Genomic DNA, 144,179 nt, shown 5'->3' on the forward strand with positions numbered 1-144,179 from the left:
TTGATCTTTGTCTCATCTGTCAATAGGATGTTGTTCCAGAACTGTAATGGCTTTTTTAGATGTTGTTTGGCAAACTGTAATCTGGTCTTCCTGTTTTTGTGGCTCACCAATGGTTTGCATCTTGTGGAGAACCCTCTATGTTCACTCTTGTGAAGTCTTCTCTTGATTGTTGACTTTGACACATATACATCTACCTCCTGGAGAGTGTTCTTGATTTGGCCAACTGTTGTGAGGGGGTTTTTCTTCACCAGGGAAATAATTCTTTTGTCATCCACCACAGTTGTTTTCCGTGGTCTTCCGGGTCTTTTGGTGTTGCTGAGCTCTCCGGTGCGCTCTTTCTTTTTAAGAATGTTCCAAACAGTTGATTTGGCCACACCTAATGTTTTTGCTATCTCTCTGATGGGTTTGTTTTGATTTTTCAGCCTAATGATGGCTTGCTGCACTGATAGTGACAGCTCTTTGGATCTCATATTGAGAGTTGACAGCAACTGATTCCAAATGCAAATGTCACACCTAGAATCAGCTCCAGACCTTTTACCTGCTTAATTGATAATGAAATAATGAGGGAATAGCCCACACCTGTCCATGAAATAGCTTTTGAGTTGATAGTCCCATTACTTTTGGCCCCTTAAAAAGTGTGAGGCACATATTGAAACTGTTGTAATTCTTACACCGTTCACCCGATTTGGATGTAATTACCCGCAAATTAAATCTGAAAGTCTGCAGTTAAAGCACATCTTGTTTGTTTCATTTCAAAACCATTGTGATGGTGAATAGAGGCCAAAATCTGAAAATTCTTTCAATGTTCCAATATTTATGGACCTGACTGTATGTATATATATATATATATATATATACATACACACACAAAAAAAAATGTATTATTTTTTTTATATATTTTTTATTTTTTTTGTATTTACCCTTTTTGATTTAAAAGCATATATCAAACTGGGTTGTAAGTGATTGATTAAATTGGTTTAATTTTTTGGGGTTGTAAAATCATCTTATTGTAAACTTACTGTTGTTAATTACAATATACATGTTCATTGCAACCCTTTATGTACTGTACTGCTTAATATAAATAAAAGCAAAAATTGTAAAGGTAAAAAACAAACAAAAAAAACAAAACATTGTGCTGCAAACAACAGTTGAATGTCTGCACTGAATGTTCTCCAAATAAGATAGTCTAATACAATTTGTGAAACAGTTGCCTACTTACATTTATTAGCTTTGGCAAGCATTTCAGCAACTCTTACTAAATACAGTGTATACTATTCTACTTCCTTCTGAAAATAAATCAGTCTATTTAAGAAGCGGATTAATTTATTTTCAGAGCTCCAGGATATATAACAGCCCTATTTTGGCTCTGCATTGTATACAGTTATACTAGTGAGGGCAGCTTTGTTTCTTATACCAGGACAAAGAACATAAACACATGATCTGTATGATGATATAAAGACATGGCTGAAAATCACAAGTAGAAGCTAAAAGGCAACCAGAATATAAAACCATCTATTGAGGAGAAGGTACAGGAGGGCATGTGCAAGCCAATAAATGAAAGGCATCTAAAGGGGATGCGATCAGGATACCAGCGGGCGCTATCTCACCCGCCGATATACTGACACCCGCATCCTGACATGGGACTAAAGATAGGTGTCGAAATCAGGACGCCTATCATTAGCCCCACTACTAGATCCCAACACCCGGCTTACCGAACAAAGGTAATCCGAGTGCCTTAGTGTGTAGCGCGGGGGGGTAGCTTTAAGGATCCCCCGGGGGGACTTTGGGTTAGGCACACCCCTCCGGGAAGGTTAGGGTAGGGAAGGGGGAACTAGGGTTAGGCACCACTATGGGAGGGTTAGGGAAGGGGGAGGGGAGAGGGATTCCGATCCGTCGGGCTGCTGCTGTCGGAATTTGATCGCCGGCATTGCGATAGAAAACTGCTTTTCGCATTCAGAAATCTGTATTCGGTTATATTCTAATTCAAATATTAAAGTACACAGAGGAAGAGGATTGGACATATGGCGTAGATCTGTATTTGCTGACAAACATTTCATTCAAGCCTCACAATTCATATAGCACCGTATGTAAAGCAATTTTACATCGAATTCCTTTGGACAGTCACAAAAAGTTGTATTCATGTATGTGTCAGAAAATACAGATTTGTAAAAGCATTATAGTCTACTGTTTGGAAAGAAGATATGAACCCTACTGTAAACCTTTAATGCTCCCCAACCCACTTCTGACAGCGGCAGAAAATCTTTGCTGCTTCATGGAACCATGTCATGTAATTACTACGGACTGCAATCTGTTATAGTGCCACACAAAAAGAAACCCATTTAGTTGGTTTTGGACACATGACTGTTTAACCAGCTTTCTAGGCACATAAAATAGAATTATTACAGGGTGGTATGGTGCTCTATGCACCTCTTTTTAGCCAACAGATAACTGTCCTTTTCTAATCCTCAAATAGATTTAGGAATAACGACAGCGCCAACAGCACTCCCATCGCGTCCTCTGATAATCAAGGTCATTGATTGTGTTTATATTCCGGTGCTATACCTCAGTACAGATAATGTCAGGAACGGCACAGCTGCCAGAGGCCTGATAAGAACCTGGACAGAAAATGGTCTCTGATGTCTGCATCTAAGAAACCCAGCAATTAATTACACACAGTCCCTAAAATACCTTAACGCGAGTCTCCTATCCTGTAGCCTGATGCAGTTTGGGGGTTTTGTGAATGAAATGTTGAATTTCTTCAGCTCCAGACATGTCTAACGTCGTGTTGCTGACTGTGTAGTGTTAGGGACAAGAAGATGATGTTTGTGTGGCCCTTTTTTGATTTTCTAGTAGCTAGAGTTTTGATTATATTGCTATTTTTGGATCCAAGAGCATTTAATAGCAAATTGAACTTAGTCTGAATGGGAAAGAAGGTCGGGCAATAATGTGCTCATGATGACGATGTGCATCTGGATTATATTGGATAAGGTCAACTTTTCCTTTTAAAGAGGATTTATAATAGGTGTGGCCATTTTCTACTATGGGGGATCCTGTAGGTCAGAGTGAAAACATGGCTGTGTCCTCCGAGGTCTTCTGAGCCCAATGTTCTGTTGCTTGCAGTCAAGTACAATGTGTGCCATGTTTGTTTCACAAAACATTAAAACAAATGGTAAATGAACGTTTTTATGGTGTTGCAACACACAGGACAAACAATTTGGTCAGTAATGGCTCAGCACTGCTTGCCCAGAAGAGCAGAATCTAACAGAGCACAGGTCTTTGCCATGGCTGTTTGGGCATTATGGCTGTTACCCCCCCCCCCCCCAGGTAGGCACCAGATCTAGACAGCAGGGAATAAACGGGAGAGAGATGGCTTGAGGTTTGAGGCATAAGGCACAGGAAGGTCTGGAGGTATATAGGTTAACTCAGTGTGACATGGCAAGACACAGATAAGGATGTGATGGCTGATGATATAGAGTGTGGTGAGGCAATCAGAGGTATATGTTACACACAATGCAGTACAGGGAGGCATGTGGCACCAGGTGGTGTATGGTAGCACCATGCAGCACAGAGAGTCCATAATAAGTAACGATAAATGGCAAGTTATACTACAAGACATCAGGAGTCCTAGGGAACCTATACGTTAGGTATGTAGAAGGGATGATGATTTGGCACAGAGTAGCAGGTTCAAATTGTATGTCATAGAGAGGGAAGGTGGTCACTGGCTCAGCTAATCACTTCAGCAGAGTGTACAGGAAGTCAGCACAAGGATTACTTGGAGCAAGCAAGGCGACGCCTTGTACACCGGACCGGTAAAACTTAGCCGTGGTCCGGCATGTGACATATGGGAGGTAAGGGTTAAGGACCAGGATTGAATGTACGTAAACAAACAGATTCAAGGCTAATGTTATATTTTATTTCAATAAAGTGTACTTCTTATTTTAATTTTGTATGTTTCCTCTTATGTATGAAGTGTAAAGAAAAACATCTTGTAAGAAAAATTATTATAAAATAGAACAAAAGGATCACACAATAAAAAAAAAAAAACATCTACCACAATGTCACATAAAAAATAATTTTAGGACTACCATTTCATAAGGTTTTTTATTGCAATATTTATATTTTAGGGGTCTATGTACTTATAATCACGGTACTGCTGCGATTATTATGTACCTAACTTGCCGGGGATATTTTCATTTCTAATAAAAATATCCCGGCTATGTACTATGGGGAACATGCATGGACAGCAACCGCTGTCCCCGCGAGTTATATCCCCGGCATTTAGGAGAAGTCTTTCACTGAAATGAGAGACTTCTCTGGAAGAAGCTGACACTGCACATGCGCACAGCGTCAGCTTCCGAAACTGGCCGGGGGCTGCGAGGGAGAGATCGAAAGATCTCTCTCCTGCACTGGGAGCCCCCATAGGCTTATAGTAGTTACACCATCTGAAGATGGTGTAAACTACCGGGGCTAAACTCCAAAAAGAATAGCTTTTTCGCGTTTACTACATAGGGCTCAGATCGTAGTCCCCATTGATAATAATGGGGACTGCGATCTGAAGTGCTAATTAGCACTTTGTCGGAAATTTCTGTGAAATCTCCTGCATTGTGCCATTAGCACATAGGAGCAATGCATAAAAGTTTTTGCATAATTTTATTTAAAAAATGGCTTGATACATAGGTCCCTTAAGGTGCACATAACTCCTATACACAAGTCATTTCAGTCTTTTCCCCTCTTCTTCCATGAGAATTACATTCATAACAGTATTCTACAGATCACTAAAGCGAAACATATATAAAAACAATATTGCCAGGCAGTTGGTAAAATAACGTGAGTAAAACAGAGTATATTTTTCTGTTCTTACATAAAACATGTTGCCTAATGTTGTCCTGGCTGCTGTTAGCCTCTGTATTTGAGAGGCTAGTACATTCTAGCCACAAGTGTAGAAACTTTAGGTTTGGATTTAGACGGCGCTGATTAATTACTTAAAAACTACAATTTGTTCAGATGCAAACATTTATTAATATCTACAATGTATACACAATTAAAAAAAATCAAAAATATATAAAAATATAGAAATTGTTAATATTAGCATAAAAAATTGTGATATTTGTACAATACTACTCAGTCAGTACTAATGCTAGTTTCAGTTATAAATACTACAATATAGTGTCTTGGTTATTTTGTTTCCAATAAGCCAGTGGTTCCCAAACAGGGTGCCGTTGTACCCTGGGGTGCCTCTGGGCACTTGCAGGGGTGCCTCGGGTTGGTGGTCCAGTACCAAATAACATAATTTTTAGTCGGTGTGATAGGCAAAACCAGTGCTAATTATTGCCAATTAAAAAATGTGGACAAAAAGCAGCACAGCCCTGTCAACCACATAACTGAACCTAAGGGTGACCTATAATCACAATTTACTTAATTTAATTTTTGCTGAATTTCCCATTTAGAAACTCTTGGTCCAGGGGTGCCATGGAAGAAATGCTGATACTCTAGGGCGCCGTGATTCAAACAAGTTTGGGAACCACTGCAATAAACAATCCAGATAATTGTGGGAACAAGGTGGTAGTAAGGAAAGATCGGCACTTTTAAATTCTTTTAGAGAATATCAGATCATATGTAGGGGATCTATGTACTAAGCCTTGGAGAGAGAGAAAGTGGATGGAGATAAAGTGCCAACCAACCAGCTCCTGTCACTTTACAGGCTGATTGGGTGGTACTTTATCTCTCACCAAAGCTTAGTTCATACGGGTCAGTCTTTTACTGAACTGCCAAGGAAGCATATGCCATCATCAGAAAATCTCTCTCATTAAAAACAAATGTGGTAACAGCAGCTTGACGTGTTTGAAAGCATTGCTTGTAGCTACATCCTGATCTGACAAAATATACAGAAAATGTTCTTACAGAACAAAGAATAACAGATGCAACATTATATTTACTGCTCTACTAAACTTTTATTGAACCAGAGTCTGTAATCCTGTCACACTAATTTTAATCTAGTGCCATCTGGTGGTGAATTTCTAGCAATCAACAATGTGAAGATGTTGTTTATAACAACAAGAGAAAGAGAGAGAGAGCAAAATTTATACATCATTTTATTTGTGTAACTCAGGTATAGTCGCTGTCTGCTGGCTTCCCTACTCTGTGATAATTCATAGCGACAATTCATCAACTAAAGTATGCCTGCAATTCACTTACAGGACACAACAGATATGTAATAATTAAGGATTGTTTTGTAGTTAATTCAATTGATAAGATGTAAGTCATAATATATGTGCATATGTTTCATAGCTATAATGTTAATTAACTTACTAAAGTCTGCCTCTCAGCAAGATATTAATAGTTAACCGACAATACATGAAGTGACAGATGTAATAAACACAAAAAGATATTGCCCAAAACACCAATGAACATTTCTTCCTATACTATAACTCTGAACAGATCATCCCTTGAAACAGTCAAACTCACATCAATAGATGAGCTGTATATCTCAGAATGCAATGTGTCCCCTAGAAATAATAAAAGCTCATTATATAAAATGCATTTGTGCAAAAATAAATGTACTATCACAGACTCCCAGATAACGTTCATTACAAATTAGGGTGTTACCTGCCTTCCCCAGCACAGGGGTCTTCCGATTACAATATGGACATTGCATCCTCTGAACCTCTTGCCCAGTGATGTGCAATCAGGTGAGGCAGGTTAGAAGAACCTTTCCTGTCATACTTAGGTATACTCCAAAGTTTTAACTATAAAAATGATTAGAAAAAATTAAAAGAAAATATTATAAATATCTTCTTTTATTATTCTAATAATTTTTATAGCCAAAACTCTGGAGTAAAAAGTGTATGGCAGGTGAGGCACTGCCTCCCCTGACTACCTTTCTTATGCACTGATTGATATAGGGATATCCAGCATATAAACAATCACTATGGTCATATCAAAGCACTTACCGCAGGACAGCATAATATCCAGTGTTTGCTTCTCCAGACACACTGGTGTCAGCAGGTGGCTCTCTTATGGAATTGCACCCACATAAATTAAGTAGGAGGTCCCGAGATGGTAATGGGTAGACTTGCCATATCATCCCCTTAATTCACTTCACGTCTCCATTTCACCTGTTTTTAATCAGCCACAGAACCTGTGTAATTCACGTCTCCCGTATTAAAGGGTAGTATGGTAAGCCTAGTAATAGACGGTACTGGGAAGTGACGTATTTCCGCCATGTGTGCTTCCAGTGAGGTACACAGGAAGTTACAGAACAGGATATGGGAGATTCACCTATTTATATGGAAGGTATAGTAGGAGGAGGTTTTTGTGCAAAATTAACTGCAGTTTTATTTCGTGGAGACTAAAGCATTACTGAATAGTAGATATGTTAGGAAATATTTCTGTAATATTATATAATTTGCCCTAATAGGAACACTACAGTTATCCCACGCTCCCAGACATTGGGAGTGCAGGCCCCAGTGCTGGTGTGAGGAAGGCCATTCATTTCAATGTTAGCTGCTCAGTTTGGGAAAGGAAGAGCAATATAATATATGTAGCTTGGGACACAGGATAGTGGAGAGACCTGGATGGTGTGAAGAGTGGCATTTTTTATATTCCTAGCTCATTATGTTTATTTGTAAATCATAATTCCATCCATCCCTTCACTATTTGCCTTCATTTTTGGGATATACAAGTTTTTGTTAGTGATTACCGGTACTTCGCAATTCAAGACACTGATGTATCACAAATCCTGATTTAATGCAGCATAGCCAACCAACAGGACTTACGCTTGGGGGTTCAGAACTACAAAACACTGAACATGTGCAGAATCTTATGTTGTCCTGGATAGTGGCATCTGACACTTAAACATCAGGTATCAGCCATAATCAAATCCTCAGTCTTTCATCTGAGGAACATAGCCAGAATCAAGCACTTAATTCCCTCAGAATAATCTGCCTACAGTCATACATGCATTTATATCATCACGCCTAGACTACTGCATCGCCCTCTACCTTGGTCTCCCAGCAAAAGAATTTAATCGCTTGCAGATGGTTCAAAATGCAGCTGCCAGACTATTAACCAACCAGCCCTATTCCAGCCACATAACACCCATTCTCTGCTCCCTTCACTGGCTGCCTGTAAGACGGCAAATCGTTTCCAAGATTATCTTACTGACTTTCAAAGCTCTACAGGACCAGGGCCCAAGGTATCTGAAGCAGCCTCTGATCCCTCACTGTCCCACTCTGTTACGGAGATCTGTATATGAAGGATTACTAGCAGTACCTAGAATCTCCCGGATTCATCTGGGGGGGGGGGGGTCGAGCTTTCAGCTTTGTGTCTCAGACTCTATGGAACTCGCTTCCCCGCACGGTTCGAGAAGCCTCCACTCTAGAGTTCTTCAAAAATAGATTCGACTAACCTGTGTCTCACGCATTTCACTAATGGCCCTTGTTAAGCTTGTTTTGTATTTTGTGCTGTAAAGGCAAATGTAAAGCACTTTGAGAAAAGTGCTATATAAAAAGCATCATTACTATTATTATTGTCCTAAAAATAGGATATTGAGGGCCTAATTCTGAGTCACACACAGGGCCGATGTCAAGTTAAGACATTTTTACTACTGTGCATGCGCAAAATTCAAACTTCGTACGGCGCATGCGTTACACTGTGTGCGCACAGAGGCGCAGTAACAATTGAGATACGTTTTTAAGAAATGTGCTGGGATTCCTTAGGCGGTGGCTAATCAGATGCATGGAGATTGTCTGTCTCATGGGCATATTATGGGAGCGTCGCTGATGGTGCTTTATCACTCACACTGGAGGCCATATCCAGGCAAAGACTCTGCACCGCAGGGAGCTGCTGCGAGTTCTGATGTTGCGACCGTTGGTGGCATCTAGAGATCGGTATTACAGCGTCTGAAAAAGCTTAAAGTGGGTGTCCCAGTCCTTGCACAATCACAGTCAATTATACACCAGGGGTAGGGCTGATCCTAGCATTCACAGACACGACTACAGCAAAAGGCAGTAAAGCGGTGGCAGCAGCATGTGACTCAGAATTAGCTCCTAAATCAGGTGTAGTTTGTGGTAACACTAACCATGAATGGGCTCTACCCAGAATAGTCCTATTCCCTACACTTTTTATTGTTTGCAAAATATTTTTTTACTTTGGTAAAGATTACCTATAAATGGAATCATATGTGGTCAAAACAAAATTTTGACCAAGATGGAACAATCACTATAGTTGCTGCAGCGAGAACAACACTGAGAAAAACATATAAATGACTCTCATGCAGTTGGGCGGCAGATAAATCCACCACAATTAAAGCTATGATTAACACCCTATTACAGTGCAAGAGAACTTCAGATAGTATCCCACTGACAGTCATGTGTATGATTTTAAACAGGCACCCCTAGGGGGGAGGGTTAGGCATAGGCAAATGTAGGGGGGTTTCCGTCTGCCTGGAAACCCCCCTCCCCAGCACACACCATGACCACAATAGACATAGTAATATAATAGATTGTTACTAGCGCTGCATGTTCTTCTCAGTATCACAAATGAAATAATTAGCACCACCTGTGGATCTTTTAAAATGTGTCAGCTAGCAATAAATATACCTGTGCACCAACTAGGACATGTGGAAAACATGCACTGTTAGATGTTCACTGCTATAGACCACCAATAGTGTAAATTATTAATACTGTATAATAATACACTATCCAGTACATAAGGAGACCTATGTGTACATATATGTCCAGGGCAGTGCTAAATTCTTCTGCCGCTCCCCCAGACTCCCGGACTTGCTCCAATGCTCAGGAATGGAGCCCACATCTAAAGAAAAACATTCTGCTCAGACAGGATGGACCTACTGCCGCATCTAATGGCTTGCTGTGATCGCTGGTCCTGTATATGCTGGAATTATGCAACACAATATACTTTGTATGTAACATATGAAAGCTGGATAAGTGCTAATTCTGCCCTCTTCATGGACTGGCCACACTCACTCTAAAATCAAGCATTTGGAAACCCCCCTCTAGAAATCCTGCGTTTGCCACTGGGGTTAGGCACCACTTTAGGGTTAGGCACTAAGAGGGGAGGGTTAGGTTTAGGCACTAATGGGGAGGGTTAGGGTGCAGGGTGGGTAAGGTTAGGCTACAAGAGGGGAGGGTTGGGGGGGGGGTCGAATAGGGCAAGTATACTTAGCAGGGGCGTAACTAGGTATTTGAAGATGGTGTAAACTACCGGTGCTAAACTCCGAAAAGCTTTGCTTTTTTTATTTTAGTACAGGGGTCAGATCTTAGTCCCCATTGATAATGATGGGGATTGCGATCTGAAGTGCTAATTGGCACTTTGCAGATTTCTGTGAAATCTCCTGCATTGTGCCATTAGTACATAGGATCGATACATAAAATTATGCAGAAACTGCAGTTTCTGCATAAATTCATGTAAAAAACGGCTTGATACATAGGCCCCTTAGTGGAGCCGTTTTACCCCCTCAAAAGTATTTTATTTTTCTGAGTTATTGAAGGTAGAGGATTGGATCCTTACCTATATTTGGGATAAACCAACACATTTTCCACAGTGTGTGTAACCGGTAATGAGTAGAGCAATTTGCCGGATAGATAGCTAGACACAATACAATAACGACCATTTCGGACCTAACTTGGGACTTTTTCAAGCTGAATCTATATTTGGGATAGTTTTGTACATTGTAATCATAATGTACCTTACATGGAATAATTATATGTCCAGACAGATGGGTGCATTTGAATATAATTAACATACTGCCCAGGGAAATTTTAATATTAAGCCTTAATTGTAATTTATTTCAGCAGCTTCCTAATAAACCTTTAGTACTGTGCCTGATCATCACCTATAGTAGCCCCTATTTCCCACAGAATGGCATGTGCCCATCGGTAGTCAGGCAGGTACATTTTATATTAGAAACTCGCACACACCACCTGGGGGGGTACTCATTTGTCTCCAGGACTTCTGTGCCATAATAAACTCAGAGCTTGTGCAAATACATATTAAGTAGTAAATAGTGTAAAGTATTAGGTGTACTAGAGGTTACACACACACACAACATAAAATGGCATGAATTGTCAGATACAGTCCACAATCAGGGTCGGAGAACAGAACCCTAGGGGTCTCAAACAGAGGTCAGGGTAGGCCGCAGACTAGGATAAAAGATAAAACAAGCAGGGTTTAGTATAGGAGGCAGACAATGATTAAGGATAATAAGCAGAGGTTAAAGGCTAGCAGCAGGCAAGAGCAGTCAGAATGAGTAGGGTCAATAATAATGAGCAGACTTCAAAACAATACAAATGCCTAGGCAAGCTAACACAATTACAGTGACTGGTGCTGACAGCTTTATAAACCCACCAGTGACCAATCTCAACAGCAGCCAGGGACAAATTAACAATGGGGTACATATAGAGCTATAGCTTCAGTCAGGCTGACACATAAAAATAGAGCCATCATTGTGGCAGCATGGTGACCAGCTGTCTAGCTGGCCACACAGTCGGTCATAAACCATAAGTATTAAAAAGAAAAAAAACATTTCTTTTAGTGTTCTCAGAAAATGATGTAAATGTTTTAATTTGTATGTATTCAGGGAGACAGTGCAGGCGGTACACACCCATATGGCATTGGCCACACCCACACAACACTGGTCACACCCACACAACACTGGCCACACCCACACAACACTGGTCACAACTCCTTCACTTCTCAGTAAAGGCCCTTGAACAGTTTCAGCCCCAGGCTGATGGGGTCCTAAATCCGGCCCTGATAGCGGATCAGTCCAGCTCTCTGTGCTGTAATACTGAACACCTGAGCAACCAGTGTAAACAGTTTAAACAGCCTGAGGCACAGTAGAACACCTCAGTTTGCCACAGTTTCTATCCAATGCTCTATCCATAAACCTGACACCCATAGTGTCCCACATAAGATACTTCTTTGGACCCTCCATTTGTAAAAAAAAAAAAAAATCCACACAAAATAAACGGGTTACTGCAATCCAGGCCCCTCAATGCCTGCCATATACAGGTGTCTAGGGAAATCTGACATATCTGACATGTTTGTCAGATGAACAATGAACGATGCGCGTTCCCTCTGGTCAGATAATGATATTTGACATCTGATGTGTTTGCAGTCAGACTTGGACAATTCCATTAATTTTAATGCAGTCAGAAATCGTTCAAATCGTTGGTCAAATCGTTCATCTGACACATCTGACCATGTGTATGCTCCATTCATGTGTGGTAAATGATCCTTAGCATTTGCTAACTCCCATATAACCTCTGTGTTATTAAAGTGCTGGTAGAAGGGAGAATTAAATTTTTAACCACACATTTAGTGGTAAAGGACACAGTTATATGACAGTATATCTGAAATATACAGTTATTTTATTTTTGTATTGTATTTTTTTTCCAATTAAGGTGTTGTGCATTCGTGTACGGTGTTGAACACAGCACCAAAGGGGAAGCAATCGGGAAGCCGAATGACTAAATACCGGCAGCTGGCTTCCCGACTGTCATATCCCGGCATGGGTGAAATGCTGGGCGTCTAGATGTAGACGCCTGCATTTCCCCGACGCCGGGAGACCGGCGCCCGGCACCACGATCGTAGTGATGCCGGGCGCCGCAAGCGGACAGCCGCGGGGGGGAGGGTTAGGTTTAGGGCTCCCAGGGGGGACTTAGGGTCAGGCACCCACCCGGGAGGGTTAGGCACCCCCGGGGGGGACAGGGTTAGGCACCCCCCCGGGGGACTTAGGTTTAGGCAGCGGGGAAGGGGGTGGTTAGGGTTAGGCACTTAGAGGGGGGATTAGGGTTAGACACTTGGGGGGGGGAGTTAGGGTTAGGCACCCCTAAGGAGGGTTAGGGTTAGGGAGGTTAGGTTAGCAGATACTTACCTAGCCACAATCGGGATTTCCAGCGCTGTCTGGCTTCCGCTGCTTCGCACTCTGATCCTGTCGGGCTACCGCTGACAGGGATCGATCCCACCAGAGAACACATGTATAATTTGTTTTTATCATTTATTGTTTTAGTGTTTTGAGTGTCACGGTTACATGTGTTAGGGCTGCGGTGTTTATTTAATACAGAGCTGGTATTGGTTATACAAGGATAATTCAGCTCATACATTTAGGAGGTATAGACAAAAAGAAAATAATGGAGAGGGCTGGACAGAGGTAAATGTTTTAATGATCAATAACAATTAACATATCATAACATTAAAAAGCTGACAATTGTAAGTATAAATATCATTAACAATTCATGAATCCCAGATAAAATGAACCACCTGAAATCCTCTAAAAGGTAATCAACATATACTGTAGCAAAAAGCAGCATGCACCAAACGGCTTTTGTAAGCATAAAGTTAGTTGCAAAGCATCTCATGCATTCCACATTAAAGCTGAAAAAGCGTTAGTGAATCAGGCTGTTAGTAAACAGGAGGTTTGCATGCATAATGTTATTCCAGCTGGAAAAAGGCTAATCACTCAGGACAATAACGGCAGTATGTGCCTTGTGTAAGTGTCAAATGACAGTAGGATCTTACCACCTTTAAAATGATAGCCGGCGTCCCGGCAAAGTGACTGGGTGGTGTCTGCTGCTACTCACAGTTAATATGGTGTAGACAGTCAGCCGTCCTAGGATAATAAATCACTGTACATCCAAGCGTCCAGAGGAGGAGAAAGGCCAGGGGCGGAGGTCAAGGTAACAGCTCCAATGAAGCTGATATATATCAGCGTGTCCGCTATGTGTTAGCGGCTGGAATACCAAGCGGCAATGGGGAGCCAAAAGCAGAGGTCCACGTGACAGCTCTCCGATGTGTATGTCTTAGGCGGCTGTGGTGCGGCAGCGTGTCCATCTCTGTGCTCACTGGAACAATGGAAGCAGAGCCAGCTGGAGGGAGGCGTGCAGCCAATCAGGAGGTATCTGTAACCAGGATTCAAAGGAAACACCTGACGCGTTTCTCAGCCAATAGGAGAGGCCGTTTCATCAGAGATAACTTGTGTCTCAGAGACATGCTCTATTTATACTTATCAGTAATGATAAATAGTAACACATGAAATAATTAAAGATCAGTTAGCTTGTCAGCTCATATTTATCACTGGGATAGATAAAAAATTAAAAAAACTAAAACAAATTATTACAAGATATAAAATAACAGTATATGAAATAAACTTCATATTAGAGAAATTAGAATAAAATAAAATAAGTAAAATGGATACCTATAAAACAGGATTTAGTAAAAAGTTTTATATGTTATCTTCAATTGATTAACAGAGAATAATAATGGTGATTTTGTTCACACTTAAGTTAGGGTATAGTTGTCATAACAGATGATCATATATGTAACAATGAAATATATATATATATATATATATACACCCATAATAATACAAATAAAAAATATATATACTAATTAATGAAAAGTAAAAGAAAAAAATTAAATATAATAATCTAGAACAATAAAAAATATTGATAATTAATAGTAAATAAATAATAAATGTTGTTAAATAATAAATAATAATAATAAAGTAAAATATGTATCAATATATTCTATTCCACTAAATAAATATAAGTGGCTAATATAAGTGGGTAATAGAATATATTGTAAATTATATTCAAAATCCAATACCAATCATAGCAGCATGTAAAGTTTAATAGACCCATGAGTGTGATCTTTTTGTCGTACCCAACCAAACACACATAACAGAATTGTGTGCATGGCGCGATGGACAACACTCTTATAACACACTGTCAATAATGGTCAAGAAACCTTTTGAACAAGACCCAGATAGTGAACCCAACATAATCGCCAAATAAATTACATATATATGACATATACATGCCCATACAACTATACACATATGTGAACACACACATATATACACATAATTGTACATATACACATGTACATGTATGCACACATGCATAAACATACATAGACACATCACAATGTAATCCAAGAATAGGCCAATAATGATAGATGACAGAGACCACAAGGATGAAAAGAAAGGGGGGGGAGGGGTTATTGTATTGTGTGGGGGTATGTAAGTAATTTGTGGGAAGGTGTAAAAAAGGACTGGAAAAAACCATTGAGGGAATAGCAAACTAATTATCTATAGAAAAGATCCAATGGGGAACCAGAGTGTCACCATCTAATCTACTATATAATATGATGTATCATGCTCAAAGAGTCAAAATATAGAATGTTAAAGATGATTTAATTCAACTGTATCATTCAGACCAAAGGGCATCAAAGTCTCCAACTGGAAGATCCAGAAGGCTTCTCTTCTACATATCCTACGAAACCTATCACCTCCTCTAGATGTATTTGGAATTTGTTCCAAGGCTAAGACCGAGACCCTCTAGATCTCCTTTGTGGCAAAAAACCACGTGCCTAGATAGACTATGGGTTTTAATGCCATTGAGTATATTACGCCTATGTTCAGAAAACCTAACATATAGGGGTCGTGTGGTTCTATCCACATATTGGATACATTTGCATTGGATAACAAATAATATATGTAGATTTACAATTCATAAAGTTAGTGGTGCTACATTTTTTCTTATTATGAAAAGAAACTACTTCTGTAGCTTTATTTTTAGAGAATTTTCAAGTGATACATCTTATCCCACTACACTTGAAAAATCCAAGTGGTTTGGGGGGTAACCAGGCGATCATAGTCGTGACATGGTCTCTAGATTTTCCCTGAAACAGACTTGGGGCTAGGTGTTGTTTTAGGTTAGATGCCTTTCTAAAAACAACTCTGTTGGCCATCCAAGACGGAACTGAGAATCCTATCTGCTTTTAAAAGTGAAGTATTCTTTGAAATTATCTTTTTTTTTTATAGCATAAGCTGATGTATTATACTGTGTAATAAAAGGTATTACTTCTTTCTTATTTCTTGATCTATAACTGATTTTGAATGTTTGGATTTATCAGAAAGTATTGCAGTCCTATCTATGTCAGTAACCTCTTGTAATACTTTATCCAGCAGACTGTGTGAATATCCTTGTTTAAAGGAAAATATCATACAGCCCTTGAGCTCGGACTTGAAATGTTTCTAACGTAGAACAATTCCTCCTAATGCGGAGGAATTGGCCTTTGGGGACATTATTCTTCCAAGGAAGGTAATGTCCACTTGCATAATTTAAATAGTTTCCACAGTCGACTGGTTTAGTATATGAGGTCATGACTTGATTGTTTACTACTGTCAGCGTGATATCCAGAAAATTGAGTGATGTGGAACTAGAAGTGCTAGTGAACTTCAACCCAAACGTGTTAGTGTTAAGGTGTTTAGTAAAAGAATCAATAGAATTAGAATCCCCATCCCAAACAAAAAACAAATCATCAATGTATCTCCCATAGAGGACCAGGTGCGCCCCAAATTTGCTCCCCCACACATAGTGATCCTCGAATCTAGCCATGTATAGGTTTGCAAAACTTGTGGCGAACCTGGTCCCCATGGCCGTCCCCCGTGTCTGAAGAAAAAAATCGTGAATCAAAAGAAAAATTGTGTTCCAAAATAAATCTTATGCTATCTAAAATGAAATGACGTGTTGCCTTAGTTACTGTGGAGTCTATATCCAAATAATAATTAATGGCAAGAAGGCCTAATTCGTGTGGTATATTCGTATATAACGATTCGACATCACAGGTGAAAAGATGATGTGTCTTTCCAGTCGATTGTATTTATAAGGTTCAAAAAATGTTTTGTATCTTTAATATATGAAGGTAAAGACACCACGTACTTCTGTAATTATGTGTCAACAAAAAAAGAAAGATTACTAGTGAGGGACCCAATACCAGAAATTATGGGACACCCAGGTGGATTAGTGAGTGTTTTGTGAATTTTGGGCAAATGATAATAAATGGGAGTGATTGGATGAGTGATGTAAAGAAAATCAAAAGTCTCTCTGGATATCACACTGCAAGACAAAGCATCATCCAATAGGTCTCCAAGTTCCATCCTATAGCCATCAGTCGGATCATGCAAAAGGCTAGAATAAAAGGACTGATTCCCTAACTGTCTAAAGGCTTCCTCAATGTAGTCCTTAGTATTTTGTATTACCAACCCACCGCCTTTATCGGCTTGTTTAATGATCAGATTCTTATCTTTAGTCAATTTCTTGAGGGCCATTCTCTCTAATTTGGTCAAGTTATCTGTCAGATTGGTATCTCCCGCTTTTTTACATAGACTTCTAAAGTCTTCCATAGTCGTACTATAAAAACTCTCAATAAACGGTCCCCGATATTGTAATGGATAAAAATTTAAAGGTTTCTTCAAAGAAATATAATTATTACAATTAATATTATAAACCTGTTCAGGACTATTAGAGATCTCTATATCAACTTCAAGACAAGAATCTGAAAATCCTATGTTTTCTCTACCCAAAGACTCTAAAATACCTAATGTAATCTTATCATCATCGTCTAAGACAATCGGAAATTCTTCCAACTGCTTATTCTTAAGTGATTTAAGGGCAAAAAAGCATTTTCGACTAAGGGTTCTCACATACCTATTTAGGTCTACTTAGGACCTCTGATGAAACAGCCTCTCCTATTGGCTGAGAAATGCGTCAGTTGTTTCCTTTGAATCCTGGTTACAGATACCTCCCGATCGGCTGTACGCCTCCCTCCAGCTGGCTCTGCTTCCATTGCTCTGGTGAGCACAGAGAAGGACACCCTGCCGTACCACAGCCGCCTAAGACATACACATCAGAGCCATCACGTGGACTTCAGCGCTTATTCCCCATATTTGTCAGATGAACGATGAAGGATGCATGTTCCCGCTGGTCAGATAACGATATCTGACATCTCATATGTTTGCAGTCAGACTTGGACAATTCCATTCATTTTAATGCAGTCAGAAACCGTTCAAATTGTTGGTCAAATCGTTCATCTGACACATCTGACCGTGTGTATGCTCCATTAGTGTGTGGTTAATGATCCTTAGCATTTGCTAACTCCCATATAACCTCTGTGTTATTAAAGTACTGGTAGAAGGGAGAATTTATTTTTAACCACACATTTGGTGGTAAAGGACACTTTTTGTATATTTCAGATATACCGTCATATAACTTATTTTATTTTTGTATTGTTGTATTGTTTTTTTTCCAATTAAGGTGTTGTGCATTTGTGCGCGGTTTTGAACACAGCACCAGAGAACACATGTATAATTTTTTTTTATCATTTATTGTTTTAGTGTTTTGAGTGTCACGGTTACATGTGCTGCAGTGTATATTTAATACAGCGCTGGTATTGGTTATACAAGGATAATTCAGCTCATACATTTAGGAGGTATATATTTCATAAAATGTGGATTTGTAGATTCTATCATTTTCTAGAAGGTACTAGATAAATGTGAAGTAGAATCTCATTGGTTGCTATGTGCAACAACTCCACTTCTATAAACCCGCACTTTAATAAATATACCCCAAACAGTATGCCTGACTGCTGGAGGAGCAGTGTGCCGGACCTCAGAAGTAAGGTCCCAAGGATCAGGGTTAAACATCACTCCACCCACACCCTTCATAAAGACATATATACATACGTATAACATTCTTACATTAACTTGCATGTCAGACAAATGTCATTCATAGTAACAGGACAAATAAGAGTTACTTCACACACAACCTTGTTAACCCCAGACACCCTACGTCACAGTACCAGAGAATTATTATTTCAATTACACACTTAAAACAGCCATGACACTTTTTCTGGTTCTATGGATGTCAGCGTGATAATTGTATTGTGGTTTCTATATGTTGTCCAATGTTTATACTGTGTCTCTCCTGCATTTTGCAACTAGAGACTATTTTAAGGCATAGTAGGATGTTCCTCTTTCCCAGACAGGAAACAAAATGATAAACCCATTGTTTGCTATAAAGTTGTTTAGAAACTTGTGTGCGCTGGTGACAATACAGCCAGTATAATAAAATGTAGATGGTAAACCATGATTGATAATCTGGTTGGAAGATTCAACTTGAAAAAAAATATTTGGACTGAAGCTGACTGCAGTGTGTTCTGTAACTGGATTCTACAACTGCCCTACAATCTACATGCATTCAAGAGACATTTCTGCTCTGTTTGATCAATTTTAACCACGTTCTACAATTTCATTTAATTGTATGGTGTGTGTACTAATTGTATATTGATGGGATTGTACAGAAATACAGGTGTTCCTTTGGGAAAATAAGACGAATGTGAGTGTGTCAAACTTAAAATCGTTTGAGATAAATGCTTTATAACAGAAAGCATTTCTAACATGTGCGCGAGAATGGTATTCTAATGAATGTATGCCCTGACTAACACTAATAAAACTTGGAAGTTGTTTGAAAGATAATATGAGACTTTAAGGCTATAGAACTACAATTCCCAAAGCAGGGCATGCTGTCAGTTGTAGTTTCACAACAGCCAGAAAGCCTCAAAATCCATAAGCTTGGGCTACACTAAGGGGTCTATTTACTAAGCAGTGTTAAGCGACAGAGTGAAAAGTGAAAAGGTGCCAGCCAATCAGCTCCCAACTGTCATCTCACAGGCGGTTTGAAAAATGACAGTTGGGAGCTGATTGGCTGGCACCTTATCACTTTTCAATCTGTCTCCTACCATTGCTTAGTAAATAGACCCTTAAGACTCTCGTCTGAAATTCCAGTTCAAAATGGCTGCAGTTCTGCAAGAAAAACACAAGACAAACAAGTGAGTGTGTAACCATTTTATTTATGGTCTGCGTGTTCTAATATTCAGACCAGGCCTAGGGCAGCTCATCATATATAAGAAAGTTTCCAGTTGCACCAAGCCGGCTTGGTAATTTTCACTTTAATATTAACATACAAACCAAAATAAAAATGAATCTTATTAGCTTCTGGCTCCAATTTAAATACTTTGACATACAATAATTTAATTTAAAAAAAAAAAAACATTTTCCAAGTAATAAACAGGATACACTCACAGTAAATGGGGAACGATTACAAAAAAAAAAAAACACGCCCCCCAAAAAAACAAAAACAGTAGCATTTGCACAATTTTAACCCTTTCCTTACTGAAGAGGAACTTTGTGCATTCACTCTGTGGCTTCGAAACTGCAAATATTTTTAAGTTGGCCTATGTAAAATATACAAGGAAGGCCCGAGCTACATATGTATGGTTTAAAAGTAGATCATAACCTCAATAGCGTCTTTGTTTTTGTTGTTTTAGGATAGAGTTATAACAATTAGTGACATTTCAGAGGTGGGACGCGTGCAAACTTTTTACAATGATTAGCAAGAAATATACATTATACATTCTAGAGATGCCCAATCAGAGACCCAGACAATACCTACCGCCTTGCCCGAATCCAAATATAAAAGAAAATATTTTGGTCAAAGCCATAAATTATGCACATAAATGTATTAAATGCATTAACTTAAAGCTGAATCGCCAACAAAAGACCACAGGACTTCAGAGCTCCTGAGAACTTCCATAGCCTCTAAGGGATGACACTAATTTTCACCAAGTCAGCCCCACAAGCTCATCTATAGAGCATATAAGCAACCCACCTTAAGAAAAGCTCGGACAATACTGCTAAACCCATATATGTACAACCATTGAGAAAAACGGGTCTTATGAAAGGAGACTGTTGGCCCTATAATTATGCAAGTCTTCAAAGACCTCTTAGATTTACCCGAATGATACTTTAAAATGACAAATATAAAAGAGATTAGATGCATAGCTGTTATTTTTTCATTCTTTTTTCTGTAATGTCATGGATATGCTTTCATAGGTGTCAGAGACAGAGAAGAAGTGAATGGACCTTTAGACTAATGGTGGGTACACACTGGGCGATTAAAGTGGACGACTGAACGATAACGATATCGTTATCGTTCAGTCGTCCACTTTATCGTCCATTTTTAAACACAAAAAAGATGAACGATGACGACGACGCGCGTTCCCGCGGGTCGTTCGTCATCCTCGTTCATCGGGCTGACATGCAGGCCCAACCTGACGACCTCGTCAGGTTGCTGCATGTCAGGGAATGGGTGAGAGAGCCCGGCGCTGAACGATATCGCTAATGATATTGTTCAGCGGCTGTGCTCAATGTCATGAACGACATTGAGCACAGCCTGCCGGGGACACACTAGACGATATCGCTCAGGGAGCATATCGTCTAGTGTGTATGCACCTTTACTGTGCCTTTAGCAGCTGATTTGTAACCATGTATCCCAGCATGACGAGCCACAGGTAGGCCTTTAATCTGATCTAGCCAAACCAGGCCCAATCAATGAAACCTCCCTGCTGTTCTGTGCCGAACTTTGCTAAAGAGGACGTCGGTTGAATTTTGTAGTACAAAAAAAGAATATGCTAAATACTGAACTGTATGTACATTTTAGACACAGAAAGGATTTCTGACAGGCTGAGACAGTAATACAGGAAATACAGACACGTTTAAATGATACATCAGCAGGATATCACATGTAGCTATTATCACGCCAACAACATTAAGAAAAATAAAACGAATTACGCCTAAAAGCGCTATGCAATACCTGTAAGATTTCCACCAAACAATGATGAGTTCTGGTCAGTGCACATATACTTGTCAAGTAGGGCGTTTTGCAATACATGTTAAACATTAAAATATTTCTTGTGCAAGATTACACTTCCTAAAACCAATTGCTTTAGGCAATATTCACTGAAAGAAAATGATTACTTTTTTGTTCTGCTAAAAGGCTCCACCTGCTGAATATAGTAAAAGGGTTGGAAATTAATTGATTTATCACGCCCGTAGCTCCAGTCTAAAGTGACGAGGAGGTATTCAATCGTTTGTGATGCTAGGTGTGAGTGCAGCAATCTCGCGCGATGCACCAGGATTAGCGTTGTAAAGCAACTTTCTCCGTGCAAACTACTGGGCGCGCTGCAGTTAAGGAGCCCGAAAGCCCTACTTTAGACATATTTCTGCTTACACCAAAGGAGGGTACAGGCAGAAATACGCAATCAGTGATGGGCGCCCAGCGGCACAAACAAATGAACAGATACTGTCACTTTAGATGGGAGCTACTGGTGCCCAAAAACAATTGAAATCACCCCAAAAAGAGTCGTAATGCTTGATAGCTGCACATATGAAGCTATTTATATAAATTTAGCACCATCTTACAGCGGACTATATTACGGTAGAAAGCAGTTTGTTTCCAACTAAACTTACTCAAACAGAACAATGATAACATTGACACTTCTAAGTTACAATATGTTATAAACAACCAAAGAGGCACTATAATAAAATAGAAACAGAAAACATTTTGATTTTATTTATAACGAAAATAAGTCGTTTTTTCCATATTTTTTTGGACTACTTAAAATTCTAAATCTTCCTATAAAAGAACCAGAATTCAGACTAAAGTTATCAATTAACCCTGAAGCAAGGATAACATTATCATCATTTAATACAAGTCTCTAGTCTATGTATGCTTGTATGCAAAAACAAGGGATGCAATCAGATGACCAGGCCTTAAGGTGTAATTGTGGTTCTGCACAACGAAGGCAGCCATTTTGTGGTCTGAACCAAAATTCATGATAATGTAGTCCTACACAGGCATGAGGCAATATAGAACTTTTTAGTGGGGAATTAATATGGTGCAGTGTGATGCATTGGTCCATCGCACAAAATGGCTGCCTCCATTACATGAAGGTGACAGAAGTTTTTTAAGTCTCAAATAACTTTTCCAATAGGAGCATTCATGTTGGTTTAATCAACAGTGAGCCCACTACAAAATATTCAAGAAGACATTCCAAAATGCTGGCAGTTTGTAAAGAGAAGTCACGCACTAGGTTCAAAGGAACATGAATTATATTATCATTTTGTTTAATTGGGTATATATTTCTAAAAGATTTGAAAATCAGGATTATAGCACATTTTTTAATTATCAGATTTGTATGAGTGAACATTTGGCTTAGGGACAAATAGCACACCTAAACCACTACAACTCAAGTGATATATTGTATTTTGCCTTATTCAAAGTTAGTATATCTTCACAAGTCTAGCACATAGAATTGTGCAATATACAATTCAAATACTGCATGTTAACTACATGTTTACATTTAGCTGGGTAGCACTTGCTTTTGTTTTTTGTCCAAAACATATTTTAGGGTATTTCTGCTAATTATCAATCAGTTACTCCCATTCTTAGGAGTCCATTATACGGCGACGATTAATGAACCATCAATTTCCATGGCCTGTTGATGGCGCCACAGTAGTGTTAGGGGACCAGTAGCATTAGAAGTGGGTGTGGAATTACTATGCTGTAATGCCAGAAGCTCGTGGAGAAGCAGGTGGGTGGAGTCTGGGCCGACCGAAATTGCATCTTTAAGCCCCACATGGTTTAAATAGGGGGCGGGGCTAAATGACAATTCTCATAGAATCGAGTGATTAGGTCCAGCCCCCAACGCATGGACCCGCCGATCACCGCTAATATTCTCCCCATTCTGCCTACTTCGATAGGAAGTGGGCAAAATGCGGGAGAAGTGTCTACCCTCCCGGGGGTGCAGGGGGTTACCCGAAAAATCGGGAGTCCCCAATGAACTCCGGGAGGGTGGGCATGTATGCTTCCAGGCTGTCAATGTATTAGAAATTGGCATTTCCAGGCTCTTAAATCATTACTAATCCATTTCCAATTCTTATTTTAATTAGAAAGCAGACATTTACTATATCTACAGTATACATTATATGCTATGACATGTCAATACTGTTAAGCAAAATTTTAAGTTTCTCTGCAATAATTCTACTTAAGGCCAATAATTGGACATAGTAATTGATTTATGCAGTCTGCTGGGGTTCTCTTTTATCTGTCGTTATCATGAGGTGCTTGTTGTCAAAAATGTTGCTTAGAGAGAGAGAGAGAGAGAAAGAAAGTGCATGGTCTGGACCCCTTTATAAATATAGTAAACATTCATAATGCATTCATGATAATAGTCATCCACTGTAGTGAATATACCACAGTCCTTGGAATGCAGAATAATGGAAAATATGTTTAATAATTAAGCGTATGATGGTTATACAGTTTACGTATACCACATTAATGCACTGTACCATACATGTGATAGGGAACCCCTGTACTGACCAGTTTATAAAAAAAACTAATTGAGAGCTACATTATAATTATTTTACATTAGAAACAATTTAAGCCCTTACCACTTCGATGACTTAATTGTAGGCTAGGGCATGAATGCAGAGCTACAATGTCATTTCAGTCACCGTCAGGGACTGTGTTCATTAATCTAAAGCCCACAGCCAACAAGTAGAGGGGACAAGGGTTTGTCGCAACAGTCCACTTTGATTTGGCAGAAGAGCGAATCTTGGTGTAGTCTCTATAGAAGCAAAACAATCACCTATGTTCATCAGTGGTCCTGCTCCACCAGGTAACGCACCCCCTAATAGAGTAAAAATTTATAATTTTAGTGCACAGTCCTGAACCTAACCTCTAGAGGAGAGAGTAGGCTCTCAAGCAGTGGTGGCCTTTGGGGATTTCCCATTTACCCGTGGGCAAGTCCAACCCTGCATAATGTTATCAAAAAATAAGTACTCAAGCCTTCAGATAGAAAAAAATAAAATACTACTTCATTCATTTTGATATTTTTTAAATTTGAATTTTAAAATGGGACTTTGCCAACCCAAAATTAAAAAAAATGCTTTGGTGTCATCTCCCTAAGCTATAGTTATTGTGAACTTGTGTCTAGGTCCAGTATATGTCCAGCTCTCTGTTACCTTGTGGCCCACTCCACGTTGCCCTACTGTCTGAGCTGGGTTTGCATTGAAGATGGAGCTTTTTCTTTTTAAAAAAAACAATGGACAAAACTGGGAGACAAAGAAAAAAATACTACAGGATGCATCATGCTCTATTCTGCATTGCACCAAAGGTCAATATGAATTGCCTATTAAAGCCCTGTCTGCAATACATAGTCCATTCTATGCTTATATTTACAGTAGCACAAATACTGCTCATTTTCCCACCATCCTCTGCTTCTTCCACATGAGAGATGAAGACATTATTCATAAAAAGTGTTTTTCACACATCTGCATCAGAATACCATTTGAATGTCTTTTGAAAATAACACTGGAAGGACACTCTCTGAAAGAAATGACAGGTCAGCTCTAGCATTTCCACAATTCACGGCCAGAAGGGAGAAATAAATAAAGACTGCAACATGCGATCTTGTGAATATGTTCTATGGATTTGGGAGTCAGGACCATTATCAAGTTGCGTCATAGACCGAGCAACACATTTGTAATGATTCAGTTTAATTTTAAGAAGGGAGTGGGGATCTGACACACCTCTGCATCATCTGGAAATAACAAAGAGATAATAGTTGAAGTCTAAAAACAGGCCTAAAATGTTTGAGATAAAACAGGGCCGAGGGTCTCGTTCACTGGAAGACATCTGTATTGCCAAGTGTGCATTTGGAAACAAGGGTTCTTTGTTTAAATCTGAGGTTTCCGAACTCCGCCATTACAGTCCAGGTTTTAAGGATATTCATGTTTGAGCACAGATGACTTAATTAGCACCTCGGTCAATTTGATTAAACCATATGTGGTTTGAGCATGGATATACTGAAAACCAGGACTGTAAGGGCGGAGTTTGGGAACCTCTGGTTTAAATCGTTAATGTAAAAAAAGTCTTGGTATTCTTGTGACAATGACAAAACTGTAATGAATTGTAATAATTAAATTTTAAGCTTTTCGCCCAGGTAATTAAAAAACAAAACAACAATAAAATATCACCACAATATTATTTTACAACTATTATCCAATTTGGCAACAAACTGCTTTATACCTTAAGTGCAACTATGGTCTAATAAAAGCAGACATTTTGTGGGTATAACTAGTATTCATGACCATGCAGCCATCAAGTGACGAGGGACCAGTGATATCACTGAGATACAGCGTAGCTCATCCCTAGTCAATTGTCACACTACACACAAAATGGCTTCCTCCCACCGTATGAGTTATACTTTCTGGCGGGCACCACAAAAAAAAAAAAAAAAAAAAAAGCCCCCAAATAACAAAAACAATATGTTGTCATCATCCATTTGATAGAACAGTTGCCTCTATTCCATATGTATCTCTCAGGTAATCATGGAGGAAACTGGAGTGCCAATCCAGAGCTACTGTATAACATTCATCCTTAAGTACTAGGAAATCCATGAGGACAATAGGATGAGACAGCCAAATTTATAACAAGCGTTTCATAATGTGAGAGCACAATGGGTTCTATCACAATGGAAAGTTGGAGTTGTAGCTGCTCCTAGATATAGCCACTTCACAATAACTATACTTCTAGCTGACCAAGGCAGCTCTAGCAGAAGTTTGACTGCCTTGTTGGAAAGGTGTCATCCTATGGTATACGGCCTGACTCAGAGTTGTACCAAACCCGATGGTTTACGTATAACTCCGATGTTTATCGATGTGCGCATGAGCAGTGTTTGTGCAGATCTGTGCCTGCAACGAAAGCCACAATGCCTCCTCAGCTGACATTCTGTGGCGACAAAGGGGAGACAACAGGGAGCTTCCCAGGAAACAGGGGCGTGTTGGCCGAGTTTTCTGGCCGTGCCCAAGCCAGTAGCTGCGATCTTGGACACAGCATCACTGGCCCTGGCAGCTTCATTTACCCACACATCCTGAATAACATGAGGGCTACTCAGATGGCCGATGTTCGCACAAGTGATCCGATGGCTGCGTTTCCGGATGCAGCATCGGATCAGAGAGGCTGGTAGTGGGTGTCTTATTACTTAAGACACCTCCTGCGGCTTGTCATATTGTAGCAGAGCCGCTGTGCTATAGCGTACATCTCTAAACCAGGCCCATAGTGCCTTGCTGAAAAATCCCTGAACTCTTCGTTCTACTGCTGATGTCTGAGTATGGGGGACTGCGGTCTGCATGGTTGATTTTATTCTGAGCTTAGTAATGAGTGTGGCTGAAATGACCAAAACAGACTAACTGGAATGGGGGCCCATATACTTTGGCAAGTAGTGTACGGTCTAGAATGGGCTAGTGTATGATTTATTGTTTTAAATCCACTTCCAAAAGGTAAAATTAGTTTAGGTACTGAGGTCATTCTAAATAATCCCCATACTTCAATGGCAAAAAATTGAGATCTTTGTACAGAGCTTTCTGTGTTCTGCTGGCAATTTATACAATACAAAGATAATACATTGCTTAAAACCGAATCTGGTTCTATGTGAGTGATGTTTCAGTTTATGGTCTTATTCTAGTGTCCCAAGCAGTACATCTTAATACGAGAAATTATGAATCCGAATTTTAGCCAACAACAGTGACTGATTACAAAGAGGAAACAGTCATTCTGGGAAAATAGCTTTGTTAAAAGGAATCGTCGCCAACCCCCATCACCCTCCCAGGCCCAACGTCAAGCAATACCAACTTGTCTTGCAAATATATCAGATACAAAAGGCTAAAACGAAAAACCTGACACAATGGCACAGAAATCCTAATAAGAATAAAGTTCAAAAGGTGAAGACCCTTTACTTAGGGTATAATGCTGATTCAACTGCCACAGTGATGGGAAAAGGAAACAAAGTATGTTTAATTATCTATTATGGAAAATGTCAAAAGATAGCTTGTGTCAGTAATAGCCAAATCCCAATGAAAATTATTCAATGTGTGAAACTGGAGTGCGGGGGACCCGACAAACACCTCTTATGCCCTTCTGCCAATTAAGCCTCACATAAAAGTATATAAGTGTGTTTAAGCATCACTCTCACCCTGCCACTGCCCTGACCCGAACATTAATCCCGTAACATGTTGGTTCTCACATAGTTCAAGATCAATAATACTCCAGATTATCTTTTTAACACTTATACCCAATGCTGTAGAGACGGAATATGAGCTTGATACAAAGGCTGTAATTGCACGTTCTCTCTGTATTCTAGAAAAGTGCAATGCGCTGCACTATTATCCATCAGTTCATGGTTTAAATACCAAACCCCCATCTATTTGCCTTGAAGCTTTTTTTTTTTTTTTTAATTAATATGCTATCCATGCATTTAGGGAAAGTAATATAATGGAATCATGCCTGCCAACAGACAATGCTGTAATAGCTATCTGAATACCACAGGTGATATTTACTGTAAATCAGGGAACAGAACAGACATGAGAGCACAGGCCATGCCTGCTCCCAGCCAGCCACTTTGCTTTTTCTTTAAAGCTCCAGTGTAGGTTACATGACAGCTTTCAATATTAATATATCTGTAAAAAGGGAATGGAGGGGGTGACCCAGTGTAAAGACTTAATAATTAACACTAGAAAGCACATCACCATTAAGAGTGACCTGTTCAGAAGTCTGCAACAACAAAAAAAACCCCCAAAAAACAGTTTGCATATATAAGGATTTAAGTGAACGTTACTGTGGTTTTCAGATGTAGTTCACCATAGCACAAAGAAAAGTGGCTACACTATGTTATGCTGGAAATAAAAAGAAAAAAAACAAAAACAGGAATGTATTTAAAACTACATCAGCAAGACAATAATAATAATAATGAGAATAAAATATATATATATATATATAAAAGAAAATGCTGATTTTTTAATACTTGTCTTTGATCTAATCATGTGTGCCCTCCCCCTCCCCCCCTGTAAAAGCAAAATGAATAATATCTAGTAATCCAGTGGATCGGATAAGGAGTTCTTGCTGGATTAAAGACATTTCAGAATTACAGTATTGCCAAATATTCAAGAGATGAAAAGGCAGATAGAAGGATAAACAGGGCAAGCAGCATAATTACTAAGTCTCTTATTGCCTTCCAGTGATCTTGTGAATCCTCAAAGTGCATTCAGTGCAAGCTATGTGGCTATGTCACATTTCTGCTGACTGCAGGTAGACATGCCGCTTTTAAGACCAGAACTCTTGTTTTTGTTCACAGGTTTTGTAGGTTTTAAGTTTGGTTCTGCATAGCGGAACAGTGCTATCTTGACTCTGACCTTCTACATCCACATCCAGTAATGTCCGTTCACCTATAGGGTGCACCACATGGATGGGAGTGAAGCCAGAGAACGCAGGCCTCTCTTCCACGGTGCTCCCGCTGCTGCTGGCAAAGCAAGAGTCCATGTTGCTTGGAGTTTCAGCAAATGAGCTATTAGCAGGAGATTCACTTCTGTTCCTGCTTGGAGACACAAACCACCACGAGTCAAGTCTCTGTCTGTTGGTGGAAGGTCGAGGTCTTGGAACAAACTCTAAAGTTTTGGGTCTTTCCAGTGTAGCATCTTGTTGAACATTCCAGCGTCGTGGAGTGGGAGGGAACACTACATTGGGGTCGGGAAGGCGGGGAACTTCTTTTGTGTCTCTATTTGGGGATACGATACCTAAAGTAAAAAGACATCAAAATTATTCTATCATTTCCATTTAATAATAAAAATCTATATATTAAAAAAAATAAAAATAAATCTAAGCCCTAAACCAGGCCTGGCCAACCTGTGGTTCTCCAGCTGTTGTGAAACTACAATTCCCAGCATGCTTTACCAGCTAATCAACTGGAGGGTATGCTGGGACTTGTGGTTTCATAACAGCTGGAGAGCCATAGGTTGGCCAGGCCTGCCCCAAACACTCTACCATAACTTTTTCATAACGTTTTATTTATTCTCATCAACCTCCTCTAAACTAAAATGTTATATGGAAGCTAGTGTTTTATTTAAATGACATAAAACCCAAAACAATAAAAAAAAGGTATAAAGCAGGACTACTCAACTGGTGGCCCATGAGCGGTTGCAAAGTGGCCTGTGAACGGCTGGCGTATTTTACACAGCACTGATTTGGCCGTCTGGTAGCAGTGGCAGGCTAGGTCGTGCGTTTGTGCTGGCAACTAAGGGGTGGATATGCAGCTGGGCCCATCGTGTGACCTCCACCGCACAAGGCAAGGTGGCCACTCAGTGGTAATGGAAAGCAGACAAATGGGCAGACTGCACTCCAGTGAGGAACTAGACGAGGAAAGACAGTGTGCTATCTGAACAGCAAAAGTAAATGGTGAGATAACAACGGGCATCTGGAGGAGTCTGATGGCATATAAAAGGCATGTGGAGCCTTTCATTTTGTCTCCAATTTGGGTTTGTGTACCTGTCTCCCATATGCCTCTTTGTCCCCATCCCCTCCCTGCCTATGTCTGTTCGCACTTCTATTCCCTTAAGGTGTAGGTTTGTGGATTTCTTTTTCCACCTGGAGTGTATTGTGTGGCATTAAGTGGACTGAGGGCCTGATTCAGACCCGCTCATGAGCGTTATGCGCTCACAAGCGGGTCGATGGTGGCCCAGTGCGCATACGCACGACGGAGTCGGCTCCGTCGTGCGCCTGCGCGAGACCCAGATAGCGACGGGCAAACCGTTGCGCTCCGGATCTCGTACCAAAGGGGGCTTGCTGTCGATGTTGAGTGACAGCACACCCCTTTGGTGGGCGGGCCGGGGGAGTGGCTGCCCAAACGGAGGCGTTCCCATGTGAACGCCTCCGTTTGGGGGCTGCCCCACTGACATCAAGAGTGATGTCAATGGGAGAGATTTGGGCTCTGTTTGAGCTGAAATCTCTCTTGGGCTTGCAGCAACGAGACCCTACTACAAGGGTCTCGTCGCAAGCCCGATGGTCGCGATGGTCTTGACCATCGCGACCATCTTCCTGGCCGCTCGCTATAGCTGTGGGTGGTCACCCACAGCTATGCGAGCAGCCAGGAGGCCGCTCTAAAAAACAAGAAGGCCGGCCCTGATTCAGAGCGAGCGCTCTGTCAGAGCGTCCCACTTTGAATCAGTGCCTGAGGGCACTGTGTAGCATAATATAGACGGAGGGCACAGTGTTTCAGAAGGTGAACAGAGAGCACTGTGTGGAATAATACAGACAGATGGCAGTGTTTTATAATGTGAATTGATGGCACAGTATTTTTTAAGGGCACAGTGTTTCATAATGTGAACTGAGGGCCTGATTCTGCAAGGATCGTAATTGCAAAGCTACACGCAGGCTATAAATATATGATATATGCACACATGCAGCTTTGCAATTGCGATCCCTGCAGATATGGTAATACAGCAGGAGGCATCACGCCTCCTGTGCATTACTTATCCGAGCTGCGTTGTCCAAGGCAGCATCGTATAATCTGCGTAACATTGGCCGGCTGCGATGACCCATGGGGGTCCCGCAGCCAGCCGCTATAGCTTAGAGGAAGAGGCCAGGAAATCTCAGTCAGCCGACGGAAATCCTGGCTTCTTCCTTCCCCTGCAACGGCGGCGACATGCCTCCGTTTTGGGAAATGGAAGGCATCGCAGCCCCCTCCCCGCCCACAAACGGCAGCAGACTGCCAATCCCTGACAGTCTGCGAGCGAGTTAGCAGGACCCATTCTGCACACTGCGCAGATTCCCAAACATCGGGAATCTGCGTTCAGGCCCTGAGGGCACAGTATTGCATAATGTGAGCTGGCAGCACTGTGTGGCATGATGTGAAATAGATTTTAAACTTTACTTGTGTTTTTGCAGTAAAGCTTGAATGTCCGGCTCTCCTCATCTCCCTAACTTTTCAGTGGCCACTCAAAATAGTAGTTGAGAACCTCTTTTATAGTAATGCACTGTAGAGAATCTATAGCTGTTAAAACAGCATGACTCCTGAATGAGCAACTTTGCAATCAGAAGGTCCCTCTCTGTACAGCTTTGGTCCCAAAAATCCAGTCACCCTAAAGCGTCTCTCAGGGGTCAATTCAATTAGGGGCGGGATTGCAAAAGTGAGTTTGTATCCTGAAACTCACATACATCACGTAATGCGCGCACCTCAGAATTGCACAATTCAATTACGTAAAATTTCGTCCAGTCAGATAAACATGAGGGCGGCTGCAGGAAGATAATCTTCCCGCAGCTGCTGCTCTCAGAGGGACCTTCCGGTCCCTCCTGTTGCCAGCACCCTCTCCCCCTCTGTCTGCTGTGCTGCCAATCACTGCTGATCGGTCAGCAAAGCAGAACCCTCTACCCAGCGCCTGCAGAACTGAGCAGCCGCTGGGGGAAAAGTAAGTTAACCCCCCCCACTCATGCTCCTGACATACCTGGTTACTGTATCTGGTCTCAAATTGAACGTCGCAATGTTTTAAGATTTGTAGAAAAAAAAAAAATAATAATTTTTTTTAATGAAACCATTTTGGATAAGTTAAAATGGATGTTCCTCACCTAATTCACTCATTAAAAAAAAACACGACAATTTTGGAGCGGTTTTTGGGGAAAAAAAAGTCAGTTAAGTAGTTAAGTCCCGTGTTGGGCTTGACCCGTCGGCATTTAGACCAGCGGCATCCTGTCCGGCGGGTTAATAACTACATCTCGTTTAAACAGTGCACCTTCCTGCAGGCACCAAACTAAAACAGACCTGCCTGGGGGCGGGGTATAGGGGAGAAGGATCCTGGGCTGCTGGGAGAAAAGGATTAACTGTTTGGTGCCCGGACTCCTCCTCCAACCCATACCAACTGTCTTAAGCCTGTGTCCCCTATGGAGAGAAGAAGAAATAACTAGATAATGAACCATTGTACTGTAGGAGTCAAGATTTCAGGGCACAATTTATGTAGTGCTCTATTTAACAAGCTGAATGTTTATCACATAAATACTGAACTCTGAATAATCAAATAGATTACAGTCCCATAGGATTTGTCTGGACAACCATGTTATAAACTTAAAGTTTACTCACAAAACAATACAATGCAATGAGCAGTAGAGACCATAACAAAAATAAACGAGGCATGAAGTCAGAATTAATAAACTTGGTATGACCTACTTGATCCAGAATGGCTTGCTAAGCAATTACTTGGGGAAGTCCCATTAGCAATTACTTGGACCGCCTTAATGGCACCATCGGAAGGGGTCCTCCTGTGTCCTGGGTGAGCTCGGGGATTAAGAGTCACATGAGTTGGTGTAAGGGACTGGTTGGGATCCCGCTTAAAAGTTTCAACATGAACATTCACCAGAGGACTGCAGACAACTGGTGCTCGTTCTTCTACAGGAGGAGTGGGCATCTCGTACACTATTATCTCGTCACTATCTGAGCGCAACAGCGAACGAGTAGAGTTACATTCAGAAATGGAAGACAGGGACTGCATCGTAACAGATGTTGTTGGCTCTGCCGGATGAGATGGGGAATCCTCTTTTCGAAAAAGCTTTCTAGAAGGCGGGCTGGTGCTCCTCCTGGGACGGGCAGCGCGTTGGAAGAGGCTCTCTTTCTTCTTTTTCTCTTCCTTTGGTTCAGGTTCATCCTGACCTAAATTGCATTTGCCCGCTTCCAGGAAGTCAAAGCCTAGCCCAACAGTAGCAAGGAGAGCTCCGCAGCCCAAGAGAACCATTGAACATCTCTTGTGCTGAGAGCCACGCTTGAGGCTATTGGTGGGGGTGAGCTGTGGAGTGCTTGTAGCAGAGTTCACTGGTGTGGGATTGTCACTGGTATCACTGAATGGTCCCTCCAAATCTTCTCCTTTATGGAAAGGTATGCAGAGGTAGGACTTGTTTGGGGTGGGTGTTTGGGATTCTTTGAGATCCACCTGATTCACAGATGGGTCAGCAGCTTTCTCAGCCTCTGCTGAAAAACAAGAAAACATATTTATTCACAATACCCAACAAATCAAAATAGAAATAAACAATTCCATTAATAATTAGATCGGTACCTCTAGCTCCATACACACTTACATGCTTTAAATAAGTTCTTAATCTAAAGCTTGGTACATACTTCTGGATGTATGTACCCAGCGATACGATGCCCAACCACACTGCACAATGCGGTGACCGCCCGCCCGATATGTCCGGAACTGTCTGCATCCCCTATGCCGGCGTCAGCATCTGGGTCGTTCTATTGGCCCTACATTCAGGCTGACAGAATGACCCCGATGGATGACCTGCGGGAGTGCGCATGGTCGTGCATAGTGGGTACACACTGGCCGATGTGGACAATATGCCGGCCCGTTCCGCGGGATCAGGCAAGAGATCATCTAGTGTGTACCCATTGTATTTTTACTTTCTCTATACCCCCCTTTCTAACAATCATTAGACACTATTCATGTTTAACGAAGTAGTTGACGTTATTCCAAATGGAAATTATTTTATCTTAAACCATCATACGTTAATATAACCCATCATCTTACCCCTACATGGTTTAAGGATTAATTATTTGAGCTGGCCTGAGATATCACTGAACACTCCACTATATCCAACCCCTGGCTGCAGGGAACAATACCTGCAGCTTCTGAAGGAGTTAGCAGGCTTCAGCATCCCAGGCATCTGTAATGGCTTTTGATGAGTTACATGGAGACAAGATAAATATGATTTACACTATAATGCAGTGCTGGATATATCCCAGGAGACAGGGAGTAAAAATTACAACTGGCAACTAATGCTGGTGGGCGATTTCGGTTTATGTAAATGGAAGAGATCCCTCGCTCCCTAAAACATCCTGCTGGTCCCTAAGACTGTACCGACTGGCTTCTCAGTTTTACATTATTTTTTCAATTTCTGTTAACAGTATGTGATTATTGTGGTCAATTATAGTGAGTCATAGGTGCCTGGGGAACTGGGGAACTTGGAATCCAAAAGGCTGTAAGCATAATAGCAAGAACCTGTGAGAGACAGTGCCTATAGATGTAAAAATCAGTGCTGAATTGAATAAAGTAACCTTAAGTGTGCAGATGAATTAAAAATATAGATTGAGATCCCTACCAACCATACTGTAAAACATAAAAAAAAAAAATAATAAGCATTAACGGTTGAAACTAAAATCAGCAAAAATACAACGTAAGTGGAAAAAATAGAAAAAGGGGAGGTTTGTGTTCTAAGAATAATTTTTAAGCTGACAACAAGCTGCAAATGCTACTGATCTGATATTGCATTGTATGCTGTGCCAAAACAAGCTTGATGACCAATAACAATCCAGCCAAAAGTGTTCAGATTATTGTCAGGAATATTTCTAACCATATTTGGAAGATGACTGCAAACCTTCTGACCACACTAGTTAACCCATTGAAGCTTATAGAGATAAGTCTGTTCAGAATACGTGCAAAGTGGCTCATCTAATGTAGCCACCTACGTGTGGCCAAACTGATACACGCTGCTCAGATAACGGGCCGCGCAGTGGGATCAGAAAATGTTTACCTGCCTCTTGAAACTCAATGTAAAAATACTATGAAGTCTGTTCTGCTGCACATTAAAATATCCACTAAATACTGTTGTAAGAATACACAATAGAATAGATGTTAGACAACCTTTTCCTAACCACGAGCCTCTCTCAAATATACACATACCATATTACCGGACAGGAGAGTAGCGCTCTGTGCTGCGGCAACCCTGTAGGTATTGCACTGGCCACAGAAGCCAATCTATGTATCTGTCCAGCTCGGAGAGTCACCCAAACCTGAGAGGTTATGGCAGCGGTACTCAATGCTCCCCACACTGAGCAGAGGCAGCATATATCATAGTAACACATTCCATCCTTTCCCATTTGTGGACACAGGGTAAGGAATATGTTATAATTTTAAAGCGGGCAGAGCACAACGCAAATGACCTGCTCTCCCCCATGTTACATCTCCCATCTTACACAGTGGTAGCAGAGTCCCTCCTTGAATCTCATTACAGCAATCTGCAGCACCTAGTAACCGATAGACTGGTACTGCAGTGCTTAGGGTGTCCTCAACAGCCTACTAGTTATCTAAATGTAGCTCTGCATCAAATACAGTTTCAACTACAGTATGTAAATAAGAGAAGCAGCGGGGTTAGCGGAAGGTCAGATAGGAGGAGGCTGCAGTGGTCAAGGTGGGAGATGATTAGAGAAGGGTCTGTCAACAGCAGGAGTGAAAAAAGGACATTCTGGCAATGATTCGATGCATAAGGCAACAAAAATATAGGGGGTGAAGCTAGGCAGAGTCTGGAGTGATAACCTAGCCATGGAGGACTGGGAAGAGTGTTATATTGTCCGTGATGAGCAAAATCGGGGAAAAAGGTTGAGGAACTGGAAGGGGGGGGGGAAGATGAGGAACTCCATTGTAGACATTTTGAGAGACATTGAGACATCCAAGCGTAGATGGTAAAGAGGTAGTTCACCAAAGGTATAAAGAAAGAAAAGCAGATGGCCAACATCAGAGACTTGAGAGACAGTATACAGCAGTTCAATGGATTCGACAATTTCTTGACTCCTACAGCTTCATACACAATATGGAAAGTAATTACTTTTGCTTACCTGTCTCAGTCACAGTAGTGAACCCAGGTGCAGCAGACATTTTTATAGGCTTCCCATGGTTTGATGTACTTGATGAACAAGACTTAGAGCTCTCTAAAGATATCCTGCAGTTTGCATAAAAACAGCAATAAATTGAACAGCCTACGGGAGATGTGGCTGTGTGATGCATACATTCACTACATGGCTCCAATAACTAATTCTAGATTGGTGCAGAGCAAGTTGAAAGATAAACACGGCTGACTTCAAAGAGCCGCTGTCACCAAGTGAAGTGACAGGCTGCATTCTCATGCCATTTAGTCCAGACCAACTGGCTGCCTCTACTGTGTATAGGTGAAAGGTGCAATTGACTTACATGGGAGTGCTTTTAAAAAGGGCACTCCCATATAAGAAAAAAAATCATACTTTACAGGTAATTACTTGGAAAAGCTAACCCAAGCTGGGTACACACCACAGGCATATCTACTGAACACACCGGCCGATGCATTAGAGATATATCACCTGTTCAATGGAACGGGCGATACATCTGTCAGTGTGTACCCAGCACAAGTCTTCTACAAGTTTATTATAGCTTTGACCACTAGGGGCCAGTGTTTTATTTGTACCTATGATGCATAAATTTACCTTCACAAGCAAGTACCGTATACCTCAAATTCATGTTAAATAGTTAAATTGTAATCTATTCAGCTATACAGATAAATTGTAATGTGCAGTATTACTTGGCTTGGCTTGCTTTAGTAATAATTAAAACAAAAATACCACCAGAGAGGTATTTCCACTTTAAAGCTGGACCTATGATGCATCCAACTTAAGAACACAAGTTCAGTAGTCAGCGGGACTTACCTAATTTATGCTGTGTGCTCTTATTTCAGATAAAAAGGAGGAGTGGGAGGCCACAACATTCTTATTACTATTATTAAACACTCAGGGGGAATCAGATAGTTTTTTTGGACGCTGTAAGTAATGGATGCCAGACAGAGCAATTCCATTGCTGCTCCGAGTGGGCGTCCACACATCTTCAGCCACCCGAATTGGAGAGCAAAATGTGCGAAAAGTCTGGCTTTTGGGCGCTGAGACGGCACTTTTCGCGTCATGTCCATTAGTTTAGCCGCTTTCCGTGGCTAAACCCGATGCTTTTGACCGTGACAGGCACCATAATTAACGAGCGCCCAAAACAATTGAATTGCTCCTTCGGGCGCCCATTAATTATAGCCACCCAAAAAAACAACTGAATCGCTCCCATAGATTTCTCTGCACCTAGCACAGTGTAATATATATTTGCACTGAATGTCGCCACAATTTGCTAAGGCTTGTTGCTGAACAGTTACCTGTCTTCCCCAGTGCTGGAGTCTTTGCTACCCAGAGTGGTTGAGGCCCATGAACGGGCTTTTTTCTTGGTCTCTTTCTTCTCCTCGTCTTCACTTTCATCTTTCTGGATGCCGGTGCTCCTGTTTCTTGATTTGCTTGGATCTCCTGGAGTTACTATTCACAATGAGAAAGATACACTTATAGAAACCGCAGTGCAAAGAGAACAGAGGCTACTTAAAAGTTCTATGCACATGAAAGACTTCAAGAGAACGACCACCAGGTTATCTTATGTCTTTACTGAATAGAACCTGGTGCTGAAGACCTATTAGTATAGAGGAAGCCAGACAGCAAACTCTAAGCCAATTAGGGACAAACAAATTGTAAGGGACCATTCTTGCAAACACCGAATGGCGAGGCTACACTACAGGGACCTTTTTTGAAATTAATATTAAGAAATATAAATGATTAGAACCGGTAAAGTTGTCTACAGGAGTAAAACATTTCTTATACATCCCTATACTTCTTGCTTTTCTCTATAGTTTGCCCATAAAGCTTTTATATCATGAAGGCAGTGGTGCCGGTTCACACAACAAAACATGTTCAGTGGTTACATTATCATTCAATGTACGAAGACGAGCTATGTTGCAGTAAGGGAAATATAATATACACACTACATGCACAAATTATCTGGGTGCATACACAAACCACTAAATGAAAGCGATCTAAAAAAGGTAGAACACCCATGTAATCTATGGATAGACTGTCCGAGTCCAAGCCTCTACAGCCCGTTGTCCCAAGCCCTGGCAACAAAATCAGATTATGAATAATAGGAGTGAGGGACGTTATGGAAGAGGAGACATCTTTAAAACAATGCTACAGACATCAGCAAACTACAGCAGGCCCCATCAAAGGGTGCAATATTCTCAGAATTTGACTCAACCATAGTGGGATGTGAATAGGTGTCTGAGTATATGTATTTCAAATTTTGTCCATTTGTTTTGCACCATCTGAATGAGTAGAGTCTGATTTTGGTAAACATTATAACTTAGTAAATATTCCACAAACCAAGCTGGGCCTACAGTATGTAGCAAGTCATATGCCCTCACCTGGGCCTCTTGCCTCCGCAGACAAAGATGTAGGCCATCTTTTGGAATGTAGACAAGTATCTTAGGGGCTCCCTGATCAGCACCACCAGGAGTACATTTAAAATCCTGGGTAGTATATTACATTCATTTTACCCAGTCAGGAACATTTCTGGGATGTACAATTTTGAAGGTCTAGTTGCAGCCTGGACAGGAGGGGTGAGAACTTGAAATACCCGACCATTAACATTGGGAAGATAATTCCTAAGTACCGGGCCTGCAAAAGGTGCCAGGAGAATAGAAATGCCAAATTTAGACCTGAAACCACAAGACCAGCCGTATCCATATTTAAAGCGACCAATTTAGAGCAATTGGTCTTAAAATTTGAGAGTTGCAAAAAAAGTCTTGAATTCCTCCACAAGAACCAGTAACAATGAGACAAGGCTCGAAGGTCATCAGCATATACAGCCAGCTTAAACTCCTCTGCACCCAATACAAGCCTCTAATATCTGGATTAAGTCAAATGGTCCTAGACAAGTCCTGAATACAGTATAAAGATTGCTGTAGATAGCGGGCAACCCTGTCTAGTCCCATTAGTTACAATAACTGCATGTGAAAGACTGCTATTGATTTTAATCCTGCAACAATATATAATGCAAAGATTTAATTTAAGTAGGATGGACCTAATCCCAGGTGCCCTAGGATTGCCATCATGAAGTAACAGTCCAGTTGCCCAAAGGCAGTCTCTGCATCTGTAGATAACAACCTACGTCTTATGGTAGAAAGTACAGAGTATGACAATCAATAAACGTTTGCAGTATTATTTGGAGCTTGTCGAAACAGAACAAACCCATCTGATCGTGTATTACAGTAAGTCAGGCTGATATTATTTAACGATTGGAGAGAAGTTTGTAATAAGAGATGAAAAACACATAAGCCATTACTTTGCCAATTTTTAATGGAACTACTCCTGTATTTGTTTAGGAGTTTTGGTTTTCTGTAATCTATACGGTCATTGTCCTACCCAGTACTGTTTTCCCAGAGTTTGTATGTGTACTATTGTCTGTACATTTACCTTATGTCTATGTCAATAAAATGTTTAAAAAAAAAAAAAAAAAAAAGGATTTTTAAATGGCAAAAAAAATATTATGCTGGTCATTATACACATTATGAGAATTTAAACATCGTTTTAAGTGTACTTCACCCTGAAAGATTTAATGATTTTAATGCCACATACATACCTCCCAAATTAGCCAGGACAGTCCTGATTCTGGGTAACTGTCCCGTCATACTGCTTACTATGATTATTCCCTATGGGAGTGACGGCCACCTAGTGCTTCAGAAGCATTAGACACACTCTGGAGATGCAGCCACCCCCGTAATGAAGCACGGAAGGTGTCTCAATTTGATACTTTTGAATGTCAGGAGGTCTGCGATATCTTACTAGATATCATGCAATAGGTTTGACATTACCATGTGTGCGAAGGTCACTGCTATGTACAACAATAATCCTACAGAAACCAAATGATCAATATCGTTCATGTAAATAAATAAGACATCGGACAACCCTGTTAGTGCCCATTTGTGTTAATCACAACTCTGAATACTTGAGTGTGATCATTTGAAGATTAATTTTAGGATGTAGAGGGAATGAAGAACGTAAATCAGTGAGGACATTCAATTTAATGAAAGCATGATCGACTGACTTTTTCTCTTAATAATGCATAAGGACAAATGGTCACATCATCTGCATGCTAATGGCTTTTCCCCGGCTCCATAACCTTATGACCACCGTATTGTAATTGCTTCTTCATCCCTGTTAACAAACCACGTTTGCTCTTCTTTTCCTACAACCTGTCACTTTGCTTTGCCCACGTGAGTTGTTCATAATATAATCGAACTGTGCAACTGTCCAATTCATGCAACGCAGTATAACACACTATTAGCTTCAGCCCAAAGATTGGACACCTTAGAGCCCCGAAAGCTTGCAATCTGTATGGCATTATTACGCTGCTAATAAAAAAGCACAGTCTATATGTAACTTGGATTGTTTTTCTTTTATCGTACATAGAAAACATAGAATTTGACGGCATATAAGAACCACTTGGCCCATCTAGCCTGCCCCATTTTACATCTATTCTACTGCTGGGCAGGAAGCTTACTAGGGTGTAAGGATTTAAGTGAGGGAGGACCACTTAGAAGTCAAAGGCTGCCGTCACATCGGTCAAGCTGTAATCCCTTACATGCAAACTATGTGCTTTAAGGAAGCAATATGAAGCTTTGAAGTAATAGAGGTGGCTAAACTCCGATTTTTCACTTCCCTTGTAGTAGGCAAAGCTGTCAATGCATTAGCAGATATGCTGCTCTTCTGCAGTGTGTGGCATCTGGCCATAGGATCTCCTATATTTGCGGACAAAAAGGACTAATGTGTCTGAGTGCAGGGGAGAAGTGGGCAGCATGTGGTGTGTTAAGGAGGGGAGGTCCATGTCCAATAACATCTTGTATCCATAGTAGGACTGTCCTCTCTCTGCCGCTTTGCTTTAAAGACCAACTGATCTCTATGTGATCCACATGAACAAAAATATAGAAGATACAGAGGTTACACATCCTATCTGCATAATTTTACTGTGCTAAGGCAAGCCATATGATGCTTATGTAACTGTTAAAAGAGAATTTAAGAAGGTCAAAGTTATAATTAGTCAGTAGCCAATCAATGCACTAGAGTGGTCAAAACACAAATTCCATTCAGAACCACCTGCATAAAACTGCAAGCAAAATTAATCATTATGTGAGGTTCATACAGCTCAATGATGGCATGTGGTCTTAGTCAATGAGCAAGCACCATGTGAGACGCACATATCCAGAACGAAGGGCTGTGACAAAGCACAGTCCAATAAGCGCTTTCCACGGCTACTTACACTGAATGGCTCGGAGACGCGGAATAATGGTGGGACTTGCAGGAGGGCTGAACTTCATGCTAATTAAGCTCTTCCTTTTGTCCATGGTAGGTGAAGCCTGGACTGTGAACTTGTGTTGGAAATCTGTAAAGTGCATCAGAATGGAGAAATGGATGTTAGCAAACACAATCACTATGGTTGGTTGTGCTTATATATGTATTAAGTCACAGTAAAAATCTAACACCATCAGTTAAAGATTCTCCAGACAAGCAGAAGTATTGAAAATGACACAGTATGTGCTTTAGTCACACCACGTGTAAGTAGAAAACTGAACTAGTTTAGCCATTTTTGCATAACCACTGCTATACAGTCTATTGATGGGGTCCCTACCAATACTTACATTCAGCTCCCAGTCTCACCTATTCGGAAAAGAGAGAGCCATCAGTATTGATGGACTACCTGGTCAAGTAGCTAGAATACAGGTCTCCAATATTAGTAGCTGACTGGACAGGAACTATGACCAATCCAATCAGCATCGAGTACAAACAGACAGAGAATCAGCAGATTCCACTCAGCCATACTGGAAACGCTCACTGCTCTGCAAGCTGGCTAGAGTGGGACCTGAACACCAAAAACTTTGCAAACCTGATGGAAGAGAGAGAAAAGAAAAAGAGAAAGAGAGAGAGAAAGAGAGAGAGAAAGAGAGAGATTGTATTGTCCCGTAAAATGAAACCTAAGAGTCAAAGGGTGGAGAAGACACATTTAGGGGAGGCTCCAGATTTCTCAGATGGGCACACACCACTTTTTTCCATGCAATCCGAATTTATCCATGTCCTCTGGGATGGCAGAGATTGGGCCCCTGCTACACTTTCAATTAGAAGCATTTTGTACTTTCCTCATGCAATTTTATAGGAGAGCACATTTTAACATATGTAATAAATGCAGTCAAACACACAAAAGTTACACAAGTAATAGGACTGTACCGAAGTCTGCTCGCCCTCATTATTAATGTAGTGGCTAAACTGAGCAATATTTCCGGGCAAAAATGTATACATTTAAATTCACAAAGGGTCAAGTCCTAAGGCGGCAGTAGGATGGACTTAAATTTACATTTTCACTACTGCCACTATGTATATTTTCAAGTGGACATGCAAATCTGCAAGGGTAGGCACTTTCCCTTGTTACTGGAAAAGAACTACATATTGGCACGAGGTGTGGGCCTTGCAATGTGCTTCACAAATGAATATGCACAAATAAAAGTTTTGTATTTTTTGCTGCTTGTAAATGAGCATTACTGACATTAGGGAACCCAGATAAGTTGAGCAATAGCACTGTAGAACACATAAAATACATTTATAAAGCCCAATTATCTTACAATTCATCAACAACATGAACGCAGAAGTGTCATTTATCTCATTGGGAAAACGGATTTGCTGAGCTGCATGGAATGACACACCTGAGGGAAGGCTGATGATGTTGCCGTCCTTCAGCTTAAGTCGGCTCTTCTTGAACTTTCCTTTGCGTTTTTTCACCTTAGGCTTCTCCTGACAGAGTTGGTGGATGATGATGTTCAATTCTCGCTCCAGGATGTCGATCTCTCGCTCCGCCAGCTCTTGTTCTCTCCTACGTAGAAGCTCTTCATGATTCTTCTGTTCCAGGGCTGCCCGGGACAGTTCCTCCTCCCAGCTCCGTAACTCCTATGTTTAGGAGCAAATATTATGGTCGGTTACTAGACTACGTTTCTCAACTCTAGAGCTCTGAGCCACAAATTATAATCACACAAATCACACGTCAGTTTACCATTATGTTGAATCAGAGATATAGGATATAACCACTGCATACTAGGCACCATATAGTGGGTAAAGTACATGCACATTCATACCTTTTCCTTTGCCCTCAGCTGGTCAAACATTTCCTGGATCTCCAGCTTCCAGTCGTCCTGCAATAAATGGAAGGAATCCTTGGGCATCTCAAAAAACCCAGATTCCTCTATTGTAGTTAACTGGAACAGTATATTGGTGAATGAAGGGCGGCAATGTGGATCAGGGTTCCAACATTCTAGGAAAAAGGAAAAAAATATTATATTATAATATATATATATAGCCGCCCATTCTTGCCTAATCAATGCTCAGAGTTTGTCAGAATTTGTGGCTTTTTGTTTGGCCACTCGCCTCCTGAGGACTGACCACAAGTAATGGGATTAAGGTCTGTGGAGTTTCCTGGCCATGGACTCAAAATTTCGATGTTTCGTTACCCGAGCCACATAGTTATCACTATTGCCTTATGGCAAGGTGCTCCATCATTCTGGAAAAGGCATTGTTCTCACCAAACTGCCAGGGCAAATTGTAGAGGTCTTGAAAAAGAAGGGTCAAAATTGCAAATATTGACTCTTTGCTTAAAATTTATGTAATGATCAATAAAAGCCTTTGACACTTATGAAATGCTTGTGATTTCAGTTCAGTATATCATAGTTAAATCTGACAAAAAGGTCTAAAAACACTGAAGCAGCAAACTTTGTGAAAACCAATACTTGTGTCATTCTCAAACTTTTGGCCAAGGAAAGACTGCGCTCTAATGTCTACGCTGGGACACCAGTCTATCACACATGAATAAATAAATATCAAATTTATTGCATAGGACGAATGCTGGGCATACACGGCCATATGCCTTGCACTGACTCATTGTACAGGACTCATTTTCAGTCTATAGTAATCTGACTTATGTGCATGCCGTACATTTCAGGTCAATGGTATTACTCCTGCTTTTCTATTTATGAAAAGAAACATTGTGACTTAGACCTGAATTCTAAAGGATCTCCAGGATTATTGCTACTTTTTAGTGCATTCTCATATTAGTTACGAGTTAACACTAGATTGATTAACTATCAAGAATCACCTTTGTTTGTATTGTCTTATTAGTGTTTGTGAATGTATATGGTTTTTAAATGAGAGTCTGATCACTCTAATTAATACCTATGTATTGTTCTATATGTACTATTTTCTAATGATTGATGTAGTGTGGCTTACTTAGTCCTATGCAATAAATTTGATATTTATTTATTCATGTGTGATAGACTGGTGTCCCAGCATAGACATTAGAGCGCAGTCTTTCCTGGTCTATTTTGTTTTTATAAGGTTGACAATTACCTTAACTCGACTGCTGAATTAGTGTTTGATCCCTCTACCTCACTAGAGCTGGGTTTATATATATATTTTCATGGCTGTATATATCACTGATTTGAAAAGTAGGAAGCTCTTCTTTTTTGATAGCCTTATAAAAATTTTACATAAGTTAAAAAATAACAATACGGAGACAGAATATTCCTTTTCAACTATTTGGCCTCCTGGATGTTCACATCCAAATAAACCAAGGACTTACAGACCTAGGGGTATATTTACAAAGTGAGGGTTTTTAGAAGTGGAGAGGTTGCCCATAGCAACCAATCAGATTCTAGCTAGTATCTTCTAGAAGGTGCTAGTTAAATGTGAAGTAGAATCTGCTAGGTTGCTATGGGCAACATCTCCATTTCTAAAAATCCGCACTTTAGTAAATATACCCACTAGAAGGACAGTTTATTGTACTGTTCAAATAAAAAAAAAATAGGATAGATCCTCCTTACCTGTAGTAAGTGACTTTATATTGGAACCATCGTTCACAAACTGGATAGTACTTAATACTTTTGAGGTCATTGTCTACTGCATATTGCGGGAAGACGTGACTGATGCAAAGATTTCAAAACAGAGTTTCTCACCTTCCATGAGTCTGGCAAATGGCTCTGGGCAAGTGGAAGGAATCGGAAGGGACAGCTTATTCATAGCAACACCATAAGCAACAGCTAAACCATCAATGCCCCGGAATGGTACTTCTCCAGTTAACAGCTCCCATAACAACACTCCATAGCTGTGATAAAAAAAAGGCACAAAGACAAACATTGTACAACCCACAGAAAAACTATTAAACAGGTTCTAAACACCATTCGAAAAGTGTTAATATGCAGGTTTGATAAATATTAGATATTTCCTTTAGCATTATAAACATGTTCATCGTTGAAGAATCGGAAATCAAGAGTACAGATATACCTGGTGGCCCCCTTTATTAGTTACATCTTTCTAGAATTGGGTAGGACCCCCTTTGCCTCCATAACAGCATGCATTTTTTGTTACATGGATTAAAAAAAGATGCTGGAACATTGCTTAGAAATTATGTTAACACCACTCATTTGCTACAGATTTAAGGGATGCACACTCACTGCAAATCACTCGTTCCAACACATCACAAAAATGCTCTATTAAATTGAGATTGTGGAGACTATTGGTAACACTGAACTCACTGTTATTCGTGGAACCAGCTTGAGATGACATGTGCTTTGTCACATGGCTTGTTATATTGCTGGAAGTAGTCATTAAAAGATGGGTAGACTGTGACCATAAAGGGATACACATGGTTGGCAACAATGCTCAGGTAGAATGTGGCATTTAAACAATGTTCAACTGATATTTAAGGGGGCCATAAACGGCACGATATACGTGCCGATCAGATGGATCGGCACAATATAGGTGCTAAATCGTACAGGATATCATGCTGCGCGCTTCCGCGGGATCGGACATCGCATCCCCAGATCTTCCAGCAGGTTCATCAGATCTGGGATTCGATGTACGATCCCATTCCGATGGAGGAGGGGGAGCCAGCATATCGTGTGCAGTCAGCGGGGACCGCATTGGGAATGCACGATCCGTCTACTGACGGATCGGCAATCACCCTAATCGCACCGTGTATGGGCACCTTAAGGGAGCTATTGTGTGCCAAGAAAACATTCCCTGCACTAAAACACCAGCACCAGCCTTTACTGTTGACACATGGATTCATATTGTTTCTGCCAAATTCTGAACCTACCATCTGAATGTCACAGCAGGTATCAAGTTTTGTCAGACCAGGCGACACTTTTCCAGTATTCAACTGTCCAATATTGGTCAGCCTCTACTCTCAGTTTCCTGATATGAGATGACAGCAGAGGAATTCAATGTAGTCTTCTACTGTTGTAACCCACTCACTGCAAGGTGAGACACGCTGTGTATACAGTGATGCTCTTCAGCATACCCTTGTTGTAACACATGGTTATTTAAAAGTTACTGTTGCCTTCCTGTCAGTTTGAAGCAGTCGGCCATTCTTCTGACCTCTTTCATTAACAAAGCATTTCCACCCGTAGAACTGACGCTCACTCTCCAATTTTTTTATTTATTTTGCGCACTCATTCTTTGTAAACTCATATTTAAATACCAAAAAATATCAACAGTTTCTGAGATACTAAAACCACCCTGTCTAGCGCCAACAGTCATTCCACAGTCAAAGTTACTTAGGTTATATTTATTTCTCATTCTGGTGTTTGGTCTGAACAACAGAACTTCCTGACCATATCTGCATGCCTTTATTGCATGGCGTTGTTGCCACATGATTGGCTGATTAAATAACTGCATTAAAAAGCAGGTGTACCTAAAAGTGGCCACTGAGTTTATATTGCTTTGTAGAGAATATCTAAATCTTTAAATAGTGCACTCTTCACAAACTGTACGCTTGGTAAGCAACATATTTCAAAGATACACATAAACCAAAATAAAACCGATTTCAAAGTAACAGCTTGCACATGCAGGGTATCACTGTACTCCAATAGCACATGTACACCCCGGGATCGGTATGCAGCCGACGGTTCAAATCCCGACAGCGGAAGCACGGCAGTGAAGATCCCGACAGTTAAGTATATTTTCTATTTACTAACCTAACTTCCCCCCACTAAACCTAACCCTCCCTTAGGGGTGCCTAACCCTAACCCCCCCCCTCCCCCTTCCCCACAGCCTAACCCTAAGTCTTCCGGGGGGAAGGGTGGTCACTAACCTAAGCACCCTAAGTCCCTAACCTAAGCACGGCTGTCCGCGCCCGGCTTACCTTCGGTCGGTAAGCCGGCTGTCGGGATCCAGAAGTAGGTCTAATGACAGGCGTCGGGATTTCGACGCCGGTCATCAGACGCTCTCCGGGATTAGACAGTCGGGAAGCCGGTGGTCGGGGTTTCATCTTGCGGCTTCCCGACTGCTTCCCGTACACCCCTGCTTCTCCTCTTCAAGAGCACAAGTGTCATATGTACAGCTCATAATACTGACACAAGTTGTGCACAAATGGAGTGGAGCAAATCGTTACAAAATACAACACATAAATCTACACTCACCTTAAATCACCAACCTTAGGGTTATATTTACTAAAGCAGTGGTTCCCAAACTGTGTGCCGTGGCACCCTGGGGTGCCTCGGGACACTTGCAGGGGTGCCTGAGCTTGGTAGTCCAGCACCAAATCTAATTAATTATGGTCAATGTAATGTAAATATGTGTAAAAAGAGCAGCTCAAACCAGTCCACCACCACATAACTGACCAAAAGGATTGCAGGTAAGCACAATTTACTTAATTTTTTTTTAATGAATTTCTCATTAACAAACTTTTATGCTAGGGGTGTCTTGCAAACAATCTTGATACTCAGGGGTGCCGTGATTCAAAAAAGTTTGGGAACCACTGTACTAAAGTGAGAGTTTTTAGAAGTGGAGATGTTGCCCATAGCTACCAATCAGATTGTAGCTATTATCTTCTAGAAGGTGCTAGTCAGATGTTAAGTAGAATCTGATTGGTTGCTATGGGCAACAACTCCATTTCTAAAAACTTTCACTTTAGTAAATATGCCTCTTAGTGTACAACAATAAAATCACAGGAATAAGACCTGAACTAATGTATATTAAAAACCTTATGTGACTTGACCATGTCTCATTAGTAAGACGTTTCATCAAACCTTCAATAGTCAAAGGGTTAAAATGGCTACGATTATGGTCATTTGCTTATCCCAATTTAAAATCTAAAGGAGCAAAAACGGAGGAATGTTACCGTGTCGATTCATTTTTATGCAGGAAGATCTTCCTGGGAATTTGTGAATGCCTTTTTGAGGTTCTTACTAGGTCCTAATCATGAACGCAGAGCACAAATCAATGGAGCCTTATTAAAGCCCAGCAATTATTAATTCAAAGCATTTACAGGTATCCAGTTCGAAATTCAACATGATTAAAAAGTGATAAACAACAGTGTTCTGTTTAATGTGACCGTCCAAAGTTTCAGCATCTTTGCAGGCAATACAAAATAGGGGTTTTTACATCTGTACACTGAATTTAATGAAATAAAAAAGCAAGCTATAGAAACAGATGCTCATACTGTACCTCCACACATCGCTACCCTTGGAAAACATGGAGGAGCGGATGACCTCTGGCGCCATCCAGGCGTAGGTGCCTGCTGCACTCATCTTGGTGGTCCTGTGCCATTCTCTTGCTAGGCCAAAGTCTGTGATCTTTAAGATCTTGTTGCTGAGGTCACTATGTTCCACCATTTCTAATATTAGAACTGTAAGAAATGAAAAGCGTAATTATGTATTGCCTCAAATTACACCAAGGTCAGGTTTTAAGTCACAACTATGAAAGAATTTTTTTTTTTTATAAATATAGGAGTATGATTAAACATTCAAAATCTAACATATACAGACTTTCCCATTCACAGACATACAGTCAGGTCCATAAATATTGGGACATTGACAGAATTTTCAGATTTTGGCCTCTATTCACCACCACAATGGTTTTGAAATGAAACAAACAAGATGTGCTTTAACTGCAGACTTTCAGATTTAATTTGAGGGTAATTACATCCAAATCGGGTGAACGGTCCAGTTTCAATATGTGCCTCCCACTTTTTAAGGGGCCAAAAGTAATGGGACCATCAACTCAAAAGCTATTTCATGGACAGGTGTGGGCTATTCCCTCGTTATTTCATTATCAATTAAGCAGGTAAAAGGTCTGGAGTTGATTCTAGGTGTGACATTTGAATTTGGAATCAGTTGCTGTCAACTCTCAATATGAGATCCAAAGAGCTGTCACTATCAGTGAAGCAAGCCATCATTAGGCTGAAAAATGAAAACAAACCCATCAGAGAGATAGCAAAAACATTAGGTGTGGCCAAATCAACTGTTTGGAACATTCTTAAAAAGAAAGAACGCACCGGAGAGCTCAGCAACACCAAAAGACCCGGAAGACCACGGTGGATGACAAAAGAATTATTTCCTTGGTGAAGAAAAACCCCCTCACAACAGTTGGCCAAATCAAGAACACTCTCCAGGAGGTAGATGTATATGTGTCAAAGTCAACAATCAATAGAAGACTTCACAAGAGTGAATATAGAGGGTTCACCACAAGATGCAAACCATTGGTGAGCCACAAAAACAGAAAGACCAGATTAGAGTTTGCCAAACAACATCTAAAAAAGCCATTACAGTTCTGGAACAACATCCTATTGACAGATGAGACAAAGATCAACTTGTACCAGAGTGATGGGAAGAGAAGAGAAGGAAAGGAACTGCTCATGATCCAAAACATACCACCTCATCAGTGAAGCATAGTATCGTGGCGTGGGCATGTATGGCTGCCAATGGAACTGGTTCCCTTGTATTTATAGATGATGTGACTGCTGACAAAAGCAGCACAATGAATTCTGAAGTGTTTCGGGCAATATTATATGCTCATATTCAGTCAAATGCTTCAGAACTCATTGGACAGCGCTTCACAGTGCAGATGGACAATGACCCGAAGCATACTGCAAAAGCAACCAAAGAGTTTTTTAAGGCTAAAAAGTGGAATGTTATGCAATGGCCAAGTCAATCCCCTGACCTGAATCCGATTGAGCATGCATTTCACTTGGTGAAGACAAAACTGAAGGGAAAATGCTCCAAGAACAAGCAGGAACTAAAGACATTTGCGGTAGAGGCCTGGCAGAGCATCACCAGGGATGAAACCCAGCGTCTGGTGATGTCTATGCGTTCCAGACTTCAGGCTGTATTTGCCTGCAAAGGATTTGCAACAAAGTATTAAAAAGTGAAGTTAGATTTAGGATTGTTTAGGTTGTCCCATTACTTTTGGCCCCTTAAAAAGTGGGAGGCACAAATAGAAACTGTTGTAATTCCTACACCGTTCACCTGATTTGGATGTAATTACCCTCAAATTAAATCTGAAAGTCTGCAGTTAAAGCACATCTTGTTTGTTTCATTTCAAAGCCATTGTGGTGGTGAATAGATGACAGAATTTTCATATTTTGTCCATGTCCCAAAATTTATGGACCTGACTGTTGCTGACAAAGCATAATAAACGTATTTATTTGAATACAGAAAACGACTGACTCATTTTCATCATCATGTGTATACCATATTATCAGAAAAGATAGAACAAATCTAAACATGCAAAGTCTTATAGCAATTATATATTGTTATGCAATACAAAAAAAAGTAATGTGCTCCAACCAAGAGACAAGTAAATAATAAATCACTACCAGAAAAAATTGGTTAAAAAAAAATTTGTAAATATATATATATATATATATAAAAATAAGACTAAAAAGAGAAAAATGCAGTATAAACTCTGGAAATACGAAAAGATATAGAGCACCTTCATTCGCAATCTATTAAAGCAATTCTGCAATATGCAGATTATTGTGAAAGAATTAAGCAATGCACAGATGTGTCCTCATACCTCTAGCTTTAATACAGCACGCATCGCTACTTGCCTGGCGTGAATGAGCCGTCAGGTCCCTCGCTACTCTGCTAGGGCAGGGCATAATTTTTTTGCCAAAATGCATCTAATACCCCTTTTACACCGAAGCTAAAACCCGGGTTATTGCAGGGTTAAGCCGGGCAGCTCCTTGGTGTAAAAGGGGTGAGGGTTGGATCGCCGGGTCGAGTGACCCGGCGATCCAACCCAGGTAAATAGCAGGGTTTAACACAGGAGTAACCCGTGAAACCCTGCTGTGTGTACGGCGCACTCTGAGAATATCCCGAGTCGGCACCGGCTAAATTCCAGATCTGATCCGGATAGGAACCCTGTTCCAACTCCAGGTCAGACACGGAATTTTGGTGGAAAAGGGGTATAAGGTACAGTGCAATGCGACTAAAGCTGGCCACACATCTAAAGGTTATCTGTACAACCAGCCAACTAGTTGATTGGTTGGAATGAAAATCTGGTAAGGTATGAAAGCAAATGACAATCGGCAATTTGCTCCCAAACGCCGGAATATGGACAAAAACTGTTGTTTGAACAAATTCTTTAGATCAAACATTTAACAAACTTGTCTGACGATCATTTTCATCTGTTTTCTGGCATTTAGGAGCAAATTGCTGATCATCTGTTACTCCTATACGTTACCAGATTTTCACTCCAACCAATCAACTAGTTGGCTGGTTGGACAGATAATCTTTAGATGCACCAGGAGACTGCGCTAATTAATTTGATATGCACCGCTTGTACATCTGTATGGGGTTCATTTGATCGCCAATTCCGTCCAAAATGTGATTGGCATTAGTGAATCAGGTTGTGTAACAGGTTTGATTTCACCAACCCTACGGGGCTGTATATTGCTAGTGTGTGGTAACAATAAGCTGATTTTGCAAACCATTACTAGTATTTTACTAGTAAAATGGGCACTTTCATGATTCGTATGTCTGATCTTTGAATGAAAATAATCTGCTAATCACTGTAAAATATCATTAATGTATGGGTGCATATTGGTGTATTGGAAAATTTTAAATTGGGAGGAAAAAAAAAAAATCTGTTAAATAGTATTTTTTGGGGGATTGCTGATCTAATGGCCTTATAAAAGTGTTGGGGTTACATGTTTTGCTAGGGCAAAAAATAAAACAATAGTAAAGTTGTCCTAAAATAGCACTGGAAACAAAGACTCAGAAATCAAAAAGTTATTTTACCTATAATTCTAACACAGTGGTCGGGGAACAGGGGTAAATAACCCCATTTGGGGTAAAACTGAAATTCCTGGGGGTAATGGACGGACAGCCGGGCATGAATATGAATCATTGCATGCCCGGTTGTCCGACCATTACCCCCAGGAATGGAGGTCACTGGCGCCGGGTGCAGCGGCGCACCCGGCGTCAGTGACCTTCAGCCCAGCGAGGCTCTAAGCCGGACGCCCGCTGAGATGTTACCACCAGCGGGTGCCTGGCTCCTTCCCTGCCGTGCCTCGTTAGCCGGAGGCTAGAGTTCTCTTCTGAACTCCAGCTTCCGGCTCTCTCCATGCGCACTATGGGAGAGACATGACGTCTCTCCCATAGTTCCGAGGAGCAGCCGGGAGGACAGGACAGGTAAATGTAATTTTATTTTTGTACAAGCGGCACTGCTACAGGGGCATAACTATGGGGGCACTGCTACAGGGGCATTATATGGGGGCACTACTATAGGATGTCCTTCCTTTCAAATCAAGGGGGTAACGTCGGCGTATCTAAACATATTTTGGGGTAAATGGTAAAAAAGTACCCTGACCCCTGTTCTAACACATTATTGAAAACTGTAAACCAGAATCGTGTGCCCAAATAATTTCACATAAACTAATTGACTAATTAACTTTTTAAACCTTTTCCCAGTCTAAGGGGTGGGGGGGGGGGGAATAAATATGCCTTCACATGTGGGCTATTGGGTGAAAAACAATAATATTCGGGGTGGTCCATAAGTGTGGAAACACCCTTATAAAGAGGAAATGAGTAAGGAAATATTAATCCAGTGTCTACACATAATATGTGAGAATGGGGGAAAACTTTTTAGGGTATGTCACCAGTATGGCGGCCATCTTAAAGTTGGCCTTCTTGGATGCAACTCTTGGAAGTTAGTCATGTGACATATCAAACAGATACAGCAGAATTTCACAAGGAAATAATGGTGTTCTTCGTTTCAACGAATCTTTATTAATTCTCAAGTTTTAACTGAGTTTTCTTTTGCAGGTAGTGACATTAATCATAATGGCACTACACAAACAGAACGTGTTGAGATAGTCGGCATGTTTTGCTTTTAACATGATCACGGTTTACAATTTTGGTTTAAACACGACAGAAAGTGGCAGCTTCTAGTAATGATGTAAAATCTACGCCAGCGACCTCCTGAAAGCAAAGAGCCACAGATCAGGATTATGCAGTGTTCTCCACACGCTATATTTCTCAGGCGGTCCACCAGGAAAAATATCCCTGCCTGAGACAGAATGAGATACATGGGGGTGAGAGTCGCACCAGACTAATTTAAGAGACCTACTTCTAGGCCCTTCAGGACCGAGGTAGGTACAAATTATCTCAAACCAACTACACTAGTTAATCCTCCACTATGTGGGCAAGTTTTATAGGTTGGTGGTGCTCCCCAAAGTCAAAAAAAGGAACAATAATAAACCAATAGAGAGAAAGAAGACTTCTTGTTGGGGGAACTCGTTTGTAAAAAAAATTTTTTAAATATAACTTTTAATATTGTATTATTAAAAAGATAGACTAAACAGATGAACATACATAAAACAGATATTTTTAATCTTTGTAGTTAAGGGAGCCAAACCATATAGGGATAAAATACCCTTTATGGAATCAAAAACATTGTTTGGCAACATAAAGTTAATAGAGTGATCCCTCTGTGATATCAAATTAACCACAATTGTAATGACAATAATGTGTCTGATGAAAGTAATGTCACCCAACAGGCAGCAGAGATATAGTTAAGACAGGTAATAATCATCAATCATCATTCAATAAATCAGCAATATATATCACAAGATCTCATCCATCTGAGCACAAGACTATAACTATCTCAAGTCAGGCTCTAAAACCAAACATATATACATATAATTGAAATAAATACACAGCTGTGTGTTGCACATATAGGGAGTCACTGATTCAGACAGATGACATATTTGTCAGAATAAGATCCTGAGCACACGGCTGTAGCAGGTTCAAATCAATATTTAAAATATTGATTGAAAGAAATTCTCCCACTGCCTCAGAACATAATCCCCTGCTTTACTTATATCGTTAGGCAGGAAGAAAATAGAAACACTGCTGTGTGTTACACATATAAAAAGTCATAAATCTAGACAGATATCCCTGCCGCCTGGCACTATGACGAGGCTGACAGTTGAGCTGCCCTGATGTTTCATATTGAAACGTCAGCATAGCTCGACTTATTGGAAGCATCACAATGCAGCTCACTGCTTAGAGCTGCCCCTGCCAGAAGGAGGACACCGGCCATATCCTCTACCTCGTCCCCGGCCCACCCAGCACTGGAGGCAAGCACTGGAGCCTCACAGCCTCTCCCACCTAGTGCCCGCCTAACAGTAAGTGAGACGCTGGATGGAAGGGTGCTGCTGCTTACCTGCTGTGATAAGTTCTGTCCGCAACCCTAAATGTTTGAGACCTATATAGTAGGCTGATTTAGAGGTTATAGCTTGGTAATTTAAAACAAGCAGGGGCGTATCTACCCATTGGCCAGGATGGCACTCGCCAGGGGCGCCGGCCGAAGTAGAGGCGACGCCCAGCGGTGCCACACATGGCCAAGGGGTAAAATCGCATAGTAGTTCACCGGGCCGCCATGTTTTTTAATGTAGTCATTGCCCGCCCAGTCAGGAATGCATTACCTCTGCCTGACTGGGAGAACCTGCATCTTGTCCCCCAGTTCCGCCTCCCCTGCTATTCTACCAATAGGATCAGAGAGCGGCGGTGACGTCATGACGTCGGGCCGTGCATGAACATAGTGTGGAGAGGAGCAGTTTCCCTGCCAGTGCGCCATCTAAATAGATGGTGCACGGCGCCCGCCTGCCATCTGAGACCACCGCGGCAGCGGAGTCATGATGGCCACTCACTCTCCCACCCACTGCCTCCCGAGTCCCAGAATGCCGGTGCGGCACTCTCCGCGACGTCGCAAGTGCAATGCGCTGGGGGGGGGAGAGAAGACCCGGGACACCTGGAGGTACAGCAGCAGGTGAGTCACTGGAGGGGGCGAGAGGAACGATAAGGGAGTCACTGGAGAGGGGAGAGTGCATTACAAATTGTGGCTATGTGTAACGGAATGATACTTGGCATTATGTGTAAAGGCATTACAATATGGGGCATTATGTGTAAAGGGCATTGCTGAATGGTATAATGTGTAAGGGGAATTACTGCATGGCATAATGTGTTATAAGGGGTACTGCTTGAATGGACTCTGTGTGGCATAACATACATACTCTGGCAGCACCATATTCATAAACTGCTGCAGTGTAATGCGAGTAGTGGGCAGTAATGTGTGGCGCAATTTTAATTGGGGGATTTAATGCGTGACCACGTCCCTTCCCCACAAGGCCACGCCCCTTTTGCAGCGTGAGCTGTCCATAATTACAACATGGGGGGCGCCTGTCCCTTACTTTGCCATGGGCGCTCGGACCCCTAGATACACCCCTGAAAACAAGTATTATCTTTGCCACACAAAAGTGACCACTGAGTAAAAGGGCCCCATACACGGTGCGATGTGCACCCAGCGATGCGATGCACTATATCGGGCGGTCCCCACACACTGAGCGATCTGCTGCCCGACATGCCTGCTCCTCCTCCCCCCGCAGAGACTAGCATGAGAACATCCGTCGATTCTCCAGATCTCTTGTGCAGACAGAAAGATCTGGAGGAGCGACGGACGACCTCACTGGAGCGCACGGGGTAGCAGATATCATGCCCACACACAAACGATATAGCTGCAATAGCCGTCAAATCTGCCACTATATCGCTCCGTTTGTTCATACATAAAAAGGTTTAATTTAGCACAAGCAAAATTATTATAACTGCAAATATCTAAAGAAAGACCATTCAATCAACATGTTCACAATAATATAAAACGTGGTAACAGTGTTTCAGCAGTACATTTTCTCTTTAACCCTACACATTCCCTTTTTATTGTTAAGTTATACTTCCTGTAGGAAGAATTACTAGAATTGTATCTGCAGTTCTGTTGGCTGTGAAGTGCTGCGCTCAGAATACACAGAACTCTGTGTTATTCTGGCCTCATCTTTCCCACAAGCCCAGCAGGTTAGGAATACACGTGATCCAGGCTTTTGTTCTGCTGCCACAAATGGAATGTAACGACCTGCACTCTAACAGAAGACAAAGGAGAAGATTAACTCTCGGGACCTGTGTGAGGTCCAGGAGCAGACGCCTTCACATTTAACTGCAAAGCTGCAGGCGTCGGCGTATATAATAATGGCAATTATGGGAGGTACATATTGCCTTATATAAAATACCTACAAATAACATTCACAAATATATACAAAGAAGATTTTTGAGCTCATCAGCACAGAAGATGAGCTGATAATATTGAGTGCAGACATTTTTTTAAGCGCTATCAGTATTTCAGTTGAAGGATATGGTTACATGTCTGGCGGAAATCACTCACACACACACACACACACACACACACACACACACACACACACACACACACACACACACACACACACACACACACACACACACACACACACACACACACACACACACACACACACACACACACACACACACACACACACACTTTTATTTGTGAACACTCTATTATACAAGGCAACCTGTATTTTAAGCCTTATTCTATTTAAATTTCTAATGTCTCAGAGCTCCAAGCTCTCAGTAGCTCTGCTGGATAGATCATTATTGAGAGGTTTGGTTCTCCATTCAGCATTGTACGTGTTATTTTCTCGGTTTATTATCCACTTTTCTTTTTATTAGCACCATATGCGCAGGAACTTGGGTAGGTAGGGGAGTGGTGCCACTCAATGCAGGAATGGACATAACACACAGGTTTTATTATTAAGCTGCCTTTCACTGATTTGTCCAGTTTGATAAAGTTAGGAAAGCAGCCTGCTTCGCTTTGCATGATGTACAGTAATACTAGAGCAAGGCTCAGTAAAGATTCCTAAGCCTATGCCCAACTACAAATCCCAGCAGCAGGATTACCGTCCTCCTCTGTAGAGGGATGTGCTATTGGATGCATGTGATCTGGGAGCTGCGCTGTAGCGCAGTGTTCGTTGTGGTTTTCTCCTGTCCTATAGGATTGTTAGTGGACGAAATTGTAGAGTCTTAGATTATGCTAGGCAGATTTAGTACCTCTCTGATTTGGTTCACCCTCCCTATTTCTCTGTTATGTCTGAATTTACTGTGTTGGTTCAGCTCACTCATATGAATATCAGGGGAATTGCCTTCATAATAGGCTTTTTGTTTTTAAGAAGTTATGGTGCCGTGCCTGCAGTCACAGCATAATTAAAAAACCAGCATGTTAAAAAAATAAAAATAAATAAACCATTTGGTTTAAACCAAGGTGGTTCAAATCAGCCAACCCTGAAAGAAACAGACACGCCTTTTAGCTGTCTCTCACAGGTGGTCTGGCAATAAATATTGCTAATCAGCTTCTGTCTTCCAGACAGAAGCTAGAAACCTGGGGCATATATCTCTCCCTTGTCAACTTCCCCTGTGTTTTGTCACATTCCCCTCTCTGCTTTTTCGACCTGCAGGGAAGAACTCCTGTAGTCCCTAAACAACAAATACGGGACAAAGCATCTGCATTGGCCAGTTGGCTTCCATGCCTATGCTCTACTGACAATGTAAAATATTGTAATGCCAAGAATCATCTAGTTATTGTCCCATTGGTCTCAGACATCCACTTTAACGTAGAATGATCCGTAATCAATCTAAACCTTCTCCCCAAAATGTAGTACTTTAGTGTTTAAGTGAGCATTAGAATTGCCAGTGCTTTATTTTTTTTTCAACAGTGACATAATTTATCTAATGTACTGTATATTAAACTTTCTACTTAAATAAATAAGATGATGCTCTTCACATCTTTGTTTTGAAACAACACAGCACCTATCCCTACATCTGATGCATTGGTCTGCACAATAAATTCATTTTTAAAGTCAGGTGTAATAAAAACTGGGTGCACAATGCTACCTTCAACGTCTGAAATGCCTATCCACCTCAGGATTCCACTTAATTATAACTGACACTTTACCCTTGGTAAGGTCAGTCAAATGGTGCGTACAAACGGTACGATTAAAATGGACGATATAAATGATAACGATCATATCGTTAATATCGTGCATTTTTCAGTGTCCAACGACCTGTGATGCGCGGGCACGTATGGACGATATCGATATTGTCCATCGCCCGTGCATGCAGGCCAACCTGGTCGATATCGACCAGGTTACTAAAGGGACCTGCGATCGCGGATCACTATAGTTGTTGGTGAATTGGTGGTGTGCTGGATGATCGATAGTCCAGCACACCCGGGATATCATACAACGATAACGTTGTCGATCGTCCCGTGTGTACGCACCAAAAGGGACAGCAATGATGCCAAAATTGGGTATAAATCTTCTGTAATATCCTGTGATTCCTAAGAAAGCGCTCACCTGCTTCTTATTTTGGGGCCAAATTTGTATTAACTTAATTTTATTAAGTTTGTGCTTTATCAAACCTCTGCCTATAAGTGTATCCAAGATACTTCACCTACTACATCGCTAAGCAACACTTTTTTGGGCTGGCTGTCAATCCTGCCTCGCAGAAGAACAACACTGCCAGGCTCTGACCTGGCTACCTGGGGATTTCCCGGTGGGCCCTAGTTTTTAATAGCCACGCCCTTTACTGCGGGAGGGTGGAGCCTAGCCAATGCACCAGCGCAGTTTCTTAAATACAGCCTGCAGCAGCTTGCTGGGGCCAGGCAGTCATCAGCTGTTGACTGACTTGGCAGCTGAGGATGTGCAGCAAGCAACTAGTTAAAACTACAAGTCCCAGCAGCCCCTTCTGTTCGGGGTCATACTGTACTGTAGTATGAAGGACCCAGGCTGCGACTCTCGAGACCAGATGATCTGTACGGTACAAAAAGAGTTCTGCTGGAAGGTGGCACACTGCAGGTGAATGAGGGCGGGCCCTGCAAGTGGAACTGTGTAACTCTGGGACTGGGAGTCAAGAACCCACCCCTCTCTGTCTGTGCCCTCTCTGCTGTGTGTAACTTCCTCAGTGCCATATATCCATTACAGCTCTTACAGTTTATGTTTGTTTCTATTTACTTACACTTAGTTTTTTGTATGGCTGGTTCTGGATCATCCTCTCTGCATCACTTTGTGCCCAGCCCCTCTCTCTTCATCTTCTGCCTGCCTAAGTCCTGTTAGTAATGCAGTTGTTTACCCCCATGTCTGTGCCCACCCCCAGTCTATGTGATGATACCTCTTTAACTGATTTTTTTTTAATCCTCTTAGCTCCTGTGTATAGCACTTCCCCCCTCAAAAATATTTTAGTGATATGCAATTAGAGATTTCACCTTTAATAAAAACATTGGACTAGCAGCTTTGCAGTTACAAAAGTTTTTTCATGATAAAAAGTCCCCAGAGTGCCTATATTTTGTTATTTCTCTGTGTGTATGTATATCTATGTAGATCGATCTATCATCTATCTCCTATCTATGTATGTAGATCCATCTCCTATCTATCCATCTCCTGTCTATGTATGTAGATCCATCTCCAGTCTATGTATATAGATCTATCTCCTGTCCATCTATCTTATATATTTTATACATTCCTTACACTATTTTTATTTTTGCTTTTTGGAAACCCCCCTCTAGAACCATGTCCTAGTCTCCAGGCCAATGTTGGCAATACAGCCGCCTCAGACTGAAGAAAAGCCTCAGCAAAACACAGCCAGCGGATGGAAAAAGCAACAGGTGTCATAGGGAGGTAGGACAATTTCGTTTAAGAAATAAAAAGGTTATACAATTTTTTGGGTGTGATCTTCTTTTGTTAGATTTTGGAAAGGGTATTTTTACAGGCAAGCTATGGTGTCTGGGAGTGGTGGTGGGTTAATTCTATGGGTGGGATATATATGTGTATATTTACAAAGCATCAACACTTTCAGCAGGATAGAGCTCAAAACTAAAAGCAGCACCAATATTAAATGCAAAAACACAATAGGCTTTACACTTCATATTAATGCTGTTTTAACATGTGGGCTCGCTGAGAAGTGGCGGCTTGCTTTATAAAAATACCTCATTGTGTCAAGAAGTGTTGGTAAAAGAAATTACAGCGAGGAAGTTATGGAGTCAAGGAGGACTGGTAGGTGAGGGGTATGTCAATGGATGAGGTATGGCCCTAGAGATTGGTAGTGGGTGAGAGAGAGAGAGATTGTAAGTGATGGGAATGTAGTGGGTGTGGTATAGTACCAGGGAGTGGTCTGAGTGTACGTCTGTGGGTGAAGTATGGTTTTCAGGGAGCAGTAGTGAGTTAGGGGAATTACAAAGTGGATATTGGTTTTGTGGGCACCTTTTAATTCTTTGCCCAGTGCCCTACAAAACCTGGGGCTGCCTCTGCAATCATTCCACCCCACTGTCCCTATAGGGCTTTGTGAGTGACACCCCTTCTCGGTAGAAAGGCACACTGCTCCTGATGCTGCACTGAATGGTGGAGATATCTGTTGCTCCGCCTGTTACCAGGCAGCAAATTCCGAGGTGGTGGCTGGTTGGTGCAGGTCCCGTCAACTGTCAATTTGAAGCACAAGATAAGGATGGATGGCATTTTTGTTATGTGACTTTTTTTTTCATACCCCATCACATACAGTATAAAAAGGGCTGCTAGTGATTGTAGGTATGAAGAGCTTTAGGAGTATGTACATACGGTTTCAGTACAAATATAAGAATTCAGACAGGACTTTAAAAAATAGTTTTCAGGGGTGCCATTTATAAATTTGCCCTGGGTGCCATCAACCCTAGTTACACCTCTGGGAGGAGCTTAGCAATGCCGCTGCCAGGGCTACCTTTTTGCCGAGCAGTGATATTAAGAGGATACGCTGTAGGCTGACCCTGCTGACAGGGGGTGGAGGGCTGGGAGTGGCGGAGTGCTCAGTGAGGAGATCATATAAGCAACTGCCTGCACCACTGATTCCAGTGGTGATATCACGTGCCATCAGCAGGGGGGAGGAACCTAGACACAGGGGAGCCTGGAAAACAAGAAGGCGCAGACCCATGGAGCCTCAGCAGCACCCAGCATACTGAATGACCTTAAGATAACCCAACAAGGTTAGTAGTTGTTGTAATAAAGAGTAGACTAGGCAGTGCCAGTTTACATAAACTAATTAAATTGCTGTTTTGTTAATCTTGTCAGAGTGTGTCCCCAAAATATAATACAAAGGATTAACAAAACAACAATTTAATAGTTTGTGTCAGCAAGCATAGTAAAAGGCACCCAACCTGAGCCATTTTTAAAGTATGCTAGACTTTTCTGCAGTCCCCAGAGTACCAGGTTTATTATTAGTACTTTCGCCACTGTTAGGCAGGTATACTCTACCAGGCCTGGATTAAGGCTTGGGGGTGCCCCAGAGCAATTCGGTTATGTCGCACCTATAAAGGCTTGCCACTCCTCTGTGGTCAGGTGGCCACACCCCTTTCAGCAACTGGTCACGCCTCTTAGTGGGCCTCTGTGTTTGCAAACCCCTGGTGGGCCTTTCATGCCCCAGTCTGACACTGAACACCATCTATACCCTAGGTAAGTGAGACTGCCAGTCAGGACTATAGATGACATCATCGAGAAAAGCAGCAGAATACGGTTTATGGGGCATTAGCATTTTATCTATCAAGTTGGCAGGTGCCCCATGTAAACCAAATGGCGACATCTTGTATTGGAACAGACCCTCCAGTGTCGAAAAAAAACTGTCTTTTCTTTTGTATTGTCCGTCACTGGTACTTTCCAGTAGCCTTTGGTTAAGTCTACAGTGTTCAATAAGTTCATCCGCACTAGGAAATGGATAGGCTGTCACTCCTGAGGGTTGATACAGATGTGGGAGGCTGAAGTAGAGGATGATGGGTTCCGAAGGCGAGGACAGGAATGCAATCTCTTTATTAGGAATGAGAACTGCAGATAATGATACTGTATAGATGAGCAGAATCGGGTTGGGACCAATGATGCTGGATTGTTGAGTAGGGCCGGAGTGATCGGTATGCTGTATTGAAGAGCTGTTGATGAGTTGAAGAACATGATGGATTTGAATCTGATGTTGAAGAATTGATTAACTTAATTGGTTTGAGACAGATGTTGAAGAATTAAAGAACTTAATTGATAGGAGTTCAATGTTGAGGAATTGATGAACTTGAGCGGTTGGGACCGATGTTGACGAATTGAAGGACTTAATTGATAGGCGTCAAATGTTAGAAGCATCGGATGAGACCGATGGTTGGAGGTATCGGCTGGAACAGATGGTGGCTGTAAGAACAAAGAACCTCATTCAGACCCGCTCGCAAGTGCTGAGCGCTCGCAAGCGGGTCGATGTTTAGGCCTTGCGCACGCGCAGCAGCCGCACTGCGCGTGCGCAAGCCCCGGAGTGAGAGAGAAATTCTCTCGCTCCGGAGCTCACTACAAAAGGAGCGGCTGTCGATGTTGATGGACAGCTTGTCCCGTTTTGTAGGCGTGGCGGGGGGTTCACAAACGGAGGCGTTCCTTAGGGAACGCCTGCCGTTTTGTGGGTGGCCGCACTGACATCAGCAGTGATGTCAGTGGGGAGCTTCCTGCTCGATCAGAGCAGGAAGCTCCTTGGGGCTTGCGGTTGCCGAGACCCAACCTTAGTGTCTTGTCGCAAGCCCCGATGGTCGCAATGGTCTTCACCATCGCGACCATCAACCTGGTCGGTCGCTAAAGCTGTGGGTGGTAACCCACAGCTTAGCTAGCGACCAGGAGGCTGCACTTCAAAATACAAGCGGCCGCCCACATTCAGAATGAGCGATCGCATTTTGCGAGTGCCTCTGAATGAGGGCCAAAGTCTCAGTGGTAAAACCAGACTGGTGTGCAAGATGGTATAGGAGACTTGCTTATATCCAGTTCCTATATCTGTTAATGGACTAAGGGTCTCATTCAGACCCGCTCGCAAGCGCCGATGAGCTCACAAGTGGGTCGATGTAGAGGCCCTGCGCACGCGCAGCAGCCGCACTGCGCGTGCGCATGCCCCGGAGCGAGATAATTTCTCTCCAACTACAAAAGGGGCGGCTGTCGATGGTGATCGACAGCTCGCACCATTTTGTATGCGGCGCGGGGGGGTGGCTTGCCAAACGGAGGCGCTCCCGATGGAACGCCTGCCTTTTGGGGGCGACCCCACTGGCATCACTCTAGTAGAGCCGAAAGCTCACTGGGGCTTGCGGTAGACGAGACCCTACCACAAGGGTCTCGTCGCAAGCCCCAGTGGTCGCGATGGTCACCCACAGCCTAGCGAGCAGCCAGGAGGACAGGTCAGAAAATAGATGCGGCCGCCCTCATTCAAAGCGAGCGCTCGCATTTTGCGAGCGCCTCTGAATGAGGTCCTAAGACCATTCAGTACCTGGGAGCTCAGTACTGAGCTGTAACTTCAGCAAAAAGCGACATTGTATTGGCAACAGAGAACATTCAGGAAATTTACATTTATAGGGGATGATCCCCAGCTGCGATCAGCTGGTCTGGGAGCAGCACTCTGAGTGGTGGAGAAGAGTCAGGTGACACAGTCAACCTGTTGTCTGGAGGGAACGTGCAGTTTGTATACCATCTTGCTGGGGAGACACGTTGTGAGCAAGTGACTGTGGAGAGCCATCTTCATGCTCAGTGACTGGACACGGAGCAGACGGGGTAGGAGTAGACCTCAGCACCAGCCGAGAGCGATTTGCAGCGTGAGCTGACTTCTGTGCTACCCAGTGCGAGCGGACCTCAGCGTTAGCCTGGACAGGCACCAGAGAGGTAAAAAGGGTGTTTTAAGTGTCCAAAGCATGACATAGGCATCAAACTTAGACATGCTATTCAGTTTACAGAAATCATTGCAGAAGCGTAAGCTGCCATTGGGCATCAGAATGAGTACATTGGGGACTTGACCACGCACTATGGGCTGATTCAATTCAGCGCGCTGTTGATAGTGCTGGGAGGGAGCTCCCGGAGATATTCAATTTAGCACGCCGTTAGCATTTTCCAGCTTAGCGTGGCACTAACAGCCTCGCAGCCGGGACTTTACTCAGAGAATGCCGGTTCTCGCGACTAAACACCCACGTTAAGTCACAACAACAGTCATTCTCCGACTTAACTAGTAACAGTCGGATTATTGATGAAGCTGAATTGAATAGCTTCAGAAGCTCCCTCTCGGCGCTATAAACAACGCGCTGAATTGAATCGGCCTCTAAGTGACTCTTCATTTATAACTAACTCCAACTTTTTTATACATTTCTTTTGACACCGATTCCTGCATGGGTTCTGGTATTCTATAGGGCTTTAGGTTAACCTTAACCCCTGGTTCAGTGATTAGGTCATGTTTAATCACTGTTGTTTTACCTGGTGTCAGAAAAAAATCTCTCTATTTCCTACAAGAAATTTTTTAGCCTCATGCTGTTGAATAGTTGTTAGGGTTTTGGCTTTTGTTGCTTTGGAAACCAAAAGTACTTTTCTAAAATTTACATAGATGAACCATGTGGAAGATTGCAGAACCTCTCTAATACCTAAAAATAAATAGGGTAACAAATAATCCCAATCTTTCTCATATTCATCCACCACTTTCTTTAGCATTTTCTTTACAGTTTTGTTAAACCTTTCTATGAAACCATCAGTCTGTGCGTGATACACGAAGGTCCTTAGATGAGTAACCTTGAACAAGCGGCACAACTCTTTAATGATTCTTGACATAAATGGGGTACACTGATCAGTTAATATTTCCTTAAGTATTCCCACTCTGCTAAAGACAAACTAAGGGCCTGATTCAGAGCCGCTCGCTGTTTACAATTGCTCACTCTGAATCAGGGTGGGGATTTTTTTATTTTTTTTTCTCCTGCCCGCTCGCTAAGCTGTGGGTGCCCATTTTTTTCTCCTGTCCGCTCACTAAGCTGTGGGTGTCCATTTTTGGATCGCGATCATCAAATCTGGAAAATCCAACATGCTGGATTTCTGCGATCCCGCGATGCCGGGTTGCCGCATCACGGGATGGCGGCAATCCATCGCTGATGGATGGGCCCCATTAGTCTATATCACCAGCCTAAAAAAACGTAAAACAGCTCTAGACTTCGCTTCCGTTTTCGTGCCAGGAAAGGGTAACTAATACTTTCTGAATTTTTTCTAGTATATGGGCTGGCAACTAAATTGATATGAATATGAGTAGCAGATCTAGCTGATAGGAAACCTATAAACTATAAGAGGAATGAAGGGGTTAACTACTGACACGGCAAATAATTTACATTTATGGTCAACGCAGGATGTCTGCCCTCAGCAGATAAAGGGCTTCATGCGGAAGGGTTTTATGCTAAATAACTAGTGACAAAATCCCTCATTTAGTTACGGCTGTAGTGTCCATAAACAGGATATTCAGGAAAGCCACATTATGGGCATCAACTAGCTTCCACATAATGGAGATATGGTCCAACAATTTCTGTATAATAAATGGGGGCTAAAATAAATACTAGCAAAAACAGAGAAGACATAAAAAGAACCTTTAGAACCTTAAGTTAAAGAATATTGCTACAAAGCACCCCAGACACTAGTGTTACTTTTGCTTGTTCAAATCTCATGCAGCATGAGAACCATGAAAATAGGAAATTTAAATGAAAAAACAACTATGATAAAGAAATGATTTAAAGCTGACAAAGCCACTGTGACAGAGTTCCATTGACAAAGGCAGTTCCTGAAAGACTCTCCATGCCAGCCACTGTAACAATGAAGACAAGAGTCCAAATACTCACTCCATGTGAGAGGCATAGAGCCACATGTAAACATGATAAACTGATATTTTATACTGACCAACATCCGTTCTATTAATCATCATATTTATATATGTCAGTTTGCAAATCAGTGGTTCTGAACACTGCTAGGAGAGTACAGGTTTGAGAAGACATGAGTGTTTGTACCAAGAAATCTGTAGCAAACGCAGCGTTGGCCATAGGCATTCTAGCCAAACGTGCAGGGCATCTGGATGCCTTATGGGCATCCAACGGCTCTGCGGCATAGTGACACCACCGGCTGGACGCAGCGACTACCTGCTAGCCGTTGCTACTGCGAACAGATCTCAGCTCTGATCAGGCAGCAGTTAGAATGAGCTTCTGCTGTGCTGGATGGGAGGTGCTGTGCTGGATGAGTAATGTTCATTCTAGAATTCTGCACTTATCAGAACCCCTGCAGTTCCTCTTTCCTGCCTGAGGTGTCACTATCTGCACGAGTGCTTCTAGCATACTCAGCTACCGTTCCCGCTAGGCTGTTTTAGCGGGGCGCGGCACCCTGCCCTCCTTCTGGAGGGCAAAAAGCACCCTGCCCTCCAGAAGGAGGGCAAATAGCGCCCTGCCCTTACAGCCTGTGGCTGCAGTGTCCCGCGGGTGGAGAAATGTGCGGTGACCCGGTCACCGCCAGAGAATAGACGCCGGGCGCATGCGCCCGGCATCTATTCTCCCTTTCTGCAGCACTTGGGGGCTGCCCGGCGTGTCCCTAAGTGCCGGGCACGCCCCCAAGTATGACGAAAAGGGGTCGCGTCTAATAGACATGCCCCTTTCATGACCACGCCCCCTTTTCGGGCGCGCGCACAAGGTTGCCCTATCTAGCTCCAGCGCCCTGCCTGCCGCCGGAGCTAGAGTGAACACTACTCAGCTGATGCAACAAACTGCTGAGATACATACCAGAGTGTGCTAGAAGCAGAAAGAGCGACACCCCAGGCAGGAAAGAGGAACTACACAGATTGTGACAGGTGCAGGGTTCTAGAATGAACAACTAGATGAGGGTTGTGGATGAGGTCAGTGGTGCTGTTCTGGGAGAGAGGTGCTGGATGAGGTCAGGGGTGGTGTGCTGAAAGATGGGTGCTGGATGAGGCATGGGGTGCTATGCTGGGAGATGGGTGAGGCCAGGGGTGCTGTGCTGGGTGCTGGATGAGGCATGGGGTGCTGTGCTGGGAGATGGGTGCTGGATGAGGCATGGGGTGCTGTGCTGGGAGATGGGTGCTGGATGAGGCATGGGGTGCTGTGCTGGGAGATGGGTGCTGGATGAGGCATGGGGTGCTGTGCTGGGAGATGGGTGCTGGATGAGGCATGGGGTGCTGTGCTGGGAGATGGGTGCTGGATGAGGCATGGGGTGCTGTGCTGGGAGATGAGTGCTGGATGAGGCCATGGTTGCAGTGCTGGGAGATGGGTGCTGGATGAGGCCATGGTTGCAGTGCTGGGAGATGGGTGCTGGATGAGGCCAGAGGTGCTGTGCTGGGAGATGGGTGCTGGATGAGGCCAGAGGTGCTGTGCTGGGAGATGGGTGCTGGATGAGGCCAGGGGTGCTGTGCTGGGAGATGGGTGCTGGATGAGGCCAGGGGGGCTGTGCTGGGAGATAGGTGCTGGATGAGGCCAGGGGGGCTGTGCTGGGAGATAGGTGCTGGATGAGGCCAGGGGGGCTGTGCTGGATGACGGGTGTTGTCAGGGTTGGCTGGCGTAAAACATTTTCTGTATAATTTGTAACATTTGTAAACCAAATGTTTTTTTTTATAAAAAAACAAAAACCTGCATTGTTGGTCGTTCGGACCACACACATACTAGACGATATGAACGATATTGTTAACTTTTATCGTCTAGGTTGTACGTGGCATAAGAGATAAGTGAAAATTCAGTATCATGTTTGAAAAAGGTATAAGAAGTATATAAACATTAAGCTCGGTGATGGGATTATCTGGTAAGGGGCACAAACTAAAATTTTGCCTAGGGCACCAAATTGGTTAGGGTCGGCTTTGAGCAAGTGTTTTATTTTGCCAGCATCCATAGAGAACATCTTACGCTGTGTACTTGTTGCCGGCAAATAGACCATATACAGTTTGTGCAGAAGTCTATAAGGACCAAATTCAATTCTGAAGTGTGAATGTCGCATTAAAGTAACAAGCACTTAGTAGGATATTTTCATCCAGTGCACTTCCAATACGTGTGCAATCCAATGAGAAACAGCACATCGCGGGCATCGCAATGTCGCACATTAATTCTGCAGTGCCCAGCCTGAAGTGCATGAAAGAGTGGGGAAATGATCCTAAACCCCCATAAAATGGCAAATAAGACAGCAGGACAGTGTAGAAAGCTGCTAGTGGCCATAAGTAAAGTATTGTGGCAGTTGGTGTGAGATGGTTCTCACCTATACTGGAGGTGTGAACTAAGAGCCTGATTTGGAGATGTACGCAATGGCGTAGTGAGTGACAGGTAGACAGCGTGTGGGGCAGATAACAGGTGGGCGGGTAGATAACTGCAGGCGTGTTACATGGGCGTGCATAAATTAGCCATTGTAATCTCACGAGAGCTCTCTGCGTGTTGGTGACCCAGGTCAAACCTACTGCAAGGGCTGCATGGCTGTTCAACGTGCACCAATGTTACAGATACTTACGTTGGCACGTGACGTTGGATGCACATTAGAAGGCAGCAGTGGGCGTCCCTATGCTCGGGTAAGCTTTGGAACTATTAGCATGTTTTCGCAGCTGCGTTCCGTGAGAAATCTCAGCTGTGATCGCATTAACGGTCATCTGAGTCTTGTTAACTGTCAATGAGACACACGTTATCTTAACACAGATTTCTAACTGAATCACAAAGAGTTGCGACTGCAGCTTTTATCCACAGTAAAATGTTGCGCAACCTAGTACATAGCTTATTGAATTTGTCCCTAAGAGTAACGACGCAGTACCATGAAATATCAGGTGTGTTATACACTACAGTAGGCTATAAAACAATGATGTCATTTACTCGCTTTCTTTTTTTTCAGACTAACCATTAATGGTTTACTGGGAGATTTATTGACCATTACAACCAGTCACATGGCCAATAAAGTAGTGAGCAGAGAGGCTTTGGAAAGCTCCCTCCTTGCTCTGCACGGTGACCTTCTTCCTCATTGTCTGCCTTCACAGAACATGCTGAGCGTCTGTAAGCTTGTGCCTTTTTAGCAGACTGACTACGTCTGTGTCTGGCATTTTTATTTGGCCTCCAGAGAGATTTTAAAAATAAGAAAATTACTTCCTGTAGTAGAAGAACAGCTAGGATAAAGGACTATCAGATTCATGTGTAAAAAAAATAACATAAATAAAATACGTCTCTTACTATTTAAAGAAAAAAAACAACTATGTGGAATTGCTGATTTAAGCCTAAAGATGCATACACACGGGTCGATCTGTTCAGTGAACGATATCGCTGTAGGATCTCCCTTGAATTTCCCGGTGTGCTGGATGAACGATATTGTTCATCCACATACAAATGATATCATCAACGATGAACGACCAACCAGCATTTCCTCCTGTGGACAGCGAACAATATCGTACAGGTTGTCCTGCATGCATGGACGACCAACGATATCATTATCGTCCATGCGGGAACAGGCATCGTTGGCTGCATAAAAATTAACGATATCAATGATTTAACGATGAACGATATCGTTATCGTTCATAGATATCGTACCGTGTGTACGCACCATTACTTTCAAACAAAATTAAATTACTGGTCAATTTGCTAGTATCTATAAAATTGTGCCTGATTAAATAAAGTGCACTTGTTACTTAAGGTGCCTACACACATGGCGATATTTTACCCGATCTGGACGATTACAACGCATCAGAATGACAGATCGTGATAAATATGTCCAAAGAGTCCCCACTCACGATCACGATGCGCGTCCCCGCAGGTCACACATTGCATCTTCAGATCTGCCTTGCTGTAGGGCAGATCTGACAATCTCAAGTCACGATGCACTGGATAGTTTAGGAGGCACGATAGATTGTGTGTCAAATTGGCAGCTTTTTCAGACCAAATCGTGCCCATGACTGCCGGGGAGCTCCCAGGGAGAGTTCAAGGAGAAATCGTACACATCGTTGGATCGTGAGCGCATCGCCATGTGTGTAGGCACCTTTACACACATTGGAGGCAGAGATATTAAGTGATGCATCAATATTCATGTGAAAGAATGTAGTCCATTAATTTACTGGGAACCAAAAAGAAAAGGATAGATTGTACCCTGAATAACTACAAAATGGCTGCCTCTACCGACACACTCTCACACAAACTTCCTCAGTGATATTCCTATTGAGTGGTTAGGCTACATGTTTATGAATATGGCTCTGAATAGCAACCTTAAAACATGAACAACCACCTAGAAAAGGTGCTAAGTTTTTTAGAGGAGACTTTGGGAGCTTCTCCGTGCAGCAGTTTTTCCATTGGTTCCGTGGTTAGTCTCACAGTCTTGGTTGAAAAGCTGTGTGACGCTTTTGAAGGAGGTATATCGGGAGGACCAATGAGAAGCTGCAATCACGAACACTCTGGCTTGTCATTGGTCCCTCCTCCGCTCAATCCCCTGTACTGCAGCCATTTTCACATTGTTCTACGTTAGTTTGAAATACAGCTTTAAGATTGAAATTCTGCTTAGTAATTTGTGCTGTACAGCAGTTGATCTGCAGTCACTTGGAACATTCTCTTGCTGGAAAGATACAAGCTTATGCCGAGTCGTGCATTAAATAATTCAGGGCTGCAATTTGTGCTGAATCCTTCTGAATGCACATGAATCATGAGAACCTACAAAGAGAACATGATCATCAATCATGTTACTCGGATACCTAGAACATTAACGACCTTACCATCCCATCTGTCCTGCATTACTGCATAACAGTGAAGAGATGCAAGCGGCCATAAATTATCCTCATTTTATATAGCGGTATGGTAAAGTGCAAAATGTACACAGGAGTAAAAACAGGCACTTATTCCGACGGTTAGGGTTAGGCACTTACTCCGACGGTTAGGGTTAGGCACCTATCCCAACGGTTAGGCACCAAGAGGAGGGTTAGGATTAGGCACTTACTGTGACAGTTAGGGTTAGACATCAAGAGGAGGGTTAGGGTAAAGATTAGGGCTAAAAACAAAAACCATGTGTCGACCATTTGCATATCAACCATATGAGTGATGACCTAATGACCATGTCAACCTTCAGTACATGTCAACCTTGTTACCAGTCGACCTTCTAACCGTGTCGACTGTCAGTCCATGTCGACCTTCATACCTGTCAACCTTTAGTGTCGACCTTCTGACCTTGTCAACCTACTGCCTGTTGACCTTCATACCCGTCAACCTTGTTACCAGTTGACATTTAGTTTGTCGACCTTCTGAACCTATCAACCTACTGTCTGTCGACCTTCATAACCGTCGACCTTGTTACCAGTTGACCTTTAGTGTGTCGACCTTCTGACCCTGTCGACCTTCAGTCCCTGTCGACCTTTAGTGTCGACCATCAGTCCCTGTCAACCTTGTTACTAGTCGACCTTCAGACCCTGTCTATCTATTGCCTGTCTATCTTCCATTGTCTATCTAGATAATGTAGACCTAATGACCGGATACCCTTTCAAATAAAGGTGCCGCTGAATTTAATGAACTCAGGATGGGAAAGATCGCTCCTTCCCTGGACTTCATAATGATTTGTGCAGTGCAATGATGTTCTTTGGTAATCACACATGACCACCAAAGTATAACTTCTTAGGGGTTACATTATTTTAGTGTTCATTCTAGGTCCAGTGCAGGGCGCCGCGTCCAAAAGTTCTTATCTCGCTATAAATGCCGTGCACATGCGCACGGTCTATTCACCAGCGGTGAGCGCTGCACCACAATTTTTCTACCCCCGCAGGACACTCTGGCCAATGGGTGGAGACGGCACCTGGCAGGTTGATGTAGCAGGGTGCAGCCATAAGGGCAGAGCGCAGTCTGCCCTTTTGAAGTCAGGCAGGTCTTTGTGCCCCGCTAAAACAGCCTAGTGGGAATGCTATTATTTGAAAAAGGGGACGTACCCCCAGAGAATGTAGGTGCCAGGATGGGGGAGAAAGAGCACTTTTAATGCCCTCTCCCCTATTTCCTGTCTGCAGTATTTATCCTATAGGGAGGGAGGCTGGTGTAAAGACCCTCAAGCTCTGTCCAGCTCTAAATGACAGCAACCATCAGGGGGTGGGGTGTGTGTGGGGGAGTGGTGACCGATTTAGTCCTGCTAGTCCTTAGAGACACTGGGGTTAATAAATACAATTCCTTGTTCTCAGTCCTTTTATTTATATGACTGAAAACAACTTGTGATATAACTGTAAGAGCACAGCAGAGTTCTATGGTATCCAGTGGTAACAGCAATATACATCTCTGCCTCAGGACAGTATGCAGAAACCAATGAGTGTAATTAGGAGCGTGACTTTCAGCAAAAATAACAGGACTGTACAGGAGAACTGGGACACTTGGGTGCCCAACAGTAGACCATGCGACTGACAAAATAAGTTTGTTGGATTTTTTGTCAGTCCAGTTTCACATTTGTCTTTGCTTTATGACCCTGGGTGGAGGATTACCTTCCTGCTGATCCATGCTTTCTGATCTAAGCTGAAGGAAGAAAAAGCTCCCCGCTGACTGTTTTTGCTACGCACATTATTTTTTGTGAAAGATGTTGCTGTTCAAAGACATAAATGTGCCAAGATCTGTAAACTTCAGTAATAAATGAGACAGTAACTGACTTGGATTTTGGAAGTAACTTTGTGCTGTTTTGTATTGCCCACTGCTATGGTGTGCTCCTGCCCTTCCTGCCTCCCCCCTCCATATATGCTCTACTTCTTAGGCCACACTTAATACTCTGGATGCAAGAAGCATTGCAATTACGCCAAACTTGCGTGCAAAATGTTTTCTGCAGGTAGATACTTACACCATTAAAGATGGGCAGCAGTACAGCCCAGGCTCCCCAATCCTCATTACAATCCACTAATAACATACATTAAAGAGTCTCTCTCTGCTAATAGTAAATAAAAGCATTTGGCTTTGTACTACACACTGAACAGTTTTTAGTGGTACATAGAGGTCCGATAGATTTACCTGCTAGGACCAATCTGTAAACTCCAAACTTAAATTTAGGCCTCAATATTTTAAATTAAGAGCAATATTTTAATTGAATAAGTTGCAGATAGCAAACAATACCAAGAAGTCTAAACAAGTTGGTGTATTGGTTTTTCTGGCTGCCACCAACTCATTGATCCCACCACGCTCGCTATTTCCCCCACTTTATTGTAGTGTGGGGTTTGAAATGTTACATATTTACTATAAGGAAAATGAGCTAATTAAGATTTATGCTTATTTGTTGGACACATAATTATTGTTAATCTAGATAGACAGTCCTCACAAGGCGTCTGTCAGAAAGGGGCGCTTCATCGCGCGCCGAAGGGACATGCGCGCCCAAAAAGAGGTGAGGTCACTAAGAAAAGGGGACATGTCCTTGAGACGTGCCCCCTGTTCATCACTGTAGGGGAGTGTGCCCAGCACTCACAGAGATGCTGGGCTGCTCCTAAGCTCTCCCTGCAGTGTGAATAGATGCCATGCGCATGACATCTATTCGCTCACGGGCACTTTCCCTTCCACTTCTTTGCGCGTTAAATTTCAAAATTTCAAGTCTGTCGTGTATTACACTTAATATTGGTGCAGTTTTATATTCTGAGGTCATAGCCGCCACACTGCAAAATATACCCCATGGAGTTGGAGGGAGAAACACCTTATGGAGATAGGATATTGGACAGTCTATTGAAAAAGGAGAGATTCAGCTTTGTAGTCTCAGGACTAGAGTACAAGGAAGCAGCCTCCAGCACGGTGCTTGTATGGCATCTCCAAAATCCCTTTCATAACCTGGTTTGGCTTCTCATTCTACAGCAAGCATTTCAAATTACATTAGTGTCAGAATAGTTAGGATTATAGTGAATTTTGGAGTCAGACTTACTGTATGTATAGGGTATATTATATATGCCACATTCACAGAACAGACCTAACAGAGAATAGACTTTAGCCCCGCAATAAGGTTGGCAGTCTGAAATTATATAACAAATATTATAGATATTTAAGTTGAAAAAAAAAATAAAATCATAATTCAAAGTTTCAGGTTTCTACATAAAAAGCCGAGGGGCGGTATCCAATTAGCCGCTATACCGATAAATTTTCACCGGCTAAAACTTTTTGGACCTATCGCACGAATTTGCAGCTTATCGCATGTATGCGAGCTCCCGTTTATCGTGCAATCCAATTGCAAAACGGGCATTAACGCATTCACACAATAACTCTTGCAGGGATGACAGGCGAAAAGTACAGGTGAAAATGGGGAAATCAGCCTGCACCCCAAAAAAAGGTAAACTAATACTGGGTAACAGTATAGAAGCCTTTTATTGGCCATAATCAAAGGGTTTTGAGTTCTTAAATAGTGTGAAATGGCTGTTTTATGCATTTTTCTAGAACAGAACAAAAAACAATATATAGAAATAATTTTTGGGGGCCAAAAGGTAATGCTCTAGTTAAATTAGGGGTAAATAAAAAGGGGGTAAGTATATTTTTGAGTCTTCTAAGGGCACTTTTAAATTTTTTTTAAAAATACACCTGCTGCAATGCTATGTTTAAAATACCTTCCCCATCCATACAGCCCCCCAAAATACCTAACCCACTACTTTGAGTCCATTTTACTCCACTTTTTACTTTTTCACCCCAAAAATGACAGGTTATTATTGGCCCAAATAAGCCAATTAAAAAAATTGTTTTGTCTAATTAGTCATTAAGGGGGGTGTCCCAGAGGTTCGGCACCAAGTCCCGACATTTTAGACCAAAAATGGGGATTTTGCACAACTTTTCACCTACTCAGAGATGGTGAAAACTGATCTGCGATAATTGCTATGGAAGACATCGGACCATGGCTAATTGGACAGCACGATAACCATTTTTGGAGAAGAGTTTTCACAAGCGAAAACTTTTCGCCAAAAAATGGGTTATCGCAGCTAATTGGATACCACCCTAGGTGTTACCGAATATTCGGTATATTTTGTGATCACACCCCTTTAATCTTTTGTACCCTAAGGTAAATCCATTTTGAACAGGCTTTGTTCAGTACCAAGAACTTCCATTTCTTTGTTACAAGAATTATGTAAGCAGTGTGAGCTAAAACATAAGGGGTAGGAAGAGGCATTGCCTGGGCAATCTGGCTGTGGACTGCTAATTACTGCCTTGATTATAATTGAATGGACTTGGTCCCCTAAGGACACAGATTGACTAGCTCCCTAATTTGGAAACCTGGGCATGCAAACTGGATCTCCTTGCACCCCCTATCCAGGATCATTATAGCTTAGTGCCTCAGATATCCAGCACACTGATATACACGGTACCTCCCAGTGTTACCCAAAAGGGATGAAAATTTCATACAGTGCTTTAAAAAAAAAAAAAAAAAAGGCCATTTTCCTCATATATGCTGAATTTAAATAGAATTCGGTGACTGAAATGCAGCCGAAACTCCTAATGGAGACTGGTGGTTGATCTCAATTACACCCGACTGTACAGAGTACTGAATTTCGCAGAACCGTACAATTCTTTCTCTGAGAAACTCTGACTAAAGCAGGGGTGGGGAACACTTTTTCTGCCGAGGGCCATTTTGATAGATATATCTGTCTATCTAACATTATTCACATGCCCGGTGCAGGCCACGCCCCCTCCGTGTGATGTCACATGGGGATGGGGCCATAATTGCCAGTGATTACAGCAATGCCTGGAGCATCCTGAGGATGCTCCGGGGAGCTATAAGGACAGCGGTGTGACAGTCTGCTACATAGATTCTGGCTGCAGGGCGCCATCATAGGCACCATGCTATCCAGATGAGGCTAGCAGAAAAAATCTATTGAGGGCCAGACCAAATGATTCCGGGGGCCTTATACGGCGGGTTCCCCACCCCTGGACTAAAGCCTGCATGTCAGATACCTGTAAAATACTATTATTAGTATTTATTTATGTAGCGCTAGTATATTCCTTTGCACTTTACAGTTGGAACATTACTTGATCCAATCCCCATACCAAAGGCTATATGGAAAGCAGAAGACAGGAAAAGATTGTGTTATACCACTTTCAGACAGGAAAAAGCCAAAATCCCAGCTTTTACCCGGGTTGTTTTGCCGGTCCCTGCTTGTACCCTCCCTTCAGACAGAAGAGCAATTTACCAGGGCAAACATTTCAACCCGGTAATTTGCTGATTAACACAGGTACTTCTTCCGTCTGAAAGGCTCAACCCGGGTCGAAATTCCCAGGTCTCTGGGATTTTTGACCGAGGTTGACCCTTTCAGACAGAAAAGGACCAGTGTTGATCAGCAAATTACCGTGTTGAAATGTTTGACCCGTTAATTTGTTTTTGTGCCTGAAAGGGGTATAAGCAACATTTATCATCATTGTATTTTTATTTGAAATGTTGCTTATTAACTTTAATCACAATATTATTACCAATAAATTCCCCCCTTTAATTTAGCGAGAATTCAAACTGCGGCGAAAGCCTTTTTGGGAGGTGCTAGAAGCAGACAGGCATTTTTCAAGATTAAAGAGATGAAGATTTATGGGACTACTTTGCAGTAATTTTTTTTTTTTTTTTACTGTGTTTTGCAAAGATAAATGGTATAATGGGCTTTTTCAGATTTTTTTTCTGGAAAAAATAAAGCAACTGTGTGGAGCACTGTTCAGAGGTCACTGGACATTTATTCGGGATTAATCCTGTCGATCATCTCATGTCTGCCTCAGAATCTGCTATGGGCAGCACTATCAGTTCATCCATTATATAATGTCAATTTCACTTAATGTGAGTGCAATCTGCACTCTGCAAGCTTAAACCTACTGACATGGAACAGACACGTACTGACATGTACAAATGTGTCCTCATACACCTAGCCTCAGTACACCGTGCGGCACAAGTGAGCTGTACTGAGTGGTGTAGAGTATTTTTGCATCTTATTCGCTCAAATGTGCAACTTCGTTGCAATGTGATGCGACAAGACTGCACGGCTTAATTGGATATGCAACGCTTATGTATGTGTGCAGCTGTGTCTGAATCTGTACAACGGAACTGGGCGTGATAAAAACCCCCGTCTGCTGCATTGCAGAACTTCTGTATACAGACTCAGACGCACACAGATAAACACGTGTCACATATCAAAGTAAACAGTGCAGTCACATGAAGCGGTTTTGTCACATTGTGTTGCAACTATGACGCACATCTGAGTGAAAAAGACGCTCGACACAAGCAGATTCGCACGGGAGCTGGTGCACTGAGAAGGACTCTATGGCGCAACTATGCAAATGTGTATGAGGGCATGTCTGTACATCACTAATATGACATGTTATGGGGTATATTTATCAAACTAATTTTGGAGAAAATCCCCCAAAAGACAAAATTCCCCAAAATATCTGCTGCAGTCCTCCGTTTTCAAAGCCAAAGCTTAGTAATGCAAAGTTTTCCTGAGCTTGGCCCCCGGTAATGAACACGATCTTCAGATGACATTTGCCCACAGCAGTCTATGGGCTACTGTAACGTACATGGCCATTAGGCTCCCCAGGTCTGTACCCGGAAGTAAAGTGACAGAGATTCTACATTTTTTCTGGGATGGCCTCTTATCAGAGCCTGTGTCTCTGCAAGATGCTTTTGGTAAACTCAATATTTTTATCATTTCTTATTGCAGCAAGAGTCACATTATTGATAAATATGGTAAATATGCCCTTATATCACAATCCAGTACCCCCCCCCCACCTCTCCCCCATGGCCCAAGGACTGAAGATACTGTTCAGCTTTGGTGGCCCAGTAAAAATACAGAATCACTGCCATATTCAGAAAAGCAGGGTCTCAGAAATTTAGTTAAATAAACCCTGCACAAATATACAACCACTTCATCAATATGCAAATTCATGGACATTTCAGTTGCAAAATATTCCAGTATGACACTTACATATAACTATATTCCATGCATTGGATGGAGCATCTTTTTTAACATTTAAACCCAGTAGTAATTACATTTCCTTTGCAATACAGTTATTTTATGCAGTACTTACTGTTGCTGGATTTTAGATCTCTGTGTATGACCGGAACGATGGCTTCATCATGCAAATAATTCATTCCTCTAGCAATCTGTACTGCCCAGTTTACAAGTATATCTGGTGGAATCTTCTTGCCAGAAAGCACCCTGTTTAGTGATCCCCCTCGGGCAAACTCCATGATCAAACACAGGTTGGGCTCCTTCAAGCAGACGCCTCTCAGAGCGATGATGTTGGGGTGATTCATCATAGCAAACAGTTTGGCCTCCTGTCTGACATTCTCAATAGTTTGGCTTATATCTTCATCGGGGTCATGGCGTGCTGCTTTTACAGCCACTTCTTCATCTCCCCAAATGGCACGGTACACCTTTCCAAAGCCTCCGATCCCAATGATTTCTTCCAAAAACAGCTCCGTAAAGTCAATCTCTTGTACTGTACAGCGGCACAGAAAAAAAGTAAAGAATTATAACTGCAATTTAGCCAGATGACATTGGTACAGTCTAATCGGCATGACGTGCAGCGAACAGGACTGCGACTAGTCTACATATCAATCTACAGTGTAAGAGATCAAAAAGAACAACCACTTAAAATGGGTAAGCATAAATGAAGGAAACTCTTAAATTTACAATAAAAGTTTTAAAATCAAAATCAATCGCGGCTCACCTCATGAAGTGGGGGTTGGGGAGTACAGTTAACAAGTACCACTTTTGTGTAACAATGCACACAAAGGTTTCCATGGCTATATTTTCAGTTGTATGCGTCTTAATAAATGTGAACCTGAAATGTAGTGTAAAAATCCACCCAGGGCATAGACGCAGCATAAAAGTCAGCAGCAACATACAAGTCAAAATGGGACACACCTCAAAAGGGACATGGTTAGCATGGAACTTACATGTGAACGTCCATGTACTGCCTTTCCAATCATAATGGACCAGATATAGAGTATGCATCAAAGTAAAAAAAAAAAGGCATAAATTATGTACATGTGCAGTGTGACAAATTATACAAAGCACATGTGTACACAACACAAACAGACGTGTCCAATCAGGTGCTATGTGTCTAGCAGATCTAAAAAAGAAAATTGAATGACTCCTCAAATGTCTACAATACACAAAGTGAGAGTTAAGGCCCCCCCACACGGAGCGATATAGCGGCCGTTCCGACGGATTGGAACGATAACGCAGCTATATCGTTCAGTGTGTGGGCATATCATCCACTGCGCGGCTCCCATAGGGTCGTCCGTCGCTCCTCCAGATCTCTCTGCATGCACATAATACAGGGCTGATGCAGCCATTTTGGACAAGAAATTCTAAGAATTATTTATCCTACCCACAAAGGTACCAGACGAGGCAGACATTTTGGACGTACTACATAGGTTACACTGGTTGGAATAGACAATGCCTGGAAGAGATGACACATGGGGATGGGGAACCAACAGAATACTAAAGAAAAATGCAGGATCCTTACAAAGTCACCACATCCAAGTATTATCCATCCTACCCACGAGAGTACCTGCCAAGGCAGCCATCTTCTGTTCACTACATAGGTCACAATGTGTAAGACTAATTATTAGGAGCTGTATTTGAGACGTTAGAGTGCAACAAGGTGGTGTATTATTGGCTCACTTGTTTTACAGGTTGAGTCTCCCATATCCAAAATACCTCTGGCCCAAAGCATTTTGTGTATCGGATTTTTCTGTATTTTGGAATATTTGCACCCCATAATGTGATATCTTGGGGAAGGGACCCAACTCAAGCATTTGTGTTTCATATACACCTTATACATATAGCCTGAAGGTCATTTTATACAATGTTTACTGCACAAAATTATTAAAAACAAAGTGTGTGTACATTGAACCATCAGAATTTAAAAAGGTGTCACTATCTCAGTAGCGCTCAAAAAAAAAAAAAATCTGTATTTTGAAATATTCCGTATTTCGGAAATATTTGGTTATGGGAGACTCAACCTTTAATAGATAATCCCAAAGCTAAACTGCAAATAAGACACACACGTATGAAATGAAAATTTTTTTACATTTCAGGCGCTTTTGAGAATTGGAGCATGGATCAGATAAGATCTGAACAATTTGTATTGGTGCAATGGCCAATGGTATATGGAACAATGCTGATATACTGTATGGCAAGTAACCAGACTGTACACAATAGGGGACCTTCCTAACTTGCTGGGTAATAAGGCAGCATGCAACACCAAACCAGTTGATGCCGTCATTGACCAGGAACTTTACATATACTTCCCTGAATTTTACAAGCAGTCTTTTAAACTGCATCATCTTTTAAAGGGGTTGTGAATCTTCAGGTGACTAGAACATAGATATTTCAACTTTCTATCAATTGGTTTCCTATAAATGTTTTATGTAAAAACATACCTACATACTACAGGGCTCGACAAATCCTGGGGCCAGGTCGCCATGGAGACTAAAGTTTGTTGACTGGCAACCAGATATTTCAGGGAGGGAGGATTGGAGGAAGCAGTGCCCCAGAGGAGATTCATGGGCGGCCATTTCACAGGAGTGTATGTGCTGACAGTGTCTCCTGCGCGGACTCCTCTGCCTGCGGTGACACTGCTCTCTTCCGTCCTGGCTGTCCGGCTGCATAGACCTCCGGTAAGATGTTCTATGAATGGCCAGGGATTGTGGCTGCGGAGGGTAGCGATGTGGCCACCGGGGACAGGGGGGGTGATTTGCCCAAGGGGGGGCAGGTGGGGTAGCGGCACTGAAAGGGTTAACCCCACATGCTGTGGCGCCATATTCAAAGGGAGCTAGGCACCATGTTTTAAATGTATTAACGGCGCTAGACACCGGTGGTTTACAAAAAAAAAATGTGTTTGATTGCTGCCGCGGCCGGGCCCTCTGTGGCCATGGCAGCACAGAGTGTTAACCCCCATCATCTCTGGTGGCTGCGGCAATGGGGGACCATGTGGTGTCCCGGACTGCAGGGCTAAGTGGTACATAGGGGGACCGGGTTAGCCGGCTCCCTGTGGGGTGCTGTGTGTTGACACTGGGGACCGGGAGCCTAGCTCCCGGCTCCCCCAGCGCAGCGATGCAGAAGGAGGCTGTGTGCCGGCTGCCGGGGAGCGGGAGCTTAGCTTTCGGCGCCCCAGCAATAAAGGGCAGCCGAATTGAGTGCAACACTGAGTGTGGGAACCGGGCGCACGACGCCGCTCTGCGCTCCCAGCTGGGGACAGGGAGCCTAGCTCCCGGCGCCCTCAGCTCCACAGTGCCGGTTGTGCACACGCTCGGGGAAAGGGAGAGCCCACTTCCCCGATCCTCAGCGTGGAAGGCGGCAGGAAACCGCTGCTGCTGGCACGAGTGTGTCAGCGCTGTAGGACTGATTTATCAACGAGTTTATCACTCAAAATGAGTGATAAATGTCACGGTGTATGATAAATGGTGCTCCAGCCAATCAGCTCCCAAGTGTAATTTTTCTAACAGATGACAGTTGGGTGCTGATTGGCTGGAGCACCAATTATCATAAAAAGTGAAATTTATCACTAATTTTGAGTGATAACTCAATGATAAATGATGCCCGGAGAGTCGCACACAGGAAGACCGGACAAGCCGGCTCCTTGTGCGGTGAGGCAGGGGCTAGGTGCCTGCATGACGGGGGACAGGGAAAGCCAGCTTCCTGTACCCCCGGAACTAGGAAGGGGAACAGCATCTGAGAGCTGCTGGGAGTAAAAGGTACAGCTGGGCCATGGCCCCAGGCTGTAGAGCTGAAAGCCCTATGCTGGGGACAGACAGCTCGGCTCCCAGTGTCCCAGCACGGCAGGGCTGATTTAGTAAATTATTAACTGTGGTTTTTTTTAGAACGGTGGTCTGGCTCCTACTCTTTCATCCTGGCTCCTAGATTGTAGAAAAATTTGTTAAGCCCTGACATACTACACAAATTTGAATTTAGAAGATACATCACTCACTGCACAACTTCCCCTGGGATACTATTGCTTATATACAGTGCCTTGCAAAAGTATTCCCCCCCCCCTTGGCTTTTTACCTTTTTTGTTACATTACAGTCTGTAATTTAATTTTTTAATCTGAATGTTATGTGATAGATCTGCACAAAATAGTCTAATTTGGTGAAGTGAAATGAGGAAAATATTTACAAAAAAGAATCTTTATAAATAAAATTCTGAAAATTGGCATGTGCATATGTAATCACCCCTTTTGCTATGAAGCCTCTCAAAAGTTTTGGTGCAACCAATTACCTTCAGAAGTCACATAACACTGCACAACAATGAAAATGTTTCCGATGTGAAAATAGTTACTTCTAATTGATTTCAGCATGCAAAGAATGAATATGACAAAAGTGATAAGAAAGTGATAAGGTGCCAGCCAATCAGCTCAGCAATATCTCACAGGCTGTGTTTGAGAAATGACAGTTGGGAGCTGATTGGCTGGCACCTTATCACTTTCTTATCACTTTTCACTCTGTCTCCTAACACTGCTTAGTAAATAGACCCCTATATTAGATAGTACGTTCGTATGCTGTATGTTTGTTTCATTTTGTGTTCTTATTTGTGATTGAATTAAAACAACTGTTATTTATTTTCTATCAAGAAATTGTCAGATTTTAAAATAGCTTTTCACTATATTACTAATGTACATACAGTACAGTGTAAGTAGTGTAGCTCAAAAAATAGAGCTAGTAAAAACATTCAGAAATTATTTTAGTTTTTCTTGACCGCAAATTAGTAATGTATGACTATTTTTAGAAAGGAAACAAATTAAAAGTATTAAATTTGTTATACAGTTTAATTAGTGAAATGAAGTCCACCTGTGTGACATCTAAGTGTCACATGATCTGTCGATATAAACACACCTTTTCTGAAAGGCCCCAGAGGCTGCAACAACACTAAGCAAGAGGCATCACACCATGAAGACCAAGGAGCTTTCCAAACAAGTCAGGGACAAAGTTGTTGAGAAGTACAATTCTGGGTTGGGTTATAAAAAAAATATCCAAATCTTTGATGATCCACCGGAGCACCATCAAATCAATCATCAACAAATGGAAAGAACATGGTACCACAACAAACCTGCCAAGAGAGGGCCACCCACCAAAACTCACAGACCGGGCAAGGAGGTGATTAATCAGAGAGACAGCACAGAGACCAAAGGTAACCCTGAAGGAGCTGCAGAGTTCCACAGCAGATACTTGTGTATCTGTGCATGTGGCCACAATAAGCCGTACACTCCATAGAGCTGGGCTTTATGGAAGAGTGGCCAGAAAAAAGCCATTACTAAGTGATAAAAATAAGAAGACATGATTTGAGTTTGCCAAAAGGCATGTGGGCGACTCCCCAAATGTATGGAGGAAGGTGCTCTGGTCAGATGAGACTAAAATTTAACTTTTCGGACACCAAGGAAAACGCTATGTCTGGTGCAAACCCAACACATCCCATCACCCCAAGAACACCAGTGAAACATGGTGGTGGCAGCATCATGCTGTGGGGATGTTTTTTTTCAGCAGCAGGGACTGGGAAACTGATTTGAGTTGAGGGAAAGATTAATGGTGCTAAATACAGGGATATTCTTGAGCAAAACCTGTCTCAGTCTGCCTGTGATTTGAGACTGGGACGGATGTTCACCTTCCAGCAGGACAATGACCCGAAGCATACTGCTAAAGCATCACTCGAGTGGTTTAAGGGGAAACATTTAAATGTGTTGGAATGGCCTAGTCAAAGCCCAGATCTCAATCCAATTGAGAATCTGTGGTCAGATGTGAAGATTGCTGTTCACAAGCGGAAACCATCCAACATGAAGGAGCTGGAGCAGTTTTGCCTTGAGGAATGGGCAAAAATCCCAGGGGCAATATGTGGCAACCTCAGAGACTTATGCAAAGCGACTTGCAGCTGTAATTGCCGCAAAAGGTGGCTCGACAAAGTACTGACTTTAGGGGGTGAATAGATATGCACGCTGAAGTTTTCTGTTATGTTGTTTGATTCACATTAAAAATATATATATATATATATATAAAAACACATCTTCACAGTTGTAGGCATGTTCTGTGAATGAAATGATGCACACCTTCAAACAACCCATTTTAATTTCAGGTTGTGAGGCAACAAAATATGAAAAATGCAAAGGGGGTGAATACTTTTGCAAGGCACTGTACCTGTTCAGGTTAACAGACAAGGTTATGCAGGCTTAAGACCGACTGACCTGCCTTTTCCACTTCAAAGTCCATTTGTGTTACCCTCTCTACAACTACTAGCTCTGAGCCAGCATGTACAGAATTGCTGATAGAACCAGGCAGCAGCCAACTTGAATATCACTGTATGTCAAAAGGGAGGGACAAATATTGATGTTAGTGGTTGGGTCCATGCAATGAGTGAAACAATTATTACATACGGTAATATGTCATTGCAGACTGCCAGAAAACTGTTAATGTGATTTTCTTAAGCTCTTTAAAAAAAAAAAAAAAAGTCACAATAGGTAAAAAAAAAAAAAAAAAAAAAAACAAATCAGAAGAGATGGGGAATGCATAATGTATAACGGGCATTACCGCGTGGCATTATGTGTAAAGGGTGTTACTGCATGGCATAATATGTAAGGGCACTACTGTGTGGCATAATGTTTAAAGGCCGGGCATTGCTGCGTGGCATAATGCGTAAGGGATATTACTGTGTGGCACAATGCATAAGGAATATTACTGCATGGCATAAATATGTAAAGGGCATTCCTGCACGGCATAAATGTGTAAAAGGCATTACTGCATGGCATAAATGTGTAAAAGGCATTACTGCGTGGTATAATGTGTTATAAGTGGCACTACTGTGGTGACACATGAATAAAGGGCATTACTGTGTGACGTAACGTGAATAAGGGATACTATACAGTGAAAAGCTAAAACAGCCATCCCCCACCAGTGGGCCGCAGTGACTGGCATGGCACGACATCTATTTACACTGTAGGGAGAGCTTGGGGGCAGCCCTTCATTTCCAAGAGTGCTGGGAACGCCCCCTATGGATACGAAAAGGAGACGTATCTCAAGGACACGCCCCATGTGTTTTCGTAAGATATATCATAATAGGATAGGGTGACAAAAAAATAAAAAATAAAATCGGTGAAAAACAGGTATAATCTGCAAAAATCCCCGTTTTCCGCTGATCGCGGGGATCAATTAGCGCCTGAACAATGTTTGGGGCTAATTGGATACCGCTCTAGGGGATTGCAGCAGATATCTAGAATATCTGCTGTGGTCCCCTGTACATACTGTATATCCTGGTAGTTCTTAATATTTACATACCACCTCTGACACTGGTTGTTTTCTGGGTAATACCACACATTCTTTGATAATTATGCCTCTTATTACCTAATGCCTTCTTCACTATGAGTTTTGTGTACGGACAATTCATAACACCTGTAGGATCATAGAGGCATTATATACGCATTTAAGGGGCATGTGGTGAGATCTGATGCTGTTGGGGCCATCAGAAGGGCATTCCAGGGGTATGTGGGGATGCGTGTTGGCATGTGGGAAGGTCTGAGGGGCATATGGGTAGCTCTAAAGCATAAATTATGATGGGACCCAGATATGGTCAGATAGGACCCCATTTTTTAAAGTAAAGAGTCCCTGGCACCCATATATTTTGTCACTCAGCACGATCACTGTAATTGTAAGATGAAATCTTACTTCAACATTAACAAAATAAAACACAATTACATCTTTTACTTTTTAAGCTTAATACTGTACTTGTAGCTATTTATTTATATCAATGCGAATTGAATAGCACTGGGAAGGAGCTCCAGGAGCTATTCAATTCAGCCTGCTGTTAAGCCAGACTGAAGGATTTCTTCTCCAGAAATCCGCCAAAACTGCTGGTGCAATGTCGTTTTCTGCCCTTAACTCAACGGAAACAGCATTGTGCCAGGCACTTAAGTTGGAGAATGCCAGTTCTCGGGACTAAACACCATGTTTAAAGGTACCGGAACGGGCATTCTCCGACATAACAGCGTGCTGAATTGAATATCTCCGGGAGCTCCTTCCCGGCCCTATTCAATTCGCATTGAATTAAATCCTATATAATAATTTGCTAAGTCTCCAACAATATATGGGCGGTTGGAGACAGGACAGACCCTAGAAGGAGAGGACGACCCGCCAGGAGGTAAGAATGTATGCAGCCGTGGAAGGGAAGTGACAAGTCAGAGCTGGGAGCAGGACAGATAGCGCAGCAGAAAGGGGCAGTCAGTAGAACAGGGTGGTACTGACAGCTTAGCGTGGGACGGAGTACTGTAGCTGGCAGAGATAGGTCATTGCTGCAGTCACGCCAAACACTTTCGGCGCGCCAGGTGCCGCGTGACTATGCTCACGCTGAGTCTTTTTTGCCCAAAAATACATCTTACACGCACAAGGAGACTGCACTGATTAATTTGATATGCAACACTTTTACAGCTCTGTGACTGAATCTCTACACCAACTTCTATCATATAGTAGCTGCGGCTTTATTCCGCGTCTAATTCCGTTGTGCTTCGTACACAGACTCAGTCGCACACCGGTATACAAGTGTTACATATCACATTAATCAGCAGTCTGCTGGTGCATCCAGGTGGCATCACATTGCGACTAATATGCATTTTCGGGTGAAAAAGACGCAATACACACGCTAGGCGCAAGCAGAGCCGCACAGGACCTGGTAGCTCACTTGCGCCGTATGGCGCATTGACATTAGGTGTATGAGGACACATCTGTATTTAATGGTGGTAAAGATTTGCTGCATTGCGGGAGATCCCCTGAAATTGCCTCAAACTGCTTGTTATTAGCCTCAAAGGGGTAAACCAAAACAATAAGAGACTCAGCTCTGAGGAGGTTTTAGGGCTCCTGGGGGGACTTAGGGTCAGGCACCCCCCCCGGGAGGGTTAGGTTTAGGCTAGGGGAAGGGGGACGGGGTTAGTGTTAGGCACCCCGGGGGAAGGTTAGGGATATACTGCAGGGACGGGGGGGTTAGGTAGCCCTAAGGGAGGGTTAGGGGGGAAAATAGGGTTAGTTATACTTGCCTTATTAGCGATCGGGATCTTCACCCCTGCCGGGCTTCCGCTGTCGGGATTTGAACTATTATGTTAGTAATTAGATTAAAGGTTAGTTCCACATAAAAGCAGCAAATATCCCAGTACTTTCAAAAAGTATTCTTATAACAGTTGTCATTTTCTCTGCATAATCTTTGTCCCATACTGTAATAGCAGATGAGATGGAGCGCAGGTTGGGTTGCTTCATGCCAGGTCAGACTGTGGGAAGCAAGCCTGTCTAAAGGTGCCTACACACATAGCAATATTTTACACGATTTGCACGATTTCGACGAATCATGATGACAAATCGTGTAAAATATGCCCAAATCGTTGAGTGTCCACTCAGGATTACGATGCCAATGCGCGTCCCCGCTGGTCGCACATTGCATCTTCAGATCTGCCGTGCTGTAGGGCAGATCTGACAATCTAGGACACGATGCACTGAAAAAAAAGAAAGGATGCACAATGGATCATTTGTACATACACCAATCGTGTGCAGGACTGCCGGGAGATTCAAGGGAAATTGTACACATTGTCGGATCGTGAGCACATCGCTATGTGTGTAGGCACCTTAAGTTGTACTACATGACCAGAACCTAAAGTCCCCATAGGAAGTTTCAGGTTTTTTTTTTAACCACACCAGGGTATATCCAGTATGTCCACATATAGGTGTACAAATGAACATAGGTGATCGCAACCTTGCCAGCACTGGGTGGCAGAAGAAAATATGTTCTCTAGACTAGAGGGTACAGATTACCACCTAGAGTATATTTTATATTGTTTTTGACCAAGAAGCAATGGAGACATTTAGCGATCCTCTCTCTAATGTCCCTCCATGATTGCTTACCCAGCGAGGGTCCCGGGTCATTCCCCCAGTCAGTTTCATGTTTGAGTCAGTAAAAGACCTCTGAATGGGGAGTTAAAACATATTCATCAAAAAGCTAGTAGTTGTCAGATTTTACGGATAATAGGGATGGAGTAGGAAGGTTTTTACATGCAAACACTCAATGTTAATTTTAGTTATAGGGAGATTAATCTCTGGGTTAAATCTTGAAAGACAAAGCCTGTGCATCCTTTCAATTTGGGACAAAATAGAATCACTTATCGAATCACAATTTTTTGTATAAACATTTGGGGATCCAACTTTATTCTGCTGCAAGCAACTCAGACCAGTCCTATCATCATCGGTCTGTGCTAGGACCCATCACCAAGATTAGAGGTTTGCTTTCCACATGACTGTTCATGCACTTCTCAGGTGCTTCCCATCCTTGGGAAGGAGTCCATGTGACCAAGACACGATATACACGGTGGCGCATCTGTCAAACGTTTATAGCACCACACTGACGATGTTGGCATATGTTGGTTGTTTTACAGTAGCCTTGATAAGTACAACCCTGTCACAGCACCTCCTAGTCTCTCCTACATGTTCATAACAGACATAAGCTTCATGCCTTACAGAGATAACACATATTTGAAATACCCTCATAAGGGTAAACATGGAAGGTTGCATATAGGGGGAACTGAATTAGTGGCAGTAATTTACCCCATGCTAATTGATTCCCCGGGGCATTCCAATTAGCCTCGAAGTCAGTCCAGCTGCAGCTATTACCGGGGATTTTTTTTTCAGGACCTCAGCAGGGTCTGAAAAAAAAAAAATCTGCGTTAACTAGCCCGTTTTCACGGCACTGAAAACACATAGGTTCATGAACTTAACACGGGTTCTGAGTGTTCTCTCCCAAAAGTAGATATTTTTTTGTCCAAGAAAAAACTGGATCTAATTGAATTGCCCGGAAAAAAAAAATTGTGATAAAGTTCAAAACATTGTGAAACAGTCTAGTTTTTTCACCCAAAACTTTAAATCGGGGCTAACTGAATTCTTCCCTTAAGGCGGGTATCCACTACCTGATTAAACAGAGCGATTGAACGATATAGTTTTCGTTCAGTTGCTCGTTAATCGGGCACAAATTGGGCATACAAATGTTGGCAACAACAAGAGTTGCACGCTCCTGCTGGTCATTTCCGACATCAATTATCACCCGAACATGCTGGTCAATATGCCATTAAAGACCGGTTGACCATGTTCGGGGATGATGGACGGTGACTACACTGAACGACTGATCGTTCAGTGTAGGCATTGCAGGGGATTGGGAACGACTACGATGTCGTAATCGTACTGTCTTCCCTGGGACCGGGTAGTGGATGTGCGGCATTAGTGTACATAAACATACACCCACAATAGACTAGCGTCTCACATTATAGCGGTACACTAGCTTTTCTGGAAAACACTAGAAGATTATGTAGACAGGAAATAGTAACAAAATAGGCTTCATAGCCAACTGCATAAATTACATCTTCACAAAATTTTGTATTTCAGGTTTCATACTACTTACATGTACAAGGGACAGCTACAGCAGCTAAGCTATGCCAGGCTCTTGGGGCTCGATTCAATTCAATGAATAGCGCCGGGAAGGATCTCCCGTAGCTATTCAATTCGGAGTGCTGTTAGGTCGGGGAATGCCAGTTCTGCCTTAAACAGGGTGTTTAGTCGTGTTTAGCCTTCTCACATCCTTAGTCGGGCTTAGCAGCGCGCTGAATTGAATAGCTCCGGGAGCTCATTCCCGATGCTATTCAATTTGCGTTGAATAGAGCCCTATGTGGGAACATGGTAAGAGTAGTCCACATAGAGATAACAAACAGATACCTTTGGAAATGGTGCATACACTTACAGAATCCAACATACAGTCAGGTCCATAAATATTAGGACATTGACAGAATTTTCATATTTTGGCCTCTATTCACCACCACAATAGTTTCAAATGAAACAAACAAGATGTGCTTTAACTGCAGACTTTCAGATTTAATTTGAGGGTAATTACATCCAAATCAGGTGAACGGTGTAGGAATTACAACGGTTTCTATATGTGCCTCCCACTTTTTAAGGGGCCAAAAGTAATGGGACAAACTAAACAATCCTAAATCTAACTGTCACTTTTTAATACTTTGTTGCAAATCCTTTGCAGGCAATTACAGCCTGAAGTCTGGAACGCATAGACATCAACAGAAGCTGGGTTTCATCCCTAGTGATGCTCTGTCAGGCCTCTACTGCAAATGTCTTCAGTTCCTGCTTGTTCTTGGGGCATTTTCCCTTCAGTTTTGGCTTCATCAAGTGAAATGCATGCTCAATCGGATTCAGGTCAGGGGATTGACTTGGCCATTGCATAACATTCCACTTTTTAGCCTTAAAAAACTCCTTGGTTGCTTTTGCAGTATGCTTCGGGTCATTGTCCATCTGCACTGTGAAGCGCCGTCCAATGAGTTCTGAAGCATTTGACTGAATATGAGCGTATAATATTGCCCAAAACACTTTTGTCAGCAGTCACATCATCAATAAATACAAGGGAACCAGTTCCATTGGCAACCATACATGCCCACGCCATGACACTACCACCACCATGCTTCACTGATGAGGTGGTATGTTTTGGATCATGAGCAGTTCCTTTCCTTCTCCATACTCTTCTCTTCCCATCACTCTGGTACAAGTTGATCTTTGTCTCATCTGTCCATAGGATGCTGTTCCAGAACTGTAATGGCATTTTTAGATGTTGTTTGGCAAACTCTAACCTGGTCTTCCTGTTTTTGTGGCTCACTAATGGTTTACATCTTGTGGTGAACCCTCTATATTCACTCTTGTGAAGTCTTCACTTGATTGTTGTCTTTGAGACATATACACCTACCTCCTGGAGAGTGTTCTTGATTTGGCCAACTGTTGTGAAGGGGTTTTTCTTCACCAGGGAAATAATTCTTCTGTCATCCACCACAGTTGTTTTCCGTGGTCTTCCGGGTCTTTTTTGTGTTGCTGAGCTCTCCGGTGCGTTCTTTCTTTTTAAGAATGTTCCAAACAGTTGATTTGGCCACACCTAATGTTTTTGCGATCTCTCTGATGGGTTTGTTTTGATTTTTCAGCCTAATGATGGCTTGCTTCACTGATAGTGACAGCTCTTTGGATCTCATATTGATAGTCGACAGCAACTAATTCCAAATGCAAATGTCACAACTAGAATCAACTCCAGACCTTTAACCTGCTTAATTGATAATGAAATAACGAGGGAACAGCCCACACCTGTCCATGAAATAGCTTTTGAGTTGATAGTCCCATTACTTTAGGCCCCTTAAAAAGTGGGAGGCACTTATAGAAACCGTTGTAATTCCTACACCGTTCACCTGATTTGGACGTAATTACCCTCAAATTAAATCTGAAAGTCTGCAGTTAAAGCACATCTTGTTTGTTTTATTTCAAAGCCATTGTGGTGGTGAATAGAGGCCAAAATATGAAAATTCTGTCAATGTCCCAATATTTATGCACCTGACTGTACATTAGCCAAAAAAAAAAAAATTGGACTGGAGGGGTGTGGTAAAATGTCACCACAGAGGTTGTATGTTGACAGTCACAATGCAGACAGTCGGTTTGCCAATGTAGTGTTTTTGGCCAATTTTAGCCCTAACAGCAGCCTAAACCCAAGACAAAAATGGGCCACTAACATTTACAATAATCTACATTATGTCCATGTCGACATAATGACTGCATACTGGACTTAACCCTCAGTGAACTAGGTGGGGTGTGACATACCCCAGCAAGATTTAAACTTCAATAACTTTTCAAACAATACTGATCACAAGTTGCCATTTCGTGTCACAAGAGTTGCGACGTTGCCAGTTTGCATAGTGATGGCGGCTTAGTGCGGCGGGCGCTAGAGCAGAGAGAACACGTGCATAAGGTGCGTGTAGGCATCGAATACCCCACCTGGTTCGGCACCTGCCTTGAGGTCAGCCAAGAGTGTTGACCAAGTTTATTTTCATTATTTCCAATTGTTCTTAAGTTTAAATTTATTCACAATTGTGATTCAAACAATGTTCCAAAGATCTTTTTCAAAAAAGTTGTTACCAGAAGATTTAGAAGTTTAGTTCGTAAAAAAGTTTCACTTTTGTTTTCGTTTTCTTCTTTTTATTGTTTTATTTTAGGTTTATAGCTTAAGGGACAAGAATCGATGTAATGACAGTTGGAATTACGGTCGTACTAAATTAGCATACTTATGGTGAAGTACAGCATGTGGTATGGGATGAGTCCCAGCATACCCTCCCACCGATCAGCTGGTAAAGCATGCTGTAGTTTCACAACAGCTGGAGAGCCACAGGTTGCCCCAATAAAACGCACTTCTTTAGAGGAGTGGTTACACTTTTATAATGTTTGACGTGGTTATAAATATTACTGAGGGTTTTCTGTTTACTAGTAGTTTAGCTTATTAATGTTGGACACATTAAAATAATCACTCTAAGGGGGCGATTCAATTCATTTGTCAAGATCAGTGTCATATGATTCAAGTCAATTTCCAAACAATGACTTTAGTTTTAACATAAGTTATATAAAGCTTTGCTCAGTTCATAAACCAGCCCCCACTGCGGTGATCAATCTTTCAGCAATTCCAAAACCTTTATTTAAAAAGAATAAAATAAAACAATTGTGTCCCCCCCCCCCCCATTGGGTTATCACACCCAATCTCCAGTCTAAAGTGACGGGAGATTGGGGTGCAACTGTTTTTGGGTTCCCACGCCTTACTGCACGTCGTGCACAATTAGACTGGGTTATACCCATCTAAAGTCCTGATTAGCACAGACGTATCGCACCTTTCTGCTAGCCACCCCAGGAGGGTGCAAGCAGAAATGTGTGCTCCAGCAGCTATTCGCACCCAAACAGAGCAATAATTGAATTGCTTCGTCGTGGCCTCCCAGTAGTCAGAGACACGGGCGCAAGCAATTAAATCCCCCCTAATGAATTAAAGTGACAGAATGCCACAGATCCTAACCGATTTACCTACTTTAAAACTCACGTTTATTTTAATTGCTAAACAGAGAAGGACCTGTGTGGTGGATCTTGTATCCGGAGACCAGACCTAGCCTGCCCACATTTCCATCTGGGACCATGGTGATTATTCCTTCTGAACTCGCATTACCTAATTGGAGTATTTCTATATGCCGATATATTTTTTGTCTATTGTAAGTGTGCTGATGTATTAAACCTATTCCTTTACAAAAAAAAAAAAAAGGTATCACACCATTTTCGATTTTTTTTGTGTGTCTTCCCTAAACTGAGCTCTATACAGAGCAGAGGAGACATTTGTCTATGCGGATCTGCAGAAAAGGAACGATATTGGGATCTGCATGTACCAAACAATTATGAACTATTGGTGAATATTGTTTATTTATTTTTTGTTATCCAACTGAGATGATGTGGTAACCACTGAGCGCCTGTTTGTTGTGTAAAATCTTTTCTGTCATATAATTTCAGTGTATATGTGGATGTACACCTATTTCATAACACCAGTGCTGTGTGGTGGTTTTAATTGTGCACGGTTTCAGAATTCTGTTTAAATTGGTTACTTTAAAACCCTATAACAAAATCTTGACTGCGTTCATTGCAGGAGTTGCCAGTAAATGGTTGATTTGGGTTGGGTATGGATTGCCGGTGGTCGGGATGCAGCTTGTAAGAATCCCGACACCCATAGGCAAGTATGCTAGCACTAACCCTAACTCCTACCCCTCCCCGGTACCTAAACCTAACCTTTCCCCCCCACCACCAATGCCCAAGCTCCCCCTCCCCGCAGCCTAAACCTAACACTCCCTCCCCGATGCCTGAACCTAACCTCCCCCCTAGTGCCTAAACCTAACCTCCCCCTCACCGCACCCTAAACCTAACCCTCCCCTGACGATATTTACCTTTGAGATGCCGGCGGTCGGGATACTGGTGCCGGGATCCCATCGCTGTTGGGATTTCGGTACTGGTATTTAGACTGTCGGTATCCAGCACGCCGGGATGCCGACTACATCCCAGTTGATTCACACATTAGAATGCGCCTGCATTTAGTGGGTTTTACCAAACTGCACATGCGCTGTAACTGAGCGATTCAAAGTCAGATGAACAGCCTATTGGACGCTTTCTATGGGCATGTAGGCAGACTTACTTACTATTCTCAGTCATGAGCATGCATTGTGAATGCCAAATTCAGACAGATCTCCTGCACCTAGAAGGTGCAAGCTCTGATGATCGTTTTGATGGTTCCTCTTGCATATGGAAAAAGTGAGACGTTGCAATATGTAGCCAGTAGAATGTGCAGCTGCATACAGATGTGCATGCAACTGAGAACAGGGACAAAAACAGAGAAAAATAGCGTGAGAGGCTTCTATGAAGACTAGAGACTAAATTAATCTGCCTCATAGACACTCAGGAAGTAATATGGCTGAAAGTCTCTGCTGATGTTACCACTCTGAGGATGTGATTGCCATAAATTGATCTAGCCCTACCCACATAATCTCTTGCTCATCTCTAAAGTTTTGGCATTATGGGGTAGATGTATTATAGCAGCACTTATCGTGCCGCTATAACGCTTCCTGCTTCTCCTTTTTACCGAGGCTAAGCAGGAAGCACTAACGATGAGATGTTTTAACATCTCATTGGCCGGAGCGGGGGGAGTGGAAACTCCTCCCTTCGTCAATCCCTGCTGGAGCCCACAGTGCATCAGCCTAGTGCTGATACGCTGTGTCTCACTCCTGGCCGGCTCCACTGAGCATGCGCGGGATCTCGCAAGTATCGCGAGATCCCTGCAGCAGGGACACTGCTGTCCCATCCTATGCTTGCAGCTCCGGTTTTTGTTTTTTATTCCTAAGGACGATGTGGCCACACCTCCTGCGATTAGGTCATGCCCCAATAAGTTTACGACTTCGGGGGTAATTGAATTAGCCAAGGGAATCAATTAGCCAGCGGTAAAGTACTACGGCTAATTGAATTCCTCCCTTAATCTGTTGTTGGAAAGAATAAACAGCTTTCGGATCAGATGCTAAGATTACAATGGAACGGACAGCAACTGGTTGCTGGGGTGACCAGGTTGATGGTCAACTATGCAGTTTGCAATTTCCTGGGTGAAAAAAAAAAAAAGTATTCACAGGAGAGTGTAACCTGAGCTCTCAGTCTGAGCCAGTCAGTCACCAAGCTCTTCAATGGTCATATAATGGCATAGGAAGAAAGTGATATATAAAACCCATCTCATTTCTACAGCTGATACCACCTTTATGCAGTTGAAAGAAACAGATACATTTGTTTCTTTTTTTTTTCCCAAGCTCTGCAGATGCCTTAAGAAAGAAAATACCAAATGTATATCGGTTCCTTGCTACTATTCTAAAACAAAAAATGGGCAATCATTTAAAGATATTAAGCCACAATCAATGTCATTTAAAATCCACATTTTAAACCATTTGAAAATTGTTTCACCCAGAAAACATCTGGCATAGTTTTCATTTTGCTGCCAACATGTATTGAATCCAACTTGCTGGCACGGCATTTGATGTTTTCACTCGGAGATAATTTCTTTTGTGAAAGCATGAATGATAAGTATTTTCACAATCTCGCAGAATATTGTAACTAGTGCATGTGGCTCTAGCTGGTTTCAGAGAGCATCAAAGCTGTCTGCGAAAAATCCCCCAAAAATCTTGGCACCATGTAGCTCAATATATCAGTACTGATCACACGGAGCCTTTAAAAAAATAGGGCTTGCATACACAACAGTAAAACACCTCAGAGATGAGCAGAGGGAAAAAAAAAAAAAAAAAATTAGCAGTAAACTCTCACATTGGGCTCGATTCAATTGAACGCGAATTAAATAGCGTTCAGGAGGGAGCTCCCGGAGCTATTCAGTGCGTTAGGTTGGAGAATGCCCGTTCACCCGCCCCTCGCTCCATAAGTAGGGTGTTTAGTTGCGAGACTAAACTGCCCGGCAGGATGCTAAGGGCAGAAAACAGCATCGCGCCTGTACTTTTGTTGAATTTCTGCTCGCACCCCTGGAGTTTAAATCGTGAGTTTTTTGAGTCTGAAAAACATGCAAGTTGGGCAGAGTTTAAAAAAAGTGAGAGAGTTTATTGCAGTGTTTAACAAACTCGGTCCTCAAAGCACACTAACAGTCCATGCACAGACGGTTAAATCAAAATAAGTGCAGTACTAATTAAGGGCCTGATTCAGCATGGATCGCTATTCTGCTTATACGCACGCAATGCAGTTGTTTACATCAGCAGTGATATGCAAATGTTTGCATTCGCATTGCGATCGCAGGCTAATATAAGGACGCCCACGTCTCCTTAGTCATATCCGTATACTTTTGCAACATAGCGAATTAAGGCCTTATTTAATTAGCCCCGAAAACTGAAATTTTGCGCCAAAAGAAAAAAAAAAAAAAAAAAAAAAACTGGGTGAAATTTTTGCCCCCCACCCCAAATGATAAATTACCCCAAAAATATATCGTAAGTTGCATATTTTGGCAAAAAATGGACCGCACAAGTTGTGGGTGAAATAAAAAAAAAAAAAAAAGTTGAAAAATTATCAAAAGCTATTTTTTTTTCCAGGAAACTATTCTTTCACGTAAATTGAGCGTACATTATAATGGGTGCAAGTATATTTTTGTGTCATGAAAACACAAATTTTAATGACCATTAAAAAATTGCCTGCTGCGCCCGGGTGCGATGTTTAAAACACTTGATACATTCGTACCGCCCCCCAAAAATTCAGACCCAGTACTATAAAACCATTTTCAACGATTTTTTTTTCACCCTAAATTTGCATTTTTTTTCACCAAAGTATGCACCTTACGAAAAAAATGTTGGGGTACTTTATCATTAGGGGGTGTCAAAGGGTTCTGAAAGAAATCATCACATTTGTTTAGGTAAAAATAGGGATTTAGCATTTTTTTTTTCTCCTGGTCTGGGATGGAGAAAATAATTTTTTCCTTGCGAACATCAGTTTTCACCAATAGCGGAAAAAAACGCCCGTTTTCATTGCTAATTGAATACAGCCATTAATCGGTAACATCAGACCCATACGCACAGTTAAGGCAGGTCTGGTTTCGCAGTGGCTAATTATTGCACGCCCATGCAACACTGTTGAAACACATTGGCGCGCCTGCGTTTGCCTGACCACCCCCTCATCATTACCCTGCGATGGGTCTGTGTGGTCACTGGTTCGCCCACTGCAATGCGTACGCATGTGCTGTGCGGAATAATCAGAGATTGCATGCGTATAAGCAACTGTGATCCTTGCTGAATCAGGCCCTAAGGCACCTGTGCGCAAATACGTCTATCCTTAAAACCTGGACTGATAGTGTGCCGTCAGGACCGTGGTTTGGAACCTCTGGTTTACTGCTAAACTCTCTCCCTATTACATTTGGACGGGATGTAGTCAGCATGTCTCCACATGTCATGCCGAGAAACTGTAATCCGGTAACGGAATCCCGACAGCGGTTGGGATCCCGGCTCCAGAATACCAACTGCTGAAGATATCGGGGGGTTAGGTACTAGGGGGAGGATTAGGTACCGGGGAGGGGGAGGTTAGGTTCAGTCACTAGGGAAGGCGGAGGTAAGGGTTAGGGTAGGGAGAGGGTTAGCACACCGACCAACAAGTGTCGGTATGTTAAACCTGTCGGGATCCCGGCGTCAGAATTCTTACCGCTGGGATCCCAATTTAGGCATTACTTACCCATTCCCATTTGGCCCATGTTCATCAAACAATTCCTGGACAATGTTTGCAGTGTTGCAGGATACAGTATCCTGCTGAGGGAGGCCTCTGCCATCAGTGAATAGAGGGCCTGATTCAGCAAGGAATGAATGGATGCAGACGCACGCACCCAGCCGCAGCGAGAATATGCTAATGACTGCATACACACGGCAATCACAGCACAAAGATGCAGACGCCCAGCACAACATAATGCTGCCCCCTTTACCCTCCGCTAACGTCTGTATTGATGCACAAGGCTGAGAAAACATTGGGAACATAGAGTAACATCGAATTTGCACGCAGAATAAAAGGTAGACCTGACCCTGCCGCAGGAGTTGAGACTTTCTGCACGCAGGGGGACGCCAGGCTGCATCCGGCATCTCAGTGGCTAATTTATGCACGCCCCTGTAACGGGGTGCAAACACACTGGCGCACCTGCGTTCGGCCGACCACTCCCCGTATCCACTTCCTGCTCCTGTCAATCACTTTTCCCTGGGTCTGAGTATTCACTGTGTTCGCTTTGCGAACGCAGTGAGCAGTTTGCGCACTGCGAACCAGATGCATGCGCAGACAGTGATCATCAGCTGATTGCGTGCGTATGCATCCGTGCATTCCTTGCTGAATCAGGCCCATAGTTAACTATGACCAAGGGGTGTACTTGGTCTGCAACAATGTTTAAGTAGACCATACGTTATCAAACTCTTGGACGAATTGTGGATGCTACCGTATTCAGGGAATTGGCTAGACCTATTCCTGAGGCACGGAGTCTAATGTGCCAGTGGTTTTCACCGGGGACCCTCGCAAGAAGGTATGGACTTGGCTGCGTCCGACACACAGGTCGCGGCCCTCAGGTTAGGTTTCCCTATACAGGTGCTGGTGAACTTGGTTTGGAATGCAGGAGGCTTTAGCGTAGTCGACTAGCCGGGTCAGAACCAAACAGACGAGACGATACCAGGGAGTAGACTTAAACGGGTCACATGGAATAGCCGAGGTCAGAACCAGATATCAAAGCAGAACCTGGGGTCAGGCAGAATCAGAGTCACGAATAAGCCAAGGTCAGAACCAACAGTCAAGATATGCACAGGAATACTGGAGTATGGTAATGGAGCTTATACTATGGCACTGGAGTGCTCCCAGGAACTTCCTTATATAGGTCAAAGTTCACACAGTCTCCAATCAGCAGGTCCCTAACTAAGTGCCTGTCTCTTTAAATCTTTTAACAGAGCGGCGCTCGCGCTCCTAAGGAAGCCACAGCCGTCTGCACACAGCAGCCGGGGAAGGAGGAACACAGCTGACAGCGGGCGCCGCTGAACCAGGTAAGAGGGACCTGGCTTCGGCAGCGCTGTGACAACCAGGACCGAAGGTTTCCCGGAAGAATATTGCTCAGAGCATCACACTGTCTCTGTCGGCTTGTCTTCTTCCTGTAGTGCATCTTTGGGGTCTTCTCTTTCCCAGGTAAATGACAGACGTCCACATGATGTAAAAGATAGCGTTCACGCTAGGCTGTTCTAGCGGGGCGCGGCGCCCTGCCCTCCTTCTGGAAGGCAAAAAGCGCCCTGCCCTCCAGGAGGAGGGCAAAAAGCGCCCTGCCCTAACAGCCCGCGGGAGCAGTCTTCACCCGCGGGTCGCAGTGTCCCGCGGGTGAAGAAATGTGCGGCGACCCAGTCACCGCCGGAGAATAGATGCCGGGCGCATGCGCCCGGCATCTATTCTTCCTGTCTGCAGGGCTTGGGGGCTGCCCGGCGTGTCCGTAAGTGCCGGGCACGCCCCCAAGAGCAACAAAAAGGGGACGCGTCTTCTAGCCACGCCCCCTTTTGGTGACCACGCCCCCTTCTCGGTCGCGCACGAACGTGCCCTCTCTAGCTCCGGCGCCCTGCCTCACGCCGGAGCTAGAGTGAACACTAAAAGAACGTGACTTATCAGACCAGGCCACTTTCTTCCAATGCTCCATGGTCCAGTTCAGACACTCATGTGCCAATTGTAGGCACTTTTGGTGGTGGACAGGTGTCAGCGGCTACGCAACAAGCTGCAATGCACTGTGTGTTCTGACACCTTTCTATCATAGCCAGCATTCAGTTTTTCAAAAATTTGTGCTACAATAGATCTTCTGTGGGATAGGACCAGATGGGCTAGCCATCTCCCCCACCCCCCCACCCCACACACACACACACATTAATGAGCCTTGGGCTCCCATGACCATGTCACTAGGTGTCATTCCTTGAAACACTTTCAGTAGGTACTAACCACTGCATACGGGGAACACCTGCCGTTTTGAAGATACTCTGACCCAGTCGCCTGGCCATCACAAGTTGTCCCTTGTCAAAGTCGCTGAGATCCTTACACTTGCCTATCTTTCCTGCTTCCAACACATCAACTGACTTTTCACTTGATGCCTACTAGCGATGTGTCCTGACTCGCCTTTGCTGCAGTCGCGCCAAACAGCCCCTCTCTGCGCTCCTGGTCCTGTGAGACTCTTCATGTTCCCACTAAGGAGTTTTAGTGGAGAGCCGCCCCCTGCCCGATTTTAAAGTGGCAAAACATGCCCTGCCCTTATAGCGGCGCCTCGCTAAAGTAGCCTGCCTGTGCCATCCCCACTCGCGGGCTGCAGTGTCCTGAGGGTAGAGAAAAGTTACGGTTTCTGATCGCCGCCGGGTAAATAGATGACGTGCGAATGTGCACGGCTTCTATTCACAGCGAGGGGAGAGCGGCTTGTCAATTTTGGTAGCCCTGGCATTGCAAGTTTTCCTGCACAGCTTGCAAAGGGGATAAATGACCTTTGTTGTTCTAGAATGACTAATCAATTGCCGAGAAATTAATCCCCCTCTGTCCAGCTTGAAGTAAAGCTGCAAAGAGATATTTGTTCCCAGCTCCCATAGAGTGAGAGTAACTGTAAATCATTACACTGTAGTTCACAAGTAAATGCTAGGTTTTTGCTGCTCCTTAAGAAATAAGGTAAGCAGTGCAATCAGTTACAGTCACAGCACACGTACAATGTAGGATAGTTGGCCTTTACTTGCACGAATGAAAACCAATTAAGGCCCGTATTCAACTTTTCCCCTCCTTCGCCTGTTCTCCAGGCGGAAAAGTATCACGCGTGTGCCTGCTATTCTCCGTATTCAATTCCAAAGTAGGCGAAAACAGGAACAGGCGAAACTTGGATCAGTGAAAAAATACGGTAATATTTGGTAAATAATTGTAGGACACCCCTAAAGATGTCCAGACCTGGGGGATTACTATGGGTACCCCCATTTTTGCCTGCAGAAGAAAGTCGCGTTTTTAAATAGCCGCGACAGATGTTTTTTTCCCTGACATTGAAGTAGTGATGCAGAAGAGCACTTAGATTTTTTATTTCGTTTGTAAAAGTGGTCCCATCAAATTTGGGGTACTTGAAAATGGGTAGTAGCATATTTGTAAGCTCCCTAAACTAATTTTTAAAAAATTCAGCAAAAATGCACCTGCCGCTACTCTGTGCAATGAAGAAAAAACCTGCGGATTTAGGCCCTCATTCAGAGCCGGATGCTCTGAGCAGAGCGCTCGCTCTGAATGAGGGCCGTCCTCCATAAAAATGGAGCGTCCTCCTGGACGCTCGTATAGCTGTGGGTCACCACCCACAGCCTATACGAGCGTGCAGGTTGATCGGCACTGCGAGCCTGCGGTTGAGTTCCTCAACCGCAAGGCCCGGAGTGATTTTGGCTCTATCAGAGCCAAAATCACTCCCACTGACATCACTAGTGATGTCAGTGGGGCCGGCTTCTGACGGTAGGCGTTCCCTTGGGAACGCCCCCGTCTGGGAGGCACGCCCCCGGCACGGCCACCAAAGGGGGCGTGCTGTCAATCAACATCGACAGCACGCCCCCTTTGATCAGACACAACGAGTGAAGGAAAGTCCTTCGCTCGTCGCGTCTCGCGCATGCGCACGACGGAGCTCCCTCCGTCGTGCGCATGCTCAGTGCACACCATCGTCTGAATCAGGCTCTTAATTTGTCTATTTTAGAAGTGATTTTTAGGTTGTTTTTTTTTTTCACCCGCCCCCCAAAATAATTTTTTTGGGGGTGTCCCGGGGTCTTTTTTTTTTGTTTTTTTACACATTTCGTTTTAAAGGGGGCATTCCCAAGGGTGCAGGCTATCTTTTTAAAGCCTGCATCCCTAAACCCCAAATCTGCACTTTTTTTCACCTGCTAAAAAGGTAATTAAAAAATTATCCCTGTTTTTTTAAAATGACTTTTCGCACCATCTACGAAAAAAAACGGGAATTTTTGGGAAATATGCCTGGGACCCCCCTAAAGATGTCCAGACATGGGCAATCACTATGGGTGCCCCCATTTTTGCATGCTGAAGGAAGTCTGAGTTTGTAATAGCCGTGGTAGTTGCATTTTTGCGGCTATGAAGAAGTGGTAAAGAATAGCACTTAGTTTTTTATTTATTTTTTTTGGGGGGGGGGGAGGAATAACTATTCCTATCAAATTTGAGGTACATTAAGATGGGGGTAAGCATTTTTTTTTAAATCCATAAAGTTATTTTTAAAAAATTCTGCAAAAATGCACCTGCTGCTTGTCCCCGCAATGAAGAAAACACCTGCTGCATACATGGGGACCCGACCTGAATTAATTTAGATAGTTTTGCACTTTGTTTCCATATTTTATTTTATTTTTTTATCCCCCAAAAATAAACTTAATTTTTTTGGGATGTCCCGATTATTTTGAAACTTTTTTTGACGCATTTTTTTTTTTGTCAATGACACTCCAGGGGTGCAGGCTATTTTTTGTAAGCCTGCACCCCTAAACCCCAATTCTGCACTTTTTTCCACCAGCAAAAAGCTGGTGAAAACTTATCCCCGTTTTTTTTTATCATTGACCTTTGCACCGGCGAAAATTAATACGGGGATAATTCAAAGAGGCGAAAATTACGTAATCGGCGATCACCGATTCAGACATTTCGCCTCAAATTGAATATGGCCATTATTTTGATAAAAGGTTTCCACTGAAGTGGACTGGATTATCTCTCATTCATATATATCAAAAAGGCTGACGCTGCTCCTCACCTGTAATGGGGGAATTCTGGTGTGTTGCGCACTGATGGCCACTAGACAGCACATGACTGAGCAATTCAATTCTTGCTCCGTTCGGGCACGCACAGCAGCCAACGCTGACATTTCTACTCGCAGCCCCCTGAACTGGCGAGCAGAAATTACCGAAAAGTGACCAGTTTCTGTGCTCAAACTGGACGTTTCGCGGGTGCGCCAATGTTCCGTCATTTGGAAGAGATGCTAACCAATACATAGAGATCAAATATCTATATCTGTCAAAATTTGGTCGATGATTGTCACTTAACCATCCATTCTGTTTTTAGAGATTCACTATAAAAAAAATAAATAATGGATCACACTGATGCGTGACCAGCAAAATCTGCAGATTGATCTGAAGCCATCACAAGTTGAACAATACCACCATTATACAAGGGACAACATCATGAAAATAACATTGTATTCAGTTTAAATACAGATGCTGTTGTTCACCTCAGTTTAATGAATTTGGAATGGTGCAGAATATCTCCACAAGAACCTTACAAAGCAGTAACTACTTAGTAATACAGTATGTTACATATAGGAAAGATTCCTGGACTGCACACCCTGAATATATATAATGGGACATGCTACATGTTGAGACTTATTGCAGGCACAGAAACAGACAGTTCACAGGTGCACAACTAAAAATTACTGATTATATATAAATACATTATGCAATACAATTTTGCAATCAATAGAGGTTTTTGACATAATCATGGCCAAAAATTTTTTTGCATAATGTATTTATACATTATTCAGTAATTTGGAGTTGTGCACCTGTGATCTGTCTATTTCTGTGCATACAGTATGTTGCACCAGGCACCTTTCATCAGATGATGAACATTTTAGCAAACGCTACATGTCTGTCTATAATCATCTTTAGATAACAAATTCCTAATAGTAAATCACAATTAAAAGGATTGTGGCGCAGTATGTCTCTAGGTACACAATGCGGATGTACAGTATATGCAGTGCGCAATGTTTCGGTGCTACCAACTAGTCTACAGAATACTAAACTCCGGTTTTAGATCAGGTGGCTGTTGTGTTACAGTTTGTGTATACACATTGTATATATAAATCAGTGAAAACAGATTATAGATTGCAATGCTTTAATCATATATTGGAAATATATATCATTGGGTAATCCCTCAGGAAATCAATCTGAAATATTAGCCAGAGACTAATCGCGTTGGAAAGTATTGGGTTTTATTAATGGTTTGCTGCTGAAACATAATGGATCCTTTGCTTGTCACCGTCTTGTGGATTAGAGAATATTTATAGAAGGACACATGATGTGACCAGCATTTCTTATCAGATAAGGCTTTCTGAATATTCATTTATGTACATGCAATGGTTTGCTTTTAATAAGAAATTGGTGAACGGGTTACACTATATTCTGCTACTATTCTGGGAATGTAGCTGTATTGGAAGGTTGTGATTCATATGTGCAAGAACCATTTTGGAGGTCCCCTTGAGCTGTGTTAGACAAGCCTGGTTAATATTTACGCAATGGTACAAAGATAATTCATTTATTTTTGGAGCACAATTCACTTTATTAAATTCAAATTTATTGAACTAAAAACAGTGCTTTTCAAACTCCGTCATCCAAACACACTAACAAGTACAAGATCATTTTGATTTAAAAATCTGTGCTAGAGCATATAACCATGGGCTGATGTGTCTTGAGAAGCACTGCACTAGAAGACATCTTTACGCCTTTATATTTAGTCCCTGGCACACAGCAGGGTTCATTTAAAGTTTGGCTGCACTTTGATGATTCTGAATACTGGCTTCCATCTATAACTCAGTGCCATGGTTTAGATATTAAACTTATTTATCTATCTATCATAATACAACCTGTCAAAGAGAAGAACTGCAGCTACAAGATACTGCAAGATACAAGGTTAATACCTGGTTCTTAGAATATAAAACACCACAATAGGAATGATTCACAGATGAACACAAGTCCATTTTGGACCTAATCTTTCAGGTTTTCACTCTGCACACGATCTGGAAAAGGAGTAGGCAACCGCGAGTGATGAGAATACCGAAGATACACCTAGTATCATCTGCAAGATCATTGGATTGGTCCTTGCAGCTCCGTAGCAGAGGCCAGGAAGCTGCTTCGGAAGACACAGACCCTAACCACGACATTCCCCGAAAATAGCCAGCAACCGTCTGTGTATGCAGTCGCAATGGTTCGGCGATGGACATTTTGATCAAACATAGAGTTGTTCAGAGCAACAATAGTGAGGCCGATGGTGCGTCTTTGTATGTAAATGGCAGATCAGAGATGCCGCAGATGGGATTCGCTATACAAATCTCAGTGACTGCAACATTCATATATTTTCGCAGTAGCGCTGCATACGGAATGGGATTTGCGCGCACCTCTGAATCAGGTCCTCCCCACATTTCAGGTCCCCACCCTCAGTGTCATATACTCAAATACTCACCCTGATACCAGTCTACAGACTATGCCTGTTTACTGGACCTGCACCTGTGTAATCCTTATTGGCCCTACACCGGTGTACTGAAATTTGCACCCTGAAAATGAAAGTGGTAATTGGAAGTGGTTTAGGTGGACTGTTGTACAGAATTGTTTGCTATAGTATTTACAGTATTCTAATACAGCCCTGCATTGTGGTTATTCCATTCATTCTATTTTAACTTGCACACCTGGTTTTGTTTGCAGATTCTTCAAGTACTGCATTGAAGATCTATCTAAGTTCTACCATGGGGACTGATCTTTCCTCCCAAGACAACTTGACTGCCCTGCTGGTGAGAGGCTGCCTGATGTAACCCTCCTGGGAAGCCAGGACTCCACTTGTACTCACAAGGGTAAGCAGCAGCTGCCCTGATCATCCAGACTAAATAGTCTGGAACATGAATGTTTTGGTGTGTAAAATACATTATAATATACACCAACACATGAATAATGTTCATGTACAGGCCTGTAGTTGCCCTTACATCACCCACAGATCTGGGACTGAGCACACATCACATATACACATCCCTCACAAACAGATCTGGGAAAGCGTGTCAAGGCCTCTATTGGGCCCATTGAACAGTTATAAATAGGCAGTATGCTTGCTGCAGAGCATAGGGACTGGAACACAGCAGTGAGCTGTAGTAGTGGTTCTGCCCAGGCTGGGCCTTGGGAAGGTTTTCTTATAAAACACAAAACAGAAGGAATAAGTTATTCAAACCAATGGTAAATTGCCATGTGATAATCAAACATTCCAATTTAATCAGGGTAGCATTGTTATAATTTATAACTACGACCCCTGCTTAAATGGTGGGATTTGAACACCATATAGTAATTCCCCATTAAGATGAATAACTGATAATGATCCTCTAATCTTTGACTAAACTACTCCTTACAAAAATGTTAAGGAGTATTTTTTCACTCTAGTGGAAAAAAAAAGGGAGCATGACCATTGCACATAGGGCCTGATTCAGACCCGCTCGCAAATTGCGGCCGCTCGCTGGCAATAAGAGGCCGGATATTTAAATTAAGCACTCGCACTGCATCTCGTAAGGACGCCCTCTATGTCTTAGCGAGCCCCGGCAATAAGCGCTCGCTAGTGTATAAAGACGCCCCCTTGCCACTCGAAACACACCTCATCTCCGGTATTTGAAGGATTAAATTGGTAACATCGAGAGCCATCAGAGCTGCTCGCAGCGCTTGAGGTAGACCTTACCCTCCCGCAAGCACTGCGAGCAGTTCAGGGTAAAAAACCACCAAGTGACGTGTTCAACGACACTAATTTTGCTAATTACGCACACCCATTAAACTCCGTTCTGATGGTCAGACACGCCTGCGTTCGCAGCACCACTCCCCCGTTCACAAGCACCTTCCCCTGTTACCACCCACAAACGGCGCTGTCACTCATTCCACTGGGCAGTCTTGTCAGGGCGAGCGAGCAAAATCCAATAGCTCGTACTAGTTTGCGCACTGCGACTTATACGCATGCGCAGACGGGCGACCATCGCTCAGAGCAAGCGAGCGCAACTTAGCGTCCGGGTCTGAATCAGGCCCATAGAACCTACCCTAACAAAAACACACAGACAGGGTAAGTATACAAGTTGTTGAACATCACATCAAAATATTGGCCTATACAAGCATGTACAGTATCCTCAGTTTACTTCTTAAAAGGATAAAAGTTATAATCATGGCCTATTATCATTTTGCAGACCTGCAGTGTGTGTTGTAAGAGATATTGAAAAATATTTGTGAGCCATACATGGAGCTAGAAACCAGCTTTTCACATTCGGGAGTCTGGGAGGAGATGAATTTACTATAGAAATGACACCAAAAAGGAAGCAGACAGGAGTTTTCAGAGGCCAAGGCTTCCTGGCTTTGTCTAGCTATGCAAGGAAAATACAATATGGAGGGCGGACGCTTTAAAAGGAGTGAGAGCAAAATGAAAAAGGAGTGTTACATTTACACCAGTGCAAAAGCAACATATATTGTGTGCCTAATATATGGTCTCCAGCATATGTGTTATATTTCCGACACAAAAGAAGTGTTTTCAGGCTGCAACTTTCATTTATTATTCCCTGATTTATTACCAACTAGTCATCCAAAAACGAAGATATGAAACCTTTACTGAAGACCTCTTCCTCTAGGATATATGTAGTTTGACAATGGTAGACTGTGTAGTGACATACAACAATGCAAAGGGGTCTACCCATACCATAAAAATTAGGTTGGTGAGAATTTTCCCTCTGTAGCAGCAACAAGGTGTGGGAGCAGATTACAATGAAAGGCCAACCAAGTTTAGAAAGGAAAAAAAAAAAAAAACTGGGTGTGCATTTAAACGTGTCTCACAATCTCCCAGATTAAGCAGCTTGCAGCTTTGTCCAATGGATACAGACAGAGCATTACTTCTGTGACTAGCTTCTAATTTAATTTTTTCCTCAGACTTTGGAGTTAATACAATTAGGAGCGAGTTGGGTCCTGCGAACAGTTTTCACAGAGAATTTGCACCGTAAATAACAATGATCAGTGTCTTAAATGGTGGGTTTTAGACCCTGTATACCAATTTCCATCAATGTGAATTACTGATAACGATCCTCTAATCTCTGGCTAATATTACTTCTTAAACATGGGAGTGAAGTTTAATATTAATCTTTTAATAAAATCAGATATATTTCTTGGGCAAAACAAGGCAGATTATAATGGGCCAGCTGAGTATCAGCCCATACTGTATCAGCCCATTACAGTATCTGATTTCCGCTCGCAACTCCATAGGCTACAAGCAGAAAACAGCTCTGAGAGACATATCTTGGCAAGTCCGCCGGAAGCAGTTCCTGGGGCTAATTCAATCAGCCTCTATGTCATTTCCAAGTTTGTGTCAGATATTCTATAACACTGTAGGAACACTTCATGGTGTGTTAGTAAACTAAATGAATATCTAGACGGATTATAATGGGCAGGGAAATGCAGAGATGAAATGCTACTTTTTGTCTCAGCAGAAACTTGTGGGTTACTTATAGCTGAATGGACACATTTGAGACAATGCAAATATTGCTTTGGTTTGGAGAACAAGTATGGAAAAACTGTAACAGTAGCAAGAACATCCACACAACCGTACGCACTGAAAATATTAATTGGGTAGTTAAGAATTGTGGAAATTACAGGTTTTAGCAATGTTTATAATGAGTAAAGCTGTTTACGTCAATGCTCTCCAACATAACAGCATGTAAACTAGTGATAGCCAACTTGGTATACTACATCTCTGTAAAAAGTTATAAAGTATACGTTTAAATCTGAGAAAGCCTTATCTGTAATAACACATCAGCAGACATTTTAAACAAGTGTTAAAAGCTACAACAGAGAAAGTTTGGAAATAAAGCAGGAAATAGCAGGATACGTAGGTAAAGGCTTGGATGGGCCGCATGTGGTATTAAGGGAGATTTAAAAAGCAACAACACAATTTATTACCTATCTTAAGCCAGGTAAACACTTACCCGACCCAGCAGCTGACCGACCGTCACGCCAACTGTGCAGCCGATTTAGTAAGCTATACACACTTACCAATCGTCCACTCCATGTCTGGCCAGACATGGGCAGGCATTTAAATTTACCTGTCCAATTGTGATGTTGGTGTCGGCGGTCCCTGCAGCAAGCGTACAGGTGGATCGCCTGTACACAGGCAGATGTACAGATATATAGCAGCATCAGCTGTGCTGCAGGGACGACCCGATAGATCTGTGAACGACAATGTTCACAGACATATTGGGTATACACACCCACCGATGCACTAGCGATAGATCGTTTCGTTGACTGAACAAATAATATATTGACAAGTGTGTACTTTGGTTTACAAGAAGGTGGGACAAGACCCAGAGCCTAATGGTGCATACACACGGGATGATCATCAACGATAATGCTGAACGATCTCCCTGCACCTTCCTGGAGTGCTGGATGATCGATATCGCTCATCCAGCACACCACCAACGACGGACCGGCGACCTGCAATCTACAATCGTGGGTCCCTATGTAACTTGGTTGATATCGACCAGGTTGGCCTGCATGCATGGGCGATGGTCAATATCGTTATCGTCCATACGTGCTGGCGCATCGCAGGTCATTTGTGGGTTGGAAGGTATCACAAAATGCACGATATGAACGATATCGTTAATATCGTGCATTTTTATCGTACAGTGTATACTCACCATTACAAACATTTTAGGGTCCACTGATTGTCACATATTCCAAACATTCCATTATCATCTTTCAGAATTCCACAAAATATAAAATAAAAATAGTACCGTAAAACTAAAAAATCTGAATCACTGTAACAGATAAAGGGATAAATGAAATGTGATGCTAGAAAAAAAAAAAAATATACGTAAAACCACTTCCAATAAGCTTTTCATTAGAAATAATCATATACTTTGACAATGATGCTGTGGCATTTTGTGTACTGTGGATCAATCAAGGAGGTTGGCCTCAAAGCTATTAATGATGATATTTAACACACTGGCTACATATTAGACAAGTATTCTACTGATCTAACACTACTTTGCTGCATATAAAATAACCGAATATATTGGGACATCTCATGCCCACCCTTTTAGAAATGCTGAAAATTGTCAAAACAGTGTGAAACACAATAAAATATAATTCAAAGCAATAAAATATTTTGTAGAAAATATTCTTACATTGCAGGGCAGAGGCTGGACAGCAAGGAAGTTCTTCTACTCGCTTGCCCTGTAGTTTACTAGAGAAGCTTTGGGTCGTGGTCACATAGTTGCTCGGAAAGATGCCCACACGGTCTTGGATCTTTCCAGTCCACCAGCCCTCATCACCAGACACACGGGAATCCTTGGAGAGCACCTGGACCAGGTCACCGAGACGCAGGGTCAGCTCGTCCTCCGCAGACGCTTCATAGTCGAAGACTGCAGTCCAGTAAAATGGATTTGATAAAGAGGGTGAAGGTTGTCCTCCAATGACCCCTGCCCCTCCTCCACCATCATCATCCCCATACTCCTCCAAAAACTCCTGTCTTGTGGGAGTACCTTCCCTGTCATCCTGATCCTCATCTTCCTCTGGAACCAATGGTACTGGTAATACTGATGCATTAGATGATACTCTCGTCACTCCGAAAGATGTTTTGCTATTGCCAGGCAGGGAGAGCAGAGATCTGAGGGGCTCCATTGAACTGATCCATAGGTGAGGCTTGGTGTATGGAGCCTTGTGCCCATGCACTGACACTTTATAGGATGCAAGTAAGAGAAAGAAAGCCTGGGGCTAGTTAAGGACACTGGACAAAGTCACCTCCATAGGCAATCCTAAAAAGATGCACAAAAACAGGAGTATTGGCACCGCAGCAAATATGACACAGAGAGGGTCAGCACCTTCTGCACCAGCTGGTGCTGCAATACTGGATACTTTACTAGGAGTAAAAAAAGTTTACAGGAAAGCTAACATGCAGAGCTATGGGCTGCAGCAACAGAAGTTACCATTCTCACCACCTTCTCCTGCAGACAAAGCTTTGTTAGGCATCTGAAGAGGGGCTGGCAGGATACTGCGGCCTATCAGTAGGTGCCCTGCAGCTTAATATAACGAGAAAGTGCAGTATCCGAGCCTGCAGAATGGAGAGAGGAGCATGCACAAAGGGCTGCAGCAGCATCAGCATCAGGGGGTCCCGGGTCTGTCCAGTAGGGTAAGTGCAGCGCTGATCAGAGGGACCAGTCCATGGCCAGTGTTACAGGCTGCAGGGGTCTTAACTACGGGATCTAATGTCAGGATGCCCAGAGGTGCCCAGGAAGAAGCAGAACTTCCAGTGCCACAGGCCCAGAAGAGGAGCAGTGCCCACAGCCTGGCCCAGCCAACCACCCCCCCCCCCGTGTGATGCCCACCTCACGTTCACCGGTTTACAAGACTAACAGGCAGCAAGAGGCTGACCCGCAGCATCTCTCCCGTGCCCTCTCTCGGCTGCCCGCACCCATCCGCCCGGCAGCCCACTCCTTCTCTTGTCAGGGGGAAGGAAGCTCGCAGCCGACTGCAGCCGCTTTCCTCGCTCATTGGCTGATGCTGCTGTACATCTATGCGGCTTCTGGTTGTGATAGGAGGACGGACTCTACTAAATCCGCTTGTTCCCGCCTCCTGTCTGAAACCTGCTGACCCTTAGTTTTTTTTTTTTTTAAACAAAACTTTAATCGGTTTTAAATTGTAATACAAACATACAAGCAAGGTGCATGTGGTGAGAAGGGGTTTTACTATGTCATTCATTACATTTGTCTGGTCCAGTATTTCCACATTTGATTGTCACTGCTTTCGCTTGGACTCAATGAATTGTGTGTTAAAATCCTTTCCCATCAAATTATTAGGGCAGTCCAAGACAGTGAATTAGGTAAGTCAAATAGTAACAGACCAAAGGGGCATGGCAAATTGCTTTACTTCAGAAGATATCTGTCTTCTATCTATCCATTTATGTATTACATATTTATATCGATCTATCTCATATCTATCTATATACATTGCACTCGACAACCGGTATATACAGCAAACATTAAGGAGCTGGTGTAGAATCAGATGCATTTGCGCACGGAACACAAGCAGAAAAGGGCGCACACATGTAAAAGTCCATTTACAATTTACATCATTATTACACTCTCAGAATGTCAGGGAGAGTCACAAAATAATTCCAGGGAATCCTCCCAGACTCCCCGGAGAGTAAGCCATCCTCCTTTTATTGAGAGGAGGATATTAACCATACTTGCCTACTCTCCCGAGACTGCCGGGAGCCTCCTGAAAATCAGATGCCGCTCACGGCACCCTGCAAGAGTAGTAAAGCCCCCCTGAATGGAGGCCGGCCGGCCGCCTGCGACCCCCCTGCGCCCACCGCAAAAGTGGGCAGACCGGGGGTGCAATGACACGATTCGCGCTGAATTGCATTATCGTAGCCCCGCCCCCTGCTTTACAATGCTGGTAATATCGGCATTAAAAAGCGGGGGATGGGGCCGCGGTGACGCAATCGCGTCAGCGCGCCACCGCTCCGCCTACTTAAACCACCCTCCATTCTGCACCAACCTGGCGGGTGCTGCGAAAATGTTGGTAAGTATGGTGATACCTTTGCTGCAAATGTCATCAGCATAGCCTCTCTGCCTACTGCGCAATAACTTGTCGCCATAGCCCCACGCCCCGAGTTTCAGTAATTACGCCACCCTGCTCCAGAAGGGACACCTCATCTCAATATGTGTTTCTCTGTATATCACCAGCATATGTGTCCGGTTTATAGAAGGAGTTACACAAGTATATACGTATGCACAGCAAGAGCATAGAGATGACATACAGTATATACGTGTAGATAGGGTAAGATGCAACTTGACAGTAGTAAATGTGAGTTTTGCATTATTTATTTTCGGGGATAGATGTACTAAGCCTTGGAGAGAGATAAAGTACCAATCAATCAGATCCTAACTGCTATTTTACAGTTTGAAAAAATGTCAGGAGCTGATCGGTTGGTACTTTCTCTCACTCCAAGGCTTAGTATATATCCCCTCAATATGATAATGTAATAAAGTGTCATAAATAAAAAAGAATAGTGTCTGCGTAGTTATTAGTAAATGTAAAAGTCACATTTATGGTACAGAATATAATTAATTACAAGTATCTGTTGTTATCCCCTCTTAACATCAAGTGAGAGTCATCCTTACTGCCGCAGATGAATAAAAATATCAGTTAAATATCATGCATAGATGGTCATAACTTCATATAATATAGCAGCCACATAAATACAGTACTGTCAATGGGAGGGTTCAATCTGAAATGGAAGTGGCTAGCTAATTTTACTTCTTTATATTATTAATATATTTTTTTACTATTTTTAGTTTTTAAAAAATGGAGCTGAATGCTTGGCCCAACAAAAGCAGTAAGTTATTCCTTGCCACTCCAGGCCAGTATCACTAATATCAACCCAGTCATGAGTGTCTGCATATTTCTGCAGAGCAAATAAGTGTGGGTGGGGGGAGTTAATGGCAGGGGCGTTTCTAGAGAGGAGGGAGTCCATGTGCAGTCTCCGACACAGGTCCCCTCCTCTCCGCCCGGCGGCCGGCAGCGCACTGAGCTGTGCGCGGCCAGCGCCGGAGTTATAGACTCTGGGCACTAGAGTGTGCCCAGAGTCTATAGTGTGTGCACTGATCACGGGGAAAATGGCCGCGACGGCCATTTTCCCTGTACTGCGCTTTTTCCAGTTGTTTTACAGCGCCGGAGGCCAGCACCGACGTGAGACTCCGGAGAGGTAAGTAATATTATGGGTGCAGGGTCTGCGGTGCGGGGCCCCCCTGGACCCAGGGGCCTGTGTTCCCCGCACACATTATAGATACTCCCCTGGTTAATGGGTATTTATGTAATGTCAGACATGGCAATTCATGTATTGTGTGGTTGGTGGGGCCATTATTATATTTTGTAGGGACTTTTAATGCTCTATAAAAGCTCATTCACTGTATGCCTGACTATTAATTGCCTATTATTACTATGCTATTAATTTAATTCAAGAAATTGTTGGGGACAAATAGGTCTGTTTGTTAATTGTGAAAGGTACAGCTTGAGTCTCCCATATCCAGATATTCTGAAATACAGATTTATTTATTTTTAGCATGTCTGAGATAGTGGAAACTTTGCTTTTTGATGGTTCAATGTACACAAATTTTGTTTAAGGCATACAATTATTAAAAATAAAGTAGAAAATTACCTTAAGGCTTTGTGTATATAAAACGTAAATTAATTTCATGTATGTACACTATTGATTCCTATCAGTCGCTATTTAGTGCTGCAAGTCGCTTAAGAAAGAATTGCTTTCCAGTCCAATCGCGTGGTTCCAAAGCAAAAAAAGTTATTTATGTAAAAAGGGGTAACACGATGTAAGAGTTACCAATTAGAGTAAAAAGCAATGAAAATAGTACAGCCCGATACATACGCGTACACACTGGTCCCAGTATACAGTCATCAATCCAGAAGTCTGCGGTCGCAAGAAGATGTGTATACACTGAGGTCAGGACACAGCCTATATACCTCACAGGTTTCAGAGTTAACAAAGGGACAAATTGACAGGTTCTCATTGGTTCTTGCTTCTGGTCAATCTCGTCATTGGTCAGTTCATACGGTGTCATCAGGGGTATGGCTCAATCCTGCAACGGTCACATTGTGTAGCTTCCCACCGAACAACTGGTTAAAACTGGCTACAACACTGCATACAAGTTATAACATTGTATTCAATAACTCCCTATCATCCATAACTAGTGGACGCATGATGCGACTTCTTTGCCGATAGAAACGGATGTCTTCAAATAAACAAGGATTTAGTATGGTACCAAACATGACATGTCCACTGTATTCTGAACCTTAGATCTCTTTTAAGTACATCTTACATCATATTTATTAGCCATCAAATACCTTTAATAACTCTGGTTATTATCTATAATGTGTGGGAACCATTTTATATGTATGCGTCTGTGTACGCGAATATATACAGGCGAGCGTCCATGTGTATGTATGTGAATACGCATACGAGTGTCTGTGTATATATATATATGTGTGCGTTATGTGTGTCAGTGTATTGTGGATTTGCATTTTAGCGCATCAGATTGCACTGACGCAAAGTAGCGTCCTAGCAATACTTCATCCGACCATAGATGACTATATCGTCAGATAATAATTGTACAGCGATCATATCCAATTATTTGACTGTGACAGTCCACCCTTTGATAGCAAACAAAACTATCACATTCTATTTCTTAACCTACTTAGTCATGCATAATAAATTATTATTCAATGTTCTAAACGGTATGATACAATTTGGTAATTGAGCCTCAGGAAAGGGTAAAACAACCCTTATACGCACTCAGCGGATCTATAGGGGACCATTGGTAGGATGTGGGACCTCATCGAACCTATAAAGGAAGTTTGGGGGGAAATTGAGACTACATTATCTATGATGTTTAACGGAACATTTACAATATATTTTATTATACATGACCAAGCCTATTCACATGTTATTATCTGATGGTACATTCAATTTCAGGATTGTAATACAGTTCTTTATCAACCTTAGTACCTATACCACCACTACTCACCACCGTTAGGATTTCACATTAACGGTTTACCTTGGTGGTACATTTTCCACACCTTAACACAGTAAGAACACATTTGACACATAAACCAATTACTAAGATGACAACCAGTATATGAATAAGGAGCTTACCTATACTAGCAATCATCTCCTGTTCCCACTCTCCCAGACCGGAGAACCATTTTATAAGGTTTAACCACGAGAACCATTTCTCTACCTTTACCTCAGTTTCATACAAGGAAGTATTATGGTTTTTCCGAAATTCCCACTTCAGTTTTAGGATTTCATCCATCAATCACTTCTTTTGGATAATCTGTACTACTGGTGATGTAAGTGCAGCATTTTACCCCATACTGAGATTCTAAGGTTACGCAGTACCCACCCGTTACCCACGTGACATAATTCAAAACCATCCTGTGTTGTACAAGTTCTTTCTTGTAGGCTTGCAATTCTCTACCAGTAAACCTTAATGTGTCATCATACATCTCACTGATATTTTCAATCAGATTTGCCAACGCTTGGATGTACCTATAATTTATAACTCCTCTGGCTGTATGGGTGATATCTAAGGCGGTGAGGAATTGAATCCCGGTGGATTCCTGTATCAAACATGAGGCTAAGGTGTCTCCCCGGTCTATGAGGTGCTATTTAAAAATGCGTTCATAATGAGCATGGGAATAAGGAGGGGGAGAGTTGTGGTGAATGTCTATCATTTTATCATGTGTAAGGGTCATGATTTCTGGTAGTACCCTTCCAAGATAACATAAACCTTCAGAGTTTGGAGTGAGCCACTTGTAAGCTTTCCTTCCACATATGAAATACACATCATCTGGGAGAACGTAAGGAACAGAATGCATCATTATCATTGAACACATTATTCTTACAAAGAATCCTGCTCCCATTCCCCCATTTGACTGGTACACTTTTCTGGTTGTATAATATTTGCACAGTACCCTAGTGACACTCTGCCAACCATTACTTTGTCGTATCTACGCGTGTACCTATACCGGAAGTGTCTCCCATTTGCAATAATTCTGCGTACAAGTTCAGAATCGATTGGCTCATCAGCTCTGTGTGAATAGGTCATTGTCTGATTGTTCCAGATCACCTCCCAATTTCCTGGTTTTCTGGAATTTGTGAGATTTAAGCATACCAGGGATCTATCTACATGGTACTGGTGATGCTTAAGGCTAGGGGGTCTAGATATATTTCTTGTCCACCGGTCTTCCCCCATGTAATTCAAGTACCTCTGCTAACTTTAATGGGTATGGCACTAATCCCGAATTACTCTGTCCTTGAGGTACTTGTGAACACACCCAACATTCTGTTTGGTTTAAGACCATACCCACTAAGGAATGGTAATCCTCTAAAGGATGCTCACCCAAATACAGATTACTCTTGGACTGGCATTGTTGGATGCATTTCTCATCAACTAGGGATCCACAGTACTCACAAATACAGTATTCCTCAGACAAAAGCCCCTCACACTGTCTCCGAGTTCCATGGCTAACAGATCTCTTAACAATCCCTGAACTAAGTTTGACCATAGGTTGCCCTGTTTGTTCTATTGCTCTCTCCTCTGACTCCAATCCATCGACATCACTATCGGCCTCCCTCTCCATCATCTGTCCTCCGTCACAGAAATAGGTAATCCTGAATTAAATAAAAATGAGAAGAACCCTGGAACAAGAAAAAGAAACTGATCGCCACTCCATTGCTGGAATAGTAATCTGTACACGTCTCTGGCTCAGGTGTTTTCACTGCAGTCTTTAGTTCTCCCGGAACAGGCTTGTAATCGACAGGTCCACGTTGTCTGTCTCGACTTCACCTGATACTTCCTTCGGGTGGTTGACCTTTCTGCAGTGAGTGGAATGGACCCAGGTATCTTTCTGCTACCTTCAAAGATGTGGTACTCGTCATCAACACCTGGTAAGGACCTTCCCACCGGTCTTTCAAACAACCTGAGCGTAAGAAATTTCGGATCATAACATATTCTCCAGGTTGAACATCATGACATATCAGGTAACAACATTTTCTGTTGCTGTTTCAGCTGTCTACTCATTTTTATAATATATTGCACAGTTACCTCATTATTACTCTTCAAATCATCCTGTGGACTTATAATCAAATGAGGTTGCCTCCCAAACAGTATCTCAAAGAGGGACAGATTAAGAGGAGATCTGGGAGTGGTTCTGATGCTATGGAGGCTGGCCATCCTAATCCAATTTCAGCCATGATCTTACTCAGTTTATTCTTAATAGTACTGTTCACTCCACCTTCTCACTGGCTTGCGGTCGTTAGGGGTGTGAAGTCTACTATTGATTCCCATAAGCTTACACATGTTCTGGAAAACATCACTAGTGAAATGAGTACCACTATCACTTTCTATGATTCTAGGGATACCATATCTGCATACACTCCTGAGCAATCTTCTTAGCAGTAAAAACAGCAGTATTAGTGGCAGCTGGATATGCCTCTACCCAATTAGAAAATACATCAGTACAAACTAATACATACTTGAGATTCTTGCAAGGTAGTAATTGAATGAAGTCAATTTGTATTACCTGAAAAGGACCATCTGTCGGAGGGATATGGGATGGCTTGGTTGGTATTGTCTTCTCGACATTTTTCCTCAAACAAGTCAGACAGTACATTGCTTTCTTTCCAGCTTGAGAAGAAAAGCCTGGTGCACACCAATATGCTCTGACCAACTTGCACATACCTTCTTTTCCCAGGTGAGTCAGACCGTGCGCTGCCTCAACCAAGCTTGGGTAGTATGCCCTGGGAGCAACAGGCCTACCTTGTCCATCTCACCAGAGTCCTGAGGACTCCTGACCACATCTGTCAGGGTTCAGCCTAGGATCGGCTATTTCTCACCTCCGTGCCGGCTTCCCCTGACTTTCTTGTGGTCAGACGTCTGGTGCAGTGAGGGGTGAGATGCTGAGTATTCTGCCTTAGGTGCTTTTGCAGACTTCCATGGTTGGCTGTGTGTTTTGGGGATCGGAGTTCCCATCATGGGCACCGCCATGACAGTTCCTCTCAGGTGACAGTGCTCCAATAATCTGCTACCCCTGGGAATAAATCCGCCCCCAGAACTTCAGGAAGTTGCTGTTCAACATCACCACATGACAGCACATAGTCATTTCTGGTGACAACCGGCTCGTGTTCCAGAGGCTGTATTGTTTCCCTCGCTGTTCCTGGTTACCTGTGATTCCCTCGTGATTTCCTGCATTCTACCCTGTGTTCACTGCAAGTCTAAACCCGTGTGCCTCATGTTACTCACCACTGTGCATACCGTTCCTACGTTCCATACAAGTTACAAGTTCCTGACTTCCTGTTTGTCTCCAGTTGCACCTTTATGTATTCAAGTCCCTGCGTCCTGTGCAAGACAAACCTGTGTGCCTCACATTACTCACCACTGTGCATACCGTTCCTACGTTTCAAACAAGTTCCTGGCTTCCTGTTTGTCTCCAGTCGCACCTTTATGTATTCAAGTCCCTGCGTCCTGTGCAAGACAAACCTGTGTGCCTCACATTACTCTCCACTGTGCATACCGTTCCTGTGTTCCATACAAGTTACAAGTTCCTGGCTTTCTATTTGTCTCCAGTCACACCTTTATGTATTCAAGTCCCTGCATCCTGTGCAAGTCTACCTGTGTGCCTCACGTTATTCACTACTGTGTACAAGTCTCCAGTTCATCTGCCAGTGTGCGTCCGGAACTGAACTTTAGTGTACTATTCTCTCCATGGTGTACAAACCTCCAGTTCATCTGCCAGTATGTCCGGAGCCACACCTTAGTGTACCAATACACATTCCGGTGTGCAAATCTGAAGTCATTTGCCAGTGTGTCTGAAGCCACCCCTTAGTGTACAAAACACATCCCTGTGTATTAAACTCCAAACTTCTATCAGTGTGTCCAGAGCCGCACCTTGTGTCCGATATACCCATCCTTGTCTATTTCAGCCCTACATTCTACACTAGCCCTGTCTACTCTTCCAGTGCACCCTCAAGTGGCATCTTGTTACTGTGTTTCAGTGCAATCCATTCCTCCTTGTTGCTTCCCAGAGTTCCCTATGTCAATTATATAGTTATAGTCTTCCGTCTCTCCCAGGTAGCTGTCCAGAGGGCCGCGACCTGCTCACTTGGTGCTGCGAAAACCATATCCCGCTTGGGGGGTCACTAGAGAAAACCACCAGGTGGGTTAGACTCCGCGCCTCTGGGCAGGTCTCGCCAAATCTGGGTTTGACCGCAATTGGAAGACATAGTCTGTCATTCTCCCCCATTCTCATTCAGTATCCGAAACCCCTCGGTTCCTGACCTCATCAGAGGTAGTCTCGGGAGCCGGTCGTGACGACATCCCTTCGATCTCCAGACCGCCTTTTCCTGTAGGGAACACAAATTTTGCATTTCAATTAATTTCTATGTGTCTATTGTCTGGAAGACCATCACTTTGTTAATTGGTATATTTATGTGTAACCCTGCTGCCCATTTGGCAGCTTCATCTGCTCTGTTATTGCCCATTGACACCGGGTCTTCGCATGTGCGGGCTTTGCATTTGATGACAGCTACTGCCTTTGGTAACTGAATTGCTGTCAGAAGTCCTTTTATGTGTTGTGAATGTGCTACTGGTGTGCCTGCTGCTGTCATAAAGTTCCTAAGATGCCAAAGACCCCCAAAATCATGTACTACCCCGAAGGCGTACCTAGAATCAGTGTATATGTTAGCTGATTTACCTTCTGCCAACTCACACGCTCTCCCTAATGCCACCAGTTCAGCCACCTGGGCTGAGTGAGGTGGACCAAGTGGTTCAGCTTCTACAACATCCTCGTCATTTACAACAGCATAACCTGTGCATAATTCTCCTGTGTCTGTCTATGACAACTCCCATCCGTGTAAAACGTCACATTTACATCTTCTAATGATGTGTCACGTATGTCTGGTCTTGCAGTAAAGGTCTGATTCAAATATTCCATACAATCATGTGTGTCAGTATACCTGCAAAACTCACCTTCAACCAGAAGCTCACCTTCCTCCACCCTTTGTGCATCTCGAGGCACATATGGTAAGTACATTGCTGGATTTAATGTATTGCACCGTTTAATGGTAATATTTGCAGGTGCCATCAGAGCTAGTTCCCATTTCGTGAACCTTGCTGAAGAGACATGTCTGGTTTGGGTAGAGTTTAACAAAGCAGATACTACATGCGGTGTGTAGACAGTTGTATCATGCCCTAATACTACGTCCTCGCTCTTATTTACCAGAAGAGCAGTTGCAGCTACACTTCTTAAACACATAGGGAGTGATCTTGCCACAGTGTCCAATTGTGCACCGTAGTATGCTACAGGTCTGCTAGTGTCACCATGTTTTTGTGTGAGGACACCTGCTGCGCAGCCATCAGCTTCTGTACAATATAACTCAAAGGGTTTTTCATAATCTGATATTCCCAAGGCAGGTGCTCTTGTCAGACTATCCTTAAGGTTAGGGAAAGCCTGCTCTGTCTCCTCAGTGTGTATGACACGGTCAGGTTTTGAGGATGAAACTAAGTCCTGCAATGATAATGCCAAAATAGAAAAACCTGGGATCCACGTCCTGCAGTATCCACACATGCCCAAGAAGGTACGGATTTGCTGCTGGTTTTGCGGCAGTGTCATTAATTCTGTCCATTGTTAAGTGTCTTAGCCCCTGGGTTAGACAGTGTCCCAAGTATTTGACCTTTGTCTGGCATGGCTGTAATTTGTCCTTTGCAACCTTGTGCCCTGTTTGTGAAAGATGAAGCAACAACAGTTTAGTATCATTTAAACATGACATAAATGAATCAGAGCACAACAACATATCATCTACATATTGAATGAGGACAGATAAATTGCTTGGTTGAAAAGATTGCAAAAAGTCATGTAAGGCCTGAGAGAAAATACTGGGGCTATCTATGAAACCCTGGGGAAATCGTGTCCATGTGTATTGTACCCCTCTGTAGGAAAATGCAAATAGATATTGACAGTCAGGGTGAAGAGGAACAGTGAAGAAAGCAGAACATAAATCAATGACAGTAAAATGGGTAGCAGACGGTGGAATCTGCATGAGGATGACAGCTGAAATGGGCACTATGGGGAATTGGCTTTCAACAACTTTGTTAACCCCCCTAAGATCCTGTACTAATCTATAGCCCCTCCCCCCAGCCTTCTTCACTGGAAAAATGGGACTGTTGGCTGGACTAGCTGTACGAATTAAAATCCCTTGTTGCAATAACCTCGCAATTATGGGATACACCCCTAGCTCCACCTCAGGCTTTAATGGGTACTGAGGGATTTTTGGGGCCTGCCTACCACTCTTCAAGTTAACCATTACAGGGTCTACATTTGCCATCAATCTAGTGTCCTGTCCATCTCTGGTCCAGAGGGAACCCGGTATTTGCAATAACATCTCTTTTACCTGAGATGGACTTTTTTCTAGAACGGCAGAGTGCAACATTAATCTTTGTGGTGTGTCCAATATATCCTGTACCTCATGCGCAACCTTTTCCGGTATATCTAGGAATATACCATCAGGGGTACAGTATATGACACATCCCATTTTACACAGCAAATCCCTTCCTAGCAGGTTAGTAGGAGCCGTCTCTGCCAGGAGAAAGGAATGCTTGGATTGCAGCGGACCGATAGTAACTTCTGCAGATCTGGTTAAAGGGTAATGCTGTACCCTCCCCATTACTCCCATTGCTGGTATGGTCTTATTGGTAAGCTGTAAATGAAATGGAGAACTTATCACTGATCTGGCCGCCCCTGTATCTTCAAGAAAAGTAAGTTTACAGTAGTACCAGATATATCAACTGTTATTGTAGGTTCGTCTCTAGTATTCTCAGTTAAGCTGACTAGCTGTAGACTACAGGTATGACCTGACCCCTAGCACTGACTATCATCCTCCAGCAGAGCGTTTGCTGTCACTATGTGAGCTGGTAAACGCTGGAAATTTTCTGAATCTTGCAAGTGCCCTCTCTGAGTGTACCTAGGTGTTCCCTTCTTAGGTGGCCCCCAATTTCTCGATTTACAGTCCCTCTTTAGGTGTCCTTCTTTATTGCAATTTTACACCTTACTGTATAACTTTGTTGCTTGTATGCGTTGTATTTATGTGACTGTGTAGGTAATCCCTCTAAAGCCTGAATGCTCACTGCCATTAACTTCTCACTCTGTGCCTCTTTCCTTTTGGAAATGTTATTATCATGTTCTATGGAGATTCTGTAAGTGCATCTACAGTAATTCCTCTCCAGTTAGGTAGAGAGGTCTGCACCCTGGTTTTTAGATTATCTTTGAGACCATCCATTAGTACTGTAACAGCTACTTCCCTGTGGTGTACATCATCTTTAATATCTACTATCTCTGTGTAGTGGGTTATTGTTAGCAGCGCTCTGGTGAAATTATCTGCTGCAGATTCACTATCTTTTTGTTTAATAGTGAAAATTTTACTCCAGTTCACTACCACTGGAAAATATATGGCCAATTGCGTGATTATACATTTTATATTCACCTGGTTATCCTCATCCATTAAGGATTCATCCTCCTCCAATACACAATCCTTAAAAAACTTTTGTACATCAGTATTGGAAGAGAGACAGGCCCTTAACACCACTCGCCAATCTTTATTAGTTGGCTCATGAGCATTACCTAAATCTTTAACAAATTTCTGGCATTTGGCTAACTCTTTCCTAGGGTCTGGGAAGTCTGACATAATTGAATGCAATTTCGTTCTCGTCCATGGCCAATGCATTGCTACATTCCTTATGGGAACTATACCATCTTTGTCCAGTTTCCCATTGGGAACTGCAATTGTACGCACAGGATGTACACCTGCCACATCACTATGTTCAGGATTAATAATTGGACTTATTGTTTCGGTACTATGGATGTTACCTCTCCTATTATGGTCTCCACTAGTCTCACCAATTTCAGCTGCTGCCCCTGCTGGTTGGATCGCTTCCTTTCCTCTCTGTGGAACATCTAGTATATTAGCAGCATGTGCAATGGCTGAAATTACAATGGGTTCATCATCTTCTACAATAACATTTTCCTTGAGGTGACTTAAAACAGGGTATAAGTTACTTATTACGATTTTTTTATTTTTGGTATCGGCTGTACTTTCACCTGCGGCCGCATATCTTCTTTATGCGCAGTAATGCTACCTTGCAGCATGGGTACGCTACCTGGTGGCGTGCTGCTTTGCGGCATGAGCATGCTGTTTTGCGGCGTGCTACTTTGCCACATGTGTACGCTATTTTGCGCGTGCCATTTTGCGGCGCACTATTTTGCCACGTGTTCCCCTCATGCAGCCACAGCTTTAAACAATCATTATACTTTACTCTTTTCTTCAAAGATTTAACTAAACATATGTTGTCTCTAACATTACTCAGTACCTCCGAATCGAAACTGCCAACTTCGGGAAAGGGTTTCATACATCCTTTGGTCATCTTGACCCATATGTCGCAGTACGCTGTTGCGTACGCGCCATATGACACATTTATTATATACCTTGCCGAACCAGTCGGCCCATCCATAAGCAGCATCTCATCGACCATCCCTCGCGACTGCTTAGCACCCATCTGGGACAATGCTTTGGCTACTTTCGCTAGAGATTTCGACCGGTGGATTAATTAAATAAGCTGCGTCCATTCACTTCCACCCGCTGTGCACAGCCGACCGCTAAGCATTTTTTTTTTGTTAGCGTACACAACGAGAAAACAGAAAATAGCCTATGCAATTATTCTGCTTTCTGGACTAATTAACCAAGCTTTGTCCGACCGCTTCCTACTTTGAGTTAATCTCCACTGGTAGAATCTAAGTATTCCACTTAACCTTGCCAGTGATTTCCTCCACCACAACCAATTCACAATCATGGTTCACACAACCATACGGTGCAATCGCATTGCCCAGAGACACTAACCTCTCAAAAGAGTTTGCGATTATAATTGGAAGTCGACCGAGGAACAACCTCCAGTTTCTTGCCCAGTTATACCTGCTATGTATACTGCTACGGCTGTCCTACCCGCCTCTTGGACACCTTGCCGGCCCTATCTATTTCAACAGTTCAAAAGCAAAAACCTCCGTTTTTCTTTTTCCTTTTCACATCACAAGCATATGTTCACATTCATATACCTTAGTTTTCTGGCCAGAAAAATGCTTTCCCCTGTGACAATACCTATTCAGAGGTTTTAACAAGCGATACAAGACTATTTATCAAAATGATTGCTTAAACATGTGGCAGTACTACAGGGAAGACGCATATGCTATTTATGAATCGCCTATTGCAGTGCAAAGGTAACAATAAAAGAAACTGACTTTTCTCTCTTGTCCCTGGATTCTAATCAGGGCTGCTTAGATCACACAAAAACAGATATTCGGTTTCACAACATAAAGTGCTACATAGGCTTTAAACAGATTGTGTTCTTCTTACCCGTGTATGATGCGGTTACCCTTTGTTGGGGAATCGAAATCCGTACGATATGCGTGATCTCCGGTAACATGATATCAGTCGCTAGCTCCATCTATTGATTCCTATCAGTCACTATTTAGCACTGGAAGTCGCTTAAGAAAGAATTGCTTTCCAGTCCAATCATGTGGTTCCAAAGCACAAAAAGTTATTTATGTAAAAAGGGGTAACACGATGTAAGAGTTAACAATTAGAGTAAAAAGCAATGAAAATAGTACATACGCGTACGCACTGGTCCCAGTATGCAGTCATCAATCTAGAAGTCTGCGGTCGCAAGAAGATGTGTATACACTGAGGTCAGGCCTATATAACTTACAGGTTTCAGAGTTAACAAAGGGACAAATTGACAGGTTCTCATTGGTTCCTGCTTCTGGTCATTCTGGTCATTGGTCAGTTCATACGGTGTCATCAGGGATATGGCTCAATCCTCCAACGGTCACACTGTGTAGCTTCCCGCCGAACAACTGATTAAAACTGGCTACAACACTGCATACAAGTTATAACATTTTATTCAATAACTCCCTATCATCCATAACTAGCAGACGCATGATGCGACTTCTTTGCCGATAGAAACGGATGTCTTTAAATAAACAGGGATTTAGTATGATACCAAACATTACATGTCCACTGTATTCTGAACTTTAGATCCCTTTTAAGTACATCTTACATCATAATTATTAGCTAACAAATACCTTTAAAACGCTGGTCATTATCTATAATGTGTGGGATCCATTTTATATGTATGCGTTCGCATATGTGCGACTGTGTATGTACGTGAATATATACAGGCAAGCATCCATGTGTATGTATGTGAATACGCATACGAGCGTCTGTATATATATATATATATATATATATATGTGCATTATGTGCGTCAGTGTATGTGTATTGTGGATTCGCATTTTAGCGCATTGGATTGCACCGACGCAAAGTAGCGTCCTTGTAATACGCCATCCGACCATAGACGACTATGGGCCTGATTCAGACCCACTCGCGAGCGGCTGTCCGCTCGCAAGTGGGTCGATGTTATGGACTGAGCATGCGCACGACGGAGGGAGCTCCGTCGTGCGCATGCGCCAGACGCGACGAGCGAAGGAAAGTCCTTCGCTCGTTGTGTCCGATCAAAGGGGGCGTGCTGTCAATGTTGATTGACAGCACGCCCCCTTTGGTAGGCATCCCGGGGGCGTGCCTCCCTGACGGGGGCGTTCCCACGGGAACGCCTCCCGTCAAAAGCCGGCCCACTGACATCACTAGTGATGTCAGTGGGAGTGATTTTGGCTCTGATAGAGCCAAAATCACTCCGGAGCTTGCGGTTGAAAACCTCAACCGCAGGCTCCGGCTCGCAATTTCGATGGTCGCGATGGTCACGACCATCGCGGCCATCAAAATGCACGCTCGTATAGCCTGTGGGTGGTGACCCACAGCTATACGAGTGTCCAGAGGACGCTCCATTTTCATGGAGCCCGGCCCTCATTCAGAGCGTGCGCTCTGCTCAGAGCGTACGGCTCTGAATGAGGGCCTATATCATCAGATAATAATTGTAAGCGATCATATCCAATTATTTGACTTTGACATCACAAACTTTGTTTGAGCCACAAAATTATTGAAAATATTGTATAAAATTACCTTCAGGCTGTGTGTATAAGGTGTATATGAAACATACATGCATTCTGTGTTTAGATTTGGGTCCCATTCCCAAGATATCTCATTATGATATGCAAATATTCCAAAATACGAAATATTCTGATATCCAAAATAACCCTGGTCCCAATCATTTGGTATCGGAGACTCAACCTGGTATTATGTTGGAGCTGAATTAGGTAAGGAGGCTTTTTGATAAATTGTGAAAACTATTGATTTAATGCCAGGGCCAATTGATTGTCGAGTGGCCTAATTATTAAACATGGAATTTAATGATTTATTGTGTGGACATGGTTGCCTAATACGTTTACTTCTTGTTCAGTTTTTCAAGAGGTGAATAGTACCTAATTTGCACATAGGGCCTGATTCAGCTTTGGAAATATAGGCCCTGATTCAGAGCCGGACACTCTGACAGAGCGCTCGCTCTAAATCAGGGCTGCCCTTCTTAATTTTTAGAGCGGCCAGGAAGATGGTCGTGATGGTCAAAACCATCGCGACCATCGGGCTTGCGACGAGACCCTTGTGGTAGGGTCTTGTTGCCGCAAGCTCTGGAGTGCTTTCGGCTCTATCAGAGCCAAAAGGACTCCCACTGACATCACTTGTGATGTCAGTGTGGCCGGCCCCAGACGGTAGGCGTTCTCATGGGAACGCCTCCATCTGGGCAGCCACGCCCCCGGCACGCCCACCAAAGGGGGCGTGCTGTCACTCACAATCGACAGCACGCCCCCTTTGGTACGAGACCCATAGCGACGGCTTGACCGTCGCTAACTGGGTCTCGGGCATGCGCACGACGGAGCCGGGTCCATCGTGAGCATGTGCACTGGGCCAACATCGACCCGCTTGCGAGCGCTCAGCGCTCGCGAGCGGGTTTGAATCAGCCCCAGAGTGAGCTATCTCACTCAACTGATCATCTTGGTGACACCATGCTGCACTGCAGGTGGGGCAGATTTTAAATGTGCAGAGAGATTTAGATTTGGGAAGGAGGTGTCAAAACTGACATGTAAACTGTAGAGTAATAATAAAGCTGTGCAGTATTTGTGGGCTACATTCAAAAGCAGCCAGTATTTATCCCAAATGCAAAAAAATTTATGTATTTACACCCCTTGCATTGCAATATGATTTGTCCAGGTTCACAGTTAAGTGCTATTTCTCACTCTATTCCCAAAGCTGAATCAGACCCATAGGGTTCCAACTGTCCAGGATCCAGCCAATGTTGCACTTCATGCACCAAAGGCACGCTCTAGAGCAGGGATGGGCAATAAGCAGCCCTTCAGCTGCTGTAGAACTACACAACCCAGCATGCCCTACAACGGTTTTGCTATTTGTCCATGCCAAAACTGTTGCAGGGCATGCTGGGATATGTAGCTCAACTGCAGCTGGAGCAGCTACTTATTGCTCACCCTTGCTCTATAGCACAGGTTCTCAAACTCGGTCCTCAGGACCCCAAACAGTGCATGTTTTGCACGTCTCCTCACAGAATCACAAGTGAAATAATTAGCACCGCCTGTGGATCTTTAAAATGTGTCAGTGAGTAATGAACACACCTGTGCACCTGCTGGGTGACCTGGAAAACGTGAACTGTGTGGGGTCCTGAGGACCGAGTTTGAGAACCTCTGTTCTAGAGTGATGGCCGTGTCATACACACTCCAGTGGTTTGCAGACAAATGCATAATTGCCTTAGGCCAGTTTGGTCCCGTTTACAGAATATTTTTCAGGGCTACTTTAAATTTCCAGTCACCACCTGTGCATATGCAAGTCAGTACTGGGGATCAGTTATCCCATAAACAGAATCTGCATAGTTAAAATAAATGTAAAAAAAATCTCAAGTTTCTCAAAAAAATATTTGTTTTCTTAGCTCGGATATTACTCTACTGACTTGGGGCCTGATTCGGACCCACTCGCGAGCGGCTGTCCGCTTGCAAGTGGGTCGATGGTCTGCACTGCGCATGCGCACGACGGAGGGAGCTCCGTCGTGCGCATGCGCGAGACGCGACGAGCGGAGGACTTTCCTTCGCTCGTAGTGTCTGATCAAAGGGGGCGTGCTGTCGATGTTGATTGACAGCACGCCCCCTTTGGTGGGCGTGCCGGGGGCGTGCCTGCCAGACGGAGGCGTTCCCAATGGAACGCCTACCGTCAGAAGCTGGCCCCACTGACATCACTAGTGATGTCAGTGGGAGTGATTTTGGCTCTGGCTGGCTTCTGCTCGCAGTGGCGATGGTCAAGACCATCGCGACCATCATCCTGCACGCTCGTATATGCTGTGGGTGGTGACCCACAGCTATACGAGCGTCCAGGAGGACGCTCCATATTTATGGAGGTGGGCCCTGATTCAGAGCGAGCGCTCTGGTCAGATCGTCCGGCTCTGAATCAGGGCCTTGGTTGTGGTGTTTTTGAAAAGAGTAAGAAAACATCAATATACTGTATCATTAAGATAAACAGCTGTGAATTGCTCTAGACATTGTCTGAAAATATTGACAGAATCCTTAAAAATGGGGAAGTCAATACAAACATTAAATTGCATTACTAAATAATTTAAAACCTTTTGATCTGCTGCATGTTATAAGTTGCCTTAATAAGTGTCACTTATTTAGTACACACTGCTGTTTGCATTTGATCTAAAGATCCCCTGCACGATTTAGTCGCTGTATAGCGTATATTGACTGAAATTCATGTCGATTCAAGTCGCTGTTTTAGCGCATATTGACTGATACGGATCTCATTTGGAATACAAAATTACTGTTTGGATTCAAGATTGACTGCATCTATTTGAAACCTTCTGTATGATAAAAAGTCGCTATTTAGCGCATATTGACAGATACAGATTTAATTTGGTATACAAATTTTTTTCATGTCGTTTGTTTGTAATGTCGTTGTTAGTATGCCGGTATTAGGAACTATACATTAATTTTTTATAATAGAACAGTTATTCTGTATTTAATTGATTTAGAATAAATATTTTTACTATTTTTAACGTGTCAGAGACGTTTTCATTTTTCCACATTGGGAATTATATAGTTTAAAGGTGAGCGCTGGAATATGCCCCCTTGTTTCTAAACGTTCTATCGTGCCTCCTAACTATTCCAGTGCATCGTGACTGAGATTGTCAGATCTGCCCTACAGCACAGCAGATCTGAAGATGCGATGGACGACCTGCAGGGACGCGCATCGGCATCGTGATCGTGAGTGGACACTCATGATTTGGGCATATTTTACACGATTTGTTGCCACGTTGCATCAGAATCGGGCAAATTGTGTAAAATATCGCTAAGTGTGTAGGCACCTATAAACAGATCCAGAGCAGGATACAGTAACATGAGTGATACATGTGATATACACAATGACAGGCAGTGATAGACACAATGACAGGCCACAAAGTAAACCATCAATCTCCATTATTTCATCATTCCTAAAATCATACCTCCCAACCTTCCCCATTTGCCGACTACACGAGGACAGTCACGCTTTTCGGACACTGTCCCGCTGTCCTTCATGTGGGCCACAGTGTCCTGCAGGCAGGGGGAAGGTTGGGACAGCATTTGATCATTGTTAGAGGAGTGCTGGGCATGCCCCTAGGGCGATGAAAATCAGGGATGTGCTGTGAGGCCACGCCCCTCAAAGAGACCACGCCCCCTTTTCGGGCATACTTTAGGATGTGTAGTTGTTGGGAGGTATGTAAAGGGGCCTCCCATTACATACCTTGTTAGTACTCAGAAGACAGATTAGGAGTTAAAGTCAGAGAAGACATTACAACATAGGAAGAGATATCAGACAGTGGTCCTGATTCAGAGGTGGGCGCAGTGTAGATGTCAGAGGATAGTGCGACCAATGTGCCGGCCGATGGTGTGTCTTAATACACAAAATGGAAGATTAGCATCTCTGTATGAATCCCATTGGCTGCGGCATTAGCATAAAGGCACAGTTACGCTGAGGAAAAAGAAGCTGTAGCGGTTGCATTAGAGTCCACTTCTGAAACAGGCCCAGTACGTGTTCTAATAATACAGAATAACACAGAGATCCTGGCTTCAAAACCTCAGCAGAAATTTACAATGATACCCAGCCCTGGTGTTACAGGTTCTCTGTCATTCATCCATTTTGTATCAACTTTATTATACGCCTACAAAACCCAAATTGGTTCAGTTCCTTTTGATTAAATATTTTATTAAACATTTTAGTTTTAAGGAGCAAGGAAACTTACTCTTAACTTAAGTTTATTCATACTTTATTGGAAAAAAGGGATTTGCCCTCCAGCACACTGTAGCAAAATCAAAAAATACTTAAATCCTACATAATAATAGAGATTCAGAGGTATTAGTTACATACATTTGCAAATATATGAATAAGCGCCAGGCCAATTGTCAAGGCTCCTCTATACTGGCGTCCCTAACGTTAAGGGGTTCATGTCCGAGAAGCAGGGTACCCCCAAAAATTCCAGCCAAGGACCATCACCAAAGCATCACACGAAAAAGGGAAATAAGGTGATAGTGAAGTGTAAAGGATAGATGTGTAAGGATAAATCAATAAGTGTTAATGAAATGTGAAAGAATTAAAATGACATAAATAATAAACAAACAATTAGAAAAGTGATAAAAATATTCTATGTGAATTAAGTGGTGATGCCCTGAAAAAGGTCCAGCCAGAACAACTCCGGGGGCCCCACTCCCAAACGCTAGGTGCTGGTCCTTACAGTGCCATGTGGAGGTTTCTAGGGTACCTCCAAGGTGAGTTAGCTCTCAGCTTATACATGTGCTGTTATCATGCAGTACACCAATTTGTAATTATATAACCCAGAGTGGGTGCTACTATTATGTAGCAATAATTATTTTGGGAGTGGGGCCCCCGGAGTTGTTCTGGCTGGACCTTTTTCAGGGCATCACCACTTAATTCACATAGATAAAAATATTCTAATTGTTTGTTTATTATTTATGTCATTTTAATTATTTCACATTTCATTAACACTTATTGATTTATCCTTACACATCTATCCTTTACACTTCACTATCACTTTTTTTTCCCCTTTTCATGTGATGCCCTGGGAATGGTCCTTGGCTGGAATTTTTTGGGGTAACCTGCTTCTCGGACATGAACCCCTTAATGTTAGGGATGCCAGTATAGAGGAGCCTTGACGATTGGCCTGGCGCTTATTCATATATTTGCAAATGTATGTAACTAATACCTCTGAATCTCTATTACTATGTAGGATTTAAGTATTTTTTTGATTTTGCTACAGTGTACTGGGGGGCAAATTCCTTTTTTCTGTGTTCAGTGTAAACCCCACCCTTTACAAGCACCTGTAGTATATCATTAAGCTGATCTGAGCAACCACCACACTTTTTGTTTCATACTTTATTAGTCAAGAAAAGAATGGATACCTCTTTTATCAATCATAAAACCCAGATCAGACAATAAGAGCAAAAGAAAAACTCTTCTATCTGCTCAATTTGCAGATACTTAGCTCAATATAACAATAACAGTCGGTACCTCAGCAATCACAGGTGACCTGCCCCAATCTCTGCTCTCTTCTCCTCCCCCTGTTTACATTGGTCTAGGTTGTTTGTACAGCGCGTAGCATGCAATGAGGTACACGTAGGTGTTGGCACTGTTTGTACAATACATAGCGCTCAATAAGGTACATGGAGGTGTTAATGCTGTACAGCACATAGCGTGCTATAAGGTACACTGAGGTGTTGGCACTGTGGGAACAGCATGTAGCATGCAATGAGAGCCACGAATGTGTTGCCACTTTGGGAACAGTATGTAGCGTGCAATGAGAGGCACGGATGTGTAGCCACAGTGGGAAAAGCGCGTAGCATGCAATGAGAGGCACGGATGTTTAGCCACAGTGGGAATAGCACATAGGATGCAATGAGAGGCATAGATGTGTAGGAACTGTGGGAACAGCACGTAGCATGCATGGAGGTACACGGATGTGTAGGCACTGTGGGAACAGCATGTAGCATGCATTGAGAGGCACGAATGTGTTGCCACTTTGGGAACAGCATGTAGCATGCAATGAGAGGCACGGATGTGTAGGAACTGTGGGAACAGCGCATAGCATGCAATGAGAGACACGGATGTGTAGGAACTGTGGGAACAGTGGATAGCATGCAATGAGAGGCATGGAAAGTGTTGCCACTATGGGAACAGCGTGTAGCATGCAATGAGAGGCACGGATGTGTAAGAACTGTGAGAACAGCATGTAGCATGCAATGAGAGGCACAGAGGTGTTGCCACTATGGGAACAGTACATAGCATGCAATGAGAGACACGGATGTGTAGGAACTGTGGGAACAGCGCATAGCATGCAATGAGAGGCATGGAAAGTGTTGCCACTATGGGAACAGCGCATAGCATGCAATGAGAGGCATGGAAAGTGTTGCCACTATGGGAACAGTGTGTAGCATGCAATGAGAGGAACAGAGGTGTTGCCACTATGGGAACAGCGCAGGCTTGCCTACCCTCCCGATTTGGTCGGGAGCCTCCCGAATATCGGGTGCCGCTCCCGAACCCCCTGGAAAGGCAGGCAAGCCTCCCGGCTGCCGCCTACCTCCCCAGACTACTAGTAAAAACCCCCGCTGCCGGGGGGCCCGATGACGCGATTCGCGCTGAATCGCATCATCGAGGCTCCGCCCCCTGCTTTACAGTGCTTTTTTTCCAGCATTGTGAAGAGGGGGCGGGGCCACGATGATGCGATCAGGCGGCCCCGCCCCCAGCCCCACCCCCAAAATGGCATCACGGTCCAGCCACACCCCCCACAGAATGCAGGCATTCAGCTCCATCCCGGAAGGAGGGAGCTGAATGTCGGCAAGTATGGAACAGCGCGTAGCATGCAATGACAAACACGGATGTGTAGGCACTGTGGAAACAGCACGTAGCATACAGTGAGATACATGGATGTGTAGGAACTGTGAGAACAGTGCATAACATATAATGAGAGGCACAGATGTGTTGCCACTATGAGAACAGCGCATAGCATGCAATGACAAACACGGATGTGTAGGCACTGTGGGAACAGCACGTAGCATGCAGTGAGAGACATGGATGTGTAGGAATTGTGAGAACAGTGCATAACATATAATGAGAGGCACGGATGTGTTGCCATTATGGGAGCAGTGCGTAGCATGCAATGAGAGACACAGATATGTAGGCACTGTGGGAACAGCGCATAGCATAATGAGAGACAGATGTGTTGGCACTGTGGGAACAGCACGACAAGCACAGAGTAGATGCAATAACCCTGGAACTCAAAACCAGACAGCGAGTATACCAGAGTACACACATGCCTATAGATCATGAATGTAAACAGGTGAAATTGGCACACCCAAATACACTGGTGTGGAATCTAAGACCCCCACCAGACTTCACCAGGGTTTCCTGCAAGAGTTTATGGACTTTACTCACTGAGGACCCGGTTGCAGCCTAGTGTAGTTGGTTCCCAACGTAAAAGCAACATAGTACGTAGGATTTTGCCTGGAAACATAGCCGATGTAAATGCAGGTATTGATGTGCTGCTGTTGAGGAGACTGAACACCAGAGTTTAAACAACACTGGTAGCAAACTACTGTAAGCTGTAAATTATAGTGCAGGAGCATCTATGTTGACACAATTGATTCTCAGGCACTGGAGAAATGCACTGAGTCATCAGTGCTGGAGATTAGTGGTAACACTTGCGAGAGGTGTTATGTCTTCTCTAGCCTGAGGCTAGTCCAGCTGGGCTCTGATGAGTATTCTGGTATGGAAGGCCAGGAACCAGTGACCTGCTGAGTGTTTGAAAGCAGGCTAGTCATGTCCATGAATGCTGGTACTGGCAGTTTCTCAGCAATTAACATCTGTTTGAGTGCAAGTGGATGATTAAGAGATTGCTACAGCAATGCTACTGAACTTAACACCTGAGTTTGACTTCCTAGTTGTGGCGTTTGAGGCAAACAAAGCAAAGTTAATGACTGACACAGTCAGAGCAAAGTTACTGCAGTTCCAAGAATGGACATCATGTGAATCAAGTGCTGAGACTACTGCACTGCATAGAAAAAGTGAAAAAAATCAGAAAGCTTAAATACAAGTGCTACAATTGTCAAAATAAAGGTCACAAGGCACTTAAGCACAAGCAAAAGAGTGTGAATCCCATACAAAGCAAGAAATGCAATGGCAAAGATGAATCAGTCCTGAAACCCAGATCAGACAATAAGACTGTAGATGGCTGCAGTCACAGAAATTCAAGACGTGCTTTATGTACTAGAAAATGGAACAAATCTTATAGCCATCAGTGAGAGGCCACAGCAGGGGCGTCTTTATAATGGGTGCAAGGTGTGCCATGCACATGGGCCTCTGGGTCAAGGGGGGCCCACACCGCACACCCTGCACCCATAGTTAGTTATACTTACTTTTAAGCAGATTCCTGGTTTCTTGCAGAGCAGCAAAAAATCACAGGGAAAATGGCGGTGGCCATTTTACAGGTGACTTGCGCATGCATAGAAATTATGTCCCCGGGAAAAAGGTGCAGACACCATTTTCCCGGAGACCCGCGCATGCACAGTAGATTCTGGCATGAAGCCAGAATCTACTGCACTGACAGAGAGGAGGGGCCCAAATGGAGGCTGCACACAGGCACCCTCTCTTAAAATGCCCCAGGGCCACAGTTTACTTTGCTAAAGGAAAGCGCACTGTGTGTAACAGAAGAGGGATCATCATAGCTACAGGCACAAGGTGTCAGCAATTGTATGCCCTTGATACACAGCACTATTACACGATGATGATAGCTCAGTCACAGTCAATAGAACTCTGGCATGGAACAGGAACATTTGGTTACCTTGGATATGACAATGTTCAAAATTACAGAATGGGATGGTCACAGGCATGTCAGTGACTAACAGAGAAACCCATAAGTGAGAGCTGCATAGCAGGAAAAGTAATCAACCATTTCCCAAGTCAACAGACAGAGCTACAAAACCACTTGAGATAGTACATCCAGATGTATGTGGTCTAATGGAAGTAAAGTCAGTAAGTTGATACAGAAACTTTGTGACTGACTTCACAAGAATGATACACGTATTCTTCATAAAAGAGAAATCTGAAGTAACAAAGAAAATTGCAGACTACAAGAGACTTGTAGAAAATCAAACCAGTCACAGACTCAAGACACTGAGATCTGTAAATCGTGGATAATACCCAAAAACAGAGGTGAAATCTTTCTTAAGAAAATATGGAATAGAGCATCAAGTGACCATTGCCTATACTCCTGAGCAAAATGGTATAAGTAAACGAGCAAACTGTACACTTGTGGAGAAAGCCAGATGTATGCTGAAGGATGCAGTCCTAGACAAACAGTTTAGAGCAGATGCCGTATCCACAGCAGTTTATCACAAAAATTGTTCTCCAACAGTTGCCCTAATAGATATAACACCTATTGAAACGTGGTCAAAGAGAAAACCAAGTGTAAGTCATCTCAGAACTTATGGAGACTTTCTTGAGAAAGTCTCTGGGATTAAGCAGACGAAACATGTTGTCGTCTTCTAACCCACCTCACAGTTCTTACTTGTGCTGCTAAATGGCTTGCAAGTGACTCCAATGGCTCCAGATGCCTCCTCTGGCACCGTCGTCTCCTGGGCCTGCTGCTCCTCCTCCTCAGCCACCTCCTCATCCTGTGCCTGCTCGTCCTCCTGGGCAACTGGGCCCTGATATTACAGCACCTGTCTTGGGAGTGATATAATAATACACAGCAAAAGGGACAGACATGTGTGATAAAACAACATGAGGTTCAGTGATCTACAATACGGATACAATAAAGGCCAAAACATGTATTGCTTGATTCTGTATTTAGGAGTATATCTACTAAAGCTCAGGTTTTTAGAAGTGGAGTTGTTGCCCATAGCAACCAATAGGATTTTACTTATCATTTATCTAATACCTTCTAGAAGATAATAGCTAGAATCTGATTGGTTGCTATGAGCAACAACTCCACTTCTAAAAACCTGCACTTTAGTAAATATACCCCATAGTGTTTAAAAAACTTGAGCAAAAAAATGCTTGGCATTATAAGATGACATTTTAATAATGTACACAGTAAGTGCACATACCTGCATACATATCGTCAGGGGCGGATTAGGATGGAAAACCAGCCAGGGAAATTTTTGGAAGCAGCCCTGATGGGGGAGGGCTCTGTTAAAATGGCGGAGTCTGTTGAGGGAATAGGATACGCCCTCCTTATAGGGCCCGTTTCTAAATTGGATGCAGTTGCAGCTACTACCCCCTTGCATGGTGCACAGCCGTGCATCCAAATGTGCAAGGACCGAGACACCCACTTTTGTCTTTAGACATTACCATCAGATGCGTCATCTGCTAGGTGCAGATTATCCATCAAGTATGGCCTCCAACGTGCGTGATTCAGCGTCTTTGCACGCACCTACTTTCAGCAACACTCCTGTGTCACTCCAATAATACACCTATCATCGTAGTGATAATATATATATATATATATATATATATACACACACAAAGTATATAGCAAGTGAATGGGCGGCACTTTAGGTGTGTGTGTATAAATGTATATATATATATATATATATATATATATATATTAGGGGTGTGCATCGGCCACTTTTCGTGTTTTGGTTTTGGATCTGGATCTTTCTTCGTGTTTTGGATCTGGATTGGTTTTGCCAAAACCACCCTTCGGTGTTTTGGGTTCTGGGTTTTGTGTTTTGGATCTGTATTTTTTTTTTAAAAAAGCATAAAAACAGCTAAATTCACAGAATGTGTTGATTTTTCTGCTCCTATGCTATTATTAACCTCAAAAACCTTAATTTCCACTCATTTCCAGTTTATTCTGAACACCTCACACCTCACAATATTGTTTTTATGTCCAAAAGGTTGCACCGAGGTAGATGGATGACTATGCTAAGCGACACGAGTGGGCGGCACAAACACGTGGCCCATCTAGGAGTGACACTGCAGTGGCAGACAGGATGGCAGTTTGAAAAACTAGGCCCCAAACAGTACATAATGCAAAGAAAAAAAAGAGGTGCAAGATGGAATTGTTCTTGGGCCCTCCCACCCACCCTTATGTTGTAAAAAATCATGTTACATACATCTAAAAAACATATACAAAATTCGACCATATCTCACACAAGACACTGCAAAAACTCTAATCCATGCACTCATTATTTCCCGCATTGACTATTGCAATAGTCTCCTTACTGGTCTTCCCAAAAACAGGCTATCGCCATTACAATCCATTATGAATGCAGCTGCGAGGCTTATCTTCCTTGCCAAACGTTCATCGTCTGCTGCCCCGCTCTGTCAGTCCCTCCATTGGTTGCCAGTTTTCTACCGTATTCAATACAAAATACTGTTACTTACACATAAGGCCATTAACCGAATTACACCAACATACATCTCTTCACTCATCTCAAAATATCTCCCAACCCGACCTCTCCGCTCAGCACAAGAACTGCGTCTCTCATCCCCACGCATTACTTGCTCCCATTTACGGTTACAGGACTTTCTTCGGGCTGCACCCACTCTATGGAATGCCTTACCACACACAATAAGACTTACCTCTACTCTTCAATCCTTCAAGCGTTCCCTGAAAACTCACCTCTTCAGACAAGCTTATCAGATTCCAGAACCGACCACATAACCTTCATAGCTTCCATGTCTTATCACATCCCCTCTCACAGTCCACACATAACCTCACATATTGTCTTTCTTTCACATACTCCTGACATTTTGCCGACATTCCTATGTGACTGGATCATGCAGCCCACCAAGAAACTCTGCATTCTGGCCAGACCAAATTGCAATATATATAGCACCTATCCTTGTGTATCAATGCCTGTTTCCCTATAGATTGTAAGCTTGCAAGCAGGGCCCTCTTACCTCTATGTCTGTCTGTTATTACCCTGTTTTGTTCTATCAATGTTTCCAATTGTAAAGCGCAACGGAATATGCTGCGCTATATAAGAAACTGTTATTAAATAAAATAAATAAATAAATAAACAGGACATGCACACTTTAACAAACCAATCATTTCAGCGCCAGGGTCTGCCACACGACTGTGGCTGAAATGATTGGTTCGTTTGGGCCCCCACAAAACAAGCTGGCAATTAATCTGGCCCTGCACAAACTGGCTCTACGGAGGCAAGATGTCGTCCTCATCCTCATCCACCGATTCCTCACCCTCTTCAGTGTTGTGCACATCCTCATCCTCACAGAGTATTAATTTGTCCCCGCTGGAATCCACCACCACAGGTCCCTCTGTACGTTCTGGAGGCTGGTCTCCCTGGAAAAGTTGATAATTCATTTTTATGAACATCATCTTCTCCACATTTTGTGGAAGCAACCTACTACGCCTTTTGCGGACAAGGTTCCCGGCTGCACTAAACACTCTTTCGGAGTGCACACTGGAGGGGGGCAACTCAGGTAAAATAGAGCCAGTTTGTACAGGGGCCTCCAAATTGCCTCTTTTTCCTCCCAGTACATGTACGGACTGTCTGACATGCCTACTTGGATGCTGTCACCGATGTAATCCTTTAACAGACAGACGCACACTTGTCGCTGCTGCTTTGAGGATGCAGGTGCGGCTACAGCCCACAAAATTCACAAAGACAGGAAAAAGAGAATAATTTTTTTATTGTTTGTGGAGCGCACTTTGAGGGTTACACCACCCTTTAACAGACAGACGCACGCTTGTCGCTGCTGCTTTAAGGATGCAGGTGCGGCTACAGCCCACACATTTCACAAAGACAGAAAAAAATAAGAATTTTTTTATTGTTTGTGGAGCGCACTTTGAGGGTTACACCACCCTTCAACAGACAGATGCACGCTTGTCGCTGCTGCTTTAAGGATGCAGGTGCGGCTACAGCCCACACATTTCACAAAGACAGAAAAAAAAAGAAGAATTTTTTTATTGTTTGTGGAGCACACTTTGAGGGTTTCACCACCCTTTAACAGACAGACGCACGCTTGTCGCTGCTGCTTTAAGGATGCAGGTGCGGCTACAGCCCACACATTTCACAAAGACAGAAAAAAAAATAAGAATTTTTTTATTGTTTGTGGAGCGCACTTTGAGGGTTACACCACCCTTTAACAGACAGACGCACGCTTGTCGCTGCTGCTTTGAGGATGCAGGTGCGGCTACAGCCCACACATTTCACAAAGACAGAAAAAAAAAGAAGAATTATTTTATTGTTTGTGGAGCGCACTTTGAGGGTTACATCACCCTTTAACAGACAGACGCACGCTTGTCACTGCTGCTTTAAGGATGCAGGTGCGGCTACAGCCCACACATTTCACAAAGACAGAAAAAAAAGAAGAATTTTTTTATTGTTTGTGGAGCACACTTTGGGGGTGTCACCACCCTTTAACAGACAGATGCACGCTTGTCGCTGCTGCTTTAAGGATCCAGGTGCAGCTACAGCCCACACATTTCACAAAGACAGAAAAAAACCGAAGAATTTTTTTATTGTTTGTGGAGCGCACTTTGAGGGTTACACCACCCTTTAACAGACAGAGGCACGCTTGTCGCTGCTGCTTTGAGGACAGTATCATATGCTGTGACAGTAGACTTGTCAGAAATTGTTGGCACGTCCTTCAGTCCGGACCAGATGTCCAAACCGGCCCATGACTTATGACACAGGCGCACGCTTGGCGCTGCTACTGTGTTGATGCACGTGCGGCTACATCGCACACAAGTCACAAACACATAAAAAAATAGTTTTTTATTTTTTGGAGCACTTTGAGGGTTACACCACCCTTTAACAGACAGATGCACGCTTGTCGCTGCTGCTTTGAGGATGCAAGTGCGGCTACAGCCCACACAATTCACAAAGACAGAAAAAAAAAGAAGAATTTTTTTATTGTTTGTGGAGCACACTTTGAGGGTGTCACCACCCTTTAACAGACAGACGCATGCTTGTCGCTGCTGCTTTAAGGATGCAGGTGCAGCTACAGCCCACACATTTCACAAAGACAGAAAAAAAAGAAGAATTTTTTTATTGTTTGTGGAGCACACTTTGAGGGTGTCACCACCCTTTAACAGACAGACGCACGCTTGTCGCTGCTGCTTTAAGGATGCAGGTGCGGCTACAGCCCACACATTTCACAAAGAGAAAAAAAAGAAATAATTTTTTTATTGTTTGTGGAGCGCACTTTGAGGGTTACATCACCCTTTAACAGACAGACGCACGCTTGTCGCTGCTGCTTTGAGGATGCAGGTGGAATCTAGATGGGATTTGGAACCGGGGACACACTACCTCCATCAATTGTCTAAATCCCACTGCACTAATGGCGGATACCGGACGCACGTCTAACACCAACATAGCAGTCAAGGCCTCAGTTATACGTTTTGCTTCAGGATGACTGCTGTCGTACTTCATCCTCCTCACTAGGGACTGTTGGAGGGTCAATTGTTTAGTAAAAGTAGTGGTGTTCCTACTTCCTCTCTGGGATGATGAACAACTCCCAGCAGCAGCAGCAGCACTAGGAGGAAGTGGTTCTTGATCTTTCCCTATGTTATTTTTATCGGAGAAAGTTTGGTCCTCCATTTATGTTATATTGATATATACGTGCGGCTAAGGCGCACACAAACACAGAAATTTTTTTTTATTTTTGCTGGAAAGTAGTGCACTTTGTGGGTTACACCACCCTTTAAGAAATGAGCCAGCCGGCTCTTTACTTATGGGACACAGGCGCACGCTTGGTGCTGCTCCTTTGTTGATGCACTTGCGGCTACAGTGCACACAATTCACAAACACAGAAAATATTTTTTTATTTTGTTTCGAGTGTACTTTGGGGGTTACAGAACCCTTTAATGGACAAGCCAGCTGGCCCTTTACTTATGGGACACAGGCGCATGCTTGGCGCTGCTCCTTTGTTGATGCACGTGCGGCTACAGTGCACACAATTCACAAACACAGAAAATATATTTTTTTTGTTTGGAGTGTACTTTGGGGATTACAGCACCCTTTAATGGACAAGCCAGCCGGCCCTTTACTAATGGGACACAGGCGCACGCTTGGCGCTGCTCCTTTGTTGATGCACGTGCAGCCACAGTGCACACAATTCACAAACACAGAAAAAAATTTTTAATTTTGTTTGGAGTGCCCTTTGGGGGTTACAGCACCCTTTAGCGGTCAATCCAGCCGGCCCTTTATTTATGGGACACAGGCGCACGCTTGCCACTACTTTGTTGATGCACGTGCGGCTACTGTGCACACAATTCACAAACACAAAAAAATATATATTTTTATTTTGTTTGGAGTGCCCTTTGGGGGTTACAGCACCCTTTAGCGGTCAATCCAGCCGGCCCTTTATTTATGGGACACAGGCGCACGCTTGCCACTACTTTGTTGATGCACGTGCGGCTACATCGCACACAAGTCACAAACACATAAAAAAATAGTTTTTTATTTTTTGGACCACTTTGAGGGTTACACCACCCTTTAACAGACAGATGCACGCTTGTCGCTGCTGCTTTGAGGATGCAAGTGTGGCTACAGCCCACACAATTCACAAAGACAGAAAAAAAAAGAAGAATTTTTTTATTGTTTGTGGAGCACACTTTGAGGGTGTCACCACCCTTTAACAGACAGACGCACGCTTGTCGCTGCTGCTTAAGGATGCAGGTGCAGCTACAGCCCACACATTTCACAAAGACAGAAAAAAAAAGAAGAATTTTTTTATTGTTTGTGGAGCACACTTTGAGGGTGTCACCACCCTTTAACAGACAGACGCACGCTTGTCGCTGCTGCTTTAAGGATGCAGGTGCGGCTACAGCCCACACATTTCACAAAGAGAAAAAAAAGAAATAATTTTTTTATTGTTTGTGGAGCGCACTTTGAGGGTTACATCACCCTTTAACAGACAGACGCACGCTTGTCGCTGCTGCTTTGAGGATGCAGGTGGAATCTAGATGGGATTTGGAACCCCTTGATGGAGGGGACACACTACCTCCATCAATTGTCTAAATCCCACTGCACTAATGGCGGATACCGGACGCACGTCTAACACCAACATAGCAGTCAAGGCCTCAGTTATACGTTTTGCTTCAGGATGACTGCTGTCGTACTTCATCCTCCTCACTAGGGACTGTTGGAGGGTCAATTGTTTAGTAAAAGTAGTGGTGTTCCTACTTCCTCTCTGGGATGATGAACAACTCCCAGCAGCAGCAACAGCACTAGGAGGAAGTGGTTCTTGATCTTTCCCTATGTTATTTTTATCGGAGAAAGTTTGGTCCTCCATTTATGTTATATTGATATATACGTGCGGCTAAGGCGCACACAAACACAGAAATTTTTTTTTATTTTTGCTGGAAAGTAGTGCACTTTGTGGGTTACACCACCCTTTAAGAAATGAGCCAGCCGGCTCTTTACTTATGGGACACAGGCGCACGCTTGGTGCTGCTCCTTTGTTGATGCACGTGCGGCTACAGTGCACACAATTCACAAACACAGAAAATATTTTTTTATTTTGTTTCGAGTGTACTTTGGGGGTTACAGAACCCTTTAATGGACAAGCCAGCTGGCCCTTTACTTATGGGACACAGGCGCATGCTTGGCGCTGCTCCTTTGTTGATGCACGTGCGGCTACAGTGCACACAATTCACAAACACAGAAAATATTTTTTTTTTGTTTGGAGTGTACTTTGGGGATTACAGCACCCTTTAATGGACAAGCCAGCCGGCCCTTTACTAATGGGACACAGGCGCACGCTTGGCGCTGCTCCTTTGTTGATGCACGTGCAGCCACAGTGCACACAATTCACAAACACAGAAAAAAAATTTTTATTTTGTTTGGAGTGCCCTTTGGGGGTTACAGCACCCTTTAGCGGTCAATCCAGCCGGCCCTTTATTTATGGGACACAGACGCACGCTTGCCACTACTTTGATGATGCACGTGCGGCTACTGCGCACACAATTCACAAACACAAAAAAATATTTTTTTTAATTTTGTTTGGAGTGCCCTTTGGGGGTTACAGCACCCTTTAGCGGTCAATCCAGCCGGCCCTTTATTTATGGGACACAGGCGCACGCTTGCCACTACTTTGTTGATGCACGTGCGGTTACTGCGCACACAATTCACAAACACAAAAAAATATATTTTTTTATTTTGTTTGGAGTGCCCTTTGGGGTTACAGCACCCTTTAGCGGTCAATCCAGCTGGCCCTTTATTTATGGGACACAGGCGCACGCTTGCCACTACTTTGTTGATGCACGTGCGGCTACTGCGCACACAATTCACAAACACAAAAAAATATATTTTTTTATTTTGTTTGGAGTGCCCTTTGGGGTTACAGCACCCTTTAACGGACAAGCCAGCCGGCCTTTTACTTATGGGACACAGGCGCACGCTTGGTGCTGCTCCATTGTTGATGCACGTGCAGCCACAGTGCACACACTTCACAAACACAGAAAAAATATTTATTTTTTTTTGCACTTGGGGGGAACACCCCTGACGGACAGAGCACCCCCTGGACAACACTACAGCACCCCTTTAGGACTGGGACACTGCACAGGACTTTGGAGTGGACACAGCCCCTATGGACAACTGACTGCACAACACAGTCCAGCCAGCCCCTATGGACTTTGAAGTAGTGGACACAGCCCCTATGGACAACAGCAAC

General features: G+C 42.9%; 1 protein-coding gene across 3 annotated transcripts; it reads right to left on the reverse strand.

The window, feature by feature from the left end:
• Positions 1-28,647: 28,647 nt before the first annotated feature.
• MAP3K9 (mitogen-activated protein kinase kinase kinase 9) lies at positions 28,648-111,422 on the reverse strand. Of its 3 annotated transcripts, XM_088471308.1 has the most exons (12): positions 111,238-111,422; positions 110,038-110,667; positions 78,214-78,627; positions 48,724-48,904; positions 45,231-45,379; positions 43,362-43,537; positions 42,936-43,176; positions 41,501-41,623; positions 37,521-37,674; positions 36,196-36,299; positions 32,758-33,552; positions 28,648-29,338 (listed from the first exon to the last, which is right to left on the reverse strand). In XM_088471308.1, exons 2-12 carry the CDS (start codon positions 110,531-110,533, stop codon positions 28,869-28,871), a joined length of 3,303 nt encoding a protein of 1,100 aa, XP_088327434.1. In that variant the 5' UTR covers positions 110,534-110,667; positions 111,238-111,422; the 3' UTR covers positions 28,648-28,868. The 3 variants fall into 3 exon arrangements, with proteins under 3 accessions (XP_088327434.1, XP_088327435.1, XP_088327433.1); XM_088471309.1 differs by lacking the exon at positions 111,238-111,422 and having other exon boundaries at positions 32,758-33,549; positions 110,038-111,202; XM_088471307.1 differs by lacking the exon at positions 111,238-111,422 and having other exon boundaries at positions 110,038-111,202.
• Between the last annotated feature and the right edge of the window lie 32,757 nt (positions 111,423-144,179).

Source organism: Taudactylus pleione, unplaced genomic scaffold, assembly GCF_031769625.1.
Source record: "Taudactylus pleione unplaced genomic scaffold, aTauple2 ptg000113l, whole genome shotgun sequence".
Classification (NCBI taxonomy): Eukaryota; Metazoa; Chordata; class Amphibia; order Anura; family Myobatrachidae; genus Taudactylus; species Taudactylus pleione.

Bases quoted from the DNA above. Each gene is read 5' to 3' on its own strand.
- MAP3K9 (XM_088471308.1), bottom strand. From the start codon at position 110,533: ATGGAGCCCCTCAGATCTCTGCTCTCCCTGCCTGGCAATAGCAAAACA. The intron at 43,177-43,361 runs GTATGAATGTGC...TCCTAAACATAG, and splicing joins AGCTGAGGGCAAAGGAAAAG to GAGTTACGGAGCTGGGAGGA. The intron at 36,300-37,520 runs GTAACTGTTCAG...TGCAAACTGCAG, and splicing joins TCCAGCACTGGGGAAGACAG to GATATCTTTAGAGAGCTCTA.